The sequence below is a fragment of the Opisthocomus hoazin genome, chromosome 5, assembly GCF_030867145.1.
Source record: "Opisthocomus hoazin isolate bOpiHoa1 chromosome 5, bOpiHoa1.hap1, whole genome shotgun sequence".
Lineage (NCBI taxonomy): Eukaryota > Metazoa > Chordata > Aves > Opisthocomiformes > Opisthocomidae > Opisthocomus > Opisthocomus hoazin.
In genome coordinates this window covers 23,298,606-23,442,784 of record NC_134418.1, presented here as the reverse complement: position 1 = coordinate 23,442,784, position 144,179 = coordinate 23,298,606, and the positions used below count along the sequence as shown (strand labels likewise).

At 39.6% G+C, this 144,179-nt stretch overlaps 1 pseudogene; it reads right to left on the bottom strand.

The window, feature by feature from the left end:
* Positions 1 to 67,633: 67,633 nt before the first annotated feature.
* Positions 67,634 to 112,690, bottom strand: LOC142361495 (uncharacterized; annotated as a pseudogene).
* Positions 112,691 to 144,179: the final 31,489 nt, after the last annotated feature.

Sequence of the window (144,179 nt, the reverse complement as noted above, 5' to 3'; positions counted from 1 at the left end):
TCTATTTTTACAAAAGATAATATGAAAATAGCCTAATGATCATAATGGTCACATGAAAATTTGGAATGATGAGATAAGGTGCTTATTCTAGGTCAGGATAGGAAGGAAATTCAACTAGAATTTCCCAAATAGGCTGTTTATTGGTTAGTTAGTGTTGTTTCTTTTTCTTTTATTTGGGAGTTAGAAGACGCGATTTCATTTTGAAAGTAATTCAAAGAATGTTCTTATGTTTCTTAAATTCTGCAATACAGAAACATTATTTTCTGAATTTCCTTATAACCAATGTATGTATCATGCCACTTATATCAGTAAATGTGCTTGATTATTGGGTAATTTTCATTTATAGGCAATAGGATTTAAATCAGTATTAGAGTTTGCCAAACTTGTTATTCAATGCTGACATGCCTGTAAGAAGTGGTGCTTCATTTTACAGTATAAAGATGAAACTTTGCTAAGAACAGTTTAAAAATCAGAACGCAAAATCTAGCAAATGGGCTGTTTTGGCTAAACCTTTTAAAAAAGTAATTCGGATGTTCTCAAATGTCGTTTATTGCCAGTTCAAGTGAATGTCCCTTAGCTCACCAATCTAAAGAAGTTTAGTTTCTTATACGAAAACACTAGACTTTAAAATGTATATTTTTTTTAATAATAACTAATATTGCAGGAATTTAAGCCTCTGAAATTTCCATACCATTCATCCTAGGAACAGGTTATGGATGACTAGCCAAGAGTAGCCCTCAGAAAAGAACTATTTTTATTAAAAACTCTAATATAAAAAAAAAAAATTAATGAAATCAATATAAGAAAGATATATTAAAATTACAAACAGAAATTCAAGCATCTCTAACCTTGTCAGTTTCCATGGCAGCAAATAATTTGTGTATTACTTAGTGTGTTAGGTGCTGGATTTTGTTTTTCACGATTTTGAAGTATTCAGACACAATTTGAATCTTTTATATTTTTGAAAACCAAACTCTGATCCATCTTCTTTTGCTATATCATAAAATTTTTAAAAGGTATTTAGCAGTTTAATCTGTCTTTTCTGACTTTGGGCACTGCATTTCTGTTGTTTTTATTATTACGAGGAAACGAAATTAACACATTCACAGCCAGCAAATTCAGTATGAAATGAGTTATAGAAACATTTAACGATATAGGAGATAGTGCATGTGTTTGATTTTTCCTTAAATATTTTTATACATTACATTATTTTATCAGAAAACCATCTGAAATCTAGACAATAGTGAATTTGAAATGGATCCTATATTACAATACAATAGGAGAATTTCTACATTGATACATTCCTAGTAAATGGCCCTAATACTCCTCATAGATGGTGATAAACAATTAGTCCAGTTTCATGGATGAAGCTAGTCTGTTCAGTGATAAGAATGAGAACATATAATCAGGATTATTTTGCCCTTTCCATTGAATAATGATAAATAATGTAATGACAGAGGAAAAGACAGGTTTGGGTTTTTTTTCCCCAAATATTTTCATGACAATAAAACTTGCAAAGCCTTCTAGGAGACCACAGTCTTGAAACATTACCAGGAGATTCCAACAGAACCAGATGGATTTATTAGATATAGTCTGACCCCATTCTGAGATTCCATATTTATGAAAAATAGCTCTTAAACTTTATACTGTAAAATTCTGTATTATGCAGTGTATGTTTTTATGAATGAATAGCACCCATAGTTGGACTTTTTGACCCTGAAGTCCAGCAATCAATATTATGTCACCATAAGTAATGTACGTGAAAGTTTTTTTCTGTCATATCATTTCTAAAGCGTCATTAATGTTCAGCTGCAAAGAAGACAGAAAGAACAGTTTTTATTCTTTAGGCTAAACTGATTAAGAAGTGTTTTGAATGAAAAAAATATTTAGAAGCTGTCTGATTTATGTGAAGAATTTATGTCATATATATTATCTATTACTATAATCTTTGCTATGGAGATTCACTGCATATAGATTGAAAATAAATGAAAATGTATACAAAAACCTAAAAGTATTATATATAGTGCATAAGTTCGATTTAAAAAAAAAATCCAATCTCATTTTTTTTCTTCATCACACTATATGATTAATAAACCTGAAATCTAATTGGAGTCCAAATTTACGTAAGTGTAATAACAATGATATCCATATTGTTATGTTTCTAGTAAATGAACAGATCAGAAAGAAACAAATATGTAGTATTTCTCTATTGCATTTTCATAGTCTGTCTCTTTACAAGAAATAAAAGACGAAAGAAATACAAACAATATCTGACAACTACAGAAAATTAATGGGAAAAGAAGTAATCTGAATAAGAAAAACAAAAAGCTGTACTGAAGTAGATGATCTTCCCTATTTTTTTTTAAATTAGTGTAGAAAAATTGTTTAAAAGGAAAACTAATTAACACAAAAATTAGAAGCTGTTTCTAAGAAATCTCTTCTTGTTTAAAAAGTGTCACTAAATCTTGGAAATTTCATATTTGAAAGTTACTTTAAAAGAGAAGATATTTGGAGGACATCATATTTTATTGACTGGATTATGAAATTCGATACGCATATAGAATTAAATTTGTAATAATTATTGAATATAAACCAAGCATAACAAGTTAGCAGTCTTATTTCAGTTGCTTAGCTTTTGCTTGATTTTCAGTTGAAAATGAAATCTTCATGTATAAAGAAAGTAAGAATACTTAAATATTATCTTTTCTGAGAAAAAGATGTTTCACATAATAATTACTTGTGTTTTTCTTCTTGTGTTCTGCTTTGATGGCCTCATAACACGACTGCCTGCTCTTCTGTGAAACTCTTTCCCCTGACAGACAAGAAGGACTATTCTTGGGGTCATCTGTGAAAAGTATGTACTCTGTAATACTGTATTCAATGCATGTACTTGCCTTTTTTTTTTTTCAGCCGCAGAGACTCTTCTGTTTATGAAGCACCTGTCTAATAAATGCAGAGATACAAAATGACTAACACTTAAATCCTACTCTATTCATCTAAAAGTGAAGTGCATCAATATTCAAGAATATGGCTGATTTTGCAGGATTTCTGTCTTAACTCAGACAATGATCACATTGTGGTGGAATGCCTGACTTACATGGACATAATACTAGAAAACATTAAAGCTCCTTGTTTATCCATACTAGAATAATCCTGGTGAAAATAATGAGTATTTTATGTGACCTGATTTATGAAGATAATAGATTTCTTCTGTTTCTTTTATGTTTCATCAGAATGGTAAGGGCTCTGGATTTCTTAAAAGAAACCTCAATACTCACCATTATTTATTCAATAGTGCCAATATCCATAGCATATTACCTGTCCTTGCCTTCAGATAGAACAATAGTAATTGTGTCCCATAGGGAATATTTATTTGTTCTGTCTAAAATTGAATGATCACACAGGATGCTGAAGGCTCATTGAGAATTAGCATCTATGATGTTTATTCCTAGAGAATTTTGGTATTGAATTGTCACATTGTCAACACATAGTGGAACTAAGGTTGTGTCACACAAGATCTGACATTAAACTTCATTGTTCTCACAACAATTGATGAGAAATTCAACAGCTTATGAAAATAGCATGGAGTCACATAATTTATTTGAAGACCATGCTAAACCTTTTGGTTCCCTATTTAATTAACATTTTTTATAGAGCATTTCTTTTCATTAATTAGAAAAAATCATTTAGAATGCAGGGGCCTTTTTAGCTGAGGCTATAGAGTATAGACTACAGGTTGCAGAGTAAAACACTATATGACTAATTTACCATCTAGCCAATGATCATTCCCTTTCTTTGTCTCTACTACAAAGTGAATTTGTATTAGCAGATTAAACAAAATAAGAAATCTAAGAGACAGTTCTGGAAACTGGATGCCTCAGCCAATTTATGTTTTTTGGATTCCTTCTCTATTGTAGAGCCTATGAGAACTTTTTTTTTAGCCTATATAATACATGATTATCAAAGCAGAAATTTGTACTGATGACAAATCAAAAGATCAGGAAGTTATTTGCATAGTGTGTAACAAATCATAAGTATAAGAAATATGAAGGATCTGATATATGAAGTACTATGCCTGGAAGTTTCTGACACCCATGCCAGCACTGTCTTTTTGAGGCTATGATAAGAAACAGATACACCAAATTTCTGCACTTACATAAAACTCAGGTGTGGCGCTGATGCAAATATCTGCATCCAGTTCTCAGATTCTCTGGTGTTTGGAATTTTGGATCTGTGGTACAATTAATATGCCACTGCTTATCAGAACTTTATTAGAGTTGTAGGAAGCTCATGACAGTGCAACAGTACGTAAATCCTCTAGTTTTTCATGAAGAGATATAATAGTTACTGCTTGATCCTGCAGTCCTTGTTCCAACAAAACTGCAGACTTTTGCCTCAAGGAAAGCAGAAGGAATAGAATACATGGTAGAACTGAATGCAAATTTAAAAAGTCCCTTCTGAAGAGAATAATGCTTGCCTAAGTCAGGGTAATGCAGACTCTTTGCCCACTAGTTATACAAATAATTAATGGGAAACTGGAATCTCTTAAGTCTCTATTGAATTTGGACACCTAATACAGAAGGGTTGTGGTTACGTTAAGGAAAAGAAAAGGGGATGCAAGCATGAGCAGTGATTTTCATATTTTGCATTTAGCGGCTACATCCCAAAAAGCAGACTACAAATAAGCTAAAGTCTGAAGGATTTTTGTATCCATTTTTCCCCATGACTGACTTAATTACTGGCATTCAGAACACAAAAAATCTATTTTCTTTCTGTGAGTAGTGGAAGCATTTCTTTCCTCTCCCAGTCACACAAGAGCAGATAAAAAAGAAACTGTAATAAGTCCCATTATATATATTTAATAATAATCTCATAGGTGACAATTTTGTATTGTAAGGGAAAGATCTCTTGGGTCAGAGTAAAATTTCACTGTAAGTGGAGTACAACTTCTCAGGGAGGGAAAACCATTTGAAATGTATTGAAGTAATTCAGGGATTTTGCTTCTCTGCATGCAAATATAATTTTAAGTAACTACAGCTATAGTGGAGTGAGTTATTATGTATAGTTTATGTCTAGTCGCAGACTTTGGTCTCTTTTTGTTTCCATCTTAGGAATAAGAAACTGCTAAGTCAAAATTTATCAAGAAGTCAAAGGGTTATACATAATTTCTTACTGGTTTCTGTTTCTAGTTGGCAGATACATATATAAGGAAGTTCAAATTCATTAGCTCTATGGTGTGGCAATATAGAGAAAAGTATTCAGTTTCATCATTTCTTATGCACACCAAAGAGGTGTGGTCCACCTATAGGAACACAAATTAGTATGAAGCTGTTCAGGATGTACATCTGTGTGTGGTCACAGGGCCATGATTTCATTGCAATTAGAGACATGGTGGGACAGCTGGCATGACTGGAATGCTGTTGTAGATAGCTACTTACCGTTTTGGAAAGACAGGCCAATAAGGCGAGGTGGTGGAGTTGCTCTGTATGTGAGGAAGCAACTGGAATGTATTGAGGTCTGCCTATGGGTGGAGGAAGAACGAGTGGAGAGTTTATGGGTAAGAATTAAGGGACAGGCTCGTATGCATGACACTGTTATGAGTGTGTACTACAGGCCACCTGACCAGGCAGAGGAAGTTGCTGAGGCCTTCTACAGACAGCTGAAAGTAACCTCACAGTCACAGGCCCTGGTTCTCATGGGAGACTTCAACCACCCTGATGTCTGCTGAGAAGACCACACAGCCAGGCACAGGAGGTTCAGGTCCAGGAGGTTCCTACAGGGCATCGACGATAAATTTTTGATGCAAGTGGTGGAGGAACCAACAAGAAGAGGTGTGTTGTTGGACCTCATACTGACCAAGAAGGGCTGGTTGAGGATGTGAAAGTTGGAGGCAGCCTCGGCTGTAGCGAACATGAGACATTGGAGTTCAGGATCCTGTGTGGAGGAAGTAGGGCAGTAAGTAGGATCAAAACCTAGGACTTCAGGAAAGCTAACTTTGCCCTCTTCAAGGACCTACTTGGAGGAATCCCATGGGTCAGGGCTCTAGAAGATAGGGGGATCCAAGAGAGCTGGTCGCTATTCAAGAATCAATTCCTCCATGTTCAGGATCGGTGCATCCCCCTGAGCAAGAAATATAGTAAAGGAGGCCGGAATCACAGAATCACAGAATCACAGAATCACAGAATGGTAGGGGTTGGAAGGGACCTCTGTGGATCATCTAGTTCAACCCTCCTGCCGAAGCAGGCTGCAGAGGATCTTGTCCAGGCGGGTCTTGAATATCTCCAGAGAAGGAGACTCCACAACCTCCCTGGGCAGCCTCTTCCACTGCTCCATCACCCTCAGAGCGAAGAAGTTCTTACTCATGTTCAGACGGAACTTCCTCTGCTTCAGTTTGTGCCCATTGCCCCTTGTCCTGTCACTGGGCACCGCTGAAAAGAGTCTGGCCCCATCCTCCTGACACCCAACCTTGAGATATTTATAAGCATAAATTAGGTCCCCTTACAGCCTTCTCTTCTTCAGGCTGAACAAGCCCAGCTCCCTCAGCCTCTCCTCATATGAGAGGTGCTCCAGGCCCCTCACCATCCTCGTAGCCCTCCTCTGGACTCTCTCCGGTAGCTCTTCATCTTTCTTGAAGTGGGGAGCCCAGAACTGGACAGAGTACTCCAGATGAGGCCTCACCAGGGCAGTGTAGAGGGGAAGGAGATCCTCCCTCGACCTGCTGGCCACACTCCTCCTAATGCACCCCAGGATTCCGTTAGCTTTCTTGGCAGCCAGGGCACACTGCTGGCTCATAGTCAACCTGTCGTCCACCAGGACACCCAGGTCCCTCTCCACAGAGCTGCTCTCCAGCAGGTCCGCCCCAAGCCTGTACTGATGCACGGGGTTGTTCCTCCCCAGGTGCAGGACACTGCATTTGCCTTTGTTGAACCTCATCAGGTTCCTCTCTGCCCTACTTTCCAGCCTGTCCAGGTCACGCTGAATGGCAGCACAGCCTTTTGGGGTATCTACCACTCCTCCCAGTTTGGTGTCATCAGCAAACTTGCTGAGGGTACATTCTAACTCTTCACCCAGGTCGTTGATGAAGAAGTTAAACAAGGCTGGGCCCAGTACTGACCCCTGAGGGACACCACTTGTTACCAGCCTCTGACTAGACTCAGCGCTGCTGATGACAACCCTCTGAGTTCTGCCATTCAGCCAGTTCTCAATCCACCTCACTGACCACTCATCCAGCCCACACTTCCTGAGCTTCCCTAGGAGGATGTGATGGGAGACTGTGTCGAAAGCCTTGCTGAAGTCGAGGTAGACAACATCCATGGCTCTCCCTTCATCTACCCAGCCAGTCATGTCATCGTAGAAAGCTATCAGATTGGTCAGGCATGATTTCTCCTTGGTGAATCCATGCTGACTACTCCTGATAGCCTTCTTTTCTTCCACTTGCTTGATGATGACCTCCAGGATAAGCTGCTCCATCACCTTTCCCGGGATGGAGGTGAGGCTGACCGGCCTGTAGTTCCCTGGGTCCTCCTTCTTGCCCTTTTTGAAGACTGGAGTGACACTGGCCTTTCCCCAGTCCTCAGGCACCTCTCCTGTCCTCCAGGACCTCTCAAAGATGATGGAGAGTGGCTCATCAATGATATCCGCCAGCTCCCTCAGCACTCGTGGGTGCATTCCATCGGGGCCCATGGATTTGTGGACGTCCAGATCGCTTAAGCAATCCTCACACAGTCCTCCTTGACCAAGGGAAGGTCATCCTCTCAGTGGGCTTCTTCTCTTACCTCCGGGGCCTGGGATTCCTGAGGGCCAGCCTTGGCACTGAAGACTGAAGCAAAGAAGGCATTCAGTCGCTCTGCCTTCTCTGTGTCCTCCGTAACCAGGACACCCGCCTCATTCAGCAGCGGCCCCACATTGTCCCTAGCCTTCCGTTTGCTACTGATGTAGTAATTAATGTACTTTTCTCCACAGAAAGAGTAATCTTAATAGCTGGAAACCTCTCTGTATCACAGCAATGAGCTCAACAGCCAGGGTCATCAGTCAAAACTTCAGAACATCCTTTAGATTCGTCTTTAAACTCCTTGAAGTTAGTAAGAAGAGTGAACATAAACATCAAAGCTTGAATGTGGTTGCTTCATCATCTGTTCTCTACCCAGACTTCGTAAGTAGACTACACTCTGTAATTCATTGAAATATCTTGGGATGCATTAAATGATTCTAGTAGGAAAGTCGTTTAACTCCTGTTAGATAAGAATACAGTGAAAGCTACTTTAGAAATGTGAAGCAGAAAAAGTGGAATTTTCATAAATATTTGGGCGGTACGTCTGAAAAAACAAACCCTAAAACCAAAAACCCCAAATCCCTAAATCAAATAATAATAATAATAATTTTTAAAATCCCACCCAAAATCCCAAAGATTTTAGCATACTGAAATCCAAATGGGAATTCTAGAATTTAACTTGATTTTCAAATCTTAAAAATCACATTAAATACAGCCACTAATTTCATATATAATCCTGGACATATTCAATTTAAGAAGAAAAATATAACGAGACTCTATGGGCTGGCAGATTGTTTAAATTATGTTCTCTGGTAGACTGAACGTGATCATCAATTCTGTCTGTAAAACACATAGCTAAGCTAAAATAAGTGAATGTTTTTAAGGTTTACCTGGTTATTCTGGAATCTTGAAATTAATCCTCAGTGGTTTTGGGGGGTGTGGTTTGGTTTTTTAATGAATCAAGCAGTATTTTCCTTTTTGTAAACCAAACTCAGGGAAAGAGAAGACTCTTTCTGGACATAGAAACATACTTTATTCTTCCAAAGCTTTATATCATACTATCCTGGTCTTTAATGTTGATGGTAGGTTATAAAGAAGACTGAGAAGTTGTCGTCTAAGAGTGTAACAGTTTTTCCCTGCAAAATGAGATGTTCCATGAGATGATGTGCATGGAATATCTCTTTGGCCAGTTGGTGTCAGCTGTCCCAGCTGCGTCTTTCCGAAGTTCTTGTGCACCCGCATGCTACTTGTGGGGGGAGCAACATGAAAAACAGAAAAGGCCTTGGCAGTGTGTGAGCACTGTTCAGCAATAACTAAAATATCCCTGTGTTATCAGCACTGCTTTGGTCACAGGACACCTCTTTAGCACCATGCAGGCTACTAAGAGGGAAATTACCTCCATCCCAGCCAGACCCAGTACAAAGTCATATTCAATAACAGAGTTTTCACATCACTAATTTGCCAGTAATTCACACTGACATGTGTTCATCATTTGAACTGGGGTAATAAATTTCCAGCCATATTTCCAGTGGAGTTCTTTATGACCACTTAAACAGAAGCTGACCTCCTATTTATCAACAAATATGGCCATAAGTGTTAAAATTGACAATGAGTATTTCTTCCACTACCTGTATTTGCCCACACTGTCTATGAAATAGAATGGGGAGTGAGCTAAGATGTTTATAAGTTATATTTGGAGAAAAATAGGAACATTTTAAAAATACTGTCCTATAAAATTATTGCCTACTTTTAAATTTTATTAACCATTTTTTTAATAGTCTTTGTTGCAAATGTAACATTTCAACAGCAAAGCTGTTTTTTTTCGGAATCAAAAGAACAGTTTTATTATAGAACAACTTGATTTTTATACTAATTCTGTTTTTCTGCATTATCTTGATTACATTGTCTTATGCAATGACCCAAGAAATCGGATTCTATTTTTCTGTGTTCACTGAACAAAGGGAACTTCAGGAAACATCTGCTATGTCTAATAACTCCAGTTTTGCAAGCAATTGATTCTAAAATTATTATTTTTTTGATTGGAGTGAATAGGAGTGTGTAAAAAGTTTGAGCTTACTTCCCACACCTACAGGAATTCACACTGCAGCCTAAAAAATTTAAGTCATAATTAGTGAATTTTTATTTTGATTTTTTTTCTGATAGCAGAATGGTGCTTTAGACACCAAAGTGTTTGTCTTTCTGTTTCCATATACTTTTTTTCCTTAATTTTTTTAAATGTAGTTATGTGGATGGAATTAAAAAGTTGTTAGCTGTTGTATTTCTCTGTCACAGCAAACCTTTCATGCTTCCATGCCATTTTTTTTCAATTTCTCACATTTTTTCCACCAACTTCTCCCTGTTTTTTTTCTCCCAGTTATAACTTGCCAATGTTTTGTAAAATTGTTTAGATTTTCTTTGTGATATCTCTGGGACTGGAAAAGATATATTGCTTTCAGCACAGCTGATGGAACAATGAATGAAGCTGATAGAGCAGGACTAGCAAAAGCATTTTGCAAAATGAAATTAACAGATTTCTCTTAGCACTCGCAGCATTTTGTTCTATAATTAGTGATAGGAGATCCATCTTAAGGCTCAGGATCACTTCATGTCTCCCAGGCAGGTAGAATCTGCAGCAGCTGCAAAATTAGCATTTTTACCTTGTGGAGGGAGCAAGAAAGTCTCTTGCATTTTTCAGTTCTTTTGTAGTTTCCAGTTTTTGCAGTTGTGGTTTCCCCCCCTAACCCCAATCAAACTCCTGATTAACAGACTGTGGAGGAACAGATCTTGTTCGCCTAACCAGGGTCACAGATTCAGAAAGAAAGAACAATGTGGAACTGACTCCTGCATGACTCTACAGAGTGAGATTTCCTGATTTGGTTATCACTGGCCATTGTCATAACCATTCAAATTGGCCCATGTACCTTCTAAAGCAGTATAACCTCTAGCTTTTTTCAATATTCTGAAGTAATATTTGAAACATTTCTAATTTTCATACCATTCATGAATGTCTCTCATTCACTGCATACTGAAATTAGGGAATGAAAATTGAGTTACAACTGAATATACATGTGTACATGTGTGTCTGGGAATCAGAGGCTGTTCAGTGTTTAGAAGACTGACAAATCAAGCCAGCGTCAAACTTTAAAACATAGCTTTCCTCAATTCATTCACTGTTCATGATAATGGCTAGTTCTGCTGCCAGCTATAACATCAAATTTCTTCCTTGGATTTCCTCTAAGAGTTCATTTAGATTCTTACACCAACTTTATGATGAAGTTACATGAGATTTCAAAGTTAACCTTATAGATTGGCACTGGGAGAAGAAGGAATCATCTTCCCTCCCACTGTCCCAGCCTTCCCAGTCATTTGCCCCGATTCCAACCATCTGATTCCAGTTCACCTTTTGCCCTGACTGTTGCAGTCCGGGAAGACCCAAGCAGTAGAGATTCGTTGTTTTTCCCAGAGTGAGCTTAAGACACAAACAAGGTCAAATGCCATCAATCAAACAGGTTTATTGATCTTGAAAGAATGCATGAGGAAACAGTGACAGCAAGGAGGGGAAAAGACAGGAAAGAAAGAAACTTAGCAAGCAGCCGGGATAGAGTCGCAGGAGATAGTCACCACCACAGATCCAGTGGCATCCCATTGGTCTGAAGCGTCAGTGTGCATCGGTGGTGGGGGTCCCCCCATTGTTTAGTCTCAAGGCCTCTTATAAGGTGTTTGGGGAGATTGCTCCCTAGGCAATGGCATGTACCCCATGTTCCCCCCATCCCATGCATGTTTTTTTTCTCAGTCCTGGATCCAGCAGGTCAGGGAGGGGGTTGTTGTCTAGACATGTTTTCCACAACAATCTACCCGTGTACCTGTCCTTTGAGGCTGGTTTTGGGTGGTTTATTCCTTGACTGGTTTTTATTTGACTGGCCTGCCAGGGGGTCAAGCTGGGCTCCAAACAAGGTTTGTTGGCCTGCCAGGAGGTCCTGCAGCAAGCTTTGCAAACAAGCTTTGAAGCAATTGTCTTAAGATATAGTCTCAGACACAATTCAGTGTTACTGGGGACCTGGTTTTATTCCCTGATTTCTGTAGAACTGTGGAAAACTTGTTTGGTTTTAATTTCATGTAAAACTATAATTTTTTTATGAGCCACTCACTGTAGTCTAGTGTTTTATTAGACCTGCAGGGCTAATTTCTTTCCATTTCATTTTTTTCACGTAGTCCAGTGGATGGGAAAGTGCAGTCAGAAGCTTCTAGCATATGGGACAGCTGACCAAGTTGATGAGCATGTAGAAGGCCAGCAGCCAGCACTTCTACCGATTGCCAGCCAGAGAAAGGGGCTTACACAAATGGCACAGCCACAGCTCAAAGCAAAAAGCTGAGGTGTCATGACCATGAGCAAAACAGTTGTATGCCCTGTACGTTGAGATTCGGAGGAAAAGATGCAAACATATACATGCATGTAAAATTAACTTTCCATTTACAAAGATCCTACATACTATGTTCCAGCTGAAATCAGTAAATTTTGTAAATTTTGGAAAGGCATTTCTACATTACTGCAGGTCTTCTGTCTGTTGAAATTAGTGCTGAAGGTTAAAAGCATATAGGACTATATTAACAGAGGCACAGACACTGCACTTGAAAAGTCTTTATTCCCCTTTACTTGGTAATTGTTAGATTGCATCTGGAATACTACATCCAGTTATTGGCCTTGCAATGCAAGAAAAATGTTGACAGACTGCAGCAAGTTTAACAAAGGGCTGCCAGAACAGTCAGGGGTTGAAGCATTTGCCCTGTGAGGAAAAGCTGAGGAAATTCAGATTGTTCAGCCTGCAGAAGAGACAGTTTCAGGGGGCTGAATAGCAGCTCCCCGATGTCTAAATGAAAAATAGTTAGAGAAGGGAGCCAGACTCTTTACAGATGTGCACAGCAGGGAAAAGGTCTCTTTGGTTATAAATAGACAAGTTCTGGCTGAATGAAACATAAAAAGAAAATTCTTCATTCCAAGTATGAGTAAGCTTTGGAGCAGGTTGTCCAGACAGACTTCACAGTCTCCATGTCTGAAGCTTTTAAAAACCCAGTTGGACTAATCCCATCATTTCAGTGCTGACTTTGTTTTGAACAGGATGCTGGCCTAGATGACCCGGTGAATGATTCTATGGTTCTGTGAGTTTTTTATGCTGTATTACACATCTTCAAACAACTGTATTTGATTGTTTTTAGAAAGCAAGTCAATGAATATATACAAGAATTTTCAGGATGAGAAATTTGTCTAGATATCACAGATGAAAACATCTGCTTTCCTTAAAATTTCCACGGGCTTTTTAATGAACATTTTATCAAGACTTTGGAACACACTATTTCCAGCTGCAGAATGACCCCTTGAACCAGGATGTGATTCAAGCTTACAGCTTCCTGGAGGGAAAAAATTCAGCTGTCGAACTACCAGCATAAGTACCTGAAGCAGTTTGACTCTTCATCTTCTGTTTTCCTATACAGAGTTAGATCTGGCCTGACACACTACTTAGCCTGCGAGAATGAAATTCACCACAGCAAGAGGCCACGTGAATATAACTTGTTTGTTTCTTGCTGAATATGCAGTTCCCATTAGCAGAACATCAGTTCTTGTGCACTCAGCAAATGAAAAATAGACACTTTTTTTTTTCATGTTCAATAAATAATATTATGGATTGACTTCTCTGTTGAAATATTTATGAATAAAATCCAGCTGCTGCTTACCTATTAATGAGAGCCATTTTCATTATTTGTATTTGTAGCTTCTGATTAATGTCAGACAAATTGAATTACTATGTGAAAATGATTTTGATTAAAGCAAAATTAGAAATCTAAACAATTTACAACAGTGGATTTTTATTTAACTTCCTAATGTGAATCTTACCTAGATACTACAGCAGACAAATAATTTGGTAAGATTTTTTCTTTCATCTCTGTGACTGCCAATTATACCGCTTGTCTGGTTTCCTGCAATACACTTTACGTTCAGTAAAAACAGATTCAACTGGAAGTTATATGGAACCACCACTAAGACAACTAAAAAAAAAAAAAGTTTGTTTAACATATATTCCACCATCCTGGAATATTAAAGAGAATTTTAATGTGAAATACGGTAGCGCAATACTTGGCAAAGCGTACGCTTCCCATGACAGGTGGATTAAGCACTGATGAATTTGGAAATAGAGAGATTTGTATCAGAACTATATAAAAAATTTCCCATCTAGTTATTTCACTTTAGCTCCATATTTTGTTGACTGAGAATTATAGTATGATTTAAAATATGGTTGTAAAATGTAGTTGAAGCATTGTTTGGGAATTTACTTTTTTTTTGTTCCATGGTATGTATTGGACAGAATGCATGTGTTACTGTACTTGTTTTGGTGGCTTATATTCAGAAGCACAAAGAACAAAATTCATCACCTGAGCTTGTTTAGCACAAAGAAAGCAATGGTTACAGGATTCTGAAATTAGATTATGAAGATTATAAAGATTAGATCAGTAGCGCTTGCCTCATCAGGACTGCCTCCTACCTTTTTTATACATGTATTTGGAATGAAAGTCTCAAGGAGTCTTCACGGTAGTCTTTGCAGTCTGACTTTGAGGTCTGACATCTTGTCACCTAGTTATGAGTGATGCATACTAGGCTTATTGGCAATTTCATTTTCAAATGAAGGAACGTGACGTGTTCCCAGATCCAGTCCAATTTTCACTACTCTTCCACTGAATGATAATACCTGACCCTGAGGTTTGCCCAAGTGGAAAAGAAAACTAAACTCTAAGGAAAATAAATACTTTGTATCATCTCATTCTTCCCTCTTTACTGTACATGCAAAAAGTATTATCCACAAGAAATGAAGATTATTTTACAAGGATTAACCATGGAAAATATTCATTTATATTGCTACATAAATTTAACAGAATTTTTACAGTGTGTACAATGGTAAATGGTAAACACAATGAGTAAAAAGCACAAGAGCAAACACAAAAAGCATGATATTTTCTAGGAAATTTAAGTACAAAATCTAAATAAAATCTTACGAAAATTAATGCAAACTTTTGATTTATGCATTGTTAGGATGTGTCAGTCTGCATCTTGAACAGGCCCTGAAAAAACATTTCCTAATTGAAGTCCACAGCAACAAACATAAAATGATGCATTATAAAACAGCTAAATGTCTGGAATAGAAAATTACTTTCTTGGATAGCAAGATTAACATTATCATTTCATTAACAAATGCCAATACTATTTTGGATGAGATTAATTTCCCTTTAATTACCCATGTGTTCACAATTTGAGGTTCTTCATTACTTGAACATTACTAACCACATTCATCTCTCCCATTACACCTTTTCAATTACATTGAAAACGGTATATAATTACATTATTTTTCCTGGGTTTGGCCAGGACAGGGTTAATTTTCACCAGAATCCAGGAAGCCGGGGGGGCTGACCCCACCTGGCCAAACAGAGCAGGGTATTCCATACCATGTGCCGTCATGCTGGGTTCCGGTGGGGGGGAGCTTGGGGGTGGGAACACACTCGCAGCTCAGGAGGGTTCAGCGACCATTCGGTCCGAGAGAGCGGTTCTGTTCTGCTGGTTTGTTTTGTGTATTCCCCTTTTCTGTATCATTGTTGTTGCTTTTCCCTTAGTTTGCTGTTCTGTTAAAATGCCCTTATCCCAACCCACCATTTTTCTGCCTGTTTTTTTCCATTCTCCTCCGCACCCCAGCGGGGGGAGGGGCGGCTGCGTGGTGCTTTTGTTGCCGGCTGCAGCCGAACCAGAACATTAAATTGGCGCACAACGTGGGGCGGGGATAACGGCAGGGCTGAGCAGCGTGTGTTAAAACTGCTTTCTTACACTTTGTTCAATTTTGTTATACGCATTTTTCTGTGTTAGTTAAATAGTCGCCGGTAAAAATGTTTCTGTCTTTGATCAGATGGTTGTGGTTTTTGAACCCTTACTTGCTGTACTTGTTCCCTGTGGTGATGTTCATTACCTCGGGGAAAAGAATCAGGATTATGATTTTACTGTGCTGTACAATATCGACTTATGACATGATAATATCACTGTTCATGAAATTAGGCTAGTATTTGCATGCGGCACTGCGGTCATTTCCGTACCTCGGATCCTATGTCTTAGAATTTGTTAATAATCAAACCCAATCTGTGGGGAAAACCCAAGGGGATACCTTCCCCCACTCTTTCACCCCCCCCTCTTTCCTTCAGGCTGGTCCTAACTACTTTTGAGAATGGGGCCAACAGCTTGAAATTAGAGGGCAAGGAAGCCAAGCAGGTGGGATCCCTGGCCAGGGATGGGGGCATTGACAAGGCCATTGGGAAAAAGGAACAAGTCCTCAGCCTCTGGAGGAGACTTCTGTCAGGCGTGAGAGAGAGGTACCCCTTCAGTGACGATTTTGTATGTTATCCTGACAAGTGGACCAATATGGAAAGGGGTATTCAGTACTTGAGGGAATTAGCTGTGCGGGAGCTGGTTTACTATGAACCAGACGATGAGCAGTTACCCACAGACTCAGATGAAGTCCAGTGCACAGCATCTATGTGGAGGAATTTTTTGCGGAGCGCACCATCCTCATATGCCAACTCATTGGCAATAGTAGACTGGAAAGGTAAGGAGGCACCAACAGTGGATGAGGTGGCTGTCCGACTCCGGCAATATGAGGAAAGTCTCTCTTCCTCGCTTGTCTCAGCTGTGGAGAAACTGGCTCGGGACATCCGGCAAATGAAAGAGAGTAGGTCCTACTCCCCACCTGTACGGGCCAGTGTCTCACCTATTAGGGGCAAGCGTTTCTCTGCTCAGGAGAGGGAATACAGAGGCCACACACCATGGGGTACCCTGTGGTTCTACCTGCGTGACCACAGAGAGGACATGAGGAAGTGGGATGGAAAACCCACCTCAAGTCAAACCCACCTTGTTTTGCTTATTATCAACAGCTCATGCAAAAATCTCTCTTATGTGACTTAACCTCCAGGAAATCATAGAATCACAGAATGTCAGGTGTTGGAAGGGACCTCTGTGGGTCATCTAGCCCAATCCACGTGCTGAAGCAGGGTCACCTACAGCAGGCTGCACAGGATCTTGTCCAGGCGAGTCTTGAATACCTTCAGTGAAGGAGACTCCACAACCTCCCTGGGCAGCCTCTTCCAGTGCTCCGTCACCCTTAGAGTAAAAGAGTTGTTCCTCATGTTCCGATGGAACTTTCTGTGCTTCAGTTTGTGCCCGTTGCACCTTGTCCTGTCACTGGGCACCACTGAAAAGATTCTGGCCCCATTCTCCTGACACCCACCCTTCAGATATTTCTAAGCATTTACAAGGTCCCCTCTCATCCTTCTCTTCTTCAGGCTGAACAAGTCCAGCTCCCTCAGCCTTTCCTCATAGTAGAGATGCTCCAGTCCCCTCACCATCTTTGTAGCCTTCCGCTGGACTCTCTTCAGTAGCTCCTCATCTTTCTTGAAGTGGGTAGCCCAGAACTGGACAGAATACTCCAGATGGGGCCTCACTAGGGCAGAGTAGAAGGGGAGGAGAAACTCCCTCGACCTGCTGACCACACGCCTTTTAATGTACCCCAGGATCCCATTGGCCTTCTTGGCAGCCAGGGCACACTGCTGGTTCATAGTCAACTTGTCGTCCACCAGGACACCCAGGTCCCTCTCCGCAGAGCTGCTCTCCAACAAGTCTGCCCTGAGCTTGTACTGGTGCATGGGGTTATTCCTTCCCAGGTGCAGGACCCTGCACTTGCCTTGTTGAACTTCATCTGTACTTTGGTTCAGGACCACCGGATATTCTTCTGTGTAAACTCTGGCACTATCTAATTCAGTATTTCACACATACTGTTTCCAGACAATGAAGAGTCTAGAGGAAAATCCGATCTCAGAATCAGATCAGTGATGGGTTGTTTTTTAGAAATAAAGTGTGTGCAGGATCTTTCTATATACCCCAAAGACATGGAACCATTTGGGAATTTATCATATCATAGAATCATATCATGTCATAGAATATCACTGAAAGAGAGTTAGGATGGTTATTTCATTACAACAGACTAATATACAAGTAAATGAAAACATCAGACTGTTACTAGCAGCTTGGATGGAAGCTCTTTCTTACAGCTTATCCTTTCACAGGTGTGACGTGCAGGAAATACTGTGTCACGAACTTGGAGACCATGAATCATAACTGCATATGTCATAGCACACTTTCTAAAAGTATGTAGTCAAATATTCTCCCTCCTCCCCTCCACTCTGAAAATATCAGTTGTCACAGGAAGAGAAAAATATTTTTTTTTGCATTCAGTGCCTTAGAAAAGCATTCAAAGGATTCAGCAGCAGCTTCATTTGCTTCTTATCTTCATATTTCTAATATGATTTACTGGTGGAGTTAATCTGGAAAAAATACATATATAATTCTTTTTCACACTGTATTAATTAAACAACACAATAAAACCAGTTCCTTCCCTTGATAATCTCCGAGATAGTCTTTGATCCTTTTTTCAGGTGTCTTCTGTTCCTTTAATACACCTATACCTTTTAATCTGAGCAAGAAAAAATTACTTGCTCCCTGCTATTAGACTGAATATAATTTATGAAACTGATCCAATGCATCACTTAGTTACCCTGTTCCTGTTACCTCCTTGTAGATTAACTACGGGTCTGGTAGATTAATCCTTCTTGATGGAAAGTCAGAACAAACCCATTTTCTATGCCATTCTTCTATGAAGTTAAGCCTCAGTCATTCTACTTTCCTTCTGTCACTTTTTTGTTTTTCTGTCTCACTATATAAAAAGTTTCTTGCTGTATAAAAGGATTGAACACTTTGAAGTGTGATGGCCAAATTTGGGTCAGTAAAATAAAGCTCTCCGCTGTGTAGACAGCTAGAATATTAGAATGTATGTCTGAGATGCCCATTAGGGATCACCGAAAGCAGGACTTTCATCTTTTGTGGTGTAGTACTTTCAGTGTTATGGAGCATACTTAAAACCTGGTTGCCTACCCCAAAAATCTCCAGCATAGGCAAGTATAATGCCTGATCATATGTACTTCCAAGTACATGTAGGTTGTTCTTCAGTGATTATATAATAATATCCTGTGAAAATACATGATATATCGGAAATTCCACCTTCTTAGCATCATTTCAGGCAAATTATGTCTTAACTTGAAGTCCTGTCAGGAGGTCAAAGTACTGCAAAAAAGTGAACTAAAGTAATAATACAAAACAAAACTAAAACAACAAGGTCTCAGTAGCAGACTCAGTAGTATGCCTTAGCAGTAGTTGTATCCTTATACCTAGCCTAAGATGTGTTATTTACTGATTTTTATTTACACCATAAGAGCTTCACAAATACCATTTATAGCAATGTTCAGGAGACTCTCTTTTTTGAATGTTGAAGTTACTGTAGTGTAAATTTATTAAAAGGTTTTGTTTTCACTGACATTTTTAATAACTCAAAAGAAAAAAAAGTCATAAAAATAAGCGTATAAAGTGTGCTAAGTAGCTACCACCTGCATCTGGTAAAGTGGATTTAATGTTAGCCAGCTCTACCTGACTTTATGAGCTTTCAGATACTCAAAAAACCATAATTTTCCTTACAAGAAAAGAAAAGGAGAAAAAAAAATACTGCTCAAGAATAGCTTTCCTAAAGTCTATCTCTCTTAGATAAATTTAAATGAAGAATTCCTATTTAGCTGGAAAATTTCTCCCTTGAATGATGTTACCACGTCGAAAGTTTGCAGTATTGACACAACCAGAACAACAACAACAAAAATCAATCAATCAGCTTAAAAACAGAAAAATAAAAAAGCCATTCAGTTGCACATATAAATTCTGTTCAAAAGTTCTTCAATTTTTAGCTGGAAAATTTATCTATTTGCTTAGAGCTCTTCAGTGAAAGAGAGTATTTGTACTAAAAGAGTATAGTGACAGCTCTACAATTTAGTTTTTAGTAGTAAGATGAATTTAGGCAAGACTGCATTTTTCTGCTTTGTTAAAAGTCTTAAAAAAGTCTCTTTTATCAAAAGACTTTGTTAAAAGTCTGAAATTCAGATAAAACTGAAGGATAGATATTAACAGATCTGAGAAGTTAAGGTTATTTCTCCAAATAAAATAATCTGATTTCACATACTGGGTAACAAATTGGTAATTTGAAATTAATCTTCACTATCATCTGTTGGGGTTGATGTAGTTTTAGAGTTAGCATGACTAGGCCGCTTAAGCAAAACAGTTAGCATAACTGAACAGGCCCCTGGAAAGAGCAGCTAAGAATAGCAATTGAGAAAGTTCTGATAGTGTATATGATGTGGGTTAGCAAAAACAAGATGTGTTCAAGGACATGGAGGCGGTCTGTTGCTATTGGCTTTAGTGCATATTTACCAATCATAAGGGAATATGGGATGCGTGAACAGCGCGTGATTTATGTCTGTAGCCTATCCAAATAAGCGTGATCGCGTGTGCAGATATGAAAAATGTATATAACCACACAAGCAGATCGATAAAAGGGGATCGACTGTGCATTGTATCAATGTGTGAAAGACATTCCTGTCCCTGCATGGATGCTGAAACTCGGCAATCATCTAAGAAATTGAGTATATTTTATTTGAATTCTCATTTTGCAGATACCTATGTGAACATATGAGGCCTCCTGAACCTATGGAATTTCTATGATTTTCTGTGATTTTCTGTGATTCTATTATTTCTGTGAGGACATGAGTGTAGTCTTTTAAATCAATATATCAGACTGCAATCAAATCATAAAAATTAATTTGGAAATACTTGAAAATCTTCATAGAGGTAAATATCAAATACTTGCTGAAAGTTCCTCAAGGTTGAGATATGAAATTAACTTTGTCCTCTTTGAAAATTCCAGCCCTACTATTTTTTAGTTACAACACAGCCACTGTTGGAATCTCTGAGAGACCTGTCTTATTTTCATTAGATTGTATTAGTCCTACATTGATTCAGAGTACAGGTCTCGGTACCAATTCAAAGTCTCATAAATAAATAAGTAACTAAATATCCCATAGCTGAATGCAGTTTATCTGGGCCATGAGAAACCCAAGTAGGACAATAATCAGGAAACACAGCCAGCGCAATATATTGCAACAACGGATAAACAGCACTCATATAACTTGGATGAAGCAGACTATTCAGTAAAATTTTTCCCGTAGGTAATCAGTGTTAACTGTATCTTGTTAGCATCCATTTCAAGTTGTGTGTTCTTGTATTCAGTTCATGCAACTTCTCTACTCTCTTCTTGCCATTCTGCTAACAAAACAGTTACATTTGCATGCTGTTTAAAAAATAAAACAAACACTTTTTCTTAGTATGTACTTTCCAATTCTTGGAATTAAAAAATAATATTTGTTAGCACCAAAGTGTTCTTATGAGCATCTGATAAACAGGAAATTTGTCTACTGGGAACATTTCTGCTCTATGCGGGGCTTATGTATACAAATTTCTGGCTTATCTTTGTTATTTAGTTTGATTATAATTTTAATAGCAGAGTTTGTATTCTTAAATGTTAACCTGGAAGTGGCTGGGAAAGTTTCAACAGATTTTTCAACAGAAAAACTTTTTTTTTTCACATAATAGAATTTTAGAATATTCATATGTCCATTTTGCTTAGCAATAAAAGGAATTTAGAATATGAAAGTGGGATCAATACTATGCAGAAAAAATCACTTTCTGGTTTGAGGTTACTTCTACTTTTCCATCTGTAGCAGAAATTAAAACAAATAAAAGTAAAAACAAGGAATATAATATGCAGTATGAACATTTTTTGAAATTTGATGCATAAAATATATCAACTCACAATACATTTCCTAAGATTTTCTGTTAAAATTTTTAAATTTATGTCCGGTTTCTGTTTGGGAGAGTACTCATCCTTGGCCACATGTATCTAAGAACTTATGCAAGCAATTGATATTTTAAAAATATTTACCCCAGACATACTATCTTTCAGAATTCCTATCAGGTTTTTTTGAAAAGCTTCAACCTATGTAACCTAGCTCCTCTACTGATTTTTCTCACTCATGAGAATGTTATAAATATAATTGTCTGCTCTGGAATTCCTTTTAATCTTTCAGTTAAGACTGTGAGCTAATACAGCACAAATATGTCTGAAACAGTAACTTTCTTTTGTTCTGAAGTTTCTCATCCTGTGACATACCTTATTGTAGCAGGTCCAAATGGCTTCTGAAAAATATAGACATAGTATTTTCCAGCAATGCCAAGTTTTACTTCAGTGCTCTTTGCTCATAAGGACAGATGAATTTTGGAATACTGCTATGCAAATACACACACATATCAATACCAGAGCTACTTGTACATTTGGCCAGCTGACTTTGTGTTCCTGGTTAGTCATGCCTGCACGCACCTGTGTGCGTCTGTGGGTTTTAGCTTTTATCTACAATAACCTAACCCTTCAGTGGGATTGTCTCTTATTTTAGTGTTCCCTTGGAGTCTATATACATTTATGGAATAAAAAAGTAAATCTATATGTATTACAAAATGCATTTCAAACAGTCTTAACTGGTTCTGTCACTGAACAAATTTATTATGTGTGTTCCTGACTTCATCTTTCAGAAAGTAGTTTTAGGACCCACAAACCGGTAATAGACAAGCAATCAAGTTGTCAAGTCTAACAAGTTAATTAATTTCAGCTCCTTTGCTGTAACTGCCTAAGCCTAAAACAAATTCAAACTGGATTATTCAGTGAAAGATAATAGCCTATCTCAAATTTATCATAAAGTAACATGGCCAATTAGAACAGCATAGCACATGCATGGTAATTTTGTGCTCTGCAATGTCTTACAGTAATTTGTAGGTGCATTCAGATGCAGAAATATTCTTATGATTGCAAGGTTGTAAGTTTTTGGATTTTTTAGAATTAGAATATCCAGATCAAGAGTGTCCATTACGGTGACTGAGAAGATCAAGTTTATTTCCATTACTCTTCTAAGATGAAAGAGTAACAGAATCACAGAACCACAGAATGGCTGAGGTTAGAAGAGACCTCTGGAGGTCATCTGGTGCAACACACCTGCTTAAGCAGGGCCGCCTGGAGCAGGTCACCCAGCACTGTGTCCAGGCATCTTTTGAATATCTTCAAGGAAGGAGGCCCTGTGGGCAATCTGTGCCAGTGCTCAGTCATCCTCACAGTAAAAAAGCATTTCCTTCTGTATAATGTAGTCTGCATGTTGTGTTTAAAATATTCAGTCCTAGAGTAAATTAAGCACCTTTTTCAAAACATTAGTTATTATAAAAACACTTCAGTGTACGGTAACATTCTTTTCCACCTATAATAATTTTCTGTTTATGTTCTTCTCAGTCCTATGTCCACAGAAGTTTCTTCACTGAGACTGTGCTAGCTCTGTTTTAAACCTTATTTACAAGAAACATATTTTTTCAAATATGTATTTTATTAAAAGTCTGCTACCTGCCTCCCAAGTTCTCTCTGTTGCTGGTTCTGATCAATCTCTTCTATAATTACTTGTAAAGATGCTAAAATAGTTTAAATACCAACAAACTTATTTATGCTTTAGTAAGTGTTCATAGAAAAGAAATGGAAATAAAGAATACCAAGGGTCACAGTTCTCCACATGAAATAGGACCAGAGAAGTAAAAAGGCTGAGAAAAATTAAGGCACCACTATTACTTCTTCGGGGAATAATTAGAGGGTCATCTAGAGTGGTCTTTCTTAAGAGATTAAGTTTACACAGTTTGATCAGCGTAAATGGATGAATGTATCTCTATAAATAAGTGAATGATTACTTTTAGCACAATGTACATAACAAGTCTACAAAGCAAAAGCAGATAAACATTTCTCTTTTTTTTTTCATTTTGAATTTCAGCAGAGGGATTACTTGAGAGATTTTTGTAGCAAGCATGCTATACTTACAGATTGAAATGTGAGCTCTGTAAGCTCAGTAAGCAGCTGATGTTGTTTTCTGTTAACAGACCAAGCTTTCTGGAAAGTCTTACGCTCTCAAGAAGAGGGAGCCAGCAATGGAAGAAAGCCAAAGTTTATAAAGAAAGTAGCTATGATAGTACTGTAAAGACCTGAAAAAGAAAAAGACGTAATTCTACCTCTACATATGCATTCTGAAATAGCATCCTGCCAGGCTGTCACTGTTTCTTGATTATTGTTTGATTATGCTTTTATTATTCAGTGCAATAAACAGAAGTACAGATAGTTCTCCTTTATGCTAAGCTCCTTTTAACGTAGATTTTCAGAAATGTGGAAGCTCCATTAGGATTCCACAATTGTTCTAACCCTGCTTGCCACATAAATTCTGCAAGTAGACTGGGAATGAAAAGCTAACTGTGCACACTATATTGTACTGCAGGAATTATCCGGGTTGTCAAGTGTCAGTATTTTGAATTTACCCTGCAGTGGGGGAAGGAATTAGATACTACTGTTGAAGTATCTTATTCTAAATTCTATTATTCTACATTATAATGGTCCCTGGAAGCAGAACAGAAAGGGAACACTCCTGAAACTTTATTTACTCAGGAAGCTTTAGATTCACCTCTTAAAATCTGTGAGCAAGGAGGACAAAAGGAACTGAAAGTCAGCTTTCCTTACTTGTTTACGGAATTAAGTGTCAAGAATGTAAAAATACTAATTAGGTAGAATGTTTATCATCTCACCTTCTTGTGAGAAGGGGGAACACAGCTTTGGCACTTAGACTCTTTATTAATGCTAAGGATGTAGTAAATTCTATATCTGTAAATAAAATCAACCAAACCCGAAACAAAACCCAAACTACAACTCATTTAAAAATATAATTAATTTTTAATATAAATGCTGATTAATACCATAATAAATACTTGCATTAATGCATTTTACACATGCATTTAAGATGGCATTTAATTTCAGCATTATGTCACAGTTCAAATTTATTCTACTGTAAGTTTTAATTATTAAAAAAAACAATAAAAATTCTGTAAACAATCATAGTACTTTACAGTTCATGTCTATGCCATCTTTCTCTTTAGGAAAGTAAATCATGATTATTACATTGTGGCTAACATGAAAACAATGGACACTACACTCAGTAGTTTCAAAATGTTTCAGTGAGAGAGTGAAGTTACAATTTTCTACAATTTATCTTGACTGAACTGGGATTTTACTATGTTTGGCTCTATGTCTGTTCCTAACATAACAAGAATCTCACCCAGTTCATCAAAAAGAAATGTGAAGTCCTGCACCTGGCATTTTATATCTTCATGTTCCAGGAGAGGCTGGTGACCAACAAGTTGGGAAGCAGCTTTGCAGGAAAAAGCCTGGCACTTCTGATGGACAACAAGCTGAACATGAGCCAGCAATGCGCCCTTGTCGCAAAACAAAGCCACTAGCCTGCAGCTGCATCAGGAAGATGGCAGTCCAGCAAATGGAGAGAGGTGATCTTTCTCCTCTAATCAGCACCGGTAAAACATATCTGGAGTGCTGAGTCCAGTACTGGGCTCCTCAATACAATTGACACATGGATGTACTGGAGCAAGTACAGCAAGAAGCCACAGGCCACAAAGATTATTAAGGGACTGAAGCATCTGTCATACGAGGAAATGCTGAGAGCTGGGACTGTTCAGCCTGGAGAAGAGAGTTCAGAGAGATCGTATAAATATGTATAAATATTTGATGGAAGGTAGTAAGGAAGATGGAGACTCCTTGGCATGGCCCAGTGACAGAGAAAGAAGCAATGGAAACAATTTTTTTTCTCATTTCTATTGAAATTCAGGATTTTCCATTTAAACATTAAAAAAAACCCAAACAAAAACCAACAAAATAAAAACCCAAATCCCACTCAAACAAAACAAATCATTTTTTGTTATGGGGGTGATCAAACATGGAAATAGACTGCCCAGAGTGACTGTTGAGGCTCCATCCTTGTACATATTCAAAACTTGACTGGACAGGATCCTGAGGTACCTGCTCTAGATTTTCCTGCTTGAAGTAGGATGGTTGGGCTGGGTGGTATACACAGGTATCTTCCTGCCTCAACCATTCTGAATTCTGTAATATAGGTCTCTCTGAGAACAACCCAAATTTTAATATCAACTAATATTGTTTTCAGTAACATTAGGTTGTTGATACTTGTGTATTGACAAGTGGGTACTGTAACTTGAAGAGTTAGCATTTATACTAGCTAGTCTCAGCTTATTGTATGACGAGAGATACGAATATTTCTCTAGGTTAAGGTATTCTCTCATACTTTATACCTTTGTGACTTTGTTTCTTTTTGTTGAACGTGTTATCTTTAAAGTCCCCAGCTTTATATTCTGTGGAGTATTTTAGTACTTCTCAAAACCAAACATTACAGAAATTCTTCAATTTAGAAATTGAAATAAAGATACTTCAAATTAAAAGTCATATGGTGCATGTACAAATGATCTGAGTGTGTAAAACCCCCCGTCATTCAGCATATCAAATAAAGTCTATCAGCTATGTCAATGTCACTGTGAAAAAATACTTAATTCCCACTAAATGTACAGTTTTTAAAATGCATTTGGCCTTTGACATCCACTTACTTTAGATGTTCTCCCCACTTCTGTCTGTACAATTACAACTTGGCTACACTCAGTGAACTATTCACTACAAATAGTTTGTCCTGCATAGTAATTTTGTAAATATTGAAATGAATTGATCTTCTACTAGAGACAATTATGTAGCAAACAGGTTTGAAGGAAATTAATCTTCTACTAGAGACAATTATGTAGCAGATAGGTTTTAACACCTATGAACAATAAACACGCTGTGCTAGCCATATGTGGAGCATCTGAACTTTATAAGCTATAGGACTATGCATTTTGTTCTTTCTGTCAGAACAAAAGGGAAAATAACCCTTCATTTCATTCAGTAAGCCTTCATAAGAAGTGTCTAACTGAATGATCAGTTTGTTAACTGAGGCCTTGGAAAGGCATGAACCATGACCATGATGAGACATTGCTGTTGACAGAAGATATATAACAAAACTGATTTAGGAAAATGTCTTCCCACACCATACTGTGGAAAAACTGTGAGATCCAAACATGTAAACTCTATGTTGGCAATATACAATCATATGTATGATTAGTCATCAAAAGATCAGAGTTTTTGGTAACTTTGGTAACTTTCCTGTCTTGTCGTACACCCTCCTCCAGTTCCGAATTATTCTAGAGTGAACTGGGAAAAACCAGACTACTAAACTCCCTCTCCGATTCAACTGCCCATTGAAAGAAAAAAAAATTCTTCCCAGACACACAGTTCAAGTCCTAAAGCAAATACTTTTGTTTGAAATAATATTATGACAATAAGTGCAGCTTTCTAAGATTTCATTGAGAGCTTGTGTTGAAGTAATTACTACCTTCAGCCATCTTTAAGTCCTTTCTGAATGTCAGATTTCTATGTACCAAGTATTTTTACTTTACTCTTAGGATATTTAAATGCTTTTTTGCTACATTTCTGCGTTACGTTTTCTGAACAGACCACTCTGGTAAACATTGCTTCCTGACCTTTATTTTTCAACTTGAAGGAAGAATAGGTAGCAAATGGTTAATGTTGTATGAGATTTCTATCTACAGCAAGATAAGAGCATTTTATTTCAAACTTCTTTGAGGGTTTTTTGTCCTTAGTTCTGGCATATTAAGTTTTTGTAAGTTTTCTGTGTAACTACTTCTTTAAAAGAGGTTGTTTAAAACATCCAGCTTGTTTGGAATGTTATTGTTCATCTCATTATTTTACAATACCACTTGCAGAAATGTGCTCACCGATAGATGACATATTGATAATTTTAATATTTTGAAAAAATTTGCCACTATTTATTGCCAGCAAAGAACATTTCCACTCCTTTAAAACATAAAAACACTGTTTTCCTTTTAAAGAGAGGGTATTATAAAGAACAGAGTATACTAAGATAAGTTCTGTTCCAATTTTGCAGCTAGTAAGCATATATTGACTTTTTTAGGTCACTATTAAGCTTATTGACTGAAGGATTTAATATTTACAGTATTTTGCCAGAATCAATATGATGACCTTAAGGGGAAAAAGAAAATATTTTTGAGTCAACTAAATAACAATGTTTTCTGTTTGTGCCAGAAGCCTGCTGATATTTAATTAAATATATGGTGAAAAATTTGGAATGTACTTACTGTTAACAGCTCATCATTCTTTGTCTCCTGGAATTCCAATTTTTTCAACAAAAAAATACTATTTTTAAAAAAATCTATGACAGTAATACTATCTGATGCTTCAAGTCCTTTTTTTGAAGTGGCAGCTAATGTCGTATGTGAGTCCACAGACTTCACTTTCAGAGAAATTCCCTTTTATTTTCTGTTTTCACGTGTAAAGTGCTAGGTATTGGTGCAAATTAGAATCACCTCACAGCAAATGGAATTTGTTCATATTAATTTAGTCAAAATGGCTTTAAAAGTCTTTGGATCTTCTACCCAGTTTAGATATTTTTGTGATGGTGGGGATCAGAAAACTTAATGAGAATCCTGTGAATACTTTGTGTTTGAAATCCTTATTATTTTTAAAATATGATATGACAAATAGAACACAATACAATAATGCAATACTTAATATATAATACAATACAATGTCACACAATGTAATGTTAAGTAGTGTAATGTAATATAACATAAAATAACACAATGTAATATACCATGACCTAATATAATATAATGCAATATAATGTAATATAATGTAATAAATGTTGATGGCTGACTGTTATTTGCCAGCCTCTGTCATACTGGCTTCTATATTCTAATTTAGGGAATATGCTTATTTTTACTCAGTTTGTTATGAAAATAAAAATAAAATAAGAAGAAGCAAATTTTTGCCAGACAGCTTATCTTGCTGAATTACCATTGTTCACTGCACATCAACCTCCAAATCAAAACAATGTGCTATGCAGTGGATTCTTCTAAGAAAGACACATAGAAAAGCAGCAAAGTTATGATGCCATACTTTTTAATACTGTATGGTTAAGTAGCAATATATAAATATTAAGTAATTATGTATTTATTTTACAGCTATTAATGTGTGATATATTTTCTTAACTAAGAAATTATATCTATACTGTCAAGTTTTGTTTTTACTATGCTTGCATTATTCACTTTGTTCATCTTTTCTTTTAGAGATTCTAAACATTAAAAATATCAGTAGGAAGACCAAGCTGAAGAAACTAAAGTGATTTCATTTTTCTTTTAAAATTTGCTCCATAGATCTTTAAGTATTAGAACTGGTAGCAGATCAGATTATTCTGTTTTTTATACTCACAGTTCAAATCATTTTGAGAAGATAATGCAGAAAATGTGGAGATGGAAAGAGAGAAAAAGGAGCACTAAAATATCGAAGGCAGTATATGAATCCCCTCCACCCGTGAAATGGATCTGAAAAAAAAATTTGTAAATGGAAAAACTATCATTGTTCCAGTGAAAATGAAAGTTTTGTTCATTTTCATATGTTTTTAGAGATGCCAAAGTCTAAATATTTTTATAAAAGCATCTGGCTACTTTGCTATTCGCTGTTCAGCTCTTCACAAGTTGATGTGTTCATGAAGACATTCATGAAGATACAACATCATGATTTCTAAAATAATCGTGGAATCAGTTTAAATAATTATTTTTAATGCATGGAAATGATTTAGGTGTAGTATTATAACCATTGTGAAATATCTGTCTTGTTGATGTGCTGGATAGAACATACTTAGGGAACAAGAGAGAAAAAAAATATATTTTTTAAAGTTGAAAATACCAATATTTCTATTAAGAGCCTCAGAATCTCTTGGGATGAAAATGGAAACAAAAGAGCTACAGAGATGTCAAATGGAGCACTCTGTGATGTCCTAAAAGCTTATTTACTCCAAGAGAAAAATATAAGGGGAAAAGAGAGAAAGTGGCTGTAACAATCCACAGTGTATGTGCTGTTGCTGAGATACGATATATTTCTTAAGGAAAAAGGCTTTGTCAGTATGTAATACGAACTCTTGCTCTGAGTTACAAGGCAAAAATAACATTTACAGAATGAAAAAACATTGTTCTCTTTTAAAAGATCACTTTGGTTTGTTTTTATTTTCTTCCCAACTACATGCAAATATACTTGTCTTTGTACTTTTATCTAAATGACACCAAAAGTAATTGAGAGATATATTTGATTAAACCACAACATGAAACAAAGAGTGAAAACATCATCATAATTTGTTTATTACTCTTTTCAGGCCTGAGCACTGCACTCTTCTCCTCTTACCTTGTCACCTTCTTTTCCTTTCTTCTACATAAAACCTCTCTTTAAGTACAAGCTGTTGTCTTTACTCACCTTTTCAGCAAACATAGCATGAATAACAAGGAAAGTAAAAACAGAAGAAGAGGAGTACAATATCAGGCGAAAGGTTAATCTAGTGAAAGGTTCATTTATTCTGACTCTAGGAAGAGCCAATAGCAGTTGTCTAGCAAAGAGTAACAGAGTGGGGCAGACATACAATACTCTTCTAGTGTACCTTCCTACTCTCCAACTATATGGGGCACAAACACTTTCTAAGCCAGAGGTATTTTCTTTATATTTGGATGGATTTCTTCTCCCCCTCCCATGTTTGTCCAACCCATCTTTTGATCCTGTGAAATATAAATTACTACAAGGCAGATTGTGATTAATATTACTCTCAGGCAAATACTGTTTGTATCACAAGTTCCGCAAAACCTCTACATAATTCTGAACATAATAAACCAAACACTTATTAAGATGAAACACCCATTTTTCTTTTTCGTTTTTTTTTTTTTTTAATTCTTAATGTTGCATAGATGACATTGCATTTGCTGTTCCACGATTGCTATAAAAGAAGTTCCCAAAATAGCACGCTCATAGTGCCTTGTCTTAGGCGGTTTCCCTGATCTCTTAAACTGTCCTGTTTTAATAGGGCATAAATATTTTCTTGCCTTTTCTATTGAAAACTTTCCCTGAAAAACTGCAGTATGTATGTCAAATGAAAGTATATTCATCTTCATATTTGAAATATTTTCTAGTAAATGTAAAATATTTTCATACAAATGCTAATACTCTGGTTACAGAGAAGACCACAATCTATTATAGGAAAAACTATTGTTTGAAAAAGAAAATTTACCTCTTGAGCTATACTTTAAATGGTTTTCACCTATTGCGTGTATCTTCTTTTAAGCTAAAACTTTAAAAAATCATATTAAATGTGCAGCATAACCATATGCTGAATTACATCTTCTTTTTGGAGAGATATATCCAATTACATTAAGACTGACAGCTTCTGTAAATAATAGTCAAATTCCATATCAAATGGACCTTAAATTCAGTTTTAAAACTGTACTCCTTGTCATAGATCTTTTCGTACAATTACATGCAGGAAGGTATAGAAAAAAATGTATGTATGTAATTCATAAACATATGAAATGCTGGCATAGAGTGAAGGAACACTTCCTGGTTGTCATAAGCAGGTATATAACTCTCTGTCTCCTTGATTTCTAGAAGAAAAGAAAAGAAAGAAAAAACTCTTTTTGGATATGATTTAAAAATTAATTAGAATAAAAAGTTTACCTTTTAAAAGAAAAGCAGACTGAGTAAGGAAGGTGACTTGTACCTCTGAACCCAGTTACTCTGACAAATGTCTCTAAGATTCTCTTGGTCAATCAAATCTGTATAATGCAGTATTCTCTATTAGTAGAATTGCACATTGTCTATCATGTTGCTGCTTTGTAACCAAAGCAAATCTAAAAAAGATATTTTCACTGAATACTGCGGTACAAACAAAAAGTACATTACAGAAAACTTGTATTTACACCAGTAGCCCTGCCTTGTGGTGCAATATAATCCAAGTATACACTGAAAAATTACATTTCAAAATATTTGTTTTGTATTTGAATTTGCGGCATATACTTGTTTTCTCATAGTCTGAAATTGAAGGGCTTACATGTGCAAATCTTAGCATGACTAATTTAATGAAATCTTCCGAACTCTAAAATTAACATGAAGTTGACACAAACAAAAGAGTAGAAAATATGTTAACATATCTCAAATCTATGTACGGGTTTTTGGTTTTGAGGTTGTTTATTTTCTCATTGTATTTATTTTAAGACAAGAGTTGGTGAAAAACAAGATGTAGATATTTATGTACATCATATTCTCACCTGTGTAATGCTGTCTAATGCAGACTATCTACTGTTCCCGATAAAAGTTAAGAGCTACTGAAATGTACTTAGAATTTCTTGAGAACAGTCTGAATTTGACAGAAGAAATACAATTACTTCTCTGCATAAAGACAATTTATTTAAGACTATCACCAATATGTAGCCATAGGCAGAAGTTTGGTTCAGAACTGATTAATGATTGCCTGATTTGAAAGAGCGCAAAATATGGAATAGCAACTTGTCCAGGCTATCTCCATTAGACCACTGTGCACCCTTCACAAATCCCTAAGTTTAGTTTTCTTATTTAGTTTAGTGATTTTAAAACATGTAAATGTTGCCTAAAAGGACTGATTAAGATTAAAAAGACACAACAAACAAACAAAAAACCCAAGGGAAATAGTGGAAGAAGAAAATCAAACAACGCAGCCACCATAAAATAAGCAGTTGCATAAGGGGCAGAATGAAGGCAAATATCCAAAGAAGATCTGAAAAAAATCATTAATAGATGTCCAGTGTATTTTTTCCATTATGTTATACAGAAAGTCACTAAAACTTAACTGACTAAAAATGTCTATTTTTGAAAACAGTAATTTTTAGCCAGAGTTCAGCAAAGTAGTAACAGAAACTTGGTAAATGTTTATTTCCTTTCATTTACTCTATATCTTTAAATTAAAAAAAGAATAGCCTTGTAGTGAAAATAATGTTCATTAATGATATGTGTGACAATTAGAATAAGAGTAAGCGGATGCAATTTGAAAAACAGAAAGTCTGAATGCAGCACTTGTAATGGAGATGAAAGCTGAACCTTCATTAGAACAACATGAAATGCCGCAAAATGACAGCTATATTACTTGCTTAAGGGAACAGTTGCAGCTGCTTCTGTGAATTCTGAATTGCTTTTAGAAGCTATGTTTTGATAGGATTATTTAAGAGAAATTCTGGTTTCTCAGCCATAAGGCCTGACCTTTACAATGTTTTAACTGAGTGTATCAGTCACCTCTGATAAAGATCTCTGAACTCTGAGATTCCAGAGACAATGAAATGTTGAGGTTATAGCTGATATTCAGAAAATAGCTTAATGCAAAGAATAGGAAGATATTTACAGAAATAACAAATGAATAAGTGAATGGATGGAAGGGAATTAGAATGTGCCATGATTTTTTGCAGAAGAATACATGCATTGTGGTGGACAATGGACATTCTCTGCTCACATAAAGCAACAGGCAAACTGTTCCACTTTTTTGTGTACGCTGAAACAATGGCTAAAAAGATGAATTTTAATGTTTCTCAGATGATGGGAGAAATTTACAAATTCACAAATTCTTCTCATCCAAATTATACAGTACTCATGCAATATTTGATAATCTAGATTAACTAGTATCTTAAAGAAATGATAAATTCCTCTTTATACCTCATTCCCAGATCTTCTCAAGAATAATACACTTTATTTTGTTGTTGTGTGCAGACACCTGCAGCTGGCTAAGCAAAACAGGTGACTGCATGGCCAGATTTCGTAGGCAATTAGTGACGCTGAAAGAGACATGAGTAGGTGTCAATAGGACAGCAGTGAACAAGTAATGTTCCGATAGAATATGATTTTGAAAAGCTTTTCATCTGCGGACTGCTAAAACTTCAAATATTTAAATATTAGTTAGGATACAAATGCCATATTGAACTGCACATACAGAACTATTCCAAAAATTCCATTTATTCTGTCATTTTACATTAGGCACATTCTTAAAATTGTAGTGAACTTAAAGAAGTAAATATGGGAGCTCATTTCAGATATGACTGAGTCAAATAAAGTTTTCTTCTGTATTCTCCTGGTAATTGGCTACTTGCAATAGATGTGAATCCATCAGTCAAGGGAGTGCAGACCAGTCAGTTCTCTTAACTGACTGCTGTTTAAAATATTTTCAGTAGTCTTTGGCATTCATTTGGGGCAGGCTTTCTTTGCATTCTCAAATACATCAGAAGAAAAGAGAAGACACCTCCAAAGTACAGTTTCCTCATCCTCTTGCTAGAGAGTATATCTGCCGCTGGGAATTCTGTTTCCAGGAAAAAAGTCTTTCTTCTTTCTTCCATAGCTCATGTGGGGATGGTGAAAAAGAAAGATTTTCCTGGCCTAAAAGCTGCTTATGTCCATCCTGAAAACATACTAAGAACTTTGTGTGTAATCAGTTGAGCACCAGAATTAAAAATTTCAGATCATTCTCACTTGAAAAATTCAAGTAAAAAAAGCAGAAACACTTCTAATCACAACAGTTGCTGTGTAACATGATTTCATCTTCTCTGTAAAATTGGGAATAATGTAAAAGTTTTTCTATTGTTCCTTAATCTTTCTATTTTACAGAACAGAAAAGCAGATCATAGCAGAGAATACTACAAGTAAATCCTGAGATCTTCAGAATACCAGAAGCGTATTGATCTTTTCAGATAAATGAATGTATGCATCTCACTCTTTGGACATATTATTTTCTGTATTGTACATGACAGTCTTGTCTGGAAAAGTTGAAAAATAGTGACACAGTTTATATATTGAAAATTTTTATAAAACCTAAAACATTCATGAACAGTAACTCAAATATTATTCCTAAATGGATGAGATCTAATCCAAACTTTTGTAAAAAAGCACGTTGTTCCTTAAAGAAAAGTAAACTCATTGACGACTTCTTCCTCAGCATTCAGACATCTCCCTTTTAATTTTTTTTTCTTATTCTTCATAGAAATTTAGTCATATCATATTTAAAATATGTCCTGGGTTTGGCCAGGACAGGGGTAATTTTCACTGGACTCCAGGAAGGGACACAGCCAGGCTGGCTGACCCCACCTGGCCAAACAGAGCAGGATATTCCACACCACGTGCCGTCATACTGGGTTCTGCTTGGGGGGGAGCTGGGCGGGGGGAAATCACTTGCGGTTCGGGAGGGCTCAGCAGCGGTACGGTCTGGGAGAACAACTCTGTGGGTCGTGCGGTTCGTGTTGTCTTTTCTCCTTATCTGTATCATTGTTGCTCCTGTTCCCTTTGTTTGCTGTTCTGTTAAACTGCCCTTATCCCAAACCACCAATTTTCTGCCCCTTTCTTTCCATTCTCCTCCGCACCCCTCCAGCCCAGCAGGCAGTCACAGCCCCCCCCGACCGGCACCACCACTGCCGCTGCCACAGCTGCAGGGTCTGCCTTGTCTTCCCCAGCAGACACGGCAGCTGCTCCACCCCAGCTTCAGCAGCAGGCATCGCGGCTGAGACCAGTAACCAACCTGCGCCGGTAGCAGTTGCCCCTCTAAAACTAAAGAAAGACGCAAAGAGAGCAGATTGCTCCAGGAGAGATGTCAATGAGCCAGGGTCATCGCGGGAGATAGAGACAGAGATCATCACCCGGTCCCTGTCCCTGGGCGAGATGCCAGACATGCGGAAAGGGTTCAGCCGCCACCCAGGTGAGCACATTGTCACCTGGCTGCTTCGGTGCTGGGATAATGGGGCCAGTAACTAGGAATTAGAGGGCAAGGAAGCCAAGCAGCTGGGATCCCTGGCCAGGCATGGGGGCATTGACAAGGCCATTGGGAAAAAGGAACAAGTCCTCAGCCTCTGGAGGAGGCTTCTCTCAGGCGTGAGGGAGAGGTACCCCTTCAGTGAGGATTTTGTATGTTACCCTGGCAAGAGGACCAATATGGAAAGGGGTATTCAGTACTTGAGGGAATTAGCTGTGCGGGAGCTGGTTTACTATGAACCAGACGATGAGAAGTTACCCACAGACCAAGATGAATACCAGTGCACACGATACATGTGGAGGAATATTTTGCGGAGCGCACCATCCTCATATGCCAACTCACTGGCAATAGTAGACTGGAAAGGTAAGAAGGCACCACCAGTGGATGAGGTGGCTGTCAGTATCCGGCAATATGAGGAAAGTCTCTCTTCCTCGCTTGTCTCAGCTGTGGAGAAACTGGCTCGGGACGTCCGGCAAATGAAAGAGAGTAGGTCCTACTCCCCACCTGTACGGGCCAGTGTCTCACCTATTAGGGGCAAGCATTTCTCTGCTCAGGAGAGGGAATACAGAGGCCACACACCACGGGGTACCCTGTGGTTCTACCTGCGTGACCACGGAGAGGACATGAGGAAGTCGATGGAAAACCCACCTCAACCCTAGAGACACAGGTGTGTGAGCTGCAAGGTAAAACAATCAGAAAAGGGGATTCTGCTAGGAAAAATGCTGCTCCAGTTTCCAGCAGTCAGCTCTCCAGACCAGGCACAGAGTTTGATCTTGATTCTGATCCTCTGGAAGGGACCTCCAAGTCATTCTTACAGCAAGTGAGCAGCAAATTCTCTAACCAGGATTAGAGGGGTCCTGCCTCCAGCCAGGTAGAGGAAAGGGACAACTGCGTTTATTGGACGGTGTGGATTTGGTGGCCTGGAACACCAAATCCACAAGAGTATAAAGCTCTAGTAGACACTGCTGCACAGTGTAAATTAATGCCATCAGATTTCAAAGGATCAGAGTCTATTTGCATTTCTGGAGTGACAGGGAGGTCCCAAGAGCTGAGTGTATTGGAGGCTGAAGTGAGCCTCACTGGGCAGGAGTTGCAGAAGCACCTCGTTGTAACTGGTCCTGAGGCTCTGTGCATCCTTGGGATAGACTATCTTAGGAGGGGGTATTTCAAGAACCCATGGCAGTATCGGTGGGCTTTTGGCATAGCTGCTGTGGAGACGGAAGAAATTAAACAGCTGTCCATGTTGCCTGGTCTCTCGGAGGATCCTTCCATTGTGGGGTTGCTGAGGGTTGAAGAACAACAGGTGCCAATCACGACCACAACGGTGCACTGGCGACAGTATTGGACTAACCGCGCAGCCTTCTCCCCATACATCAGCTGATCTACCAGTTGGAGAGTCAAGGAGTGATCAGCAAAACTCACTCACCCTTTAATAGTCCCATATGGCCAGTAAGAAAATCTACTGGAGAGTGGAGACTGACAATAGACTACCGTGGCCTGAATGAAGTCACAGCACTGCTGACTGCTGCCGTGCCAGACATGCTAGAACTTCAGTATCAGCTGGAGTCAAAGGCAGCCAAGTGGTATGCTACAATTGACATCGCTAATGCATTCTTCTCCATGCCTTTGGCAGCAGAGTGCAGGCCACAGTTTGCTTGCACCTGGAGTGGCATCCTGGAATCGACTGCCCCAGGGGTGGAAACACAGTCCCACCATTTGCCATGGACTAATCCAGACTGCACTGGAAAAGGGTGAAGCTCCAGAACATCTGCAGTACATCGATGACAACATTGTATGGGGTGACACAGTGGAGGAAGTTTTTGAGAAAGAGGAGAAAATAGTTCAGATCCTCCTGAAAGCCAATTTCGCCATTAAGCAAAAAGTCAAGGGACCTGCGCAAGAGATCCAGTTTTTGGGAATAAAATGGCAGGATGGGCGCCGTCAAATCCCAATGGAAGTCATCAACAAAATAGCAGCTATGTCTCCACCAACCAGTAAAAAGGAAGCACAGGCCTTTTTGGGTGTTGTGGGTTTTTGGAGGATGCACATACCAAATTACAGCCAGATTGTGAGTCCTCTGTACCATGTGACCCGGAAGAAGAATGATTTCGAGTGGGGCCCTGAGCAACGACAGGCATTTGAACAAATTAAACGGGAGATAGTTCATACTGTAGCCTTTGGTCCAGTCCGGTCAGGGCAAGATGTTAAAAACATGTTCTACACTGCAGCCGGGGAGAACGGCCCAACCTGGAGTCTCTGTTAGAAAGCATCGCGGGAGATTCAAGGTCGACCCCTGGGGTTTTGGAGCCAGGGATACAAAGGATTTGAGGCCCGCTATACTTTCACTGAAAAAGAGATTCTGGCAGCATATGAAGGCGTTGGAGCTGCTTCAGAATTGGTCGGCACTGAAGCACAGCTCCTCCTAGCACCACGATTGCCGGTGCTGGGCTGGATGTTCAAAGAGAGGGTTCCCTCTATGCATCATGCCACCGATGCTATGTGGAGTAAGTGGGTCACGCTGATCACCCAGAGCGCCCGAAAGGGAAACCCCAGTCGCCCAGGAATTCTGGAGGTAATCATGGACTGGCCAGAAGGCAAAGATTTTGGAGCATTGCCAGAGCAGGAGGTGACATTTGCTGAAGAGGCCCCACTGTATAACAAGCTGCCAGAAGATAAGAAACAGTATGCCCTGTTCACGGATGGAGCCTGTTGCATTGTGGGGAAGCAGTGAAGGTGGAAGGCTGCTGTATGGAGCCCTACAGGACAAGTCACGGAAACTGCCGAGGGAGAAGGTGAGTCCAGCCAGTTTGCAGAGGTGAAAGCCATCCAGCTGGCTTTACACATTGCCAGTCGAGAGAAGTGGCCAGTGCTCTGTCTTTACACCGACTCTTGGAAGGCGGCCAGCGCCTTGTGGGGGTGGCTGCAGCAATGGAAGAAGAACAACTGGCAGCACAGAGGCAAACCTATCTGGGCTGCCCCAGTGTGGAAAGATATTGCTGCACGTCTGGAGCAGTTGGTTGTAAAAGTGCGTCAAGTGGACACCCATGTCCCTAAGAGTCGGGCCACTGAGGAACATCAAAACAATCACCAGGTAGATAAGGTTGCCAAGATTGAAGTAGCCCGGGTAGATCTGGACTGGCAACATAAGGGTGAACTCTTTATAGCTCAGTGGGCCCATGACACCTCGGGCCACCAAGGAAGAGACGTGACATACAGATGGGCTCGTGACCGAGGGGTGGACTTGACCATGGACACCATCGCACAGGTGGTCCATGTATGTGAGACATGCGCTGCAATCAAGAAAACGAAGTGGGTAAAGCCTCAGTGGTCTGGAGGATGATGGCTAAAATATAAATATGGGGAGGCTTGGCAGAATGACTACATCACACTGCCACAAACCCGCCAAGGCAAGCGCTATGTGCTCACAATGGTGGAGGCCACCACCGGATGGCTGGAAACCTACCCTGTGCCCCATGCCACTGCCCAGAATACCATCCTGGGCCTGGAAAAACAAGTCCTGTGGCGACATGGCACTCCCGAAAGAATCGAGTAGGACAACGGGACTCACTTTCGTAACAGCCTCATAGACACCTGGGCTAAACAACACGGTATTGAGTGGGTGTATCACATCCCCTACCATGCACCAGCCTCTGGAAGGATCGAACGGTACAATGGGCTGCAAAAAACCACTTTGAGGGCAATGGGGGGTGGGACTTTCAAAAACTGTGATACTCATTTAGCAAAGGCCACCTGGTTGGTTAACACCAGAGGATCCACCAACCGGGCTGGTCCTGCCCAGTCAAAATCTGAGCGCCCCGTAGAGGGGGATAAAGTTCCTGTAGTACACATGCGGAACATGTTAGGGAAGACGATTTGGATTAGTCCTGCCTCAGGCAAATGCAAGCCCGTCCGCGGGATTGCTTTTGCTCAAGGACCTGGGTGTACCTGGTGGGTAATGCGGAAGGATGGGGAAGTCCGATGTGTACCTCATGGGGATTTGATTTTGGGTGAGAATAGTCCATAAATAAATAAATTGTATAAAGTTAATTGTTAAATAACCTTGTCACTGTCTGTTATCACTGTTATAATTGTTATGTATTGTACCAGTAGTAGCATAGTAATAATCGTCCAAATTAAAGAAGGATGGACTTTTTTGATGAAAACCTAGCAGAGCACAGCGATGATGGGACTGGACCTGTGTAATTGATGGCCTTGCTGGACTTGTCGAATGCAAGACGAAAGACAAACGGACTGAGGTGTCAAGAGCCGAAGAGCTAACAAAGGAAGTAAATAACTGGTGCTTATCTTATCAGACAAAACTAAGGGGGGATAGCCCATCACTGTAAACTCAGTGATCTGTGGGGCGCCGGAGGCTGCGCAGCCAGAGATTGCTTCAGAGATTGCTTTGGATAAAGCACAGGTGGCCCTCGAATACACATACCAAGATGCCCGCTCCGAAGGCGTGTCATACTGCTGAGTCCCGCTTCTGATGACACGACATTCCATGCCAAGAGCCAATCGATACACAATAATTGACTTAGTCCCACCTCGCAAAAAATTTCCAAACATATAAAAATTGGCACTTGAAAACTCTCTTTGGGAGGAGGAGCCAAGCGAGAACTTCACCTGACGGACGGGTCGACGGGCCTGAACCTCTCTTCCCCCCCCAAGAAGGGACGCCTTTTTGGTAAGAGTCGTGCCTCTGACTTTGTCAGACATATCCCCAGGAACACATTGTTGACTAAAGCGCTAAACTATTACTTTGAGCTCAACTTTTATAGACAGTGAATTTATCAACGGCAATTCCGAATCTGTGATAACTGTCGCTTGAATAAATTACCTATTGTTTCAACTTTGTGAAACTGTTTCAGTGAAAGTCCTTGGAAGGGCTCTGGCAGGCAAGTTGAATATCAGACTCTCCTTACCTCCCCCTTTAACGCGACAACCTGGTTTTCAACAACTGGCACCGAGCAACTTCATCGAGATCGACGTCTCCAACCTGCAGACTGTGGGCACGGGCCGCACCAGATACATCAGCCATGAGCTCCAGATGCAGCAAGTGATGGCCCATTACCACACATCACCTCTCCTTCCACAGAAGACCATTACGACAGATGGAGCCCGAAGTCATGGATTAAATGAACTCAATGGACACTTTAGAGTGATGATCCATAGACTAAGGGAATGATATCTGGAGACAGGAGAAGTGGTGGTGATCAACTGGACAATGGGGGACCTGGGCATGACGTAGACGGTATGGAATAACAGGGTTAATTTTCACCAGAATCCAGGAAGGGGCACAGCCGGGTGGGCTGACCCCACCTGGACAAACAGAGCAGGATATTCCATACCATGTGCCACCATGCTGGGTTTTGGTGGGGATGAGCTGGGCGGGGGGAACTCACTCGCGGCTCCGGAGGGCTCAGAGGCGGTGCGGTCTGGGAGAACAACTCTGTGGGTCATGCGTTTCGTGTTGTCTTTTCTCCTTATCTGTGTCATTGTTGTTACTGTTCCCTTAGTTTGCTGTTCTGTTAAACTGCCCTTATCCCGACCCACCAATTTTCTGCCCCTTTCTTTCCATTCTCCTCCCCCCCCCCCCGGCGGGGGCAGGGGCGGCCACGTGATGCTTTTGTTGCCAGTTGCAGCCAAACCAGAACACTATGTCATGGCGAAAATACACTGAAGAAAATATAGTGAAACATGCTGAAGATAGGAAATTCTTCACTGTTGAGTTGTATAATAGATAATAGAGTTTATTCTTCCTGAGTGCAAAACCTTTAGCTGACATTTTTCCAGTGAGTCAATACAACACAGTGGCTTCAAATGTGTCGTTTTCCTTTTTTTGGCATAATCTATTTATGGTGGGCATATGTCTATGTCATATTCATACTTAGACTGCACGTCCGGAAAAATTCATTGTGAAATACACAAGCGAGGACTTGGTTGCAAATTATTGATGGCAGTTGTCTAGCAATATTTTTATTTTGGAAATGACCAAGGGGGCATTTCATTTGTGTTTTAATCATTGATAGCTTAACAAGTAATGTCAAAGACAGGTAATCTGTGTCCGAAATATTGTTTAATTTGAAAACTTTGTGTCCTTTCTTCATTTAAAGTGTTTGCATACTTCTGACTTCAAACAATACTTAGTGTAGGATTTGGACAGATATAACTACTTTCTCTAAAAATATTTACACTCATTTAAGTAAATTAGGTAATCTTCATTCCTGCATCTGTTGTGTTTTCTTCACATTAATATTTTATTTAAAACTTTATATGCATATTTGAAAATATTAGATTCTAAATAAGTATTAAATATATAAGCAGAAAATAAGGTTTGAATTTAAAAATGCAAATTCTGTAATTAAAACATTTCTCTCATGCTATTAGAGAGCAGAAACATGCCTTACAGCCTATTTCTCAACACAAGATACTCGACGAGCTTTCGGTTTCGAATTTTAGAGTCTTGTAGGAAACACATTTGAAAGCAAGTTAGAGGCCAATACTTACTACCAGTAAATATACAATAAATAATTTTAGCAACTAATATATGTGACTAAAAAAAATCTGTTTGCATGAGCAGAAGAAGGATGTACTGGATAGGTAGAATACGTTATTTGCTCAAAACATATTTATAAACATCTTTATGAACTTGAAGCAAGAAAATATTACAGTTTTTTTTAGTTTGGCTATTGTCTTGCAACTTATGGAAATAGTTAATAAAACTATTCCAGAGCTCTAAAGTATTTCAGCAGATTATTTAGGGCCATGTTACTCTACAGCTTGTCAGGTGAAGGACTCATCACTCAAGTTGTCCATGAATAAACTTAGCATGAGTGTCTGTAGTACAGGGTAACTATCCAAAACAAACTGTATGTTATCTTTGATCCCTGAAAGTGTACTGCCTGAAAAAATAACTACGTATGATTTGGCTATTAATGCAAAACAAATCACTGGAACATTGTCAAAGATAAATGAGTATAGGGAGGCTTTATAAGTTTCTGGATCATATCAACATTTGGAAACAAAAATACTGAAGTACAACTAAGTCATCAATAAATAAAGAAAATCTAGACCTTCTTTTAACCTCTGTTGTCACATCTGGTCATATCTCCTCCTTGCATTTAGAAAGTTACAATCCGAAATTTAATAACCACAGAATCACAGAATCACAGAATAGTAGGGGTTGGAAGGGACCTCTGTGGGTCATCTAGTCCAACCCTCCTGCTGAAGCAGGGTCACCTACAGCAGGCTGCACAGGACCTTGTCCAGGTGGGTCTTGAATATCTCCAGAGAAGGAGACTGCACAACCTCCCTGGGCAGCCTGTTCCAGTGCTCCGTCACCCTCAGAGGGAAGAAGTTCTTCCTCATGTTCAGACGGAACTTCCTGTGCCTCAGTTTGTGCCCATTGCCCCTCGTCCTGTCACTGGGCACCACTGAAAAGAGCTTGGCCCCATCCTCCTGACACCCACCCTTCAGATATTTATAAACATTTATTAGGTCCCCTCGCAGCCTTCCCTTCTTCAGGCTGAACAAGCCCAGCTCCCTCAGCCTCTCCTCGTAGTGGAGATGTTCCTGTCCCCTCATCATCCTTGTAGCCCTCCACTGGAATCTCTCCAGTAGCTCTTCATCTTTCTTGAACTGGGGAGCCCAGAAGTGGACACAATACTTCAGATGGGGCCTCACTAGGGCAGTGTAGAGGGGAAGGATATCCTCCCTCGTCCTGCTGGCCACACTCTCCTTGATGCACCCCAGGATTCCATTGGCTTTCTTGGCAGCCAGGGCACACTGCTGGCTCATGGTTAACCTGTCATCCACCAGGACACCCAGGTCCCTCTCCGCAGAGCTGCACTCCAGCAGGTCCGTCCCAAGCCTGTACTGGTGCATTGCGTTGTTCCTCCCCAGGTGCAGGACCCTGCATTTGCCTTTGTTGAACCTCATCACGTTCCTCTCTGCCCAGCTTTCCAGCCTATCCAGGTCACGCTGAATGGCAGCACAGCCTTCCGGTGTGTCTACCACACCTCCCAGTTTGGTGTCATCAGCAAACTTGCTGAGGGTACATTCTAACTCTTCATCCAGGTCGTTGATGAAGAAGTTAAACAAGACTGGGCCCAGTACAGACCCCTGAGGGACACCACTTGTTACCAGCCTCCAACTAGACTCAGCACTGCTGATGACAACCCTCTGAGTTCTGCCATTCAGCCAGTTCTCTATCCACTTCACCGACCACTCATCCAGCCCACATTTCCTGAGCTTCCCTAGGAGGATATCATGGGAGACTGTGTCGAAAGCCTTGCTGAAGTCAAGGTAGACAACATCCATGGCTCTCCCTTCGTCTACCCAGCCAGTCATGTCATCGTAGAAAGCTATTAGATTGGTCAGGCATGATTTCCCCTTGGTGAATCCATGCTGACTACTCCTGATAACCTTCTTTTCTTCCACTTGCTTGATGATGGCCTCCAGGATAAGCTGCTCCATCACCTTTCCCGGGATGGAGGTGAGGCTGACCGGCCTGTAGTTCCCTGGGTCCTCCTTCTTGCCCTTTTTGAAGATTGGAGTGACACTGGCCTTTCTCCAGTCCTCGGGCACCTCTCCTGTCCTCCAGGACCTCTCAAAGATGATGGAGAGTGGCTCATCAATGATATCCGCCAGCTCCCTCAGCACTCGTGGGTGCATTCCATCGGGGCCCATGGATTTGTGGACATCCAGATCGCTTAAGCGATCCCTCACGCAGTCCTCCTCGACCAAGGGAAAGTCATCCTTTTTGTAGGCTTCTTCTCTTACCTCCGGGGCCTGGGATTCCTGAGGGCCAGCCTTGGCACTGAAGACTGAAGCAAAGAAGGCATTCAGTCGCTCTGCCTTCTCCGCATCCTCCGTCACCAGGACACCCGCCTCATTCAGCAGCGGCCCCACATTGTCCCTAACCTTTCTTTTGCTGCTGATGTATTTGAAGAAACCCTTCTTGTTGTTTTTGACATCCCTTGCCAGCTTCAATTCCAGGTGGGCTTTGGCCTTCCTCGTCGCATCCCTGCATGCTCTCACCACGTTCCTGTACTCTTCCCAAGTGGCCTGCCCCTCTTTCCACATTCCATGGACCTTTCTCTTCCACCTGAGCTCCGCTAGAAGCTCCTTGTTTAACCATGCAGGTCTCCTGGCTCCTTTGCTCCATTTCTTTCTCAGGGGGATGCATTGCTCCTGTGCATGGAGGAAGTGTTGTTTAAAGAGCGACCAGCACTCATGGACCCCCCTGCCTTCGAGAGCCCGGGCCCATGGGACTCCTCCCAGTAGCTCCTTGAAGAGGCTAAAGTCAGCCCTCCTGAGGTCCAGGGTTTTGATCCTGCTTATCGCCCTGCTTCCTCCACGCAAGATCCTGAACTCAACCATTTCATGGTCACTGCAGCCGAGTCTGCCTCCGACCTTCACATCCTCCACCAGTCCCTCCTTGTTTGTTAACACAAGGTCCAGCAGCGCGCCTTTCCTTGTTGGTTCCTCCACCACTTGCATCAGAAAGTTATCATCGATGCTCTGTAGGAACCTCCTGGATTGCGCCTGCCTAGCTGTATGGTCTTCCCAGCTGATGTCAGGGTGGTTGAAGTCCCCCATGAGAACCAGGGCCTGTGACTGTGAGGCTGCTTGCAGCTGCCTGTAGAAGGCCTCATCAACCTCCTCCTCCTGGTCAGGTGGCCTGTAGTACACACCCACAATAACAAAGAAGTTTGCTTAGTTTTGAACAGTATGCTATTTTCTCTTTTCCACGTATTTTTAACTGTAATTTTTTCAAATGAGAGCAGAAAATACATGTCACTAATTTGAACTGTGTATTGAGGCTAAAAGATAGTTTCTGGTTTCATGGATTCCTAACAGTATGCTAGTTATTATGTTGAAAAGAAGAAATTTTCTGACTGAAGGTGAGAAAATGAAGTTCTTCAGTAACTTTTAAACAAAGGAGATATCCATGGTAAAGACATCCACCAATAAGTGTGAGTTTGTACCAAGCATACTTGCAAGTAATGAGCAAAGTCTCATAAACACCGTAATTTTTACTAATTTAAGTTTTTGCTGTGATTTCTCTATGCATTTATATTCATGACTTTATCTTAATGTAGCTACTATAGATCATGGGACATAATTTCACTTTAAAAAGAAAATCTGTGGAAAGTCCATAGGTCTTGTCTTCTGTTTCAGATGTTACCAGGTTATAACAGATCTGAAAATACAGTATGTATGTAGATAGGCCATGCATATTTAAGATTACCTTTCATGGTTATTTTTAAACCTGATTGAAATTCCCTCATCTTTTTCATGCTTTATAAAGGGAAAGAACACAACAATTATATCATTTTAGAAAAAAGAAAGAAATTCTAAATTAATTCTTCAAATTCATAATTATTAGAAGCAACCAAAATTAAGAAGTATAAAAACTGTAGTGCCGGCATATTGCCATATCTAATAAATACAACAGTTTTGTTTTGGTTTGTTTCATTCAGCTGTGTAATATAACTGCAAATTTCTAAGTAACAAAAATATATGTATGCATTGCTGACCTTTGTGTCTGCATTAGATCAAAAGAGATAATGATGATAATTCACAAAATCTGGAAAAGCCACAGTGGAAATGGAGAAACACAATAATCAATGTAAATATGGTACAATTAAATTAAAATAAGGATAAGCAACAAGAACAGTAACCACAGAACTCTGTAATGTTAATCTTAGTCTGAAAGCATTTACTGGATCTTCTTTTTTGTTGTAGAATTATTTAAATCTATTGGAATTAAGAATAAACAATTATTCTTTGATCAGGAGTTTGTGATATTACACATATATACATAAATGTGAATCTCAAACAAAAAGAGCATTCCACATTTGCTAGAATTTCATTATAAAAGTCATCCCACAAATACATTCAGGTAAAGAAAAATATCATCTCTATGTTTTATAATACCTTTATCTTTTCAAAACTTGCAGTTGAATTCCCAGATCCCTGCAACAAAACAACATAACAAACAATAAATATTTTAGGTATGGCAAAAGGGTTTTGATATTTCTAAGAGATGACAACAGGGACAAGCCAGTAGAGCTTCATCTGTAATACTCTACTTATTTGCACTTGTTGCATTGACTCAGTGAAGGTGAAATTAACATTGGGAATCACTTTTATAAGTCAGATGGCTGATAAATCCCACTGAATATATGAATGATTTATGTCTCTTCAAAGGCCAGTTAAAAGATTTAATGATGTTTTTGATTGTATGCTAGGTCACTGCCTGTTTAAATTTTGCTCCTTCCTTACATCTTTGTTATTTGGGAAGGAATAGATTAAGTAGTGGAAAGATATCTTCAATAATGAAATAATGAATAGCAAATTAAAAAAGATACTTTGGAAAATGGAAAAATGCCCACATAATACATTATGTAATATGCACTCTTGTTTTGGTTTGGCCTGGATAAATGTCAGGTACCCACCAAAACCGCTCTATCACTCCCTCTCCTCAACTGGACAGGGGAGACGAAACATGATGAAAGGCTCGAGGGTTGAGACAAAGACAGGGAGAGATCACTCACCAATTACTGTCATGGACAAAACAGACTGAACTTGGGGAGAAAAGGGAGTATAATTCATCATCAATCAAATCAGAGTAGGATGGTGAGAAATAAATCCAGATCTTAAAACACCTTCCCCCCACCCCTCCCTTCTTCCCAGGCTCAATTTCACTCCCATTTCTCTACCCTCTTCCCCCAGGCGACACAGGGGGAAGGGAAATAGGGGTTATGGTCAGTTCATCACACATTGTTTCTACCGCTCCTTGTCCCTCAGGGGGAAGACTCCTCACACTCCTCCCCTGCTCCAGAGTGAAGGTCCCTCTCACGGGAGACGGTTCTCCAAAAACTTCTCCAATGTGAGTCCTTCCCATGGGCTGCTGCTCTTCCTGAACGGCCCCAGCATAGGTCTCTTCCATGGAGTGCCGTCCTTCAGGAACAGGCTGCTCCAGTGTGGGTCCCCACAGGGTCACAAGCCCTTCCAGCAAACCTGCTCTGGTGTGGGCTCCTCCCTCCACAGGTCCGCAGGTCCTGGCAGAAGCCTGCTCCAGCACGGGGCTCCCCATGGGGTCACAGCTTCCTTCAGGCATCCACCTGCTCCGGCATGGGGTCCCTTCCATGAGCTGTAGGTGGATATCTGCTCCATCATGGACCTCCATGGACTGCAGGGGAACAACCTTCCTCAGCATGCTCTTCAGCACAAGTTACAAGGGAAGAGTCTCTGCTCCAGCATTTCGAGCACCTCCTCCCTCCTCCTTCTTCATTGACCTTGGTGTCTGCAGAGTTGTTTCTCTCACATAGTCTCACTCCTCTCTCTTCACTGCCATTTCACCGAAATTTTCTTCTTCCTTTCTTAAATATGTTATCACTGTGGCTCTACCTTCATCGCTGATTGGTTTGGCCTTGGCCAGCAGTGGGTCCATCTTAGAACCAGCTGGCACTGGCTTTATCAGACACGGGGGAGGCTTCTGGCAGCTTCTAAAATAAGCCACCCCTATAGCCCCCTCACTACCAAAACCTTGCCACGCAAACCCATAGCAAATATGATCTTAATTATAGGAGGTTTATTTGCATGATGATATAGATGCAGGAAACCTGGGGGTGATATGAAAGCGGCTCAAGACTTCTACACATAATGGTGAACCATTTCTGAAAAAAAGTCCTATTATATAAAAAAAATGTAGAGGTAAATAAAGTGATTTTGTTATTTGTAGAAGAATGTTCTGGTTTGGCTGCAGCCGGCAACAAAAGCACCACATGGCCGTCCCTCCCCTTTCTGGGGTGCGGAGGAGAATGGAAAGAAACAGGCAGAAACCAGTGGGTTGGGATAAGGGCAGTTTAACAGAACAGCAAACAAAGGGAACAGGAACAACAATAATACAGATAAGGGGAATACACAAAACAAACCAGCAGAACAGAGCCTGCAGAACACAGCCGCTCTCTCTCCCGGACCGAACCACCGCTGTGCCCTCCCGAGCCGTGAGTGAGTTTCCGCCACCCAGCTCCCCCCCACCAGAACCCAGCATGACGGCACATGGTATGGAATACCCTGCTCTGTTGGGCCAGGTGGGGTCAGCCTGCCCGGCTGTGCCCCTTTCCTGGATTCCGGTGAAAATTAACCCTGTCCTGGCCGAACCCAGGACAAAGAAGCACTTCTTGCTTGAGTGTGTAGATTGATATGTGAATTTGGAAAGTAACTCAAATCACGCATGACCCATTCTCTGTACTAATCTAAAGCAATTATGCTTACATCTACCTAGTGCTTGAGAACTTTAGGATTAAGTATGGAGTATTTATCACAAATGTTACTTTGATTATGTTTGGAGTGTTTCTGATGCCAAGAAAGACAGTATGGATTTCACAGAAAAAATGACGTATAAGTTAAAAAACACAAGTACATTGTTTAGCCTAAAAAAGTGGAGACTGAGAAGGCATATGACAACAGTCCTTAAGTATACAGAGAAGGTTTGCAAAAAGGAAAGTAAAAATTTTTTCTTTGTGTGTGTGGTAGCTAAGGCAGAGGCTGATGGGCTTGCATTGTTGGATAGAAGAGTCATGTTAGGTAAAAGAAGCAGCTTTATTATGATAAAGATAATGAAACAGAGGCATACATTCATTGGAATAAGATTGATGTGTTCCTTATCTATAGTCATTAAGAACAAAATAAACTATCAGGAACTAAATAAACTGGTCCTTTCCTAGTGCAAGATGAATGCTCAAGATCTAACACTTTTTCCCTTTTATTGTCCATTATGACAATTCATTTGAAAAAGGGAAATAAAAGTGTTGCTGTGACTGTTCAAAATTGTCAAGTTGTAGCTTAGCTTTGTGAAGAAATAAACCAAAAAAAAAAAAGCACTAGGAAAAAAAAAGCTTTTTTTTTTTTAAAATTTGTGTGAAAACTAATTTTTTTAGGGAAGAGCTGAGTAGACCAAAACAAGTTATTTGCTTTTCCATTTCATGGTGAAACTGGTGTTATGTTAATTCAGAAGATAATTGTGTTTTCTTTACACTTTTTTTCAGAAAAGCAAAATAATCAGTGCCATTTGCATTGCTCTAGACTTCTCTGCCTTGAAGATGTCATTGGTGTGTGTAGGCATCAACTATAACAAGCTTTTATATTCTACCACTTTCTATACCTCATTTGAGGGACTACATGTATTTTACTTAATAAGCAGTTTGGTCTTGACCAAAATCGCACTGAATTTAAAGGGCAGACTGTTACTGATTTCTGCCCTGCTCTGGATCAGACTTTTTGTGAAGTATCACACTTCCTTCGGAAAGCTGTGTGTATCATAATTATGTATAATATATTATGCTACCATTGTTCACTAACTTCAGTGCTATGCAAATGAGTAGGGCATACTAATGAAGCATCAGAAGTAATTTAAAGACACTCCAGTCGATAGCAAACCATTTCTACATACTGTGTATGTATTGTAATGTGGATTTCTGTCTCTCTACTAAAGTTTTCTTCAAAAGTCAATTTTTTTTTTCCCAGGTGAATCAGACATGCTTCATATTCATCCAGATGCCCTAAAGATGGGACTGAAGCAGTGTAAGTATAACACATATGAACATCAGCCCCCTTGGAAATTTTTAAAGATAAATATTTCCAAACCTCAAAACTATTAGCTACCTAGGATTGTATAGGAAGTTCTCATTTAGAAGGTTACTACATTCTTAGAAAACTCTAGTACTTAATTTTAATATTTAATAATTATTTTTAATCTATTTAGTGCTTACAGGCAGAAGAGCTATTGAGAAAAATTGGGCTATTGGCAGAAGACAATGTTGTCTAGAGCATGTTTAAACATACGAATAATGCCTTAGTTGAACTATGCTGTTTGTCACAACAAAATGATTACAAGTAAAAGATGACATGCTTTAAAAAAATGCATGCATAAATCATGTCCAAATCTAAGACACTGGAAATACACATCTTACCCTAAAGTCTATGACTGATATACAGTATTATGATTTACAAAATGAAATCTATCCTTTATTCTGCATGTGTTTAGCACTGAATTATTCAGCTCAATAACGGACATAATAATCAAAATAGTAATAATGAGAATATCTTGGTTTTGCCTGAGGCATGAAGTGGTGACACCATTTGCTATGTTGTGTTATTACGTTCTTACTAAAGCCAGGGATTTAAGGACCTAGTTTTCGAGGTAAAAAAAGCCTTAGTACTAACCATTTAGTTCTTACACACTGTTATTCACTTCATACTCTGTTTCTGATGCTCCTCTACAAGCATTTACACTTGCCTACATGCCAAAATTTTATATCAGCAGGTTACATTAAGAACTGTTAAATGAACAGTGGTTTATGTTTAGTGCTTTCAGACAATATTGTTTACCTGAGTTTCTAGATTCAGGTCACTTATTTATTTAGTCTTGATCTTCAACCACCAGCTGTTCTTCAAGGTAAACAGAGAACAGAGATCAGGAGTTGTTTCTGGTAAGACCTGTATTTTCTACTGCTCATTTTTTAATTTTTTCTTTAATTTGTATATCACCAACAGGTTAATACTTTTTAATCAAACACGTAAAGATTTTTAAAACAGGTGTTAATCTGTCTCTGGACACAAAAAATTCATACAAATGGCTAAGAGCATAGTGGCCAAAGGCTGAAAGAAGAAGAGAAATGATCAATTTCTGTGACTTCTATTTAAAACAATTTACTGGAGAGGAAAAAAATCAAAATTATTTATTGAAAAGACAAAGCAAGGATATGAATAAGTAGTTTACTTGAGAATGATCTCAATGACAATCACTGAAAGATAATTCTTAGACTGGTCCCTGATTTTGGAGTTGTTTCTCTACTTTAATCCATAACGTTTAATATAAAATATGTAAAACCTTTCAAGCAGGAGAAGCATCCATGTCTCTCCTTCTCTGATGATTGTCATAATACAAGAATCATGCTTTCTGCTGGTTTCAGAGTGGTTTTAAATCTCTGCTACAATGACACAGCTTCTCTGGGAGGGCTGTGGGCTGCCCTTCTTATCAGAACCTGCACTTTCCTAACTTTCCCCATAGGATAAATCTGTCAGTGTCCCGAGCGTACACCTGCACTCCTAAGGGTTTTGTTGCTTGGACTCAGTGACAACTTTGATATTGCAGCAGTGCTGCACTGCAAAGGGCCACTGAGCTGTCAAAGAGCTATGAGAGCCCCTCAAGTGGCCCATGCACCTTTTCCCTTTCCTCGGGATGTGCTTCTGAACTAGGCTTTTGCTTGTGGTCCATCTCTGAGCTACGTGGCGGCTACACCAGTGAAGAGCCAGGTCCTTTGTTGATCCATATCCTGAATCTTATCCACAAATGTGAACTCACATCAGCCCCATCGTTATGGACTTGTTGATGGTCATGGGACTGTGGCTAACTGGTTACCACCATCAGGCCTGAGATTCTCTCTTGTCGCATTCCTGTCCCAGTTTCACATCGCAACTTCCCCATCACCACAGACTTGTCCAATGATCTAGATTCTTGGCTCACCTTAGCTGCCACCCCTGAGCACGCTCATTTGCTGGGGTACACTGGGACTTGGCCCATTCCTATTCCCTAATAAAATCATTCTCCTGAGAAACATTAAAATACCTTTGAGCAAAAAAGGACATCAATATTAGTTGCTGGGTAAATTGGAGATAACATTATTGAACAGCTCACCTGTTCTCTGGGTGAGTTGTCCAATGATGCTATCACAAGAAAGGAAATCACACCCTTCTAAACGAAAATTCAGCAGCTTCTACCAGAACAAATATCATTGTATATGGTAAAGTGCCCACTATTGCTAGAGAGTTTGGCACTCTTTGCAAACACCTAATCAATGATTTTGTGTGGAAGAATGTCAACTTTTTGTATCCCTGTTACATCAGTAATGACATAACTCAAATTTATAAAACAGAAACTACTATTGAAAATGTACTTCAGTCCCCTATTGACACTTTAAGGCTATAAATTGCCATGACTCAGAAGCTGACATAGCAAGTGAATGTTTTGGGCTAAGGTACCTAAATGTTATGAAAGCTCTACATTGAAAGAAGAAGGTCATGCTTACACTGTACTATGGATTATGATATAGAAATTTCATCTCCAGCAACAGTATACCTGTTTAATTTTTGGAATATGTCTATTTTAATTAAGTATGTGGAGAAATAGAGTTGATGATCGATTATTCCAGTGTCACCCTCCAATTCCTATCCTGCTTTTGGGAGCTGAGCTCACAATCCCTTATGGCATGTCACAGCATGATGCAAATGTACTGGTTCATATTGATGCCAACTAGGGGATGTCACATGAAATTATCCTTCAGTTATGCATTATATAAATCATGAATTCTATGCAATTTGACTTGAAAAAGACCATATCTGGAATAAAAAGCATGTAAGATATAGTCAAATATTTTTAACACAGTAGGGATTCTTGTACCTAGGAAGCAAATCTTTAGCTCACAGTGTTATCATTCTTAATAAACAGAATAAATGAAAATAGAATATTGTAAATTGCTGACAAGAATGTGAAGAAAGAGGAGAGAGTCTGTAAATTGTTCACAACTCCTAAGACTTCTTGAACTATCACCTTTCAGTGAAATAAAAATTAAGCAATTTTTTTTTGTCTTGCAAAACTCTCAGATTTGTCCATACTTTCCATTCAACTTTTACACAAACCCGTTAAACATGCTTGACAAATGCATTATTATTTATGGACAAGTTTGTGAAGGATGTCTAGTGTAAATATTCAGAATTTGTACAGATATCTACATATAAGCATTAGGTAGATTTGCAAATGGAGTAGTTTATATGTCATCTACATATTCAATTCGTGTATGGCAAAATGAATACACTCCAAAAATCAAATCAAAACATTTTTGTAATCTTTGTTAAATTTTTCAATATTCTATCATTGCAAACAATCTGCTTTTTAACACAAACATCTTTTTGTATCTGCTTTTCCTATAGAAAGTTCTCCCTTTATCGTAGTTGTGGACACTTTCCTGTTTGAATGACTGGAGATCCACAGTAAGAGCATCATTTATTACAAAACCATTTTTATTATTTTCTCTGAGACTACAAAAACAAAAAAATGTTTCTAAGGTTTCTATATGGATCAATCATCAGACTGTACTTTAAGAGCTGAGATGGAACAACCTTTCACCTCCTCAGATATGAAGAGTATACATGAAAGGAAACAAGAAATATTTTTCTGTGTTACAGAGTAGTATGAGGTCAAAGATGATCATTAAACCTCATGAGAAAAGCAATTGCTGCTGTGTAGTTTTCATCTTAATATACATTTATAGCAGTATTCAAAGCCACAAATTAAATTAAATAATACAATATCAAATATTTGCTCCATGAGTTTCTTTGGACTTCTTCCACAAAACAAATGGTAGTAGAAGTGATTTTTGCCTATTGTCTTATTGGTTTTGTTCTCATACAGAAAGATTAAACAGGAAAATTGCTCTGCATGTGTGACATGCATGTGACGACATTTTGTCAGGTCTGTAAGAACACATAACATTCGGTTATTTGAATATATATAGAAAAAAATATTTATTATAATCAGTGAAAAGTTGAACTTTTGTAACCCTGAATTTTTACTTTCTTGCCAAGATCATAAAGAATTCAAAAAATAGAATAAATAAAACATTTACTGTAGGAATGTCTGTAGAATGACAGCAGACGGAGACATTTTTCAGATGTCCAGTGAGACTGCCTGTCTTCTGGTTTGTGTTGTGCTGCCTTCTGACATAATGTCACCATACATAGACCAGATCTTATACCTTGTTTTGTCAAAATAGTCCTACTGAGGTCACAGAAGAAAGAAATCTCTCTTGGACAATTCAATTTAAAAGTTAAAATTCTCAATGTATTTTTTAATTGCAACCCTCCTTTCCTTCTGGTTACTCCATGAAGGTTCTCTTGCAGGGCTTGAGTCTATTTTTTCTGTAATGTCTATCCAAAGTAAGAGCACGTTAATGTCAGCTTTGGAATACGTGCATCCTCATCTGAGGTGCACAGGCAAAAAGTTTACTTACAGAGCAGCTGGCATAAATGCTTCACTGTGGAATCACCAGACTCCAACAGTGGAAAATTCTCTGACTGAAGCACCTGAGGTCCGATGTTAGCAACAGTGATATGAGGACCCTGCTTCGGCAGGGGGGTTGGACTAGATGACCCACAGAGGTCCCTTCCAACCCCTACTATTCTGTGATTCTGTGATTCTGTGAGAAACAACTTTCTTTTAATTTGAAAAGGATTTTTCTCTTGGAAAGAGGGAAAAAAAAAGCAATTTGGACCAGAATTCATCAAATAAATAAATAGAATGAAAGATTTTATGTTTTTGTGTGCATGGACCTAGATATGAAATTAATTTATTAATCTTCTTTCAACATCAAGATTGCCAGTCAAGAAGTTTACATGTAAGTGCTGTCCATTCAATTGCTGTAAGAACATAAAGTCTACTCATACATTTCCTGAGGTATCTTTTTTTTCCAGGAGAAGGAGGCACTCAGCAAAACAGGTGCTGCTACTGAATTGCCTTATATCCCAACTCACACTAGTATGTTGATGGAGCCATTTTGTAATCACAAAACCCTCTACTGACTTACCTCCAGAGTCTTCTAGTCCCTCTACCGGACTACACCAGCTGAAGATGTAAAAAGCCTCACTTTAAGGGAATGGCTTTTTGTCTTAAAATATTATTAATTTAATCACAATAAATAGCAATATTAAAATTTCATTTGAAAAGTTTGAAACTTCATGTTGTTCACTTTTCCAGACAAGTTATTTGAACAATTCTCAGATGACTAGCAGGGAATTTAACAGGAAAAAGATCTGCTATATTGCTGCAGTGGCTATCCTAAGTTCTGCTGAAATAATTTCTGATTTGCTATATGCTGGATCTGTTCAGACAAAAGCTCAGCAGATCATCTTCCTGTCAGACTGTGAATTTCGTGCATCTCAGATGGTTTTAGGTACAAGATGATTTCCTGTACCAAATTAAAGAAGTTGGATAGCTTTTTGTGGGTGACAGTTTTGGAATAAAGCATCTAAAATCTATCTAAAGTGTGTTTTCCATCATTAAACTATATTCAGAACCTGATTAGTTCTGTATCTAACCCTAGGAAAACAGTTCAACAAACTATTCAAATGAATGTTTAACTGAAGACCAAGCTATGTTGTAAAACCACTTGCACATGTCTAAGGTTAAGTACTTCTTTGTATGCTGAAGATCGCCACAGTGATCAGGGTCTTGTAGCAGTGGTTCTTCCAAATATTCTGGCTAAGTTTTGCAGACCATTGCTCTTGATTCCCAGAATGAGTGTCTTTTTTGTGAGAAAATACACTGAGTTATCTCTCTTTTTTGTATTTCCTTTTTGAGTTAATTGCCGTGTTAGAAAGATGAGTTTTCTATCTCCTAGTTCATCCACTTTCATTTTGATTCCTCCCTTGTTCAGACTCATAGGTACACAGTCACACACACGGAAACACAAGTTGCATCCAAATTATAACCAAGCTTCAAGGATGAGTGAGTTGATCAAATATCCAATGCAGCTTCTGTGGGCTAAATAAACACATCTTATGAATGTATATAAAATGTGAAGGAAGGTTGTAAAGAAGATGTATCCAGGCTCTTTTCAGTGGTGCCCAGTGACAGGACAAGAGGCAAGGGACATAAACTGAAACACACGAGGTTACATGTGAACATAAGGAAACACTTTTTTTATTGGGGTAGTGGGTGAGCACTGGCACAGGTTGACAGAAAGGTTGTGGAGTCCCCATCTTTGGGGACATTCAGAAGCCTTCTGGACACAGTACTGGGCAACTGGCTCTTGGTGATCCTGCTTGAATAGGTGGAAGTGGACTAGATGACCTCCAGGGGTCCTTTCAATCTCAACCATTCTGTGATTCTATGATCCTTCATGTGGAACCAAGAACTTACTATTAGTCAGTGTAATTAAAGTATTGGTAATCTAAGACTAATAAAATTATGAATCCAGTTAAAATTATGCTAACAGTTTAAATCCAAAGTATTGAATTACTGAAATGAAATAATTCCTTTTGAAAAAATGAAAATTGAACTGCTGCATTTCAAAGTAATCTTTCTGTTTTTCTACCCATGACTATTCAAAAATTCCACTGAAATTAACAATTTTAAATTGTTTTGTGTGAGAAATTAGTGGTTCTACCAGTCCCAGATAAGCCAAATTTTTGAAATTGGAAACTAAAGCACAGAACACAGAACTCTGGTAATTCTAAAATGGGATATTGGAGACAAAGTTCCCAAATCTTCACAGCTGGGGACCTAGCCTGCCTAGAACTGTACTCTAAATGCTTTCAGATTCCCTCTGTGTAAGAGTGAAAATACTGAGAACTGGAGAAGTAGCCTTCATCATCAGAACAATGGCGCTGAGCCAGGTATTTGGAAACTCATCAAACCAAAAAATTGCTGAAAAACATTTCTGTTGCAACAAGTAGTAATCTCTGTAAGAAATCTTTCACTGTAGAATTCATGTAAGTCTGAAGAGTTCTCTCACATATAGATGGGGGAAAACAGGAGGACCCCTTTTATTCTTTTCTTACTCTATGTTTATAATCTCATCATCAATAAGAAGGAGGAAGTAAGTGTAATAAATACACAGGAAAAGACTCAGTGCTACCTCTTTTTCCTTGTCTACTAATAAGTTTGCTTTTGTCTGATAAAAGTTACCTTTATCCATATTATATAAACTTTTCTAGTTGCTTCCATGACTGAACTTATCTTTTCTTTATTTTTTTTCTAAAAAACTCTTAAACACAGAAGTCAGATGAATGGACCTCTGTTTGCCTGTATCACTTTTTTCACCCTCTTTTTCTTCAATGCGGACAGTACATTCGTCAGTCTCTAGTCACAAAATGCAGCTTCTGTTTCACTATAAAATCCTTCCAGGCAAGCCATTGGTTGCAAATTTATAATCTAAACTATTCAGCTCCTCCAAGTTCAGCACATCAGAATAAACAAATGGTAGTATGCACTTAAAACTAAAATAGGATTTTCTTCAGGGAAATACACATCATCACAAGCACCTGGTTTTCTTAGCAGAAATATAATCCACAAGGGCATTCCTCTTCGAATGATTTCAGCAGATATGCCCGAAGCATGAAATATTCTACAACTTCATAGTAGCCAAAAGGACAGCACTCAGATATGGTAATTCAGCGATCACCCAAAGTTGCTTACTGAAGGTTAAACAAGTAGTATGGGCACAAAAAATTGTCATTCATTAAAATAATGCAGCTTTTAAAATTAACTTTCCTTCTCTTGAGGATGTTTATTATTTTCTCAGACAGCTAAAGTAAGATCAGATGAAAGATTAAGATTTTGAAAGATCTGATGCCAACAAAAAGTAGTTTACATAGTATTTATTCAGTTAGATACAAATTTCATGCCTTTTTGCTATAATAGTAAAAAAAAAAAAAAATCCTGCTATTGTAAAGAAAAATAAAGAAATCTTTTGAATCTTCTAAATGAAACAGAGAGAAATGTGAAATTTTAGCTAGAATTATCTCTGCTGGAATGGTGGAGAGCTTGAGTTGTTTACTCTACTTGACGTGCTTGTGTTCTACTCATGTTTTACTCTACTTGATGCTGAAATGTAGTAGCACTAAAACAAAACTCCAGTATTTCCATTCCTGAAATGAGACAAGTTAAATGATCTAGGAAAACAAGCATCACTTTGTTCAAAAATGTTTACTAGACCCATCTGAGGACATAAGAAAAAGGAATGAGCAGAAAAAAAAGGAATGAGCAGAAAAAAAATAATAATGCTCTTCTTTGGACAGGTGAAGAAGACTGTCTCTTTTTGAAATAATGGTGAATCTAATGGAGGATTTAAAACATGAAGAAAAGAAATATTTGTACTCTGAAAATCTGAAGAATTTTTCTTTTATATCTCTGGAAACTGTTGTAATCACTTCTGCTATCTCTTTAAAAAATTTTAGCTAACTTGCAGCCACTGTGGCTGTCTGTTCTTGTGTTCATGATCAAATGTTTGTATTACACTTCAGTTTTAGAAAACAGTATTTTCTTCCTTTCATCATGCTTTAATTCGGTGATAAAATTTGTAAACAACAAAGAATTCATTAAAGAGCGAAGCTAATTGGTTAACATTTCATTTGCATAGGTAATTAGGAAATGTGTGTTGTCTTTTCCTGTGCTGGTTAAATAATAAGTCAGAGCTTTTCCCTCAGCTTTGAATGCATTTAGTGTCATGGTAATGTTTTTAACAATAGAGGTCTTTGATAAGGACAAATTGTCATGATAGGCCTGGAGTTTCTCCATATTTTGAAGGAGAATTGGTACTTATTTTAATCTTTAGTCTTCTCTGCTTATTCTCATTTAAATGTTCTGAAAAACAATATTTTTGTTAATGTGAACCAAACTGTGATACACTCACTATAGTATAACCTGAAGTTAGTCATCTTTAGCAGTGGTCGAATTGTTTAGATATTGCTATTCCAAATTTGTATATGTAAAATTGTTTCATACTAACAGTTTGATTTTTTTATGACCCCTTATTATTTTATGCATCCGAGTGAGGACCTGGCTTCTATAAGTTGTTGTTCTTTCTTTCATTCTTGAACAGTTACTAAAAAACTTTCAGATTTTTGTATGTGGAGTATAGGCAACAAAGATAACAAAAGCAAAGAAATAGTATTAATAAAAAAAAAAAAAGAAATAAAAAAGAAGAAACATCTGTGCTTGGCTTTCTTCTGCAAGGTTTATGAAAAATGATTTGACAGATTGCCATCAGAAGCAGTGATTATTGAACAAAGTCTTCCCGAAAGCACTCTGATTTTCCTTTACAGTGACACTTCTACCCAGAGCTGAGCACTTTCATATTTGGAATCTACGCTGAACTGTGACAATAGGAATCCTGATATTCAGCTGATGAGAACTATAGAAAATCCTAATACTAATATGGCTTTCCACGGGGATTATTCAAGGGCATAAAAAAAAGGAATAAAGGGGGGAAAAAAGTATAATAATAATATTCAAAATTATTTTGTCTATATCTAAAGGCTCTGGGTTTAGGGTAACACAAGAATTGAATGGCTGTAGTTCAGAGACTAACTGCCCAGAGGACTACAAGGCAAACAAAATCTAGAAATTATCTCTTTACATTTTTAGCCTGTGTTTTCATTACTGCAGTAGAACTACAGGGCACAGAGATACTCTGTGGATTAGACTTTGTACAAGATGCTGTAGATATGAATCTCTTGTTCAGAATGAATTGTTATTACTTTTCAAAGTTTCAGATATTATTGTAAAAGTTGGGGTTTTTTTGTTACAATAGCTTTGCTATCTTATTTTCCAGTTAAGCATTTTAAATAATTTTACCACCAGAAAACTTCAATGAGTTCAATATGATCGCTCTGTTCCTCCCTGGTTTTGGTTTTTAGTTGTGGGTTGTTTTTTTTCCCCTAGAACCAAATCATAGAATCATAGAATCATAGGTTGGAAAAGACCTCTAAGATCGTCAAGTCCAACCATCTGCCGAACAACACTATGCCTACTAAACCATATCCCGAAGTGCCATATCTACACATTTTTTGAAAACCTCCAGGGATGGTGACTCAACCACCTCCCTGGGCAGCCTATTCTAAAGTCTGATTGCTCTTTCAGTAAAGAAATTTTTCCTAATAACTAATCTAAACCTCCCCTGATGCAGCTTGAGGCCATTGCCTCTCGTCCTATCGCTAGTTACCTGGGAGAAGAGACCAACGCCTGCCTCATTACGACCTCCTTTCAGGTAGTGGTAGAGAGCGATAAGGTCTCCCCTCAGCCTTCTCCAGACTAAACAGCCCCTGTTCCTTCACTTGCTCCTCATAAGACTTGTTCTCTAGACCCCTCACAGCCTTGTTACCCTTCTCTGGACACGCTCCAGCACCTGAATGCCTTTCTTGTAGTGAGGGGCCCAAAACTGAACACAGTACTCGAGTCGTGGCCTCACCAGTGCCGAGTACAGGGGGAAGATCACCTCCCTACTCCTGCTGGCCACACTATTCGTCATACAAGCCAGGATGCCATTGGCCTTCTTGGCCACCTGGGCACACTGCTGGCTCATGTTCTGCCAGCTGTCAACCAGCACCCCAAGTTCCTTTTCCGCTGGGCAGCTTTCCAGCCAGTCCTCCCCAAGCCTGTAGCTTTGCATGAGGTTGTCGTGACCGAAGTTCAGGACCTGGCATTTGGCCTTGTTAAGCCTCATACAGTTGGCCTTGGCCTATAGATCCAGTCTGTCCAGGTCCCTCTGCAGAGCCTTCCTATCTTGAAGTAGATCGATGCTTCCGCCCAGCTTGGTGTCATCTGCAGACTTACTGAGGGAGCACTCAATGCCCTCATCCAGATCATTGATAACGATATTAAACAAGACTGGACCCAAAACTGAGCCCTGGGGAACATCACTTGTGACTGGCCACCAGCTGAATTTAACTCCCTTCAATACCACTCTCTGCACTCAGCCATTTAGCCAGTTCTTTATCCAGCAAAGTGTACACCCATCTAAACATTGGGCAGCTAGTTACTCCAGGAGGATGCTGTGGGAAACAGTGTCAAAGGCCTTACTAAAGTCCAGGTAGACAACATCCACAGCCTTTCCTTCATCCGTGAGGCATGTCACCTGGTCACAGAAGGAGATAATCTTGGTCAAGCAGGACCTGCCTTTCATGAATCCATGCTGGCTGGGCCTGATCCCCTGATTGTCCTTCTCGTGCCCAGTGAGCGCACTCAGGATGAAGCGCTCCATAATCTTCCCCATCACCGAGGTCAGGCTGACAGGCCTGTAGTTCCTGGAATCCTCCTTCCGGCCCTACTTGGGTGTTGCTTTAGCGAACCTCCAGTCATCTGGGACCTCCCCTGTTAGACAGGACTGCTGATAGATGATGAAGAGAGGCTTGGCCATCTCCTCCAACAGTTTCCTCAGCACCCTTGGGTGGATCCCATCTGGCCCCACAGACTTGTAAGCATCCAGGAGGCACAGCAGGCCATTAACTGCTTCTTCCTGGATTATGGGAGGTTTGTTCCACTCTCCTTCCCTGTCTCCCAGCACTGGGGGCTGACAACCCTGATTATAACCAGTCTGACTATTAAAGACTGAGGCAAAGAAGGCATTAAGTACCTCAGCCTTTTCCTCATCCTTGCTGGCAATGTTCCCCCTTGCATCCAATAAGGATGGATGATACAGAGTTAAGGTGTATAGGTTTTCTTATAAAGACAATTTAGTAAGAATACCTGGCATGAGTCTAAGGCACAGATCATGGTCTGAAATCACCTCTGGAGCCTGCTTGACTGATAAAGACCCTTTTGTGCCCCACAGCTATGAAGCCTCCTCTAAATCAGCAACCTAAGATACCATAAAATCTTTGGTTTGAAGCAAGTATAAAATTTCTCCTGGTATGAATGATTTCCACTTACCTCTGTGAGATCACAAAAGACTCACTACCGTATCAGCTGTACTAGTCATTTCCACTGGCTCATGTTTCAGCAAGGTCATAGCAGGACGTGTAGTAATGCAGAACCAGAACTTTCACTAACCTTTCCAAACAGGAGTCAAGGTGAAAGTGCTTGCATCTTTGCCCTGTGTAACTCTGCTGTAGGTGCCTCTTCACAGCCATTCTTCACATTCATTCTTCATGCCATTGAAATCAGCTTTCTCCATTACTACTGTTTTCAGCAGCCTAGGGCCCTAAAAAACAACTGTATTTTGTTCCTTTTGACTCACAGTATTTACTTGGACTTAACCTCTGCCCCACTGTGTTAATCTTTCAGTCAATGTCAAAAGCAGATAACAAATAGTAAAAATCTTCTTAAGAATAACTGAGCCAGTGTCAACGACAAAGGAATATCATAAAATTCTTGCCTGCAAGTTACGAAGGGATGTGGCATAATAGATGATCACTAGATATTGGAGAATGAAGGCTTCTGTGAAACAAAGGAGGTAGTGGGAGGTAATATATTATATGAGACTAAATCATTTATTTTGGTGTAGCAATAGACTTGTAATTATTATGTCTTAAGGAGATAAACAAGGAAACTAGTATGTTTACTAAAAAATGTTATTTTATAAACAAGAAATGAGAATCTTTAAACTCTGGATGTGGAAAGAAGCGTAATTTTGGTTTTTTTTTTTTGTTTTTCATAATAGAACTTATTTAAAGAATAATAACAAAAAGTTTACACCAGATGATGAAGAGGTTTCAGGGCAGGATGATAAGGACGTTAAAGCTTCTGAGACAACATATCACTTGTATTAACATTCTTTAGACTTTATAAAATACAATTGTAAATGATCAAAAAATATTTTTATTATATAGATATTTTAAGGATATTTGGTTTTTATTACTTATTTTACAGTTTTCATCACAAAGGCAAGGTTTTTAGACTCCATGATTTTCTATTTAAATGTATTTTATAAAAAGGAATGTCATTGTGTAAGTTTATGGCTGCTTTATTTGGTAAAAACTTCTTATATCTATTTTTTTATTTCCAAGGACCTTTCCAAAGGCAAACAATTTCTAAAACAGTCAATAAATACTAGACGAAGAAACACAGAGCTTTGCTATGCAGCTTAACAGTTGAATAGGAACTATATAAACAAGTTGTAATTATAAAAAAGAATAGAAAATATATAAAAAGTATTTTTAGAAACCCAGTCAAATTTTATTAAAATAAGCCAACAATAAATGATTTGTCTAGAAGTAAATATAAAAACTTAAATTAAGGAAAAAGTTCAGTTTTAAGGAAATATTTCAATTAAAATATATATATGCATATTCATAACCACAAACACTTTTAACAGTCCATGTAGGAGTAAGAAAGAAAATTTTTAAAACTGCATATTTTGATGGTTTAATGGCTAAGAGTCTGTATGAGTGGAACACAATTTTTGTGAAACATAACAGTATTTACACATAAAGTCATTTTTAGCTATCCATGTAGTCTTCCAAGACATCATTAATTAAAATCATGTAGAATGTGGTAGAAGTGTAAATACGTAATATATATGTGTGAAAAAATGCTGGGAAATTTTAACATTCCCTTCTGTCTTGACTATTGGATATTATTATTACAGTCCTGTTTCTTCTGTGATATTTATGTCCCAATCCGATATCGGGGAGGTTTTGATGCGATCCCAGAAGACGAGATTAAAACGCAAACGCAGTCATATGCCGTGCAACCTTGTAAACTTTATTTTCGGTGAACCGGGAATCGGAGGTCTGGTGGGGATGGCGGGGAGGGGGGGGGGGAAGAAGACGAGACACAAAAAAAAAAAAGGGTAACTGTCAGAAAAACCCCAGCGGGCAAGGAAAAGAAGTGCGGGGGGGAGAGGATCAGTTACCACCACCACGGATTCGACGATGTCCAGCGATGTCCAGTCGGCTCAGTCTCTGTGCAGGTGTGGAGCCCTGGCGAGAGTAGATCCCAGCAGCCAGGCAGTGAGGAGGAGAGCAAGAGGGCGGCGAGCAGAGCAAGAGGGCAGCGAAGAGAGCAAGAGGGCAGCGAGGAGTATGTGCTGCCCTTTTATAGGGGCATTTGCGCATGCGCAGAGCATGTCTGCATAAGTGCAGTTCCTGTCATGCGTGCTGCCTGCTTAGACAAGTCCGTTTTTGCCCGTCCACGGGCTACTCTGTGCACAAGCGCTTTCCTGCAGGTAGTTGTGGTGGCTTCCTTCCAGAGGCCAGCAAGAGATGGCGATAACAATGTCGAGACAAAACCAGTTTTTAGCGGTCTTCTACACCACTCCAAGGCTTGACATTGCTGCCTTTGCAGTGGTGTGGGAGGTGGTGGTGGTCTAGAGATACAGAACGAGAGGGAACTGAACAAAACAGGGAATAATACATGGTAAAAACATTAAAGCAGCAACTGCGCATAACAGAAACAGTAGTAATTGTTTTACCCATCATGTCCCTGGCAACCAGGACCACAAATCACCAGTCCAATCATTCCATGTTTGGACTGGAACGTGAGCAATTCTCCTAATATCTTTGGTCAGTTGGAGGACCACTTCGCCTACATCATCGATCTCCAAGCAACAGTTAGAAATATTTAGTTCCCCCACCCCCCCCCTTTTCATCTAACAGGTAATCCAGGACCATGTGATGTTGAAGGATTGCCGTGCGCATCTGTTGAGACTGTCAAGTTAAAAGGTCTAAGGCATCTGCAGTTTTATTAGTGATGATTTCTAGAGCTGCTTGCAATCGAATTATCCGATTTAAATTATAAATTGGTTCTCTTGCGCCTGATATTGGTTCATTGGGGTTCCAGGTGGCAAGTCCATAATACTGAATTATCCTCTCAGGAGGCCACTCATCACTCCCCCATTTTTGCGTTCCACCCAGGTTAACCTCAATAGATCGCGTTTTACGGGCAATCCTTTCATCCCCTAGATCATCATATACTCTTATCCCCAGACGAGGTCGACCCGTCTCTGGGAGGAGGAAAAACATGTGCCGGATAATCCCTAAGTAACAAGTCCCTGACCATTCTGCCGGTAAACATTTGTAGGCAGTATGTCCGCAGATCCAATCATGACCCCTTTCTGCCTTAGTGCCATAAACAAATGGCCCAGCTGTCTCCCTTGGAGATTGAAAATGAGTCATGTCCTTGTCGCCAAAAGGGCTAAAAAACTCAGTAGGGCTGTCATTTATGCGGCTAGTGCAGTACCAGGAGCCAGAATCATTTTTCCACTCACACACTTGACTATAGGGGTAATAATTGGACCGTTGGAGGAAGGTTTCATTTTTGCTTGACCAGTATCCCTTAAATGCCCAATTGTGTCCGGCTTCATCAAGCCACATCCATATGTGGACACCTCTATCTTTATCAGCTAACTTACGGGTGAGTGTCTATTTGCACTTGTTTTCCCCCAACATGGATCCCTCCCTCCTGAACATGGTTTAAATAATATTGCCCGACAGCCGGAAACAGAATTGGCCATGTTCCGCTATCACCCCAAGTAGAATTCATGGTCTCACTGTAATTGCTCACAATCTGGGCTGGGGTGAGGGGTGTAGACGTCCATGGCCAGCTCGATAACCCCAGGGGTCCACCACAGACCCAACAGTGACTCAGATTAAAAGTTCGACTTACAGCCTTGGCTAACACCACAAACTCATTGTCCTTAAAGGGATCATAGGGATCAGTGGGAGGTGGAGGAAGTGGTTTTCCATGACTTCCATAGATGCATCCGCAAACTAGTATGACCAACAATAACATGCAGATTCTGATTAAGTCACAACCTGTGTCCATTTTGCTTCCTCTGGGATGGTGTGTCCGGGTCAGTTGTTCCTTCCTGGAAAGTAAGAACACAAACAAACTCACTTCTCAGGTTAGAAGGAAGGAATAATAATCAACCTGCCAGGCTTCTCACAAACCCTTTTCTTCTCTCAAGTGCAGGGGGTTGTTTTCCAGGGGGTGTATGCTCAAACGGACATGACACTGTTCACAAGAGGATATACATGTTTTGCATTCCTCCCTGGTAACTGGCCACCATTGAGCTTGTGCCTCACAAAATAAATCATACCATTTCCATACGGAGGCTCTCTGGGCCACCCCGTCAGGGAGTGGGGTTCCCGTTAAAACTGCTTTGGTCACTTTAAATGGGTCCCAAAGGATTATGCGTTGCAGTCGGATAGTTCATTCAGCCTGTCTCAAAGCCAGACTAACTGCAAATAGGCCCTTTTCCCAAGTTGTGCACCTTTTTTCAGCGTCCTCGAAACTACGTGAATAGAATCCGATGGGCCGAATGGACCCCTCCGGTCCCTTTTGCCACAACTGAACTGAGAGCCCGGTCCGGGCAAACCCCCATTCGATTTGGACTGGGTCCAGTGGATGGACAGGTCCCAAGGCTTGGTATGCATTTGCCTCAAACACCAACAGTCGTAATGCCTCATTGTGGACCTGGGTCCACTCCCACTGGGCCTTTTTCCACAGTAAATCATACAAAGGTCTAGCAATAATCGAAAAATCAGGGATATGTTTCCTCCAGAACACAAGTAGTCCTAATGCATGTTGCAGATCTTTCTTTGATTCTGGCATTTTAATTAGGTCAAGGGAGGACAGAGTATCAGGGGGGTACAAGTCATTCCCCCGCTCCACCAGATTCCCAAAAATTTCACTTCACTAGAAGGGGCTTGTATTTTTTCGGGTGGAATCGTCAATCCTGTACGTTCTAAATGGGTGATAATGTCCCACTGGGCCTCCTTAACTTCCTCTATCTGACTCCCTCCCACAAGCACATAGTCTATATACTGATAAATCTTCACCCCCGCTTGTATGGGGATCGCTTCCAATTCCTGCGCTAGAGCATGGTGAGCTAAGGTGGGGGAGTGCTTATAACCCTGGGGAAGCCGTGTGGAAGTGTACTGCTGTCCTTTCCAGGTGAAAGCAAAACTGCTCTGACCTTCAGGTTGAAGGAGAACCATAAAGAACATGTCCTTAACATCAATAGTTGCCAGAATCGGGTGCGCATGCTCCTGAATGGTGCTAATGAGCTCAGCAATGTTGGGCACAGCAGCGGTTACGGTCCCATATTAGCATTCAAACTGCGGTAATCGACTGTTAACTGCCACTTTCCATTAGGTTTTCCGACCGACCAGACAGGGGAATTGTAAGGCGAGTGGGTGGGAACCGCCACTCCTTGTTCCCACAGCTCTGCCAGCACTGGGGCTATGCCTGCCCTGGCTCCCAGCGGCAGAGGGTAGGGCTTCACATTCGTTAATTTAGAAGGGGGGAGGGCAGGCGCCGCTTGTAGCAGATGCACCTTCGCGCTGGGGGTTTTAGCCAATTGTCTAATTTGGGGGACACTGAAGGACCACGAATTTCCCTGGGTATCATGCCACTGTTCACCCTTTAAAACATCCATACCTAAAAGGTTCATTTGGAAAGGTCCCACAGCTACCATGGTGTCCACGGGTTCTTCCTCCCCCAGTAGCCATAATGTCACTGGAGTCATGGGCACTATCTGAGTTTTCCCTAAGGCGTTTAAAACTATCAGGATTTTGGACAGGACCGAAATTCCACACTGTTCTGCCTCGACCCGGCTTAGCGCAGTAATTTGCGCTCCAGTATCAACGAAAAAAGTTACCGGTCTCCTCTTTGGCCCTACTGCCACCGTAATCAATAAATCCCCTTTGTTATTGTAGGTGAGTTGTCTTACAAACATCCACCTTCTGCCTCCCGTCCTCACCCTGGGGGGGCGGAGGATTTAGTTTCCCACCAGCTTCTTGCCTATTTCGTTCCCCCCTCACATTCACCAAGGGTGGGACACTAGGACCTGGCGCAAAAGCGATTCCTTGCCCTGACCATCTCTGCACAAGCTGTCCTAGCTTCTTGGTCCGGAGTCCATCCATGAGGTCCCGGGGAATGCCCTTCTGAAGTCCTAACTACCAGAGTCCCTGCCGATTCAGGGGCTTTTCTTTCCCGGCCAGATCCGGGCTTCTCTCCGAGAAAAACGACTTCCCACTCCCTCGCTCTGCTGCTCGCATGGCTCTGATTTCAGCCCTTTGATATGGCCAGTTAACAGGTCCGTATTTCCTCCCACAGTTAATCAGCTCTTGGGCTATCTCCCCCCACATCCACACTTTCCTCCCCGGCCACCAACGGTCGGGGGCTGTCCCCCCATCCAGCGCAGCCGCGATTCTCTCCTCGCTGGGAGTGTTTTGAATTGTCCCCTGCAGCTGGATCCCTATAGGTTTCAGGGAATCGGGAAGACCCCGTATTAGGGGAGTCATTCTTTTGGGGTCTGCCGGCAGCAGCATTGGGGAGCTCAGATTCGGTTTGATCTCCTGATCATACATCATCTGAAGGCAAGATGCTTTCTGCACACTTTCCAGCAACTGATCTGTTGTGCCCATTATGGCCAGGGGATCCCCCCTCTCCAGAGGGTTCAACCCCCCCGCCCAGTACGCAGCCCTCTGAGTCAGCGATCACGGGGCTCGGCGATCCCTGGTGGTTAAGAACATGCCCAGGCCCCAGTACCCTTCCACTTCCCTTTCCGACAACAAGATCCCATCCCCCCCCCCGACAGGGACACCCTCCAGACATATTCTGTCTCCGATTCTCTCGTGTTTCTCACAAAATCTTTTCGCAGCTTTGCCAATTCGGTTGCCGCAAAAGGGATTTCTTTAGTAATAACCTGGGGACGATTATCACCGTCGTCTTCATATACGAATTCCGTTTTAACCAACGGGTACATGTGGGGGGGGCTGCCTGCGGTCTCTTTTGCTCCCTTCAAGTCCCCCTGGGGATAGATCAATCGTATCTGTTTCTCTGCCAGCGCTACTTCTGTTTCCGCCAAGGAGTCTGACTCCCTCAGGAGCTGATTCCTTAACTCTTCCTTCAATATTATGTTTTGGCACCTCTCCTCCTCCAGCAGCTGTTTACTTTCCCGCAACTGTTCCCGCAGCGTTTCTATTGCCGCTTGCAGAGAATCTACCACCGCCTCAGCCTGACCAAACCTCTGCTTCCTTTCCTCCAACACAGCAGCCAAACTTGCCCCTAACACCGCACAGATGATCGCTTTTGCCTTCCCCCTCTTATCTTTGGCTTCTTTTTGCAACACTTTCATTCTGTCTACCACACTCTGTAACCGAAACCAATGATCCCTTGCCCGGCCTTGCCCCTGGAGCAAGGGGCGAGCTCGGTGAGCCTCTAGAAAGTCATACAGTCTGTTTCCTCAGCCCGCGAGGACGCGTAGTCACACGTGTCGGCTGCCTGCTGGGTGGCCATTTTCCTACCAAGGGGATGTCGTCCCGGGAGGGCTACGCTTTGAAATCCGAGCTTCCCCTATACGCTCCCGGGAGGCCAAAACATAATCTAAAGCACAAAATTCCCATAAAGTTCCTACAAAAATTCCTAGAAAGGGGATATCGTCCTGAGAGGGTCACACCTTAACGTCCAAGTTTCCCCTATGCACTCCCAGGAGACCAAACCGTAAACTAATATACAAAGTTAGCACAAAGTTCCTTCCTACAAAGGGGATATCTTCCTGAGAGGGTCACACCTTAAAGTGCAAGTTGCCCCTATTCACTCCCAGGAGGATAAACCATACACTAATACACAAGTTCATGATAAGAGGAAACAAGAAACCGCCATTCACGCCTTCCTCACACTTCGTTCACCCTCATTCACAGGCAATCACAGAATGCACCACAACAAGAAGGCATGGCACTCCAGGGATCCTGTACTTGACACCAATAAAAATGTCCCGATCCGATATCGGGGAGGTTTCGATGCCATCCCAGGAGACGAGATTAAGATGCAAACGCAGTCATATGCCGTGCAACCTTGTAAACTTTATTTTCGGTGAACCGGGAATCGGAGGTCTGGCGGGGATGGCAGCGGAGGGGGGGCAAAGAAGACGAGACAGAAAAAAAAAAAGGGTAAAAGTCGGAAAAACCCCAGCGGGCAAGGAAAAAAAGTGCAGGGGGGGAGGAGGATCAGTTACCACCACCACGGATTCGACGATGTCCAGCGATGTCTAGTCGGCTCAGTCTCTGTGCAGGTGTGGAGCCCCGGCGAGAGTAGAGCCCAGCAGCCAGGCGGTGAGGAGGAGAGCAAGAGAGCAGCGAGGAGAGCAAGAGGGCGGCAAGGAGAGCAAGAGGGCGGCGAGGAGTATGTGCTGCCCTTTTATAGGGGCATTTGCGCATGCGCAGAGCATGTCTGCATAAGTGCAGTTCCTGTCATGCGTGCTGCCTGCTTAGACAAGTCCGTTTCTGCCCGTCCACGGGCTACTCTGTGCGCAAGCGCTTTCCTGCAGGTCGTTGTGGTGGCTTCCTTCCAGAGGCCAGCAAGAGATGGCGATAACAATGTCGAGACAAAACCAGTTTTTAGCGGTCTAGAATTTAATGTAAACATAATTTCATGTGTGCTGGTTATGGCTGGGATAGAGTTAATTTTCTTCCCAGTAGCTGCTGTGTCTTGGATTTAGTATGAGAAAAATGTTGATAGCACTGATGTTTTTATTTGTTGCTAGGAAATCAAGGGCTCTTGAATTTCTCATATTCAACTAATGAGCAGGTGTGCAGGAGCTGGAAGAGAGCATAGCGAGGCAGCTAGCCCAAGCTGGTCAATGGAAATATTCCATTCCATGGATGTCCTTTTTAGTTGAGGAATGGGGGTTGGATGTGGGGGAAGGAAGTTTTTTGGCTTTTCTCGTTTCCATGAGTTTGACTGCTCTTTTGTCTGGGAGTTTCACTTTTTAGGAAATTTAGCAAAATTCAGGATTTGTGGGGTTCCACGATTGCTGCTAGGGGACTGGCTGCGAATTGCTTGTCGGGTGGTGAGAAAAATTGTATTGTATATATTTTATTTTGCATATTCATTATTATATTATTATTACAATTAGTAGTATTAACATTATTATTTCCTTTGTTGTCTTATCAAACTGTCTTTATCACAACCCACAAATTTTTGATTTTGTCAATTTCTGGTCCCCAACCCACTGGGTGGGGGAAGGGACTGATGAGTGAGCAGCTGTCTAGTGCTTGGCTGCTGGCTGCTGGGTTAAACTACAACATCATGTCAGGATGTCAGGCTTATTTTCTTGATATTATTAACAGTTTTATCGTAAATTTTGCTAGAAGAGTAAAACCAGGGATTGTTATCAGATATATATGCACAGCTTACAGTAGGCTCAAAAAGCTAACTGATAATACATATACTGAAAACCCAGTGCTCCTATGAAAAAGTTATCTTTCACAACATAGGGAATCACATTACTGTTATATGGTCCTTCTATCTGTTCGCTAGTTCAAAAAAAAAGAAGAAAAGAATGAATAGCAGCATCTGGAAATACTCTGAGATCCAGCAGATCCTGTAGGTTGTTGAGGACAGGGGCATTGTTCAGCCATAACACCATGCTGGGATGAGGTATCAGTGCTTCTCCCGTGTGTGCTCTTAACTTATAGCTGTAGACTGTTTAATCTGTTAAAAAAATAGCTAATAATATTCCAGATGAACAGCTTAGAAGTAAAACCTGAATATTCCTGAGGAAAATTGGTTCTCCATGTGGTCCAGGAACTCCCCAGCCAGTCATCTTCATACGCAAGATAACGGACAGGTTTGAGAAAATGAAGCGACTTGGTACTAGGTTACTAACAGAACTTTTAGCAAGTCTCACAACTTGATTGATTGGTACAGGAGTTCTCTAGGTGGGAATATCAGAATGCCCTGAAAACTCCCTTCAGGCAGCTCCTTCTGTGCAAGGACAAAGTTGTATGTTTATCTATGTTAACTAGCATCCCGAGACCAAAATCTAACCCTTTCTCCCAGAGACTCCTCTAAGTGGTTCCTGCTACAAAATTGATCAAATTGTACATAGGTGAAAGACTTGTAATTAAGCAATACAACTCCCTGCAGATGCAGAAATGGTCACGTTGAACAGTATTCTGTACATACTTAAGATTTGGAGATGTTTTACATGTGTATTAAGAAAAATCTATGACAATGGGTCATACAGGTGCTGAGGTGGTCACGTAACACTATAGGCCAACTGCATTAAGAGAATTCAGCAGGAGTCAGATCGAATCCAGCTGAAGCTGCTGTTACTGAGTTTTACAACAGAGAATCTCATTTCCATCTGGACAGCAACTGATTGTCCTGTTTCAGACATTTCCCACATGAGAGTTACCGTCTTCAAAGGACCAAATAAATCAACTTTGTTTGTTTGCTTGCACTTAAACAAACTATTCATAGTGCCTGTGCAACAAGGAAAAAAATTACATGACAACCCCTTAAAGATGTCAATTTAGTTATAGGTGAGTTTCATGGGAATATTATTATAATTACTGCAATGTTTATAAATAAACCCACAGTGAACAGACTGTATCTTGCTAGTATTACTGTAAGGTTATGTAGCCCCCTTGTTCTGTGCATTCTATCTATATATAATGACCACACATGTTCTAAACCTTGTTCTTAGATATTCCTACAATGCTTAATATAATACACTTTTACTCTACAGTTCTTAAGTGCTGAAACAGCAACATCTATCAATATTATTTTATGGTGGGATTCAGCAAAGCTAAACCAACAGTGAAAAAGGACATGAAACATCATGAAATGGATCATTGTGAAACACTTGTCTATTTACCTATTTACTTTTCAAATACAATTCAAACATCCTTTGCAACGATAATTACATAAAAAAATGAAATGGAGAGCAGGGGAATTTTTTATAAAATTGTATGACTTCAGGAAAATAAGAACAAAATTAAAATAAGAACGGAATTAAAAATAAATCATCAAGGATGGGCATATTATAAATGTCAGTCTCTAGAGACATGAAAATGAGTGAAATATTACACCTACAATTTTTTTTCCAAGTCAACTGCTTTAACCACTATAGTTACTAAAGGAAAAAATCTTGCAGACATTAATGGGACTTACTTTAGAGATTTTTACATCAAATACAGAACAGCTGATGAAATATATCGATGTTCACCTGGTTCCTCTTGTCTTCAAAATAAGTATCTTGCAAAAAACCCGTAGGATTAATTTTCAAAGCCAAATAGAAATCTTATTTAGCATGTCTGTCAAGAAAACACTTGAATGAGAAGGCAAGCAAAATCTGAGAGTTTTTTTGGAAATCAAGAGTAACATCTGCCGTTTTAGTCACAGTGATCAGGCATGTCTTCTAAGAGACTCTAGGTATCATGTACCTGTTAAAATTTCAAAGTAATCCATCATAATTCTATAAATATTGCACTGTAAAAAAGAATATCTTATTAATGAAGCTGAAACATAATTTTTGCAAATATTAACACTTTAATAAACATTCATGGTAATAGAATCCTTGATATAATTACCTCAAATATTTAATGTTCATTCAGTATTAAAATTATTACTACATAAAAATATTTTTAAAATATTAATAAAACTATATCGGGAAAAAGTAACATGGTTTTACAAAACAATATCATACCAAAATGCTGAAGTAAACACAATGGTTTCAGTCAGCAGCATTTTGAGATCTAGTATCTTATGAGTGTCATAACGATCCAATTCTTCTCCTGCATCCTATTTCAGGCTTTAAAAATCTGACACTATTCAAGCACTGCCAGTTTTCATAGGGAATGGCTGAAAATATTGTGATGGGAATTTATCTCAGCATCATCTCATGCATTTGTTGTTTTATTGAAGTCACCTGTTTATTTAATAGATCCTGTTGACTGTATCACAGGAACCTGTGGTAACGTAGTGGTCCTAGACTTACGTTAAGAAATAATCTGGTTGATACGAAGTGATATCTTTGCAATGCTAAATATTGGCAGTATCTAACTTCAATGTTTTTCTGATGGAAATTAAACCCCTGGTAATTATTGTGTTAGTAATCAGTACAGTAAAATGTTTATGAATCAATAGATTGAGGAAGATGGTGCCCAGATTCCTAATGCCTCTCTAAAGTTTTTTGATGTATTTTTTGGGGGAGGAGATGAAGCTTTAGGGAGTAAGATATAGTTTAACAATGCCAAATGCCTCTACTACACAGATGGTTTACAGCTTTCTAAAGAAAATATATCACATAAACTTTTTCTTCCCCAAGTCTGGGATCTTGCATGAAAAACCATATTGATCTTTTATCTGTCTCAAAGAGGGGGTAACAAATTACTGTCCCTGTTTCTGCAGTATCTGAGCCTTATTATTATTCCTTCTTGTGTTTTTCTGAATGGCTGTCCTGGTGACCAGCCCACCTGCCAGCTATGATTTTGGACAATGTGCAAGGTGACGTAGTGGAAGAGTGTTAAAATCAGTTCAGTAGCTGCCGCAGCAATGCTAGCAGGACATTTTAAACAAACTGATGACAATTCCCCTTCAGGTCCTTTCCCTGAAGTAAACAGGTATTTGAACAAGTCTGAGTCACTGCTATTGCTTCGTGTTTATTTTAAGACACAGTAGGAAATATCTTCGTGCCCTCTTACAGGAAGATTTGGCTGATATCTATGCAGCCCCCAAGAAATGCTCTTCGCTTATTTCTTGAGATATGGCTGCTTACTGCACAGGCCTTGACTACAGTGGGTTTGGCTAGGAAAATTTTACTGTTTCTAACTGTCCTGGGTTCAGCCAGGATAGGGTTAATTTTCACCAGAATCCAGGAAGGGGCACAGCCGGGTGGGCTGACCCCACCTGGCCAAACAGAGCAGGGTATTCCATACCATGTGCCGTCATGCTGGGTTCCGGTGGGGGGGGGGTTGGGGGGCAGGAACACACTTGCTGCTCGGGAGTGCGGGCGCTGGTCCTGTCCGAGAGAGCGGGTCTGTTGTGCGAGTTTGTGTCATATTTTCTCCTTATCTGTATCGTTGTTGTTACTCTTCCCTCTGTTTGCTGTTCTGTTAAACTGCCCTTATCCCAACCCATGAGTTTCTGCTTGTTTCTTTCCATTCTCCTCCGCACCCCGGCGGGGGGAGGGGCGGCTGCATGGTGCTTTTGTTGCCGGCGGCAGCCAAAACCAGAACATTTAATTTGGCGCCCAAGCGTGGGGCGGGTATAACAGCAGGGCTGAGCAGAGGGTGTTAAAACTGCTTTTTTACATTTTGTTAGATTTTGTTATACGCATTTTTCTGTGTTACTTAAATAGTCGCCGGTAAAAATGTTGCTGACTTTGATCAGATGGCTGTGGTTTTTGAATCCTTACTTGCAGTATGTGTTTACTGCCATGCTGCTCATCATCACTGGAAAAAGGATTAGGATGATGATTTTGCTGTACTGTACGATATCGACTTATGACATGATAACATCACTGTGCATGAAATTAGGCTTGTATTTGCATGCGGCACTGCTGTCTTTTCCATACCTCGGATCCTATGTCTTAGAATTTGTGAATAATCAAACCCAATCTGTGGGGAAAACCGAAGGGGATAACTTCCCCCACTCTTTCGCCCCCCCTCTTTCCCTCAGGCTGGTCCTAATGGCTTTTGAGAATTTTGAGTACCCATGGGATGCTCAGGCCAGCACTCTCTTTTTGTTCTGCCTCCTGAATGGGTTGCAGGTTTTGTTTAGAGTTAAACAAGTCGTTAAGAACATCATGCAGAGACCTGCCCAGGGGCTGGATAGCTGTGAGTGGCTGGGTTTGTGGGACAGCATGGGAAAGTACCTAGGGCAGTGGGCACCTCCAATGTTTTTTAAACTCACCCCTGAACAAATACAGAATCCAGACAATCTGGTAAAATATCTGCAAAAAGTGTGCTGCCACCCTGGAAACTCCAGAGAGACATAGATCACCACAACGTGCTGGGTTCTGGCCCATGCCTACAAAGCTGCCCTTTTTAACACTGTTCAGTGCCTTAAAGGGGAAAGAGGGGGAAACGAAGAGACTGGCGCTGCCCCCCCATCCGACCTTGAGCCCCTCCAGCCCAGCAGGCAGTCACAGCCCTACCCGCCAGCACCACCGCTGCCGCTGTCAAAGCTGCAGGCTCTGCCTCAGTTTCCCCGGCGGGCACAGCAGCTGCAGGCAGTGCGGCTGAGCCCAATGACCAACCTGTGCCAGTAGCAGTCGCCACCGTAAAACTAACGAAAGATGCAAAGAGAGCAGATCGCTCCAGGAGGGATGTCAATGAGCCAGGGTCATCACCGGAGATAGAGACAGAGATCATCACGCGGTCCCTGTCCCTGGGCGAGATGCCAGACATGCGCAAAGATTTTAGCCGCCACCCAGGCGAGCACATTGTCACCTGGCTGCTGCGGTACTGGGATAACAGGGCCAGCAGCTTGGAATTAGAGGGCAAGGAAGCCAAGCAGCTGGGATCCCTGGCCAGGCATGGGGGCATTGACAAGGCCATTGGGAAAAAGGAACAAGTCCTCAGCCTCTGGAGGAGACTTCTCTCAGGCGTCAGGGAGAGGTACCCCTTTGGTGAGGATTTTGTATGCTATCCTGGCAAGTGGACCAATATGGAAAGGGGTATTCAGTACTTGAGGGAATTAGCTGTGCGGGAGATGGTTTACTGTGAACCAGACGATGACCAGTTACCCACAGACCCAGATGAAGTCCAGCGCACAGCATCCATGTGGAGGAAGTTTGTGCGGAGTGCACCCTCCTCATATGCCAACTCACTGGCAGTAGTAAACTGGAAAGGTAAAGACGCACCAACAGTGGATGAGGTGGCTGTCAGACTCCGGCAATATGAGGAAAGTCTCTCTTCCTCCCTTGTCTCAGCTGTGAAGAAACTGGCTCGGGACGTCCGGCAAATGAAAGAGAGTAGGTCCTACTCCCCACCTGTACGGGCCAGTGTCTCACCTATTAGGGGCAAGCGTTTCCCTGCTCAGGAGAGGGAATACAGAGGCTACACACCACGGGGCACCCTGTGGTTCTACCTGCGTGACCACGGAGAGGACATGAGGAAGTGGGATGGAAAACCCACCTCAACCCTAGAGGCACGAGAGTGTGAGTTGCGAGGTAAAACAATCACCAAAGGGGATTCTGCTAGGAAAAATGCTGCTCCAGTTTCCAGCAGTCAGCTCTCCAGACCAGACAGACAGATTGATCTTGATTCCAATCCTCTGGAAGGGACCTCCAAGTCATTCTTACAGCAAGTGAGCAGCAAATTCTCTAACCAGGATTAGAGGGGCCCTGCCTCCAGTCACGTGGAGGAAAGGGACGACCGCATTTATAGGACGGTGTGGAATCAGTGGCCTGGCATGTCAGATCCACAAGAGTATAAAGCTCTAGTGGACACTGCTGCACATTGTACTTTAATACCATCAGATTTCAAAGGGTCAGAGTCCATTTGCATTTCTGGAGTGACAGGGGGGTCCCAAGAGCTAAGTGTATTGGAGGCTGGAGTGAGCCTCACTGGGCAGGAGTGGCTTAAGCACCCCATTGTGACTGGCCCCGAGGCTCTGTGCATCCTTGGGATAGACTGTCTTAGGAGAGGGTATTTGAAAGACCCAAAGGGGTATCAGTGGACTTTTGGCATAGCTGCTTTGGAGACGGAAGAAATTAAACAGCTGTCCATGTTGCCTGGTCTCTCGGAGGATCCTTCCGTTGTGGGGTTGCTGAGGGTTGAAGAACAACAGGTGCCAATCGCGACCACAACTGTGCACCGGCGACAGTATCGTAAAAACCAAGACTCCCTTCTCCCCATTCATCATCTGATCCGTCAACTGGAGAGTCAAGGAGTGATCAGTAAAACTTGCTCACCCTTTAATAGTCCCATATGGCCAGTGAGAAAATCTACTGGAGAGTGGAGACTGACAATAGACTACCGTGGCCTGAATGAAGTCACACAACTGCTGAGTGCTGCCGTGCCAGACATGCTAGAACTTCAGTATCAGCTGGAGTCAAAGGCAGCCAAGTGGTATGCTACAATTGACATCGCTAATGCATTCTTCTCCATGCCTTTGGCAGCAGAGTGCAGGCCACAGTTTTCTTTCACCTGGAGGGGCATCCAGTACACCTGGAATCGACTGCCCCAGGGGTGGAAACACAGTCCCACCATTTGCCATGGACTAATCCAGACTGCACTGGAAAAGGGTGAAGCTCCAGAACATCTGCAGTACATCGATGACATCATTGTATGGGGTGACACAGTGGAGGAAGTTTCTGAGAAAGAGGAGAAAATAGTTCAGATCCTTCTGAAAGCCAATTTCGCCATTAAGCAAAGTAAAGTCAAGGGACCTGCGCAAGAGATCCAGTTTTTGGGAATAAAATGGCAGGTTGGGCGCCGTCAAATCCCAATGGATGTAATCAACAAAACAGCAGCTATGTCTCCACCAACCAGCAAAATGTAAGCACAGGCCTTCCTGGGTGTTGTGGGTTTTTGGAAGATGCACTTCCCAAATTACAGCCAGATTGTAAGTCCTCTGTACCACGTGACCCTGAAGAAGAATGATTTAATGGGGCCCTGAGCAACGACAGGCATTTGAACAAATTAAACGAGAGATAGTTAATGCGTAGCCCTTGGTCCAGTCCGGCCAGAGCAAGATGTTAAAAACGTGCTCTACACCGCAGCCGGGGAGAATGGCCCAACCTGGAGTCTCTGGCAGAAAGCATCAGGGGAGACTCGAGGTCGACCCCTGGGGTTTTGGAGCCGGGGATATAAAGGATTCGAGGCCTGCTATACTCCCACTGAAAAAGAGATTCTGGCAGCATATGAAGGCGTTCGAGCTGCTTCAGAAGTGGTTGGCACTGAAGCACAGATCCTCCTAGCTCCACGATTGCCGGTCCTGGGCTGGATGTTCAAAGAGAGGGTCCCCTCTACGCATCATGCCACCGATGCTACGTGGAGTAAGTGGGTCGCGCTGATCACCCAGCGCTCCCGAAAGGGAAACCCCAGTCGCCCAGGAATTCTGGAGGTAATCATGGACTGGCCAGAAGGCAAAGATTTTGGAGCATCGCCAGAGGAGGAGGTGACATGTGCTGAAGAGGTCCCACTGTATAACCAGCTGCCACAAGATGAGAAACAGTATGCCCTGTTCACGGATTTGTCCTGTCGCATTGTGGGGAAGCAATAGAGGTGGAAGACTGCTGTATGGAGCCCTGCAGAAGAAGTCGTGGAAACTGCCGAGGGAGAAGGTGAGTCCAGCCAGTTTGCAGAGGTGAAAGCCTTCCAGCTGGCTTTAGACATTGCCAGTCTGTGGGCCTCAACAGGACCCCCAGCGCGGTGCAATTGATGAGGGAGGATGTGTTGGAACCTGTGGGCCATAAACCCTGGGAAGAAGGGAGTTAGTGCCCAGCCATCCTGACCCTGAGAGGAAGAGAGATAGTGCCGAGCCATCCTGAAGGAGGAAGCAAGGCCTTGGATAAGATAAGAAAAGAATGTGTCTGCATGGCCTTAGTTTAGATAAATTTAGGAAAAGAATGTGTCTGTATTAGCAACTGTGTTAACCAATCAATAGGTGCCTAGTTTGAAACTTAACCAATCAGTTTAAAACACGCTGCCTTCTGATCTGTATAAATGTATGTGTGTAAGAACAATAAAACGATCATCCTGCTTGCATCAAGCGGTGTCCCGTCTCTCAGTCGCGGCACCAGTCGAGAGAAGTGGCCAGTGCTCTATCTTTACACCGACTCTTGGATGGTGGCCAGTGCCTTGTGGGGGTGGCTGCAGCAATGGAAGAAGAACAACTGGCAGCGCAGAGGCAAACCTATCTGGGCTGCCCCATTGTGGCAAGATATTGCTGCCTGTCTGCAACAGATGGTAGAAAAGTCCGTCACGTGGACGCCCACGTCCCTAAGAGTCGGGCCACTGAGGAACATCAAAACAACCACCAGGTAGATCAGGCTGCTAAGACTGAAGTAGCTCAGTTGGATCTGGACTGGCAACATAAGTGTGAACTCTTTATAGCTCAGTGGGCCCATGACACCTCGGGCCACCAAGGAAGAGACGTGACATACCGATGGGCTCGTGACCGAGGGGTGGACTTGACCATGGACACCATCGCACAGGTTATCCATGAATGTGAGACATGTGCTGCAATCAACCAAGCCAAGCGGGTAAAGCCTCAGTGGTCTGGAGGACGATGGCTAAAATATAAATATGGGGAGGCCTGGCAGATTGACTACATCACACTGCCACAAACCCACCAAGGCAAGCGCTATGTGCTCACAATGGTGGAAGCCACCACCGGATGGCTGGAAACCTACCCTGTGCCCCATGCCACCACTCGGAATACCATCCTGGGCCTGGAAAAACAAGTCCTGTGGCGACATGGCACTCCCGAAAGAATCGAGTAGGACAACGGGACTCATTTTTGTAACAGCCTCATAGACACCTGGGCCAATGAACACGGTATTGAGTGGGTGTATCACATCCACTACCATGCACCAGCCTCTGGAAAGATCAAACGGTACAATGGGCTGCAAAAAACCACTTTGAGGGCAATGGGGGGTGGAACTTTCAAAAACTGGGATACTCATTTAGCAAAGGCCACCTGGTTGGTTAACACCAGAAGGTCCACCAACCAGGTTGGTCCTGCCCAATCAAAAACTCAGCGCCCCGTAGAAGGGGATAAAGTCCCTGTAGTGCACATGCGGAACATGTTAGGGAAGACGATTTGGGTTAATCCTGCCTCAGGCAAAGGCAAGCCCGTCTGCGGGATTGCTTTTGCTGAAGGACCTGGGTGTACCTGGTGGGTAATGCGGAAGGATGGGGAAGTCCGATGTGTAGCTAATGGGGATATAATTTTGGGCGAGAATAGTCCATAAATATATTGTATAAAGTTAATTGTTAAATAACCTTGTCACTGTCTGTTATCACTGTCATAATTGTTATGTATTTTACCAGTAGTAGCATAGTAAGAATCGTCCAGATTAAAGAAGGATGGACTTTTTTTGATGAAAACCTAGCAGAGCACAGCGATGATAGAACTGGACCTGTTTTTCAACAACTGGAATCCATCAACTTCATCAAGATCAACATCTCCTGCAGACTGTGGGCACGGGCTGCACCAGATACATCAGCCGTGAGCTCCGGATGCAGCAAGTGACGGTCCATCACCACACATCACCTCTCCTGCCACGGAAGACCATTACGACAGATGGAGCCCAAAGTCATGGATTAAATGAACTCAATGGACACTTTAGAGTGATGATCCATAGACTAAGGGAATGATATCTGGAGACAGGAGAAGTGGTGGTGATCAACTGGACAATGGGGGACCTGGGCATGACGTAGAAGGTATGGAATAAGGGGTGGATAATGTCCTGGCTTCAGCCAGGATAGGGTTAATTTTCACCAGAATCCAGGAAGGGGCACAGCCGGGTGGGCTGACCCCACCTGGCCAAACAGAGCAGGGTATTCCATACCATGTGCCGTCATGCTGGGTTCCGGTGGGGGGGGGGCGGGGGGGCAGGAACTCACTTGCTGCTCGGGAGCGCGGGCGCCGGTCCTGTCCGAGAGATCGGGTCTGTTGTGCTAGTTTGTGTCGTGTTTTCTCCTTATCTCTATCCTTGTTGTTACTCTTCCCTCTCTTTGTTGTTCTCTTAAACTGCCCTTATCCCATCCCACCAATTTTCTGCCTGTTTCTTTCCATTCTCCTCCGCACCACGGCGGGGGGAGGGGCTGCCGCGTGGCGCTTTTGTTGCCGGCGGCAGCCGAAACCAGAATAGTAACATGAGGTGACTGTAGGTGTTGCTACAGGAGGAGCTTGGCAAAGGCATTGGGAGGAGAAGGTGAAGTTCCATAGAAGTAAACTTACAGGGAGCTAGGCATGTAAGGTACACGTGTAGCTCATCCAGCCATGGTGTCTAGAGTACAATCCAAGAAGACAGGTCTCTCCTCCTCCCATCATGAGTAAGACAAGAGCTTTTATTCTTTTTAGTTCTATGGAATTCTTTATCCTTCGTGCTGTTCACCCTTTATCTTTTTTAGTTCTCTGGAGGCATCACCAATCACTCCTATTCTTAGGCTTTGGCTGTACTAGGCTTTTGGCTGAAGCACTCTATTCAAAGAATAATGATGATGGCTAATCAATACCCCATAGGTAGTGCTGCTAACTCAGAGGGTCCCCTCAGAGGGTCTTCATTCACAGGAGCTACCCTCATTCTGCTGTGAGTAAAGCACTTGTGATAGAAAACCTGTTCTCTCTGTCTCTAACTCCTTGCAAAGAGTTATTCAAAGGCACTTTTTGCCTTGCGATGGACTGTCAATACACCTCCTGCTGTCTTCTCCCTCCTGTTACATCCCAAAATACATATGCAAGAAAGCATATAGCTTGAAGTAAAAGTCAAGCATGGGATGAACTATAGCTGAACAAAAAAGTGTCAGTTTGTATTTTCAAACAGTATAAGACTGATTTCCAAAGAAGCCAATATGACCCAGGACTTGGATGTGTTATTTGGCTGTGGATGTGTGAGGAGGAAGATTTAAAAAATCTTCTGAGTTCAAAGCAACCTTTAAAATTGATATGTCTCTACTCCAAACAACTTGGGTTTGATGAACCAATATTTTGTAAAGAAAAAAGTTACTGTCATGTTCCTGACCAGCCTAATAGCAAACCCAGCATGTATTTTTTACTATTATATCTGAAATAGATCAGTAGTAAAGGGACATCAGTTTAAAATTCCAAAAATATAAGTGGAATTCACATAGATATAATATAATATTCAACCAGTTTCTAGAGCTTAATATATTAGAACTGAATTTTTGTGTAACACTTTAGAAATAATTAATAGCAAAGTGGTGCTTAAATTGTTAAGCATATATATGCATTTCCTATTTTGATATAAACTAATAAGTGAAAATGTTTGCAGAATTATAGTATCAGAATTGATATTCTCTTGGCTTGCAGAAGGTTGAAATTAGGTCAGTCCTGTGAAATGCTTCAATTCTTCTGAGACAACTTTTTATTTGTTATTATTATTACTCGCATGGTCTACGAGAGTGTATTCTTAATCATAAATTTTATAAGACTGATAAATACTAAGCTGATTACAGAAGATCTATTGCAAAGTTAGTATTTTTAAACAAGCAAGATCCTTGATCTCCTCTTGGAATCCTCGCTTAACTTATGCATCAAGAACAGCTTTTAGTAATTGATACTTTTGAATAAAATAGAGCTAATAGACATACTAAAAGTGTGTCTGATCATAACCCTTGTCATTGCCCTTCAAGATTATGAAGCCTGTGTCTTTTCAACATAATAACCATACAACAATCAGTGTAATGATAACCCAGTTATTTTCACTTTATTGGATCTTATCTAGTCATTTTTTAAATAATCACTATAGTAATCAAATCATTCTGATCTATCTCTCTAGTATTTCTGAGCAGTTAATACAACTCACTGCTTATGTGTGATATTCATGCCTTCAGATTAAAATTCTATCTTTTTTTTACCAATCAATGTTCATAACTACATATTTTACACGTCTTTTCATGTAGTGTGGTGTATAGAAGAAGCAATTGAGAATTTTCCCTGTGAGCATATCAGGTGTACTTCTGACTATTTGTTGACTGTCATATAAAGTCTTTCTGTAATTCAGACACCTGGCCACTGGCTGAACTGATTCTTGTAGATCTATGCATGCAATTTTATAAGTTAATAATGTACTTCTGATGAAGGAATTGGAAAATATTTTGACATATTGCTGTGGGATTCATGCTAAAAGAAGGTCAATCATTGACCATTAGACTGTTTTCCGAGAGGATGACTAGTATGCTCTTGGCCCACATAGTCTTTGAAATGATGCCCAGTAAAACATATACTCTTCTATGCATGCTACAACAGTGTTTTAGTGCAATACAAGCACTAGCCAATATGAAGTTCTGGATAATGAAAATGTAGCTGTCTGCCCCTTTCCCCTTCCTTCCTTCCTTCCTTCCTTCCTTCCTTCCTTCCTGCCTGCCTTCCTGCCTTCCTGCCTTCCTGCCTTCCTTCCTGCCTTCCTTCCTGCCTGCCTTCCTGCCTGCCTTCCTGCCTTCCTGCCTTCCTTTTCACAAAACGTAAACTACCAAGCTGTTCTTGCTTGTTACTACGTATATTTTCAGATAGGAAAATTAGTTTAACATGATTATTATCTCGTGTACCTCATTTAATGACCACATTCATAGGACAAGGAATATACTTTTTAATTTGTGAAATATGGCCAGCCTGAAAATACTTCCACTAGAACTTTTTATGTTCATCCCTTTTTAATATTAAGACCAGCAGCACTTGCAATCCTTACTTTCTCTTATTTTTTTTTTTTCCTACTTTTTCTTTCCTTTTTTTTTTTTTTTTAACAGTATTCTTGTTGCGAAGAAGTGCATGTGATTCAGGGGAATAAGAAACTGCAGGACCTCAAATACATACCCTCTCAAATTTGGTTGTGCAGAGCAAGCTAATCTGCATTTCACAGCAACAGCATTCTCTGAGTGGTGCCAAAAGCACAAAATAGCTCGTATTTTCTTGTTCTAGGGTTCAGGTACGAGTGGAGCTATGACCTTTCACACTTTCTGACAGAATGGTGGGGTTTTATTTGTAATAAAATATTTTTTGTGGCAACAGTTCATCAATTATTCGCTGTGTGAAATAAGTAATAATGATGACAATGTAAAAGAGCTAATAAATTGCTAGTCCTTCTACAGCTATAAAGCAACATAAAAATAGTGGAACATTTATAGTTTTTGTCATGATACAGCATGTGGAGAATATTACCATCAAAGATTAATTTTATTTGGAAGAATTTACCAAGGGCAAGTACATCATTAAAAACAATTGCATTTTAAGCTAGATATTAAAAAAAAAAAGTGGGCAATTCATTTGTCCTGAATGAATTGACTGTATAATCTTGAATAAAAAAAAAAAATTACTATACATCCAAAGGATTAAGGCAGACACTGACAAATTGATTGAAGTCTGTCAGTGAATCACAGAAAATTGTTTAATCTGTCATTGAAAAACTCTGGATTGTTTAATGGATTAAAGTATTCTAACAATGTAATCTTCTAGCAGTTTTACAGACATAATATGTGAGTATTTTGCATATATGTGCTACCAGCTCAGATGGTCTTCTAACTTTTCGTCTCTGGGACACAACACAGGCTCCTTTTCCAAGTTGCAAAGAGGGTCTGCGGGAAGGTCATGCATAATTCAAGAATGCAAAGAAATTTTTATTTTTCTGTAAATGTATTGATAGAGGGTCAAGAGTCATAATCTCCAAGATAACATTTAATGTGCTTACTATTTGAGATAAGACTCTTCATATGTCTTTGCTGGTAGACAGTCATTAGTCAGAGAGGGAAGTGTGGTTTCTCTTGCTCCTTGGAATGGGCTGATTCTTGATGTTGCTAAATCATCATCTTTCCATGTAAATCTGTTTTTCTTGGGAGTTTATACATTTCCACATCAAAGCCTTTCATCTTTAATCCATAAGATGCTGACTATCTTATCTCAATTATCCTACCTCTTCCTGCATTTTTAGCCTTGTTATCTTTTATGGTTCTTTCCTATGAAAGTTCTCACAGCTTTTTCTCACAATTTATCATTGTTCTCAAAAGTTTGAACCGAGCTTACACAAAGCTGGATTGTATCAAAACTGGACCTCAGATCACAGATAGTGGAATCACTTGGAAAAGATTTATAGCCTTCTTCTTTTTCCATATTTACATAGATTTAGCATCCTCCATAAACAGGAAGTTTGGTGTAAATGTGGTCTGTATGGAAGGAAGAAATGGAGATTGATCATGTGCATTGTTTTAAGGCACCCTTACAATATTTTGTTACAAGGTTACCTTACCTGACTAAAAAGGCATTAACACTACTAAAATGATTACTTCAAACCAGTGGACTTCATTGTCTTTGTTTGGCTTTGTATCTCATATGGTGAAAGGGATTGACATACCATAATAACTAAAGAAGTGGTAGATTAAAAATGTCATGGAATAGCGTAGTGGTGGAAGATGCTAGATTTTTTTCCCCAATATTCAGAGTTTGTTTGACCAAGTACCAAGGAAAATTTATTTAGGAGGAGGAAAAGAGGTACAAATTGACCAATAGCTATGCAGTAGGATACTATGAAGCTATGTCAATGTTAAAACTCTTTTCATGTGGCTTCACTGTTCAGAAATTGTAGTTTTCTCATTGAAAAAGATAGGGGGGGGAGGGGAAATTACTTCCAACTCTACCTTGGTTCAGAAGATCTATTTCATGGCCAGCCTCTTTGAACACATGCAGAACTTAAGTTCCTCACAGACATAGGAAGTCACCTACAGAGATAAGCTGGCAAATAAAGGGCCTGGGATTTTAAGTTAACAACCATTGTGGGAAAATGTGAAAATTAGTGAAGCAAATTCTCACAAATTCTCAGAAGACAGCTGTCATGGTAACCTATTAAAATCACTCAGCTCTCCACAGTTTTTCAGCTTTGTCTTCATTCTCTGTAAAATGTATTTCTGTTTTGAATAATTGAACGGAATTATTTTTTTAGCTTATAGTGTTGTCTGTGGTATCCCTCCTTATTGCCATATTCTTGATTACAGTGACTAACAGTAAGTAATACTTCTTGCTGTCTACTTACTACCAGTTTAGGGTCATAATATTTCTAAGTGGACCCAACATTAAAGACAGTGAAATACATTAAAATTAAATTGTTAAGAAAAATAAAGGACAAACTAAATCACAGTATTTTGAGTATCAATCTGACCCTTCCCTAGTGTAAAAATAAAAGTGGCAACAATGACTGAAGCTTTTACAAATCCCAGTTTCTGGATAAGGTGTCTGGTTAGACCAGGAAAACAACTAATAGCAGATCTTAACTTTAAAAAATTAAAATGATGATCAAAGAGCACATTTCAGCAATCAAGGGTTACATGGAATACAAGCTACCATAGGACATAACAGTATTTTAACCATATTCTTTCTTTCTAATTGTGCTGTTACAAAAAAATTTTTACAGATAAAATGTCTACAACATAAATAGGTCTATCTCACAAAAATTAAATAAGACTTTTCCACGTATTGTGTTAACACAAGGAAGAGAGGTGAGCGACGGAACACAGGCTAAAGACATAATCCATAATCTGCACAAGCTCTATGCATTTCCTGGCTAAGTAGGGTATGTTAACACTTATTTTATAAAAAGAAATGTTATGAGTTTTATGAAATGCCCTGAAACCCACACTTCTGTAGATAAACTAGAAAGAAAAAGCAAAATCAAGATTTAGGAGAATTAGGAAAAAATGTAAAAAAATTTGGGTATCTGAATTGAACTAAAGAAGCTGTCATCCAGACCAAAATACTCCACTCTTTATAAATGCAGTTATTTAATCCAAGGTCTTTCATTCAAGAAGAGCAAAAACTAGGCTTGCCTGATTACATTTTCTTGTCTATTATTATTAACACATGCAGAGCACCTCTGACACTAGAAGGTGTTGTGTCTCATTTTCCATGAAAGGAAATATGAACAAAATCGTTCCATTTAATAATATTGTTAAAATAATAATTTTCTCATTGTTTTTTTTTTTTAAGTGGGGATGTAGTATATGCTGTTCACACTCTCTTTCCAATTTTCATTTAAAATTTTTTGCTGGGTTTTTTCTTCATGAGACATATCTATTAAACTCCTAGACTTAAGGTGGAGGTATTTTCAAGCTTAGTTAAGGTCATTTTTCTGATCACACTAATAGGGCTCCTTCATGATTTTGATCGGATTCTCTGGAAAATTTTCTGCTCAAGAAATTTCTATTACTTCTAAGAACAAAGAATGACTTTTTTTTTTTTTTACCTTGGTCTTTTTGTCAGAAAATAAATTCCTTACTTGCATTGCCTACCCAGAGGAATTAGAGAATTAATGTATTTTTACATTATACTATACTGTCTCCACAAAAACCCAGCTGGCAGCTGAATGCCTGCTTTCTGCATTGATAGAAATGATAGAGAAAATATGTAATAACGAATGAAGCATCAGAGGACTGTAGATCTCAGAGTGATCCTTTAAATGAATAACTTCTTTAAAGTTGATCTAAAAACCAGCTATGAAAACAACTGAATTCATGAGGTGAAAACACTTACTATTTTATTCTTTTGTTAAAAAATAAACATGTTCATTACCAGAGCCTGATTTTTAATAATTGGTTCATGTTTGGAATTGCCACATGATAGCTGTGTAACATATAGGAGATGCAGTCCAGCACTTGAATGAAGCTTGATGCTGCTCCAAGGTAGCAGTCAGATACCCTCCCCAAACCCCTACCAGTAGCCTTCTGTGAGGTTGCAAAAGAAACAGTCTTTGTTGTCCTTAACAACCATCTTTAATAGATGTTACTCTCTGTCCTTCATCATCCCAATTTATGTGAATGAAGCTAAGAAGCATCACAAGTGTTCCTATATATCAAAAAAAAGAGTATTTTTCAACTTTAATACTTTGTCCAATAAAACCCTCAAATAATAGAAGAAGTTCAAGACTTAACTGAAGAAAATGGACATTAAGCTTTTGATTTATGTAAGTTCTGGGGCTTAAAACAAGAGTGACAAAACATTACAGAATGAAGATTAAGTCTTTTTTAACAAAAGAGTAAAGAATTGCTGAATGCAAACTCTAGAGGTAGCTGAGTAACCATGGTAGGTGGAAGTTTCAGGAGAGTGGCAAGCTTGCTTTCTGTAAATATATGCAGGGTATGAACATCATGAGTGAGATCTTGACTCCTTTCCAATCAATGGCAAAAACCCAATTCATTTCAGTAAGACTGGAGTTTTAGCCACAGCAGGATGGAGGAATTAGATAGTGGAGAGGCATAAAAAGAAGGGATTAGGATGAAAGGGAAAATTTAGGATAACAACACTGCCTCTTCAAAAATTGTATATTTATATATTAAAACAAATGTATACATAGACATACACCTTCATATACTAAGCAAAATACAGGTCTCTGGATTAATACATTCACAAGGAGACAATGGAAGCTAATCTTGTTTCTCAGCTCCAACGGGTTTCTTTTAAAATAGGAGACATCAGGTTGTGCTACGACACAGAACTACATAGCCTATTTCTTTTTCACATTATCTTATTACTAATATTGAGTTCTAGGATGTGCTTATTTTTAAGATAGAGTGTAGACAGATTTCTATTATTATGAAAAGCGGACATGGTAGATAAGAGTGACTTCATTTTCTTCTTTGAGGCAAATACTTAAAGGCTAAATTTGGCCATGATGATACAGCATGCATAGCCTAAGATTTCTGGAAAGAGGTGTCTGCTATTTGCCAATGCTTCTGAACACAACCTTTGGCTGAAATGGGTAGTTTCTTTCAACAAGATTGTTTCTGTACAGGAAGAACTTCTAAACTACTAGAAGAGAATATGGAGAAAACAGATTCTGGCTATTCAATACATTATCCAGCTTGAAGTATTTTACAACTTCAACTGAAAGTCACATAAAGATTTTCTTGCATGCAGAAGAATAACTGTTATTTTTACAGAAATCAACCGCATGCTTATGTATTTATACTCTTGTCATATCTCTTACATGTAATTTGCTTGTGAGTACTCTGAAAAATAAGGAATAATCCTGACCAAGAATATTTATTTTGCTTGATTTCAATCTTTCTGCAGACAGGAAAAAATCTCAGCTTCTTCTGTTTTTGAAAGTGTGTCTTCTGATTGTTGTGTATAAAGGAAGTAACTCTAAGAGTATGTACTCTGCCATCATCAAGACACTACTGTCAAAAGAAAGGGCAACACTTTAGAACTTGGTGATAACAGTAAGCTCTGTAACAACTTTGAAAATCTTTAAATAGTAAAGTTAAGCTTTAATAACCTAATACAATGTTCTTATAGAGTTCTGTTAAGAGAACATTTGTCTCAGCAGTAATTCAAACTGCAACAATAATAAGCAACACCAAAAAAAAAGTAATAATTAGGAAATTAGTTTAACAGGACTTATTTTAATGTGTTGACAATGGTTTCAATGAAGGCATTTTCTTCTCGTGCAGGAGATAGAGTGTCAGGGGAAAAAAAATAATATAACTTCCAGACAATAAATAAATACTGATTAGCTTTTATTGCATGTGGTATCTCATATAAAGGTATTAACTCCTTATGTTCCCAAGAAAACTGCTTTTATTTTTATTTTGCTCCACTCTGAGTTGTCACCGGTAAATATCTTATCTTCAAAAAGGAAAAGAGGGAGGATCCAGGCTGGTCAGCCTCACTTGAATGCTTAGAAAGGTGATGGAGCAGCTAATCCTGGAAACCAGTTCCAGGTACATGAAGGACAAGCAGGTATTTGGAAGTAGTCAGCACGAATTCACAAAGTGACCTCATGAAAAGTCAACAAAGGAAAATGCAAAGTCTTGCACTGAAGGAGGAATAATCCCATGCACCATTATATGCTGGGGGCCAGCTAGATAGAAAACATTTTCAGAAAAGGGCCTAGGGGTGCCTTGCAGCAAAGAAGATTAATGGTATCCTGGGCTGCATTAGGTGAAGTATTGCCAGCAGCTTAACAGAGGTGAACCTTCACCTTTACACAGCACTGCTAAGGCACTGTCTGGAGCACTGTGTCACAGAATCAAAGAAGCACATAATGGATGAGGTTGGAAGGACCTCTGGAGGTCATCCTGACCAACCACCAATAATCAAGCAGGGCCACCTAGATCAGGTTGCCCAGGACCACATCAGTGGACAAATGAAGAGCTACAAATGTCATCTACATGGATTTCTGTAAGGCCTTTGACACGGTCCTCCACAATGTCCTTCTCTGTGAATTGGAGAGATAAGGATTTGATGGGTGGGCTGTTCGGTGGATAAGGAATTGGGTGGATGGTTGCATCCAGAGGGTAGTGGTCAACAATTCGATGTCCAGATGGAGACTGGTGACAAGTGGTACCCTCAGGGGTCCACATTGGGACCAGTACTGTTTAGTATCTTCATTGATGATGTAGACCATGAGATCAAGTGCACCCTCAGCAAGTTTTCAGATGACACCAAGCTGAGTGGTGCAGTCAACATGCTTGAGGGATGGAATGTCATCTAGAGGGACCTGGACAAGCTCAGGAATTGGGACCATGTGAACCTCCTGAGGTTCAACAAGGCCAAGTGCAAGGTCCTGCACCTGGGTCGGGGCAATCCCCACTATTAATATAGCCTGGGGGATCAAGGGATTGAGACAAGCTCTATGGAGAAGGACTTGGGGGTACTGGTGGATGAAAAGCTAGACGTGAGATGACAATGTGCTCAGGAGCCCAGAAGGCCAGCCATATCCTGGGCTGCATCAAAAGAGGTTTGGCTAGCAGGTCGAGGGAGACAATTCTGCCCCTCTACACTGCTCTGGTGAGACCCCATCTGGAGTCCTATGTCCAGCTCTGGAGCCCTCAGCACAGGAAAGACAGGGAGCTGTTGGAGCGGGTCCAGAGAAGAGCCACAAACATGATCAGAGGGCTGGAACATGTCTCCTAGGAGGAAAGGCTGAGAGAGTGGCGGTTGTTCAGCCTGGAGAAGGGAAGGCTCTAGGGAGACCTTATTGTGGCCTTTCACTACTTAAAGGGATCTTATAAGAAAGATGAGGACAAACATTTTAGCAAGGCCTGATGAAATAGCACAAGTGCTAACATTTTTAAACTAAAGGAGGATAGATTTCAACTAGATATAAGGAAGAAATATTTTATGATGTGGGTGGTGCAACACTGGAACAGGTTGCCCAGAGAGATGGTAGATGCCTCATCCCTGGAAACCTTGAAGGTCAGGTTGGACAGGGCTCTGAGCAACCAGATCTAGTTGAAGATGTCCCTGCTCATTGTAGGGCAGTTGGACTAGACGACGTCGAAAGGTCGCTTCCAACCCAAACTATTCTATGATTCTACAATTCTATGACCATGTCTAGATGGATTTTTAATATCTCCAAGCAGAGGAGGCTCTACAGCCTCTCTGAACAACCTGTGCCAGTGCTCAATCACCCTCACAGCAAAACGTGTTTCCTTACTTTCAGACCAAACCTCCTGTGTTTCAGTTTGTGCCCATTGCCTCTGATCCTGTCAACTGGCCACCACTGCAAAGAGCATGGCTCTGTGCTCTTTGCACCCTCCCTTGAGGCATGTATATACACTGATGAAATTCCCTCTGAGTCTTCTCTTCTCTAGGCTAAAGTGTCCCAGGTCTCTCAACGTTGCCTCATAAGAGAGATGCTCCAATCCCTCGACTTTATTTGTGGCCCTTCAAAGGACTCTCTTTGCTATGTCCATGTCTCTCATGTACTGGCAACATCAGAACTGAACACATTACTCCAGGTGTTGCCCCCGTCATGTGGAATAAAGGGCAAGCATCACCTCCCTCAACCTGCTGGAAATGCTGTGCCTAAAGCAGCCCAAGATACCATTTGCCTTCTTTGCAGCAAGGGAGCACTCCTGGCTCACGTTCAACCTGGTTTCCACCAGGACCTCCAGGTCCTTTTCTGTGAAGCTGCGTTCCAGATGTGTGTATTCCAGCATACATCAGTCCACCAGGTTGTTCTTCCCCATGTGCAGGAGTTTACCCTTCCCCTTGTTGGACTTCGTGAGATTCCTTTTGGACCATTTCTCCAGCCTGTTGAGGGCCTTCTGGAGGGCAGCACAACTCTCAGGCATATCAGCCAGTCTTCCCAGTTTGACGTTGTCTGCAAACTTGCTGAGAGTACCCTCTGCCCCATCATCCAGACCTTTAATGAAGATGTTGAACAGGACTGGACCCAATATTTATCCCTGGGGCACACCACTAGTCACTGGCCTCCAACTAGACTTCGTGCTGCTGATCAGCACCATCTGGGCCAGGCTATTCAGCCAGATTTCAATGTCTGCTCCTCCAGCCCACACATTAACAGCTTTTTTACAAGGATGTTATGGGAGGCAGTGTCGAAGACCTTCCTGAAGTCCAGGGAGAAAACATCCACTGCTACCCTAGCATCTACCAAGCCACTCACTTCATCTTACAGGTTTATCAAGTTTGTCAAGTGTAACTTACCCTTGGGGAAGTCATGCTGACTACACCTGACCAGGGGTGTTCTGTTCAGTGCTCCCCAGTAAAAGCGACATATGGACATACTGTACAGCAGAGATACTGAGCTACTGAAGAGCCCAACAAAGGCCCATTAAGATGATCCAAGGACTCCCACATCTTTCATATGCGAAGAGGCTGAGGAAGCTGAGACTCTTTAGCCTGCAGACGAGAAGGTACAGGGGAATCTTAACAATGTGTATAAAAGTCTGCAGAGAAGATGTAAAGAAGATGGAGCCAGGTTTTTCTTAGTGATGTCCACTGACAGGACAAGAGGCAATGGGCACAAACTGAAACACAGGAGGTTTCTTCTGAACATAAGGAATATATTATGGTAAGCGTGACTGAGCGCTGGAACAGCTTGCCCAGGGAGGCTGAGGAATCTCGTTGGAGATATTCAAAGGCCATCTGGCCATGGTCCTGGGCAATCTGCTCTAGTGTTGGACCAGGTGATCTCGAGGATTCACTTCTGTGTTGATTTTGGCTGGGAAAGAGTTAATTTTCTTCACAGTAACTGGTATGGGGCTGTTTTGGATTTGTGCTGGAAACAGTTCTGAAGCAAGAGAATTTTACACCAATCATGACAAAAGGTATGTATGACTACAGTCACTCAAACTCCACCTTAAATGTAGAAAGAATATAAAAATAGCCAGGGAAATAGGGGGTTTTCGGTGAAGAAGACAACACCGTGGGTTTTCAGGGAAGAGGAAGATAACATCGTGAGCAAGTCAAGGGAAACAAGTGCAAGTACAGGAACGTGGTCAGAGCGTGCAGGGATGCGATGAGGAAGGCCAAGGCCTACCTGGAACTGAAGCTGGCAAGGGATGTCAAAAACAACAAGAAGGGCTTCTTCAACTACATCAGCAGCAAAAGGAAGGCTAGGGACAATGTGGGGCTGCTGCTGAATGAGACGGGTGTCCTGGTGACGGAGGATGCGGAGAAGGCAGAGCTAATGAATGCCTTCTTTGCTTCAGTCTTCAGTGCCAAGGCTGGCCCTCAGGAATCCCAGGCCCCGGATGTAAGAGAAGAAGCCTACAAAGACGACAACTTTCCCTTGGTCGAGGAGGACTGTGTGAGGGATCGCTTAAGCGATCTGGACGTCCACAAATCCATGGGCCCCGATGGAATGCACCCACGAGTGCTGAGGGAGCTGGCGGATGTCATTGCTGAGCCATTCTCCATCATCTTTGAGAGGTCCTGGAGGACAGGAGAGGTGCCCGAGGACTGGAGAAAAGCCATTGTCACTCCAATCTTCAAAAAGGGTGTCCTGGGTTTGGCCAGAACAGGGTTAATTTTCACCGGACTCCAGGAAGGGGCACAGCCGGGGGGTGGGGGCTGACCCCACCTGGCCATACAGAGCCGGGTATTCCATACCATGTGACGTCACGCTGGGTTCCGGTGGGGGGGGGGTGCGGCGGGAAGGCACTCGCGGCTTGGGGCAGGCGCAGCGCCGGTCCGGTTTCGGGAGAGCGGCTGTTGTACGGTTCGTGGTTGTGTTTTCTCCTTATTTGTATCGTTGTTGTTCCTGTTTTCCCTCTGTTTGCTGTTCTGTTAAACTGCCCTTATCCCGACCCACCAGTTTCTGCCTCTTTCTTTCCATTCTCCTCCGCACGCCGGCGGGGGGAGGGGCGGCCGCGTGGCGCTTTTGTTGCCGGCGGCAGCCGAAACCAAAACAAAGGGCAAGAAGGAGGACCCAGGGAACTACAGGCCGGTCAGCCTCACCTCCATCCCGGGAAAGGTGATGGAGCAGCTTATCCTGGAGGCCATCATCAAGCAAGTGGAAGAAAAGAAGGTTATCAGGAGTAGTCAGCATGGATTCACCAAGGGGAAATCATGCCTGACCAATCTAATAGCTTTCTACGATGACATGACTGGCTGGGTAGACGAAGGGAGAGCCGTGGATGTTGTCTACCTCGACTTCAGCAAGGCTTTCGACACAGTCTCCTATGATATCCTCCTAGGGAAGCTCAGGAAGTGTGGGCTGGATGAGTGGTCGGTGAAGTGGATAGAGAACTGGCTGAATGGCAGAACTCAGAGGGCTGTCATCAGCGGCTCTGAGTCTAGTTGGAGGCTGGTGACAAGTGGTGTCCCCCAGGGGTCAGTACTGGGCCCAGTCTTGTTTAACTTCTTCATCAACGACCTGGATGAAGAGTTAGAATGTACTCTCAGCAAGTTTGCTGATGACACCAAACTGGGAGGTGTGGTAGACACACCGGAAGGCTGTGCTGCCATTCAGCGTGACCTGGATAGGCTGGAAAGCTGGGCAGAGAGGAACCTGATGAGGTTCAACAAAGGCAAATGCAGGGTCCTGCACCTGGGGAGGAACAACGCCATGCACCAGTACAGGCTTGGGACGGACCTGCTGGAGTGCAGCTCTGCGGAGAGGGACCTGGGTGTCCTGGTGGATGACAGGTTAACCATGAGCCAGCAGTGTGCCCTGGCTGCCAAGAAAGCCAATGGAATCCTGGGGTGCATCAAGAAGAGTGTGGCCAGCAGGACGAGGGAGGTTCTCCTTCCCCTCTACACTGCCCTGGTGAGGCCCCATCTGGAGTACTGTGTCCAGTTCTGGGCTCCCCACTTCAAGAAAGATGAAGAGCTACCGGAGAAAGTCCAGCGGAGGGCTACAAGGATGATGAGGGGACTGGAACATCTCTCCTACGAGGAGAGGCTGAGGGAGCTGGGCTTGTTCAGCCTGAAGAAGAGAAGGCTGCGAGGGGACCTAATAAATGTTTATAAATATCTGAAGGGTGGGTGTCAGGAGGATGGGGCCAAGCTCTTTTCAGTGGTGCCCAGTGACAGGACAAGGGGTAATGGGCACAAACTGAGGCACAGGAAGTTCCGTCTGAACATGAGGAAGAACTTCTTCCCTCTGAGGGTGACGGAGCACTGGAACAGGCTGCCCAGGGAAGTTGCGGAGTCTCCTTCTCTGGAGATATTCAAGACCCGCCTGGACGTGGTCCTGTGCAGCCTGCTGTAGGTTACCCCGCTTTGGCAGGGAGGTTGGACTAGATGACCCACAGAGGTCCCTTCCAACCCCTACTATTCTGTGATTCTGTGATTCTGTGAAACTCCACATCAGAGTGCCTCCGAGAAGCGGGATTGGCCCACCAGTTAAGCTTTGCTTCTCCCCCACCTTGGGATGCCTTGGGTGAGACTTAAACTAAGCGCTTTTCTCAGAAAACTTAGAAATCTCTCTAGAGAGTTACTCCCTAATGTTTATAGCCACTCTGTATTATTTATAACCTTTTCATGCGTTTTATATTTGCATGTGTTTTCTTGCAGACAGTCACTATCACTGGCAATTCAAAAAACCTACAAACGTGTTTCACAAATCAAACTGCACTGTTTAAGTATCCAGTTGTCACAGCTTCTCACTGAACATGACCAAACACGGCCGTGCCAGTTCATGAGCACGACTGGACAGAACGTGCAGACCACTATTAGTATATCCAGAATCGTGGTAGTTTAGTACACATATTAAACGTGACTGGACTGGTAGAGTCAAATTGGACATCACTCAGAATTTAAACCTAGCTGCACCTAGCCTCTCACTCCATTGAAGAGAGTTAGAATGCAAGGGGGTTTATTTTCTACCAAATTAACGCAACTCCAAGTAACCATTAAATGTGGTTGAGCCCTGCTTTCCTGAAGGCTGAAAACCTGCCTTCTGATGGGAAGTGGTGAATGAACTCCTTATTTTGCTTTGCTTGCATGCGCAGCTTTTGCTTTACCTTTGCTTTACCTATTAAACTGTCTTTATCTCAACCCAGAACTCTTCTCACTTTTATTCTTCTGATTCTCTCCCTCTTCCCACTGAGGGGGAGCAAGCCAGTGGCTACGCAGTGCTTAGTTGGCTAGGGTTAAACCACGACACCTTTCAACATCAACCAGTCTTGTGATTCTGTGGAACATTTATTTAATTTTTCACCTTTCTTGTCATCTGCCATGTCTTGATGTTCTACAGATGTACATTAAAATGTAGGCTGCCAAAGATACTAGCAAACTACATTGCTAGCTGTTTAGAAAGAGGGATGCTTAAGCATTTTCTAGACAAAATGTCTTTTGAAGTGAAATACCATTCTGTATTCAAGTCTTTTGCATTTGTAATTTTGCTGCAACTCCAAGTGGTATACGAATGAACTATGCAATGGAATAGCCAATAGTAGCCAGTGAGAAACACCACACTGGAAATATCAAGCAACTTTTTAATAGGGTGCACACTTCTGAGCAATCACACACTTTGATTGCTATTGCCTAATTTGATAAATCTAGTCTTACAGAACTGTTTCAGAAGTTAAATATCTTTGAATAATTTGAAGCACATTTTGTTTCAGCTAATGTAAAGCCTAGCTATCTGTACAAAGATTACCGTTGTCTAATTCACAATTTTCAGGGGTTGGGAAGTTAAGTATGTAGATTATGCAGCTCATTAGAGCACACTATCTGTGTAATAGGGATTTATTTTCACTGTCAGCTCAGTGCCTATTATTGTCTGTCAAGTCAGAATTTTGTGAGTTGTAGTGTACAGTGTAATATTTGAAAGGGATGTGAAGTGCTATAGCTTTGTAGATATGGCCCACCATTAACGGTTAGGCAAAGAAGCCTTTTCATTTCCTTAATGTACGGTAGTATAAAGTTTTCTAAGATTCTGGGGTGTCAGAAATTAAGTCTTCAGTATCTACTAAGTTCTCAGTGAACTGCTATTGGTAAAAGCAACAGGAAAGCCATCTTTACAGAGGCAGCAAAAATGAATACAGAGTAAACACCCTCAGTGAAGTGTTCTAAATTTTCCAGTAAGGAAAAAAGTCATATAGCAGCAACACAGGTTCACTATGGTATCTTCTTCAGAAAAGGTAACAATTCCTAGAACAGCAGATAAATAAGTGGGATACAGCTTAACAGGCATAATATTTCATGTGACACTGTGATTTAGGTCTTTGCACATCAGTAACTGTTATAATATTTAAATTAATATTTGTAATATTAATTCAAGAGATGGCATAGCAAACAACAAGAAATCTTGTTACTTGCTTCAGTCTTCCTAAATAGTGTCAACAACTACAGCAAAATCTAAGCTCCCTTCATCATTAACAGTGAAACACAAGCACATCTAAAGGTTTATCTGCCTATCTTTGGTACCTATTTGTAGAACAAGATAAATAACCTTCCAGAGGTTCCTTTAAGATCCCCAAACACCTTCTATTAAATTTAGTCCTCTTGTTGCTTGCAGAGAGCATAAATAACAGAGTTTGAGAAGCCACCAGTTGTTTAAATGTCAATTAGACCTGCCCTGGCTCAATGACTTTTGTAGGGTTGTAGAGCATTAATGGGAAAACTTGATTTGCTGCAGTTTTATTTTTAAAGTACAAACGAACCTCAAGGCACTTTAGTAACTGCAGTGGGTCATGTATCATATTTAAGAATCAAATATTTTTGTCATAAACTTCATAAGTAGTTCATAAAACATCCATCTTTACTTTGAAAAAGAATGTGTAGTAAAGTGTTTCATATGATAAAAGTCATCACATGGATTCCAAATATTGTGAGCTGGTATAGTGTGTCTATATAAAGCAGATAGACTTATTCACTGATTTATTGTAAGTAGTGTGTCAAACTTTTAAAGGCAAAATAGCATACTACTTACAACTGCTTTCAGCTTTCTACTTTTTTCCTGAGTCAATAGCTATAATACTATATATATTTACCATATACATTCTTGAAGAATTTTCATTCTAATTCCAATCTGGGAATGCTATAAAACTATGTGAGGATTATAAAATGTGAAAATTGATTTGTTCTACTCTGAATATTCAATCATATATTTTTTAAAAGTAGTTGTGTCTCAGTCACCTGTATATTGTACACGTAAAATAGAAACTCCTCACCCAATTTTCATTTAAGATTTAGCAATAAAAATAAAGATATGAAAAATTTGTGAATACTTTGACAAAAAGAAATTATTATAAAACATAAAACACTTTTATAAAGATAACATTAAGGAAGTTCACGTCTGGACTACAGTGTCCATTTCCGGACTCATCAGTGCAAGAAAGATATGGACATACTGGAACCAATCCAGTGCACAGACACAAAAATGGTAAAGAGGCAGAGACTGGAGCTTCTTTCATGTGCAGAGAGGCTGAGCGAGCTGGGGCTCTTCGTCCTGGACATAAGAACTGAAAGATTAGAGGGAATCTTCTCAATTTGTGTAAGTGCCTGAGTCTGACTCTTCTTGGTGGTACCCAGGAGAAGAGGCAATAGTCACCATTAAAATACATGAGATTCTATCTGAACACATGAAAATACATTTGAAATTTTTTATTGTGAAGGTCATCAAACATCACAGCCTGTCCAGAGAGGCTGTGGAGGCTCCATCCATGGAGATGTTCAAAACACAAATGGACGTGATCCAGGGCAGCCTGTTGTAGGTAGCCCTGCTTGAGCATTGAGATTGGACCAGATGATCTCGAGAGGTTCCATTTCAGGTTCCTGAAATGATTCTGTGATTTATTTATAAATTATTTAAAAAAAATTTAGCATATCATGTTTAACTACTATTAGAAACCGCTTGTAAACTAGAAGGCACAAAATAATTTATACATTTCTCTGTGGTATGCTGGAAAGCTTCTCATTTATTTCCAAACATCTGTTTTATTATGAATTTATAAATATCAGCTGCATTTAAACCATTATTACCACAGCTCAAATGGTAGGCTCCAAATAATTTTTTTTTGGTTAAACTCTATTCTGCTCAGCACCAGAAGCAGAGTTAAAAAGACTTGGCAGCCCGTGACGATGATCCCATTCAATTTACCTGGATTAAAGAATGGGCCATTTTGTAAGGGCCTTCTGAGTACTCTTTCAGTGGCTACAAACCAAGTCAAAACAGAACCTCTGAAGTCCACACAGACAACATATTAATGTCTGTCTGTGACACTAGCTGAGAGAAAGGGGCAAATCTCGACTGCTAAAAAAGCTCTAGTATATGGTTAAAACCAGAAATACATAAATTATGTATTTGTCCAAATTTCAGAGAGAAAACATGCACTGACTCATTAATATTCTTTAAGGAGATGATGGACAAGATCAACTAGTTCTTTAGTTAGCCTAATTTTTCCTGCAACTATTCCTATAATATTCACAAACATTAAAATACAAAATAGGCAGCTTTTTCTATATGCAATTATTTATAAACAGCTCAACTGTGTTATACTCCAAGATCGTTCTCTGGAAGTATACCACTGATTAGGGTGAAATAAAGGCAGAATCATAGCTGCTGTACAACACAGACATGCTTTTGTACACACATCTTGTTCTCAAGCTAAATATGTCTCTGGCTACTTGGAGATACTGTGACTTCCTCTGTTGAACTAATTTCAGACCTTTTGTGAAGGGCATATTTGGACTTGATTTTCAGATCTTGGAGGGTATTGAGAGCTTGTCCATTGGTGACAAAACATTTGAATTTTGTTTCCAGGCGCATACTTCTTTTTATAAACTGGCATGGAATTTTATTTTAAGTAGTGAACTTTACTGGCTTAATTTTCTATATTGTGTGACAAGTTACTGTTTAGCTAGGTTCATAACCTGTTTTTTTTCCTCTTAATTTCACTCAGCACCCAAGAGATTGCTACAAGTGATATATTTTTAAATATGGTTGTACTGGTCTTTTCCCCAAATAAATCCACTGTATCTGATAAAGCTTCCTCCTGTGCATGTGATATTCCATTAGTAATATTTGGCAACTGAAAAATCAATTGTCCCTTTCTTAAACATTTCTTAATATCAACAAACCTCTTCTTTCATTCAAACACAACAGTTTGTGCATACATATATGATTTTGATATACATGTATGTGCGACCATGTCATGACCATAAGACAGTGAAGGCAAGGTACTGCACAGTAAAGAGCGGATGTAGTCAAGAACATATAAACTCATCAGATGGAGGCCATGAAAATTATCAGAAGTGTGGAACACCTCTCCTGTGAAGAAAGGCTGAGACAGTTGGGGTTCAGCCTGGAGAAGACAAGGCTCCAGGGAGACTGTATTGAGGCCTTTTATTTATTAAAAGGGGCTTCTAAGAAAGATGGAGAGAGACTTTTTACCAGGGCCTGTAGGGATAGAACAATGGGTACTGGTTTTGAGCTAAAAGAAGGTAGATTTAGATTAGATATAAGGATGAAATTCTTTACAATGAGGGTGATGAGAGACTGGAAAAGGTTGCCCAGAGAAGTTGTGGATACTCCATCCCTGCAAGTGTTCAGGGTCAGGCTGGATGGGGCTTTGAACATCCAGGTCTAGTGCAATGTGTCACTTGCCCCCTGCATGTGCAGTCAAACTAGATGATCTTTCAAGTTCCCTTCCAACCCAAACCATTCTATGATTTTATGATTTTCTCAAAATAAAATTAGAATAAATGTTTTAAAACCGAAGCAGAATTCCAGTAATTTCACCCAACTGTTAAAAATAAGAAAAATGCAGTATAACAGTCTAATTTTACACTTTTGTGGTTTAAATTTAATTTAGGGTTAATGAATAGTCAAGCAGGTCATGTAGGCTCATATTTTCTATTCCATTTCCATGCATGCCAATCGAGAATAATTCCAATGAAGATGAATTTGTATTTCTAACTAATTAGCCAGTTAATGGCTGATTACAAAGTGGAGTTTGGAGTTTTGCAGACAAAATGTAAGGAGTTGACATCTGAGATTGTTAAGATTTCAGTGGGGTATGATGCTATATATGACCTCTCAAAATCACTTTGAGATAGCTGAAATAATAGGTTATATAAATCCCCTGGCCTTTGGTGTTTCCTGAGTGAAGTACATGCCTTTTATAATATGTAGAACTCCACTAAAAACTGAATTTTTGAAAGCTCAAACTTTTCAATAGGAGACAGCAGTTTTTCTGTTGTTGTCACCCAGAGCTGTGGCCTTGCCTTAGAACTTAAAAATTCAAAGGTGTTTCTGAAAATTGAACAATAATACACCCATAATTAGATGAAGGAAATCTTATGGGAGACTATTCTTGCAACAATAAAGCACACATTCAGAGTAGTGTCACTATAGAAAATAGGATATATGTTTTTTCTGCTCATAGTCTGTCAAATGGATTATGTTCAAGGCTCTGTTTATTGAACTGTCAGGTTCATCTCTACCAGTGTCCCTTGCACATCAGTTATGGACTATTGCTTTACATTGACCTCTGCTTGTTCTAATACTTATTAGCAGAATGGAGCCAAGGGGATATAACTAGCAAACAGACAAGCAAGCACACAATTTAAAAGTAGAGAACGAAAGTGAAACTCAAAGAAGTAGAATTACAATTTTCATAGCATTTTTATACCACTGCTAAAATCAACATAGTGACCTGATTTACACAAAGTGAAGAAATATGTTGAGAACATGTTTTATCTTTTTTCAAAATTCAAAAATTCTAAATATCAAAATTTCTCAGTGTACACAAGTGCTTTGGAATGACTCAGTGTCTACCACTTGCTAAGAGTGTTTACATTGAAAGAAAGAGTTATAAATCAGGTATATGACAGTGAGGTAACTATTATATTGGTGTGACAGCATCTTGGCTACATTGAAGGTCTTATAGCTGACACTGGCCTAAATAAATGTAGATATGTTTTCCAAGCTGAGATCCATTCGCAGTCAGTGGAAAAAAGTAGACATATGCAAGAAGACACTCTACAAAGTAAAGACTCCCTTTTCCCCTCCATTAACTTCAAAGAAATTTAGAACTACTAGCTTTGTGTTAGAATTCAATGACAGAGGTATAATTGTTACGTGAGATGAACTGAAATATAGAATATTACCATTAACACTGGGATATTTAGATGTTCGTTCTGTATTTAGATCTTTTTATCTCTTAAGGATCGCTTATGATAATGTTTGCCCCACATGCTCTCATGTTGTATTGAAAACTTCAAGAATAAGCTTTATTAAGTGTCAAACAAATATAAAATTGCCTAGGAAATAACCAAGAGTCTTCTGGGTTTTTTGGTGTTTTTTTTTTTTAATTTTTTTTTCTTCTGTTTAATAAGACAAAGACTAGGGTCCAAAAAAAAAGGTTTTCAGTCACTCATTGATAGAAGTACCTGTGCAATGCTACTCAGTCAGTATTAAAGTTCAAGGTTTATGCTTTTATCTCTATCTTAAAAAAAAATGAGACAGCCAAATACCATAATTTCAATAATTTGAAATTCCTGATAAATAGGACCAGATAGAGAATCAGATTGGTTTCCAATAACATGTCCATTCCAAGGGTCATAATTAATGAATTAATTTAATTTTAGTAATAATTTATTTTTTTGTACTATCTTTCCAAATAATCCTATTCAGGCTGTAATAATAATGTATCTTAAAGGGCTGCAGTTTTCACAGTTAAGAGGTAATAGAGATAGATCTTAATCCCATTGGGATTTTCCCATTGGGGAAAGTTTGTTATTTCCACTGTGAACATGAAAGTAAATCTTCAAAGCATTCACATGTATACACTTAATGCATTTTATTGCCATGATTGTGTCTATACTAACAGACAGAAAAAATAGAAATTCAGCTTCTGTATAGATCCTGAACATAATTTTCTTATACTTTGTATTGTTAGGACTATAAAGCATTCTGCATTTCAATGCTATTGTGATCTGCTGTGCTAGTAAATTCACTTGAAAAATGCCCAGTTACAGTAATGAAAAAGCATTGTGCTAAGCACCTGATATCACTAACATGACAAAAAAAACCTCATTTGGTCCATGCTGAAACAGTTCTTGCAACAAAAGGACTTGCAGTCCCAGTAGAAGTCCCTTACACTTTTTCAAACTGAGAACCGAAACATATTCACAATCCTTGCTACAGAAATTTCAGTAGGATTTTTCCATGTCTGTCCTTTTGCTCAGAGTGTATCAAAGTTTAGTGGCTTCCAAATTCAGCTTTAGACTTCCTTCTGGACTTGTTTTTCAATTATATTCATTAATGCCACGTTTCTTAAGTAAAACTGATGGCTTTTTATTATGACTGCAGCACTTTTATTATGAGTACTAAGAATGTAGTGGTTAGATACACCCATGAATTTTGCTTTCTAAAGAGTGAATTAAAGCCAGAATGAGGACTCATGTTTGCCATGCCAAGCAGGAAGCTTTGCTCTTAAGTGCTATGACATGTAAATTTATACAAAAAGTCTGAATGGAGATTAGATATGCCTTGAAATCATCCAGTCCACTGAAAAATGTTTTTTCTTTTTCTCTGCTTCTGATGAACCCTCTCTTTTTCCATCAAAACTACAAGTTTAAGAGTTTCTTTTCTGTTTGTTTTTTTTTGAACACCTAGATGCTGAAGGGATCCTTGCTGCCTCCTATAGTCTTCTACTACTTTTGAAAAGGAGTAATGCCTTTCTAACATCATATTCATTATTCAACTATTAGTTAATTACATTAGTTAATTACATAAAGACTCATTCCCTTCTCCCACAAGAAGTAGTCAAATAAAATTTACAGTATAAATCAGTGGTCATGAAGAATTAGACAGCTCTAGTCTTCATTTACAGTCTGTGCAGACAAGACAGAGGATATGACTGCTTAACTGTGCATAGCTAATGGAGATAATAAAATCTCATACCAAACTGCATGGGTCTTAGACAATTTAAATAGTCTTTAAGCTTTGTATACTATTTGAACATATTAAACTATTTCAAAGCCACATTTCTGCCACTATCATCTGCTCTAATTTCTATTGACATCATAGTTTGTAAGTATGCAATTTTGCCATATGTTGCCAGATATTTCTTGCATATTATCTCTTCTTTTGTTCTCAGATAAATCAATAGTGGTGGAGATTATTCTGCTGACAGCCTCAAACTTCAAGCTTGTTTTCAGTCTAGCCTGGTGTAAGAGTAAATCTAACTGAAGACAGAAATTTCTGATTAGTAACTAACATAAATTAACTTGAGGTCTTTGTCATATTCTCAAAAGAACTTGTAATCAAAGCACAAAGCCCACATTATTCCTTGTTACACTTCTGGAAGAGAGTACTTTGTAAATTCACGTCGTTGGTTTCATTAGCCTTAATAGAAGCTTCGAGCTGTAAGTTGTTACCAATATTTTTGACTACTCTTTTTGCCAATAATTGAATTGGATTTTGTTGTAACTGCAAAAGTTTCTATAATGTTTTCTTACCAATGGAGAAAATATATTTCAGTTCTTGGCTTAAACATCTAAATTGCATGGAAGTAAAAGCTACAATGTATGTCATGGTTCTGAAGTCTTAGAATACAAGACCTTTTATTTTATGCAGCAAAACTTCCTTCTTGTAGAAATCAGAGGAACATAGAAAGGGGAGGCTAAGGCCAGGTGAGTTTCTCTGGGCTGCCTCACAACAGTGAACTATTTCCTCTGATATAAGGTGACCTGTGCTAATTTTGTCAACATATTTCTGGGTGCTCGATTATGCAGAAGACTATTTTTGGGGAAAATTCAGTTACTAACAATGGAAAAACGTCAAATATAGTTTAAAGAAACATTGTTGAATGTTTTTTCACACACTCGTAATTATAACATTTCCAATTTTATAAAATATTTGCATAATTACTCTTTTGAGATTTCATAAGTGTAATGGTTAACTACTATTATCTGGCTAATGTCTACTTCAATACAAAATTGCAGACAAAACTGTAAACAAATTTTGAACAATATACATCAGTTGTTCCTAAAACTAGCTGCAGTTTCCCCATGAGACACATTCTTATAAAGAGAAAGTTAACCCACAAGGGTTTACTTAGGAGATAACATATTCACATCGTATGTGAAAACATTTGTTACTGGTAACCTGTCAGGATCATGCTAATGCCATCTGGAATAAGACAATACACACTTCATTCTTATGTTTGTTTGTGTTTTCTAGTATTTTTCTAGTAAATTCTTTAGAAAAAGGCCCTTTAAGAGTGTTCTTAATGATTTTTTTTATAAGTACCCTGCTTTTTCAGTCACGTCATTTTTAAGATTGATGGTTATACCCAAGATAATTTCACTAGTTACTGGACCAAGATATTTGCAACTTCATGAACATGACAAATACAATGAATATATCATTTGCGCTGTTCGTTTTCTTCATTTCACATCATCTACCATTAGCTTTTTCTCATTCTTCTGTTTTCCCTCTGAGCCATCTGATGTACATTGTGCCAGTGTTGATTTAGATCCTACTATAGAAAAACATTCAACTGAGAAGAAATTGTGATAAAATGATTTTTTTTTCTGAAAAATTGATGTTTCTATTTATAGTGGATAATTACATATGGTATTCATGACTGCACTAGCACAACAGATTGGATTTTTTGTCCTGCTCAATGGGATTAAGTAGTAGCAAGCAAGTAAATGAGACTAGTTCTCTGGTTATGTGTTTCTGACCTACGTTTTTGCTATGACATGTTTACATATGGTTGCTGTAGAGAGTAAAATATGAAATGCCAAATAAAACTGGTTTTCTGCACTTGACAAAGATCCATATATACTTCTTTCTTGAAACAAACAAATAGAATTTCAAGGCTCCAAACTTGGACAATTGTACTTGAAATAAAGCAAAAATGTTAAAAATTCATGTTGTTAAAAATGACCTATTATTTATATCTAACAAGGAGACATGAAGTTGGCATGTATTTGGATGAATAAGGTAATGAATTATTAATTCTTAGAAAAGGAAAAGAGAAAAACTTATTTGCTTGTTTTCTGTTTTTATTAATGTCTCTAGTTTTACTGCATTATATCAAGTTCTTGAGGCTCATTTAACCTCCCTCGGGTCCATCAGACCCATACGCCCCCCCCATGTCCCAGAGCCATCTGTCCCTGTCCCAGTGGTTCCACAGCAGTTCCAGTCTCTAGCTTCCCAGAGCCCTGCCCAGCCATGGGTGCTAGGCCCACCTGTGGGCCCATGTCCCAGCCCAGCTTCAGCCAATCCCTATCACTGGGCCAGTGCCCAATGCCCAGGGCTGGGGCTGCTACTGGTGCCCTCTGGCCTTCCCTGCTTTCCAGCTGGGCTAGTTCTCCAGCTGGGGTGGTGGGACAGGCCCTGGCTGCTAGGCCATGTCCTCCTGTCCTCATCAGAAGCCTCTAGTGCCCTAACTACCGGGAGCCACTGCCTCCCAGTGCACTCCAACATGGTAGAAAGTATTCTGCATTTTTTTCTCAGGGAAATTCTGGAATTAAAATTGTGGGATTTGCCTTCAAGAGTTGTTTTCTTCTATCACAAGCTTAAAAAGAAGAGAAATTAAAATATGTAGGTTTTCCTGAGCAAAGAACCTAAGGATTTTTTATCTGTAGCAGTAGTTATAGCTCATATCCAGTTCTAGTTCTTTGTGATAAATCTTATAAAGGAAAATAAAGACAGATGCCCTTAATATGTAGTTGGTTACCAAACATATTCAACACGGTGCAACAGGCTAATAGAAAAATAGAAATACGAAATAGGATGAATATTTATATTTCTTCTTAGGAAGAAAAAAGTCTACTTATACCTGTAAAGGGGACAAGAATAAAATCTGACAAGGAGTTCTGATTTTCACTGTTTTTCCGCTGTCTTTTTTGATCGGCTTCTCTTGCAATATTCTAGTCTACAAGCAATCACTACCTTTTTCTTTTTTCTTTTTTCTTTTTTCTTTTTTCTTTTTTCTTTTTTCTTTTTTCTTTTTTCTTTTTTCTTTTTTCTTTTTTTCTTTTTTCTTTTTTTCTTTTTTCTTTGTTCTTTTTTCTTTTTTCTTTGTTCTTTTTTCTTTTTTCTTTTTTCTTTTTTTTCTTTGTTCTTTTTTCTTTATTCTTTTTTCTTTTATTTTTTTTTTTTTAACTGTATATTTAGCAAAAAGAAGGAAGGAAATCAGACCAAGTATCTACTATGACTGGCCAGAAACTCAGTTTTATTAAAAATTAAATTAAATAAATTAAACAAAAATTAAATACTACACATGTGTAGGTAAGCATTTTCTTCAATGATGTGAGGCAAAAAGATGTATATAATGCATGGGTAGGTAGTACTAACAAGCAACAGAAAATCCTTTACTGTTAATGTGCCGACAGGTATGCATGTGCAGCAAAGAAGAATATCAGAAGCACTAAAAAGGAGAGTTGTGAATATTGTACCTATAAATAATATGAGAATAAACATAAGAGTAATATTTAATTGAAGCCATGTATGTGTATTTTTTTATATTGGTATACTTCAGATACAGCTCTTACACATGCCAAAGGACTGGAGTTAGGAAAAGATGTGTTAAATCACTCCTCTCTTAAAGCAAATAATTTATTTATCTTGTATTAACTCTGCATCACAGAAGATAAAGTTTCTAGATACAGACTGTTCATCCTTTTGGTAACTTCTATGGGAGGACTGAGACCAAGAAGTCTTCCATTATTGGGTTTTAAGTGGAGCTTCTTTTTTTGTGCACAATTCATAAATTCACTTGAGAAACAAGAACAGAAATTCAGGAAACAAAATATTTAAGACTGATGAAGCACCCATAAAGAAGAGAGGAATGTCGAAAGGGTAAACATCTTTGACTATGGAACAAAATGAATGTAAAGCTACAGGGATTTATCAATAATTCTACACCAACCCAAGGAACTATGGGTGTCCAAAACTCTTGGATTCTTCCCTTCTAAGTACATTAATTTTTCTCTCAATAAAAAAGAAGTTCCTTAATAAAACATTTTTCAAGTCTTACTGATCCTTCCTGTCATTGCACCAGTCTTTCCACATGAAAATGAGACTTGCTATTCTTCTTCCTAGACGTATATATCTTTGCTTTTGACTATTACTTGAGTAACCACTGTGCAATAACATCTCCATTTACTCAATTTACTCATTCCATGAAATGCTAGTGAATTACTTCAGCACAGTAACTTTTTAAACATTTTTAAAATATGAAAATGAATATATGAAATCTAAGATCTATTTTTGTTCAACACATCTATGAAAGGCATCATGAAAACTGTATCATCCTGACCATTTCCTTCTTTCCCTGCGGAGAAAATAAAAATTATGAGAAAGATTACATCACATCAAAATCCACTTATTTCTTAGCTTCACATGATGCACCTATATGTTGGAGTGGGAAGCCGGTTTGGCAGTAACGATGCGATCCCAGTATGGGTAAAATCGTTCTCCTTTATTAGTCAGCAAAACAGGGTTTATATAGCTAAACAATTACAGCCTCTGATTGGTTAGTTACCCTTAACCATATATGGGCAAAATTGCTATAACTCGCTGCGACTGGTGCAGAGCTTCATCTTCATGCGGAAGTGACGATAAGGCAGGAAGCGGCGAGGAGGCAGGAAATGGCAATGCGGCACTCCCCTTGCGCCAGCATTCCGTGTTCGCCACTTTGCTTTCTCAGCAGTGTTCTGCATTCACTGCTTTCCAGGTCTATCTCCGGTACAAAGCCTGGGTTGCTCAATGGCACCAAACTAAGTCCCCTCTCGTCCAACCAGGACTCCACAATTCCCCTTTCTTGTTTTTGAGCAAGCCAGGTACAGTCGATCATCCTGGAAAGAGCTTTTATAAGACAATTAAAGCAAATACACATTATAATTCCAACAACAATCAACACAATACATATACACAAACCTTCTACAATTAACTCCTTAAGCCAAGCGGGCAAATTACCCAAGAGTGAGGTGAGCAATCTGTCCAAAAACCCCTGATTTTGTTGTATCTGGTTGGTGTGCTGTTTGAGAGTCCATTTTTTTGGTTGTGTTACCAATTCTCATTGACACTAGCAAGTTCAACTGTTGAGGATCCCAGGGTAATGTACGGTTTAGACCTTGCATGAGTTTTGCACTACAATTACTCACCTGAGTTTCTTTCGTACATTTGCCTGTACTATAGTTAGCAAAATGACCAACATTATAACTAGGTACACCACCACTGTCCTTGGCAAGTGTAACAGATACACAAAGTCCAAGGCTTACAGGTTTTACAAACGTCACAGTTGATATTGGTGACAAGTATCTCCTTGTGACCACTCATATATCTTTCCCTTGATTCAGGTTATTTCTACTCGATTGCTCTATTCATGAGAGTCTGCTTGTTGCCTCTCGGCTAACTTTCCTTGTTGACTCAAAGCAGGCTTCACGGCTCGGCTAGGCACCCAGACTGGACCGCGATCTGTGGAAACACACATATATCCTTGACCGTTAAAGATTACTGGTACTTGTCCAGCCCACTCTCCAGTAGTCGGGTCCCTATAGATTACTTTAAACCGCGGCAGAGTTGTTGTGCTATTGAACCTTAGGTTCTGGTGGTGTAAAACCACCGGCGGTGCTTCCCAATCACCCATAAGGCACAAATAGTTCAACGTAAAAAGAGCTTGATGCAACCTTGGTTGCACTTCTGTTTCAACCCCTCGCTACTTGTCTAAATAGTCTTTCAGCACACGATGAGTACGCTCTATGAGTCCCTGCCCTGTTGGAGAATGTGCAGTCCCTGTGGTGTGCTTAACTCCCCACGTCAACAAAAATGATCTCAGCTTTTGACTGACATATGCAGGTCCATTATCAGTCTTAATTTCTTCAGGCACTCCCAGCACCACAAAACACACAAGCAGGTGCTTACAAACATGTTGCGCCTTCTCCCCAGGTAAAGCAGTAGCCTATATCATTTTTGAAAAGGTGTCTATTGTAACATGCACATACTTCAGTCGCCCAAATTCTGGGATGTGTGTAACATCCATCTGCCATAGAGCAAGTGCCTGCAGTCCTTTTAGATTTACCCCTTGGCCTGTTCCTGGACCCTGCTTTCCACACTTGGGACAGGCCTGTACAATGTAACGAGCCTCATTCTCTGTGAGCCCAAATTGCCTTCGCAGGCCCTTCGCATTCTGGTGGAAATTTTCATGACTCTGTCTGGCCTGCTGAAACTTGTCTACTGGAGGCATAGGGCACGCGGGACTAACTAAATTGTCAGCAATCTGATTACCACGCCCTAGTCCCAGATCCCATTGATGACTACGTGCGTGGATGACACAACAAGGCGCGGCCCATTGAGACAGTAGAGTCTGCAACTGGATAAATAATTTACCTAATACAGGGTTAACCACTTCCCTAAGCAAGGCATCTGCTACCCGTGGCACCACTCCAGCCACATAAAGGGAATCGGTTACGACATTTAAAGGCTCATTTAGCCAATTAGTTAAGGCCCAGACCACGGCAGTCAGTTCTAAGGTTTGCAGCGAATCCCCATCCTGTCCTTGTATCGTATGATGACACCACTGGCCCCCCTCCTGCCAAGCACAGACTGCCTTACGCAGCCTCTTGCCTGCATCTGTGTATACTGTAACCCTTTCAGCCAGCGGCTTCTCCTGAACTCTGGGCTTCTCAAAGCATTGATTACGCTTCAAGACTTGCCACAATTTCCCCTTTGGTTGTTGGGAATGTATCCTCCCACCATAGCCTAATAGGGCTTCCTGTATGGGTAGGGCATGTCTCAGCCACCATTCTAAGTTTGCTGCCTTGACAGGTATACTGATGTCCTCTGGCTCCTGTCCTGCCATTTCCACTACCCGCGTCCTGCCTTTTCTGATTAGTTCCCCTATGGCTTCTGACCGTGTCTGTATACTAGTTTTCGGCTGCATGCTTAAAAATACCCATTCTAATATGTAAAATGGATCATCGCCCTTAGCAGACTTGTCAGTGGCAGAATCAGGGCTATTCGACGACGCTACACAGTCCTGTGTCTCCCCTTTCTTGTTTTTCCACTGACAAACAAGGGCATAAGATGATTTTTCATGTTTGCAAAAAAGCAAGGAGACAGGTAGGGTTAAAAGTCGTCTAGCAGTCCAGGTTGTTTGAAGCTTCTGCACAATGTGTTGCAAAGCTGTCTGTTGTGTCTCTGCTGTTATTCCGTAATAAGGGTCTCGCTGGTCCTGGTGTCGCACTGCCTCATCTATAGCCCGTTGTTGCCATGCCGACCCCCATAATAGGAACTGAGTAGGGGTTGGCAACAATCGCATTAAATTCCGACAGTCATATGGACACATCAAATCAGCAGAATAAATCCAGGTAACAATTTGTCGAGTGGCCTCAGATTTCACCCCATATTGTGATATGGTATTACGGGCCTGTTGTAAAATCTTCCAGTCATGTGGTTCCCATTTGCCATGACCATTAACCTGTACCACAGGACAGACTAATGCCTGAGTACTTCCTATGTTGGTAGCAACACTCCACTGTCCATCCAGGATAACGTCCCTTATGACACTGCTCCAGCGGCCAGGTCTGTCCGAAGCTGGAGGCCTGATTAAACATTTTGGAGAGGAAACCTCATCTTCTCGCTTGGGGGAGCTAGCGGTGGTTGACATATGCTGCAACTGTAAGTTCATCTCTTGGAGACGCTGTAGAACCGATTGTAAAAGATCACGCGCTCCCTTTTCCTGCAATTCATTTCGCTCACCACTAGGGGGAGTCAAGAGTGGAGATGCCTCGCTCTGAGGTGGCAACGGAGGATAGAGAGGACGGGCCGATGCTGTAGGCTGTGCTTCTTCCCCTGCCCCCTCTGTGGGCGGTACTAACCACTCCTCCCCTCTCCCTGGGGGTTGCAGTACTTCCGGATGAGGCTCATTTCTCTGCTTAGTCTCTCTAACGGCAACTTCCGGCAAGACCCCCACCCCTCCAACAGCGTCCCAATTACACTCCGCATTCGCCTGGATCTCGGCAACCGACCTACAGTTAGTCCCAGTCATCCCTTTTACAGCAGGTAGACTAAAAACCCGTACTAATGTCCCGGGCTTAGGCGCTTTATCTTTTCTGGATTCAGGAGCTAGCATTCGGGTTGCTGCACACGCTACCTCCCGTTCCGCTTTTATAGCCTTTAAAGTCTCTAATACTGTTTGCCAAAGATCCCGGACAGCCTTTATTTCCTTTTATTCCTTTTCCTCTCCCACTATTGTCTTTTTGCACATTGTCTCTCCCAACTTTTGCCATTCCGAGACACAATACAGTAGTCAGGTATCCACAAAGTGACCCAATCGCTGCCCCAACTTAATCAACTCTACGAGTTGTTTTGCCGCTGCCTCTATTCCTCTCTTAGAGAGAATACCGACGAGCAAAGTTGCTGCAGCCTCTGCTTCCTGCTTGCGGCTCCGGCCTCCACCTTAAACTGCGTCTGCTCCAGGCAGCACCGGCGGGCCCGTTTTTTCTCTGGGAGGTGGCTGTACTTGTCTGCCCTGCAACTATGCACCCAGGCAGCACCTCTCCCAACCGGTTTTTTCCCACTCCCCTCCTCTCTCTGCTTACTGCAGTCTTGGAGATTCTGCAGGGAAATCAACCATCCTCTGCTACCAATTGTTGGAGTGGGAAGCCGGATCGGCAGTAACGATGCGATCCCAGTATGGGTAAAATCGTTCTCCTTTATTAGTCAGCAAAACAGGGTTTATATAGCTAAACAATTACAGCCTCTGATTGGTTAGTTACCCTTAACCATATATGGGCAAAATTGCTATAACTCGCTGCGACTGGTGCAGAGCTTCATCTTCATGCGGAAGTGACGATAAGGCAGGAAGCGGCGAGGAGGCACGAAACGGCAGTGCGGCACTCCCCCTGTGCCAGCATTCCGTGTTCGCCACTTTGCTTTCTCAGCAGTGTTCTGCATTCACTGCTTTTCAGGTCTATCTCCGGTAAAAAGCCTGGGTTGCTCAACGGCACCAAACTATATCCCCTCTCGTCCAACCAGGACTCCACACCTATACAAATATATGAAATGGAGAGATGATAGAAGAAATCAATGGGTAGAAGCTAAACCATAATATCATAGGGTAGTTCAGGTTGGAAGGGAAATGAGGAGGTCTCTAATCCACCATGCTGTGCAATGCAGAGTCAGCTCTGATATCAGAAAGAATTGTTCAGAGTTTGATCCAGCTGGGTCTTGGAACCTCCAAGGACAGAGACTGCATAACCTCTCTGAGCAGCATTTTCCATTGCTTGCCTGTCCACGTGGGGAAAAGGTTTATCTTTATTCCCAGTTTGAACCACTCTTATGCCGATTTACTCTCATCCTTCCTCCAGGTAGCTCTGCAAAATGACTCACCCTGCTAGCTTGGGAACAAACTCCTCTCAAAGCTGTCCCTTCTCCAGTCTGAACAAGCCCAGAACCCTCAGCCTCTCAGCAGAGCTTACTTCATTTTATTTATGTGTCGATGTGTTTCCACCATTATGTTCCTCCTTGCACTTAAGAATCTTCAAGCATTCCCACCCCCAATTACAACCCACAGGAAAAATTTACAGTAACTATACTACTCATCATGCATCCAAATACGGGCTATATCAATGCAAAGTTGGTGTAGAACAGAAATCAGATTTCATCTGTCACTGCCAGACAGGAAGATCTAGAAGTCTGGTTGAAAGATGTGAGACTGCTGCAGCTCAAACTGTGTAAATTTGCACCAAATCTCTCTAAACCAAATCTATTAATTAAAAAACAATAGGGTGTGCATGCTTTCTTTTTTTTTTGTTTGTTTGTTACTTGAGATGGGACTCTGCCCCATATATCAGACAGAAAAAAAGCTGCAGAAAGAGATAAATTTTAGATAATAGCATGACGGTCAGCACATCTGTCTAAGCATCCAGTGCATAGCTCACACATTTTTCAGATCTTTTCAATATAGTGTGTGGCAATTACACAGGTTTGGTGCAGTACGGTTTGGGGCATTCAGCAAAATCATCCTGCTTATGGAAATCAGTTGCGTAAATAAATTTTCCACATTTTTGTCAGAGAGTATATCTGTTATAATACAAATAACATAATACAGGATGGGGTTGGAAGAATGGTACCTTTTGCTGATAGCATAGCTGTTGCTTGATATATTGTGGTTTCATGGCCAGATTATTAGACCAGTTTGTTCCAGTTTATAGTACTAAACTGAGAAGAAATGAAACAGAAAAATCTACAAAACTCAAATAAAAGTTTTTATTTGATTATAAGGGAATACAGAACTTAGTATGACATTTTTTCAGAATTTTTGCTTTTATGATACTGGACCTTTTTAGAATGTTTCTAAAATGACATTTGATACATTTCATCCTGGAATCTGTCTAAAGTTGGAGTCTCCCAAATATTCTGAAAAATTAAATATGCAAAAGGATATAATATATTACAATATTTTCCTTGTGGATTGTGTCTTAGACTGAATGTGGATAAAGCAAACTTTCCTGACATCTCCATTTCCTCTTTATAAGTCAAGTATGCATATTAAAACTTTAAGAAGGATTTTTCCTTATCAATTTAATTAATGCAGACTACTGTGTAACCTCACTAAACTGTTCTCTTTGATACAAATGCTTACCAAAACAAACTAAAAATCCCAATATCCAAACAAAACAACTACTGAAAATGGTCACATGATCATCTTAAATGTCTGATCATGCTATTTTTTTATGCCTTCTGCCTTTTCTTATGCTGTAGCCGGTACTAATGTTGCTGATATTTTCTTTCTGCCTGACCTAAACCCCATATTATTGAGAAGTCCTCTGATATAATATTAAACTGACCAAATGATCATATTACTTTTTATGCTGTAGTCTGACATGCCACAGAAACATCAAAGAAATACATATTTAAATTGGAACTAAAGAAACCTCTTTCTTGCTTTTTGAAGAACACTTTATGTAATACTATTATCCAGTATTATTTGCTACTGGTAAAAATTTGCAGTATCGGTTATACCTAAAGCTCTTTGATCTGACATTCCACCTCCTTCTCACCCTTTCACTCCCAAGTCCTTTTCCATTTTCTGAAACTTACTGCTGATTTTAGCTGGTTGATAATTTTATACTGAATAGGATTAGGTTTTCTTTTGTTACATTACTCCCACTGGACAATTGACAGTTCAAACTAGATATTAGTCATGGGAAAGTGAAGACCCCCTGATATTTTAAGTATAATTTCTGTTGCCTAACCATCAAAATTTTGAATAGTCAGTAAAGGATAGTAATGCAGACTGCTTTTAACTTAACTGATAACTGTCCCTTTTTGTATGATTCGTTTCCTAAAATTGGAATATAAACTGAGTGAGATGAATTGTGCTTTGGGAGTTCTAGTCTCTTCTTAGATAACAGATGTAGATTAATCAACTATTTTTGAAACAACAGTTTTTACTGCACTTGTCTTTTCTGCCTAACTACACAGTACTTTTTTCAGTTAAACACATCCAGTGCTTTTTCTGTTGCCTCACCGGCACAAGAAAAGATTACTGGAAGTGATACAAATACAAAACTCAGCATTCATAATTAAGTGTATCTGAATGCATTGCTTAATACTAGGAATGCAGCTGCCTTAGAGCAATAAATTTTTTTCTCTTTTTTCTGTTTTCCAATGCAAATACTTTTATTGTATTATATACAGTAACTCTACAAGACTACTCTCCTCTTCATTAGACCTGAATACATACCTCCTGTAAATCACTCTGTTTCTGTCTTTCATTATTCGCAGTTTCTGTTCTAGAGCAAGATAAAGTCTGACAGTTATGAGGAACATATCTGGTTTTGCCATAGACTCTGTTTATGGTCTTCTAGGGACAAACACCAGTCTATGGAACACGACTCCAGGTGTGCAGTGCTATTCTGCAATCACAGTACTCCGTGTGCTACCTAATCAAATTTTCCAGACAGTGAGGATTAGCATCTTGTCCAGCAAAGGTGTTTGGTTTGTTTTTGTCCTTAAGACAGAATTTGTTTTACTCTCTATAGCTTTAATTTTGTTTCCCTTTTAAACATATTGCAATAGTCATGGTCCTTCTATGTTCTTATTTTCAAAATGTAAAAGAATGAGATTTTTTTTACTTCCATCATGGACAAGTTTTTTTAACTTGTGTCTTTTTTTCTTGCTAGGATCTTACAACAAAGATCAGCAAACTCAAAAATCACCGTAAATTGCTACATGCTATTGTTTCTTCCTTTAAAAGCTATCTAAAACGGAATCATACATAATAAGTTTGACAGATATCATCCAAGCCTTCTCTTCCTCTGTTTTAGCACATCTAGTAGAATAATGCTGTAGAAGAAATATATAACAAGTCAGTAAGTACTAATGTTCAGAGAATTTTAGATGGATTGAACATCAGTGATAAAACCATTTAGGAGTAAAGAAGCTACTGAGGCAAAGAACAGAATTCTGCTTCTACCAAAAAAGGCTAAAGAGCAGAAGACGTGTGGATTAATGTTACTGTGCATATGCTAATTAAAATGGGGTATTTTGCCAATTAAAAAGATTCATGAGCAGGACTGAGGCTGCCAGTTTTGGTGGAGATTCACAAAAACAAAATCCTTTATCCCTCTCAAGTCTACAGCTTGCTCAACTTTGCAGGACAAACAAGCATTCATTTGTTTTTGTCAGAATAAGAAAATTCAAGACGTCGAAGAAGGAAAAATGGTGATTTTCTGTACAAATATATTCTTTAATTTACTTACATAATGAGTATACAACACTGAAATTTTGAATCAAACTGCTTTCTACTATTGCAGTTGAAATGAAACAAAGAAAACTGAAAAGTCCCCAGTGAATATAATGGTAAATAGTCAGCTTCGTTTAGAAAAGAAAAATAGATTCCGAGTCTTTTTCTATTTAAATCCATTGCCCTTCCTGTTAAAAAATTAAAGGGAAGAATGGAGAATTTGTCCCCGTTCTGGGTTTGCGCGGCAAGGCTTTGGGAGCAGGGGTGCTACAGGGTGGCTGCCAGAAGCTTCCCCGATATCTGATAAAGCCAGTGTCAGCCAGCTCGAAGACCGACCTGCCGCTGCCCAAGGCCAAGCCAATTAGCGATGGTGGTAGAGCCTCTGTGATAACATATTTAAGAAAGAGAAAAAAAAAAAGAACTGTGGTGAGATGGCAGTTAGAGAGAGAAGCGAGACTATGTGAGAGAAACAATTCTGCAGACACCAAGGTCAGTGAAGAAGGAGGAAGAAGAGGTGTTCGAAATGTCAGATCAGAGAGCCTTCCCTGGCAGCTCGTGATGAAGACCGTGGTGAAGCAGGTTGTTCCCATGCAGTCAATGGAGGTCCATGGTGGAGCACATATCCACCTGTAGCTCTTGGGAGGGACCCCACGCTGGAGCAGGCTCCTGCCAGGAGAGGAGCCCACACCAGAGCAGGTTTGCTGGAAGGGCTTGTGACCTCGTGGGGGACCCACCCTGGAGCAGCCTGTTCCTGAAGGACTGCATCCTGTGGAAGGGACCCACGCTGGGGCAGTTCAGGAAGAGCAGCAGTCCATGGGAAGGACTCACATTGGAAAAGTTTGTGGAGAACTGTCTCCCGTGAGAGGAACCTTCACTCTGAAGCAGGGGAAGAGTATGACGAGTCTTTCCCCTGAGGAGGAAGGAGCAACAGAGACAACGTGTGATGAACTGACCGTAACCCTCATTCCCTGTCCCCTCGTGCCACTTTGAGGAGGAGGTAGAGAAACGGGAGTGAAGTTGAGCCTGGGAAGAAGGGAGGGGTGGGGGGAAGGTGTTTTAAGATCTGGTTTTATTTCTCGCTTTCCTATTCTGATTTGATTGGTGATGAATGAAACTCCCTTTTCTCCCCAAGTTCAATCTGTTTTGTCCGTGGTGGTAATTGGTGAGTGATCTCTCCCTGTCCTTGTCTCAGCCCTTGAGCCTTTCATCATATTTTGTCTCCCCTGTCCAGTTGAGGAGGGGGAGTGATAGAGAGGTTTTGGTGGGCACCTGGCGTTTATACTGGCCAAACCAAAATAACCCCTTAAAATACCATGTAGGTGGTCAAAAAAATTAAATCCTGGCCTGGTTTGAACCCAGTAAACAGACTTCAGCAGCTAGTGAAAGATTGTTATAAAGCAGTTTTCACTGGATTTATGATAGTCCAGGAAACAGCAGAAAGCAGAAAATGAAATCATAACAAGTTATATGTTGTTTTCATCGATGTTTACAAAACTCTGAAAGCGCTAGTTGAATCCGCAAAAGGGGATAGTAGAAACCCAAAGCTAGCATGTATAAGACAGTCTCTGGCAATTCTATATGGATAACTTATGCATAGCTATCAAGGTTGTGAGAGTCTATGATACTTCTTATTGCATTACTCTAATTAAATGCATCACAAAAACTTCAAACTAGCAAAGACAAGATTCTTGTAGATATTTCCACAACAAGAAAAGAGGATGGAAATGATCCAGAAATCTGCACTGAAATATCAGACTTTACTGAGGAGCTAAATTAGTATTTGGTAGGTGAGGGAGTTGACCAAGACCTAATTCACCCCTGACTTCTCTAATAATGTCTAGTGTCATCATTCCTCTAGATAATGTAAGCAACTAGAACAGGGAATTGTCAAAGAGAAACATAATACTGTATTATATGATGACATCACAGTCGATATAAGCCTGAAGCATAGTTCTTGGTATTTATACAATACCTTTTAGCATAAACTCTACCAAAAGTACTATGTTTCCATTTCTATTATTTTGAGAACTGCAGTTACATAAAATATCAGAGAGAAATCAAATCATTTGGTTCACTACTGAGATTTATTCAAAGCTACAAATCACTCCTGAGCTTTAGTCATAGTTCCCACAAACAGTTATTTGGAGAACAGTAGCATATTAGAATTAAATGTGCTTGGAGGAGATTTAGCAACGGGATAGTTATATCACTAATATCCAGTAAAAGCCATAAATGTTCTTAAAGGAAGAAAGTTTTGGTGGACTAAATCAAAAGAAGTGTAAATTGTGTCCATTTCTCAGTTATTTGTCTACTTTAAAAAATGAGTGCAGTAATTAACTTTGGAAGAGTTAAATGTTGTATATAGATTTGCAAAAAGAGACATCATAGATATCAAGAAGATGACAACTACTTCCTTTCCTGCATTTTCGTGATGATTACAGGTACTGCTTCTAGCAGTTTAGGTGGTAGATTACCCGAAGTGGTGCTTAAAAAGATTTGCCTTATATTTAATTCTAGTGACACCACTCAAAGATTAAAAAAAAAAAAATCCTTGGCTAAAAAACTATACTTCTGGATATCTGTATTTTGCAATAGGGCATTAACAATGCTAGCTATTATGAAATTTTACATACCTCTATAAGATTTATGTTGTTGAACCTGTAAGATATTATTGAAATACAGTATTTCATCTGACAAAACTTCTTGTCTGGTAAAAAGCTTGAAACATGTATTGTAATGACTATTTCAAGCTTGCTATATACAAGACAGCCCAGTTGGATTTGGAGTAAAAAGTCAAACCAGTTTGAACTGAGATTGTTAGAGCAATAATATTTAAAACAGATTACAATTTTTTTTTTTTATATTTTTGGACAATAGAGCCTATTATTTCTTGATCATGTGTATTTTCCTGCATTAAATATTTGCATATTAGAGACTTTTGACCTGTACAAAAGGATTTGTCTCTGTATACCTGGTCTTATTTTCATAAATAAAGGTGCAAAACTAAAGAAAATTGTTTTATTTTTTTCTCTTGCACAGAAGTTAAATATTTTCTAAAATATGTCTGAAAAAGTCAAGCTTACTCTTTTTGCATTATGTTCTTTAAAAATGTAATGAACAGAGAAGCATGACAAAACATAAAACAGATTTTGAATTAATATAATAAAAATTTACACAGAACCGAACAACACATTAACTAAGCTTTTCAGGAATTTCAGAAATAAATGAAAGCATTTCACATAACTCCTATAATCTGTTGGTCAGTGTGTTAGCAGCACTTTATCAGAATAATTTTATTGCCCTGAGCTGCAGATGTGAGACTTGTAGGGTTTGAATTTCACCATGTTATATAGAAGGAAAGGCAAAAAAGAACCTCTTTTACCTCAAATTCTGCTGAACAATTAGATGTCCAAACATCAGTGCTGATAATACATAGACTGTTTGCCAAACATGCATGTATACACATAAATAATATCCAAGGGAGTGTGAATAAGGACATATTTTTCATTCCTGAAATAAAATAAACCAAAATAAAAAAACAACTACAGGGAAAAAAAAGCAACAAAACCCCAAACCTACATATTCTTTAAAAATGATAATTTGTGTCCATGCAGTGCAGGAAAATAGTTACATTGTTTAATGATTTATCAAATACAGTAACACCTTTTATGCCTTCAGACACTTGTTTATTTTATTTAATTACATATAATGCTCTAAATACAAGATTTTTGCTATCTTCTGATGCACAAAGGGAAGAAAGTACACCCTGTTTACATTATTTCTTCACTTCCAAGTCATTTTTTTACATGAAATAACTTTTTTTATCCCAGGAGAAACATTCACATTTCAGAGACAATATCATGTTGTCAAGAAATCTTTTTCATAACAAAAAATCAGTACTAAATTTGGGCTTCAGATTTATGACAAAGACCTTGTTTCCCTGTGATGAGTTTCGTGAGAAACAGATACAAAAGGTAGTGATAATTAAAATTGTGAGATGGATTCTTACATCTTTGTGGAATTCTTTTGATTTCAGTAGGCTTTTTATCAGACACCATAGTCATATACTGCAAGGCTATGGTCATACACTGTTGCAAGGCAACAGCATATGTCTTCTTTTTGCTTCTTGCAGTAGCAGGTGAACCGGAGCTAACTACTTTAAGCCTGCAACAGCCATTAAAATATTATTTTTCCTAAAACTCTCTATGTGACCATTTTTCAACATCCCCACTCCAGAGGATTCTTTTGTCAGTACTTAGTACTTATGTTCAGAGAGATAACTCATTGTGTGTATACCTTGTAACATTTTTTGCTTCATTACTTTCATATTTAAATTTTCCTGCTTATATTTTAGTATGTTGCAATATTTTCATCTGTTCAAAAAAAATATTTGAAACTATGTTACTCTAATCATCCTCTAGGCAAATATATATGAATATATCATTCTTATTGTTTAACGGATAAAATCACCACTAACACCTCTAAGGAACTAACATTTAGGGTACTGGCTAGTCTGATTTTCACATACTGAGCTTGTCTCTAGGGCTGTATTATTTACATGCATGCAGAGAGGCATTTCTTCACGTCTTTCTTATATAAACTAGTACTCCTTGTAACCTTGTAGCCTTGCAATGCAAGGTTATTGCCCTTGCTGTTCGCAGGCCATAACCTTTGCAGTGGATTTGCAATTGTCAGACTTGCTCTGACTGAACTTGACCTGTCTGTAGCTTTGTCTCAACTTGTTTTGGCTGTGACAACCATTTCTGTAACAACTGACCAGGTGATTCTGGCTTATTTGTTTTATTTATCTTTCTGTAGTACAACCATAGTTTTATATGGTGAGTGGAAATAAGCGCTACATAGAAGAAGATATTTACAATTCTGACACAATAACGTAGAGAAATGCAGGCCTTGAGAAGCAGAGACACAGGATGCAATGTAGAGCGCAGGACGGGGATGAGAAGGGATGGGTCACAGGTCTGGCACTGGAGGCACCGTGGCTATGAGCAACAGCACTCGTGGTTAGTTAAAGAAGTGGAGACCTGGAGCTGGGCAGAACTGGGTTTAAGCATAACAAAGAGAAACAAAGAAACAGTATCTTACATATGTAAACATCACAATATATAGTAAATCTGGATGTAACCTGAAGCCGTAGGCCAAGGAAGAAAGACAAAGTTGTAAAAGTGTGTTAGCAAACACATAAAAATAACCCCAAGTTGACTCTAGAGAGCTGAAGAAGAAAACATCAACATGAACATCATATTCCTCCTGGTAAAGGACTCCAGACACTGAAAATTCATCGTGACACTCCCTCCTCATTCGTGTGAAACCACAGAACTTGGACCCAGAGGAGCAGGGTAAGGGTGAGCACAACACCAGGAAAAGGGGTGGAAATTAAGAAGCGTGTGTAGAACAATTTTATCTGCTTTACTATTCTTTCAGTTTTTTGGTGACTATTAGATCTGGACTAACAATGATCAGACTCTCAAGATTTCAGTTATAGTAACAACAAATCCTTGATTTTATTTATATATGAGATGTGCTTCCTCTTTGCCCATAGACAAGATTTTGAGCATAGCATTCTTCAAGATCTAATTCACTACGTTCTATCTGTTCTAATTACTACTGATGACCTAGTGGAAAAAAGATAAGTAGAACACTGCTAATTAGTACAATATTAACAAAAAAATTATCTTACTTAGGTGGAAGAAGTTTTGTTCAAATCTTACAGCTCTCAGATAAAAGATACAATTGTCTTTCTATGGGAAAGTGACCCAGTTATAAAATGTACATGGAGATTCCTTTCACAGCTTCTGCCATCAAGAAGAAATACTATTTGCTAATTTCTTGTGCCAAAAAATAACAAAAATTTATATTTGTGTGGTGCATAGTTCTGTATAGATGGCTGTAAAAAGCAGTTATTGTATGCACAATAGGATATTTGACTCCAACACAGCGACATATTGCAGAAAAATTCAGACCCGAAATGATAGCAGAAGCCTTGAGAAGTGGAGACACAAGTTGCAGCTTGTGGGTAACATTCCACAAATTGTCGAAAGCTTCATGCTCTGTAGTCTTCTGATGTGTTATAATCATCTGCTTTTACGAAGAACTGAAAGGCAATACAATTCTTGAACTGATGTGAAGAAATACAAGTATCTCAGTATGATCACAGTACAGAACAATGTATTTAGAAGTCTGTGAAATATATTTTTATATGGACATAATATTAATAAACATGAAATTAATAAACATGAATGTAATAAAACACAGTGTGAAAAAGAAAAATATCTGAGTCTGGTGGAATGTCTCTATAACTGAAAGGGAAGCTCCCCATTGAATTTATCTTGACATTTAAGTTATGTAAATTTTTACAATGGAAAGGGAAATCTGAAAAGTTTCCAACAGTTTTCATCTACTCTCTGAATCAGAAGGGAAATACACAGTAATAATCCCGTAGCTAATTAAAACCTGCTGCCTTGCAGTTATAATGATACCTATATTCTACAGAATAAGGTATAAGAAAAGGTCAGGTATCGGAAGGCTCAATGTGATAATCAAAATAATAGTGTCAAAAATAAAAAATGAAATAAAATAAGAAGGCAAATTACATTAGACAGAAAAAAAAAAAACAGAAAAAAGAGGTGGGGATAGGAAAATTCTAATTGGCAATACTGAACTTCGTCTTTACTCCAAATGACTTCCAAACGTTCCAAAGAACCAGGCAGAGCAACAGAGGATCCTGTTAGTCTAAGCTTTAAATAAAATGAATTAAAATATTCCCAGACTAGGTATACTAGTTACACATTAATATTTCTTTGGTAAAAGTATGTCTCCGACTTCATTTCTATTCTTTCTAGCATGACAGCCAGTTGACCAGTAGATGAGAAAATGACCAGAGGAAACTGGCAAAAAAAAAACCAGTCCTGAGTTCAGGAAAGTCCTTCACTGCTTGGTGTACCAACATTTCAAACACTCCAGAGGTTATGCTAAGAGAGGCTTTCAGGGCATATTTTTGCTTGCTTTGAAAGTTTCAATCTTATGGGTTTACCCTCTCCCAGAATTCATATCTGATCATATGGGCAGCTTCTGGGAGTGAAGTAGCAGACGTAAACTAGACTGACTATTAATATAATGATGCCCTAAGGTAAAGCATTTTTTGTTCACTTGCAATGGCGTATTAATAGAGAGAGACACAAAGAGCTACTCTACAGAAGCTGCTACTGCAATTCTTCTCCTGTTGAGAAGTCTTAAGTTTTTCCTTCCTACAGCTCTGTATTCTTTAGAACATACAACAGTACTTTCCAGTCCCTCAGGAGTATATTAAAGACAATTTATGAAAAGGCTGTTAGACATTTTGAGCTTTTATTGGTGCAGGCTATATACATATCTTAGGTGAGTGTGCACATGAAGTTTACAGTGCGCATACTAAATATAGATTTGATAACTTATACACAAACTTATACGGAAAAATAACACATAAAAACCAGAATAGCAGCTAAACACGTTATTTTTAGCATAACGAATATGCGTTATTCTAGTATATATTATGTCTACACAAGATCACGATTTATGGTGTAAATCTATGGCTATTCCTGCCAATTATTATCTTTTATCTTTATGTGATCTTTTCCACTGTTATGCAGCAGAGTAGTTCATGGGGTTTTGATCTGTCTCTTTGACCAAGAAAAGACTGAGAGGGTTCTGAGTTCCAGAAGCACTTTCCTTATTGGCATATCTGTTTAGACTGTATGGGAGGGGGAAGGGGGGGTGACTTCTTCTTCGTTTGGTAGTATAGATGTGGAAAGATATTTGCTATGTGATTTCAAAAAAAACACTAGAGTATTCAAATTCTTAATAACTTGGGGAGTGAAACAGCACAACCATGAGAGGTTTCTGAAGTTACCACTTGGAACAGATTTTTTTCCACCCATTGGAACATGTTACCAGGCTACTATTTAAATCATAAAAGATATATTATCAAGGCATGTTAACTTTTCCACAATAATGCTTACATCCTTATGCTCGCTATGCTTTCTCCTTGATAACGACTCACTGCTGAGATGATTGTATTGTACAACGCAATCTCTACTTTGTTTTCTGTAAGAGTATGATTACTTTTCACTTTGGGGTATTTTATATTTCCTCTGTGTAACTATATAGACATTTAAAAATATGTGTGTCTGTTTTTCTTAAAAGGCAAATACTCCTCAGCCCTTTGTAGAAAACTATAATTGAATGCTTGCACCAAAAAGTACCTTATTATTTAAGTACTATTGATATGCTTGGTGTTTTGAACGTACTTTTATATGACAGCAAACTTTGCACCTTTTCATTAAGTGTAAGTATATGTATATGTACATGTATGTGTGTCTGTATATAAACAGATATACAGTATATTTCTGATCTCAAATGCATACACTAAAATACAGCTTTAGGCATTAAGTTTATTCCCAAATGCTGTAGCAAATTTTGTAGTATTTGTATCCCTTTTTCTTCTTTCGCCCTCTAGGTCTTGCTTTTTAGTCTACCTTTATGAAAAACTTAAAAATTTGAGAATAAACTAGTCATGAAGATAAAGACTGAAATTATTTGGATAAAGTGCTATTAAACACTAATTGAAAAATAATTACAGTAAAGTACCAACCTGAAAATGAACTTGCTTCTCCTTGTCTCTTAAAATTACAATAATCATAAAAGTTGCTGATATCCTATATAATATTATAATTATTATCAGAGAGAAGCACGAAAAGTAAAATTATTTATTTCTATATCTCACAATTTTGTCATTAATGTATCTACCAGATTCCAACTGTTTAATTTATCCTTTACTTTGACTTGCCTTGTTTTTTTCCATGTATTATAAAATATCAAGGTGTACGTATGGGCATGCTGCCTTTTGCATGTAGGACTAGCACTTGCATGTCCATTGAGATCTGAATTAAGTTTATGTAGTGTTTGCAGGTAATTTCCTATGACATATCTTTCTTGTGTAATTTGCAAGGACTGTAGGTTTGGAAGAGGTCGAAGAACAGAGACACAGTGGAAATCCAGGTAAGCCTCACCCACTCCAGAAATGTTCATATCACTTTATGAAGTTATACTTTCATTCATTAGAAAAAGAGAGAATGAGAATGATGATAAAAGTTAGTTGAAGCATTAAACTCTGATCAGCAGATTGTATAAGATTATTGCTTAACAGATTGGGGAACATTCCACCAAAGCCATGTAAAAATATTGTTTGAATAGCAAATAAGACCTTAACTTTTAGACTTTGTCTTCTTGATATATGTATATAATATTGCAATATATGTTACATTTTTCATCACCCAAACACCAATTTAAATAAATATCAGGGTAAGATATTCGGCCAAGCTATGTAAAATATAATTAGCTGAAAACTTGGAGCTCCAGTGAGACCCAAATTCAAGAGCTGATGTGTTAGAAGCAGGATTCTTTGGGCTTTTCTAAAACACATATTCATTTTTTATGGAACTAAAGCAGTAATTAGGATAAACTCAAAGTTACAGTCAAGAAAATTATCCTATCTACCATTTAATTTGTGAGGTACTTCAACTCCATATTACTTTACTTTTTCCTGTGTGGACATCAACAGGCATTTTCACCTCTGTTTTTGTGCATTTATGAAAATCCCAGTCATAATACCATGTAGATTGAAGTCCATTTCACAACTGAACTACACCTCTCTACTTTCTTTTATGATCCTCTCACGTTAGACTGAAAATACGATTTCTGCCACTGAAAACATGATTTCTGCAAGCCTAAATTTAATCAGCTAGTGCCTAAAAAAGTATAGTGTAATTCTCAATACTCTACCCTATTGTGTCTATGCCCTTGTACTTCTCCCAATTTCTGAACTGAAATGTGAATTGTTGTGTAGGGAGGGTTCCTGTAGTCAGTGACTCATGATATAAAATGCTTCTGCTCAGCCAATTGCCACCTAATAAGGTCAAGTTTTTTTGTAAGAAGTCACAGCTAAAGACACAGGTTTAAAGCAGTTACTGCTAGCTTTCATTTTGAACTTTGTGGGAGTACTCTGCTTAGGTAAATATAGGAAACGGCAATAATTTGGTTTTGTTGATGATCCTACCTAGATTATAGCTTAAGTCCCTCACAGTGTCACAAGTCTTGCCAGCAAACCTGCTCCAGCATGGGCTCCTCTCTCCACGGGTCCACAGGTCCTGCCAGGAGCCTGCTCCAGCGTGGACTCCCCACTGGGTCACAGCCTCCTTCAGAGGAATCCACCTGCTCTGGTGCAGAATCCTCCAGGGGCTACAGGTGGATACCTCCACCATTAACCTCCATGTGTTGCAGGTGGACAACTTGCCTCACCACAGTCTTCAGCACGAGCTGCAGGGGAATCTCTCTTCCGATGCATGGAGCACCTCCTCCCCCTCCTTCTTCACTGGCCTTAGTCTCTGCAGAATTGTTTCTCCCACATATTCTCACTCATTTCTCTGGCTGCAATTGCTCTTTGGCAAGTTTTTTTTTCCTTCTTAAATATAACAGATGTGCTACCACCATCGCTGACTGTCTTGGCCTTGGCCAACAGTGGGTCTGTCTTGGTGCCAGCTGGCATTGGCTCTGTTGGAGAGAGGGGAAGCTTCTAACAGTTTCTCACAGAAGCCACCCCCATAAACCCTCTGCTACCAAAACCTTGTCACACAAATCCAATACATCCCAGCCCTTGCCTCTGTGAATCACATATTTAAGAATTATTATTAAAATACACATTCATCCACAATCTTTGCAAAATTCACTCACTTCAATCAAAAGAACTCCCCACATCAAAATCAAAATAACGTCATCACAACACTGAACAAAAGTGGACAATTTACACAGAATGCACCCCTTGTCCCTTCACCACAATTACAGCAATCGAAATTCCCCATGATCATTCCACTCTTCGCTCTCTAGCTGTGTTCAGTCCTTGTTTTCCCATTACCTCTCTCAATCACTATCAGTTCTCTGGGTTTGGCCATTGAGATAGTTTTTCATCCAGTGAAGAGTGTACCCTTCCAAGTCATAAGCAGCCAGTTTCTCCAGGGCGATGTTGTGGGAAAAAAAATGTCAAAAGTTGTACTAAAGTCTAGGCAGAGAACATCAAACACATCTAGCATTACTAGTCTTAAAAATCCTGAAGAAGCAGTGTCTGTATTTCAAGTAATTTTGATTTAATCTGTGTTCCTATATTTTGTAAGTTCTTCACATCACATGAAGGATCTGTACTCATTTTGGACAGCTATGAATTCTGTGTTCTCTTATTAGCCAGTCTAGGCTCATGTCTTTCAGGATCACCTTTTTCAAGTAAAACTTTGACTGTAAGAAAATGATAAGGAATGAGGTATTATACATCACATATGGTTGAATAATTTGGTAGACTTCTCTCTCCCATTAGGAGAAAGATTGTTGTACATCTTTAACAGTAGTTCACCATAGATTCATAACAGTGCAAACAATGTGGACACCTTTATTTTAAAAGCAAAAGATGGAGCAAAAAAGTAGCCCTTATTTGAAGCAAATCCTGGTATTGAACAGTGTGCACACATCACTCGTGTTTTTCTTTAATGTCAGAATTAATTTAGCCCGTGAAAGACTAATGCTGGCATAACGTACCTGAAGATTTTTTAAAAAAAATTTTGACTATGAAAAGGTGATAGTGAGCTGTTGTGGGAAGCAGTTATACCTCTTGTTGAGTCTTCATATCACAGGGTTTGCACACATGGATTTTGTTGCAAACTGATAGTTTATTGTTTTTTGCTCTGCCCTCATTTACAGAATTAGTTCATCGTCATCCCGTGACCTTCTAAAAGACTGAATTCAAATGGATTATGAATGTGATTTGACAAATTAATTGAAAAATATCATCAGGTGATTATTAAATAGAAAGATGAAGATGTGATTGTGGATTTGGAAGTTCTAGTTGAAGACTGCAGAAAGATAGAAGCATACGGCTGTATGCTTTTCTTGTTACTCTATGCATCTGTTACTGGCCTGTATCAGACAATGGTATTAACCTGTGATCATTCTCATTTTCTTCAGGATATAAAGTAGACTAGGTAGAAAAGCATGTATTAATTTAATTAAGCTTGACCGCAGTTGCTATCTCAAGATGGTGTGAAACTATATTTAGGAAGACTTCCTTTGCAATTATATAGCCATAATGGGCATGCTAGAACAATTTATCTTATGCCCAAGGTCTAAATTATCCTGCAGGTGAGTCCTGTCATTAGGCTTATGCTAAAAAACATGGGCGGAATATGGCTCTTATCTTTGCTATGCTAGAGGCAAAAGTTGTACATCCTGATAAGACCTTTACGTTTGGTATGAGATTTCTTTCCTGACTATTTTGACAATTTCCTTCATGAGAAATCACTATCTTTTATCTATATATGAAAATACTTAATGTATATACTACAATATATGCTAGTCATATACAATATGCTATGTAGATACTAGAATGGTTGCTATTCATGCATGGAACATGTGTTTTTTCCCAGTTAATTTATTCTTTGCTAAGAAGTTCAGTTCTTCAGTAGCTGAAAATATTTGCAAACTAAGGACAAATCAGGCAAAAAAAAGAGACTTGTTTTGATTTTAGGGGACTAAGACCACACCCCCGTCCAAATACCAACAACCCAAAACTCTGTTTTCTAAACAAAGAAAAAGAAAATGACATTTGCCCTGTGATTAAAATCACCTATTTTTGCTTCTTCTATTAACAGTAAACATGAAATTGAAGCATTTCATGAATATAATCACTCTGAGAAGCACTGTTGAAAGTGTCCTTTACATAGCCTTAACAAAACGATCATACCAAAAATCATTCTGAGTCCAGCTTCCTTTAATAAATATTTGAGATAAAGATTTTAATATCATGAAAAATGTGAATACAATAATATTTTATAGGAATTTTAATCTGCCATTAGTTATATTTTGGAGTTCTCATGAAATTAAAAATTATGATTTACCATGAGCTTTAACATGTTTATGCATGGAAATAATTCATACACAGTTTCTGAGTGCCATCAGATCATTATTTGTGAAAGTATTTATCTCTTGGGACAAAGAAATGTTTCTATTTCACATGTATCTCTTGCAAAACTGCAGTCAGACTGATGTTCTGCATGTTTAGAAAGTCTGCGTTCAAAATATATTCAGAAGTGTGTACAATAAAGCAAATCAATGGTTATTTAAAGAGACAAAATAAATGGCTGTGTTTACCTGTTTCTTGATCTGATTATCATTCTTGATTCTGAAAAAAAAAAAAGAAAAATCTTGCAAAAAGTCCAGATTTCAAATCAAGAGGAAAAAGACATGGAATAAAATGGGTGAGCACCTGTATTTTTCATCACTTAACTACATGTAGATGAATTTCTCAGGTTTTAATCTTAACTATTATTTATGGAAATAAGAAACCTGGCAACTTGTTATGATAAGGTATGGGTGGATGGATGTCTATAAATCTTACCATGTCAGTACAGAAATATGTTTTTGTTTCAATGTTGTCTGCAGATAAGCTAGCAGAGAAGGAAAGAAGGCTATTGCCATGCCCTTTTCATCTCTATATGATGATTTTAACATACTTAGAAAAAATTGCGTTCTAACACGAAGCTGGAGATGAGACCACAGTTAAGAACACTTTCTGTTACGACATCTCTCTTTTTTTTTTAGTTTAACTCAATTAAAGTGCAGCCACTGAGATTGAAATGTTGCATGATAGTAGCTTTCAGACAAGTCTTTGAAATTTCTGCTCAATTAGTTCAAAAATTCCTGAGAAATCAAGAAGAATAACATTCAGTGCACACTAATCTTTTAAAATAAGGAAGCAACTCTCCTGAGAATCTATTGCATGCTCACTCTGTATCTGAGGTGCAAAATTTACAAGGAGGTCACTTGTGCATCCTGCAAGGGATTTTCATCCTCATTTCTCTCAATTCTATGTGCTTTCTCAGTCCCACCAATTTTTTTTTTTTTCAGAAAAGAACAACAAATTGATTTCTAGACTTAGAAATATTTTCAGTTCATTTCAGAGATCAGTAGCTAACTTTTCTGAAGACCTCCTCAGCAAAAAGCATGCACAAGCTGTGAGTGTAGATGTTTAACTAACTGGACAGGCACTTACTTTCTCTTGGACACTGAGCACACATCATAGTATGACTGCAAGGGCTAAGCAGAGATTTCCCTTTAAATGTTTCTCTGAACTACCAGAAATTGCTACAGCAAGATCATAAGAACTCAGAGAAGGGAAGCAGTCTTCCCTATACTCAACTTTGCCTGTGTTAGAACTGAGACAAATTAGAGTAGAAGGAGGAAAAACACTGATATGAATGCAGAAATCACATTTTGGAGCTGGACTGAAGGAAGAGCAGGAACTGTTTTGGGGAAGAGATGCAAAAGGCACTTGTGTCCGAAATCAGGCTTCTCTAAGAGTTGTCTAGAATTTTAGCCAATAATTTGTGGTCCCAATGTTAATAAACTTTGCTAGCCTCAATGACAATGAACTGTAGTGAAGATCCCAATACACAAACACAGAATCACAGAACCAAAGAATCACAGAATGGTTGAGGTAAGAAGGGACCTCTGGAGGTCATCTAGTCCAACTCCTCTGTTCAAGCAGGGCTACCTACAGCAGGTTGCCCAGGATCAAGTCCAGACGGTTTTTTAATATCTCCAGGGATGGACACTCCATAACCTCTCTGGGCAATCTGTGTCAATGCTGTCACCCTCACAGTGAAAAAATGTTACCTGAAATTCAAGGGAACCTCCTGTGTTTCAGTTTGTGCCCATTGCCTCTGGTCCTGTCACTGGGCACCACTGAAAAGAGCCTGGCTCCATCCTCTTTTCACCCTTCCCTGAGGTATTTATATTCATTGATGGGATGCCCCCTGAGACTTCTTTTCTCAAGGCTAAACAGTCCCAAGTCTCTCAGCCTCTCCTGATGTGAGATGCTCCAGTCCATTAATCATCTTTATGGCCCTTCAGTGGACTTTTTCCAGTATGTCCATATCTCCCTTGTACTGAGCAGCCCAGAACTGGACAGAGTATTCACGTGGCCTCACCAGTGCGGACTTAATAGAAAGATCAACTCCATCGAGCTGCTGGAAACACTTCTTTTAATGCAGCCCAGGATACTGCTGACCTTCTTTGGCTCATGTTCAACCTGGTTTTCACTAGGACCTCCAGGTCCTTTTCTGCAAAGCTGCTTTCCACAACGGATGTACCCCAGCATGCATCAGTGCATTAGGTTGTTCTTCCCCAAGTGTAGGAGTTAACCCTTCCCCTTGAACTTCACGAGGTTCCTTTTGGCCCATTTCTCCAGCCTGTCAAGATCCCTCAGCACAACTCTCAGGCATATCAGCCAGTTCTCCCAGTTTGATGTTGTCTGCAAATTTGCTGAGCATACTCTGCCTTGTCATCCAGGTCATTAATGAAGATGTTGAAGAGGACTGGACCCAGTATTTATCCCTGGGGTACACCACTAGTCACTGGCCTCCAACTAGACTTCGTGCTGCTGATCAGCACCCTATAGATCTGTCCATTCAGCTGCTAGTGTCTGTGCACTAAACAAGAAGTTTATAATTAAATACTGTATCAGAATATGTGTGCATAAAAGAACTAAACTAGATTGCACATGAAACTTTGGTCTCTATCTTGTAATCTTTATGTTCTTTCAGCATAGTTATCTTTTTATGTAACATTGTAATATTTTAAATGAAAATAAGAAAATTGCACTCGTAAACTAATGGTGAATTGAGGTGGATAAAGAGATAAGAATCCTCTTGCAACATGGAATGACTGAGTGCAGCAAGCATGAAAATAGACAAAATACTCATCAACTGCTATATTATGCTCTGAAGGAAGCACTCAGAGCACCAAAAAAAAAAAGCAACTTGCAGAGTAGAAATCATCATCCAACATGTTTGTGGAAGTCAGAACTAATAAATTGATCCTGGACTCTATATGTGTGCATTTTTAAAAAAACAGCACAAATGTTTGAAAGGGAGCAAGTGTATTTTATCCACGACATCCAAGACAATTAGAATAAATTGTGCTTTGTGTGACATAAAACTGGTTTAAATTATAATTTACAGCACTTGGAAGGAGATCAAGTTCTTTCTGCAATGTCTACATGGAAAAGAAAATGTTCCTTTCTCAGAAACAAGAACTTTTTTTTGACAACTTGGTATTGTGTCATGTCACAACATGAAAAGGTGACCAGTGCCCAGTGTCATATTTTCTATTTTGTAATGACACACATTTGTCTTTTAAGGTTTTAATCAAATTAAAAAAAAAAAAAAAAGAGAGAGAAAAGAGCCTTACGTCTAGATGACTGTCTCTGTTCTCTGGATTTTGTAGATGTTTATATGCACATTATAGTTAAATATCTTAAACACCTAGGGAAAAAAGAAAGAAATAAATTTAAACACTGATTTTTAGACTGGGGTTGATAAAATATTATGAAATACAGACTAACTCACAAAATTCTGAAACAATCTTCCAGTTATTTTTTCAACATGGTTGCAGAGTATAGATTCTTCTAGCTAGATCATTGACTGATGAGGACTATGCCTTGTAAGACATCTAAACATAAGACTCTTTTATGGCTAGTAGCTAGAGTTGCCAGTGATCATTCAAAGATATGCAATTTCCCACTAGCTCTTTCAAAGAATCTGAAATACATTGAAACATTGCAAAACCTAGTATGTTTTGAAGTTGTTGCTCCCTACAGTTTAGTAATTTGCCATTTGTATAATATTTTACCAAAGAACGTACTGAGTCATGTGATAATCTGTGACAAACAGCAATCTTTAATAAACTTAGGGTCTCAGCGGTTATAAACCACGTAGTAATTTTGTGTGATATCCAGTGACTGGATACTTATTAAACGTCAATGGGTCAGCAATACCACCTTGATTTCTCTTCAGGGACAAAAAAGAAGAAGAAATCCTGGTTATACAGGGGTGAAAATTATGAAATGTGTATGTCTATAGATGAGAAATCAGTGCAAAGGGTTTATGTGCGGCAAGAGACAGTTACACAGGATAAAAAATTCCTACCAATGCTTCTGAGTTCCATGGAACTTTGGAACACACATTGTGATGAACTGAAAGCTTTCATTCCAGTTGAAATTCCACATTGAGATTAACTGAAAGGTTTCTTACCCTCATTTTTCACAGAAAAAGACTGTACACAATCCAGAACAACCAACCATTGCCTGGCTTCATCAGTATGATAGTATACATCTCTCTTCCTCTACTGGAGTCAGATCAAAACTGGAATTGCACTCTTCTGTATTTCATGTGAGAGCTAAGACCAGTGAAATGTCTTCTACTGTATATGAGTACAAATTAATGTTTAATAGTAACAAGTTCAGTATGATGAATCTAAATCTGATGGATCAGAGTTGTTAGTCTCTTGTTTTCAAACTGTGTAGAATTAAGCAGCAGAGCACAGGTAGACATTTATTGATTCTGGAAAGTATTCACACTGGTCCTTAGATTTGACTGGAAACCTCTCTATGGGAAGATCATATGCACCTGTCCAAGAACTCCATATTTCCCTGGAAAGTCTACCGGAAACACTTATAATTTCAAGTGGAAGAGGTTTCTGTCAGGTATAAAAATAAGACAAAATCACCCTTCTCCCACCGTATACTTCATACTTGTCTCTGGAGACCTCTATCTGTCTCCTTCAGATGCCTGTGAAACTGTTGTTCATTACCCTTGCTGTTCAAGTAGTTGCTTTTTAAATTCAGCAGCCTTACTGATGACAGATTGTGATCAGTTAGATGTGCATTTTATTAAAACTTTGCTAAAAATGTGAATTTGTTAAAATATTCAACAAAGATGATCAGACCACTTATACCTCATTTTGAAGCACAGTTACACTCAGATTTTAAAATTGAGAGGTTCTTTTACCGTAGGAGTCGCCATTACTCAAGCAGACTGCTACATTAACTCCTCAGCTATATTTTTCTGCTGGAAATGATAAATACTCACCCTAAGATCATACTAAACTGAGCATCCAGAAGCATTCTCCGTCACTGAATGAGCCTATTGGCAGACTTTTATCAGTCATTATACTGAATATAATGATACTTCCCTCCTAGTTTCTTATTAAAAGGTTTTAATGTATTTCTGTGACTGAACAATAGACTTCATATGTGCCTAACTATTATACATTTGACATAGTGTGATGAATTTATGACTGGTGATCTTCTTCTACTCTTTGACAGAGCTATTATTTTAATATAACATCAAGGCACCGCAGGTTAGCATAACTCAGTATTCAGCAGCCATCTTCTTATTAGTTGCTTTCTGGGAGATGTATACAACAGTAACATGCCAATCTATTTAAAATACATAGAAATATATTTAAAAATACTTAGAAAACATTGTTGTACTTGATATGGTGTCAAGAATTCTGACTTGCCCAGTGATCAATGAGTTTCTAGGCTAAAGATGTTGCAGTTCACTCACCAACTAACCATTGTCTTTTTCTGGATTTTGCAGACAGCAGTGCTATTTGAGATGTGTTTTTGAAAAAGTGCTCTATTGGGTCTTGCAATGAATGTGACTGTCTTCATAGATAAGACATGTTCATTATCTGTTGATTTAGGTAAAAAACAAAAAAAATATTCTCATTTATACTTACCTGCTTCAGAACTTTTCTGAGGAAACAGGTGAGCTTTGGACACAGCAGAGAAGGACAGGTTTTACAGTAGAGTCTGCTAAACAAATAAAAATGATAATGTTCTTAGGAGCAAGTCTGCAGAGCGCAACTCTGTAAAATGTAGCCTGATCACCAAAATGACACTTTGTGATTTGTTTTCTTTTACAAAATTATGTTAATGTTTACCTTTATTTGCCAGTTAAGAGCTTGGAGATCATATGATTTCCTGGCATGTTCTCTGCTGGAAACAGGGCTTTTGGCATTTACGCCAGATTTTGGTATATGGTTCACAGTTTATAATTTCTTTTAAATTAAATTGCCTTCACTAAGCAGCAGTTATGAGTAAGTGATTCCCTTATTATTAATTCTGTAATACATTATTGTTTACTATTGCACCTTTAGATAGCAGTATTAACTGTATCCCAGATTGGTCAGGTGTTGGGGTCGATGTAGTCTGAGAGTTAGCATGACTAGGCCGCTTCAGCAAAACAGTTAGCATAGCTGGACAGGCCGCTGGAAAGTACAGCTAAGAATAAACATGATGTGGGTTAGCAAAAACAAGATGTGTTCAAGGACATGGAGGCGGTCTGTTGCTATTGGCGTTAGTGCATAGTTACCAATCATAAGGGAATATGGGGTGCGTGAACAGCGCGTGATTTATGCCTGTAGCCTATCCGAATAAGCGTGATCACGTGTACAGATATGGAAAATGTATATAACCATGCAAGCAGACCAATAAATTGGGATCGGCTGTGCATTGTATCAATGTGTGAGAGTCATTCCTGTCCCTGCATGGATGCTGAAACTCGGCATTGTGGTGACTCCAATGTGATACCACAGCCAAAGAAGGCAGGGGACTGCCAGCCAGCGAGGTAAGCCGGGCTGCCCGAGAGAGCCAGGAGTGGATCCGTGGCACAGCGGGGGGGTGAATATCGGCAGTATGGGTTCCACTGTATCAGTGTTGGAAAAGGCGGTGCAGAAAAGCCTGCCGGAATTGGTGGATCGAGTCAACGTGAAGTTAACTGAAGGAGAGATATCGGGTCTATTATTGTGGTACCGCCGACGAAAGCTGATAGCAATGACAGATCGGTTGTTCAACTTGGATGTGTGGCAGAGAATCAGGGACTCTGTGCAGGTCGGCAACAAAGAGGAGAGATTATTATCCCCTGTTTTTCGAGCTGTCAAAAGCATGATCAGCTGAAAGGAACTAAAGCTCAATTGAAAGATTTTACAGAGAATTTTGAAAGAACAAACTCTTGCAGTTTAAAATCCCTGAGGAAATCATTACTTGGAAATCAGTGTATACAGCTTTAAATGCTCTAAAACTCGTAGAAACTATCTTAGAAGCGGCTGCTACTCCTCCACCGTTATCTCCAAAGCAAGGACAGAGCTACAGTCTTTTGAAATTTAACCCCACATACGATGAAATTCCTAACCCAACATGAGAAATGCAGGAGGTAAATCCGCCAGAACCTGATGATCCTTTAAATCCAGAGAAATGGGAAGTGGGGTGCAAAATCCGGCACCCCGAAAGTGTCCAACAGGGTCCCTCTACAGCAATTGGCGTACCCGACCTGAGATCAAAGCAGGGTGAATTCCAGCATAAAACTGCGCAGTCCATCAGACACAGCACAGCCCGCAGCGCCAGCGGCCACCACACCAGATGGGTCAACGAACCTTACACCTGGTGGGGCACACGGCCCCCCCCCGGGCAACTGGCGGCGCGGACCGCCCCCCTCTCCATCCCAGCGCGCCGGCCCGTCCCAGCCAGTCCAGAAGTGGCGCGGCAAGAACCATCTTCCTGACATTCAAGGACTTGGTTGGAAAAAGTGTGTATAATTCAATTACTGCAGTAGAATTCCTTGTATCCTTATCGCTGCAAACTGTTCAAGCTGATTATGATATTAATGTATGCTAATGAGTTCTCGAGAGTGCCTGCTTTCTGGGGCTCTGGAGTTAAGTTTTGGAGAGTGAATTATTTTACTGCTTTCTGGTAATAGATTTTCGGTATCCAGGTAGGATGCTGCTCTTGAACATCAATAGTCTGAGGGATTGCAGGACCTCCAGCCGGCACCGAGGGATTCTCGGGGAGAACCTCTGATCCCTGGACCAAAAAGTTCTGAGCACGAACCATTAATAAGACAAATGCATTATTCCAGTATTGTTTCTTGTTGCCTGCCTGTTAGTTGCTTGTTAGTCGTAGTGAAAGCTTCACAGAAATGGACTGTATCCCGGGGGAGAAGTGAAAGTGCCCTTCCTAAAACAGAATTGAAAAGAGAGTACTCTTCCAGAAACTGAGGCTTGGGAATTTGTCTGTTAAATGTTGAATGTTATTGTAAGTCCTTGTCTGTGTATAAGTCTTTGCATTGCAAAAAAAAAAAAAGTCTTTGCAACATTTGGATTTATGTTGAAAACTTGGTGTGCTTGTGTGTGTGTGCGGTCACGACTATAATGTGTGGTTTTATGTGTTTGTTGTCATAGTGTTTGTATTTCTGTGTTCTGATGGATTTATTTGGTTTCTCTGATCTAACGGATTAGTCTGGACTAAGTAACTGCCTTTGCGTCTTTGGTTTGGTGAGTTCTGCAGGTATTCTATATAGTTAATGAGTTATACCCTTAGATACATTGATTTTAGCCTAGGTGATTACTATAAATATACGTTATGGTATGCACTTCACATCTATATATCTTTTTATTAGCATTTGTGTTCTTCTGCTTGTTTTGAGTGTTGCACTGTAGCGGGGCTGTTACCGGACCATAAAGCCAATAGTAATGTTTAGGTGTGTCAGTGTAGCACTTGCTTTAAATTCATTAAATAAAAAAGGGGGAGATGTAGAGGAAGCAGTGATTATATTGGTTCTGTGTATAATACAAATAACACAGAAGGCACTAGAGACAAGTGTAAAAAAAAATTTTGTGATGGATCTAAATAAATTGAGCAAATGTTTTTAAGGCAATGATAAGATAGCTTAGCTTGTTTGAAAAAAAAAAGGGGGAGATGTTGGGGTCGATGTAGTTTGAGTTAGTGTGACTAGGCCGCTTAAGCAAAACAGTTAGCATAGCTGGACAGGCCGCTGGAAAGTACAGCTAAGAATAAACATGATGTGGGTTAGCAAAAACAAGATGTGTTCAAGGACATGGAGGCGGTCTGTTGCTATTGGCGTTAGTGCATAGTTACCAATCATAAGGGAATATGGGGTGCGTGAACAGCACGCGATTTATGTCTGTAGCCTATCCGAATAAGCGTGATCGCGTGTACAGATATGGAAAATGTATATAACCCTGCAAGCAGGCCACTAAATCGGGATCGGCTGTGCATTGTATCAATGTGTGAGAGTCATTCCTGTCCCTGCATGGATGCTGAAACTCGGCAGTCAAGGTTAAAATGTATGAGACTATATGCAAATTTATAGTGAAAAGAAATCCCCATAAGAAAAGAAATAATTCATAGATGAGGCAAGCAAGAGCATGAAACTGAGAAAGGAGACAATTCAGAAAAGCAAAATTAAGGGAGATGTAAAAGAATTCAGGAACTCTGTAGCTCAGGAGTCAACTAGAGGGTTAACAATAGACTAACACAAGGCATAGGGCTATGTCATATTTATATGTCAGGTTTTAAGATATATGCTGTATACCAGTCAGCTATTGCAGTGCATTATATACATAAGGATGTGTTTGTGCCTCTTGAATATTCCAGTTGTCCTGTTTATGTGAATAGCAAACAGTTTAATAGCATCATCATTTAGTTTTCAGATACAATGAAGTGGTAATAGACCTTCCTAGCTATGAGAACATTTGAGTTTTTATGTCTAATTACATTTTTTTGAACTGTAGTCATGAAAAACTAATCATTGTGACAATAGTCTTCTGGAAATTATATTGTAGAAGCACAAAATGCAGGCAATTTAATATTTGCTATGGTTCATCAAATCTAGACTCTTCATGCATAACTTGGTGACATTTATTTGTGCTCCACAGGGGTGTAACTCCAAAAGGGAAAGCCAGAGCGAGAATGTGCTTTACAAAAAAATATTGTTGCCTTGGCAACTAATACAGTACTAAATGTTCCTACAGGTAGAATATCACATAACATTGAAACACATCGTTCTTGTTGTGGAAAATGTATGCAACCTGAAGTCCTATACTAAAAACGAATGCAGTAGATGCTCCTTTACATTGCATCCCAAAATGATTGTCTTGCCCACAGAAAGTTGCCTCCCATTTCTCTGCCCCTCTGCCACTCAACAGATTTTTTTTCCTGATACATTCTTTATCTAGTATCAGTCTTTTCTCTCCCTCCAACTATTTCTTCCTGTCTCTTAGTTTTCTGTTTCCAGGGTTCTCAATCTCTCTATTTCTCACTCTTTTCATCCACATGCATCTCAGTTTCTCTCTTTTTTCATCTGAGCAGAGAGTATTCTTAGGAAAAATCTTTTTCAGTATTTCAGGGAATTTCAGTTCCCTTCCATTGTCCTGCCAATAATCTTTAATTTAGCTTGAAGAGGTATTCTCATTGCCAGCATACGATCTGGGTTCAAAGGGGCCAGATGGGAATAGTTTGTTGTGCCCAGAATCCTATCTTACAATGCTTGCTGACTACTCTGAGCTCAGAACTTCATCTCTGTCAGACCCCGTGGGTCAAAGTGCTTACTGGCAAACATATGACACACGACACAAGAAATAAAATAGATTAAGAAAATTCTGTGAATGGAAAAACAAAACAGTCCTATCAGTGGGTAAAACTCTTCAGAAAGGTGAATGAAAGGTGACTGGAGAAGATATATATTTAGAAGACATATAATCTATATTTAAGGTCAGGGGTTGCAAGCAAAGACTAAGAAGAGAACTGCTAAGGTGGTTCTTTTTTTTGATACTGGTTTTCATTTAGGCCTCTAATAATAATTATTAATATTTCCTCAGTTATAAAGACCTAAGTGTGACAATATACTTCATGCATTTCACGTGGCTCTGCACAGAGGAAGTTGCACCCGAGACACCAGTTTTATATAATGGGAATATCTGTTAGATTTTTCTGTTTTAAGGACATTTTTTGTTAATTAATTTGTCATCAGCAGCATGTTTATATCTTTTTTTCCTTAATATGTAGGATATGTTTTCTTAGTCGGCTGTAGAATTTTTTTTCTCTCTTCACACCATTTATCTTCCATCTCTTCTTATTTTTCACAGTATAGTTTCAGAAACATTTCAGGTTTAATTTTTTTTACAGTCAGTATTTTGATTCATCAAACTTCACAATTCGAGAAAATATTTTAACATATAAATTTATTTTAAATTTTGTTCAGTGTTTGAGATACAAAAGCATCCACAGAGCTTCTTAAATTGATTCATTTTAACCTTTGTCTTTGGTTTTGGATTAAATTTTTCAAACTACTTAATGCAGAACAGCTTTCTGATTCAAAGCTCATGTGAAGAGCAAGATCCTCTTTATCTCACATAATCTTTGGCTGTAGCTCAAATTTATATTTGCTTAACTACAGAGAAGATTTCATAGTCTTAAGTAAAGATAATGGGAAAATTCTGGATAATAAGCACAAGTAGGTTTTTTTATAGCTCAATAAAATTTAGTTAACATTTTCTATTTGCTTAGCCACATGCTCAGATTCTCTTTCATTAGCCATAACTAGAAGCTAGGGAATTTAAATGCTGTGAAAAACAGAATTTTTATTTTTCTAGCTTTATCAGTGTCCTGATAGTTCAGTAATCTCTCCAATGAATGAATGGATGAATGAATGAATGGAGTTTCAAGACAAAATGAACCATCTCTGCTTGAAAAGCAAATCAGCAAAACAGTCTTTTGCAGCTTTTCACTCAATAGAAAACACTGGTTAGCAGTTTGAAATGTGAAAAACAAATGGAGTTTCTCTGCTTACTCTTTAATTGTTTGTTGGAAAGACAATTTTCTTTTGGAAAATGTGCAACCTTGTTCTTTTGCAAGTTGTATCTAACACAATTTTCCTGTATTTCATATACACAAAAAGGACAGAAGGCTATTGTGCTCTTTGTCAAACTATTTTTATTTTCCAACAAATACAAGCCTCTAAATCAGGAAGAATAAAAAGAAACTCAGAGTTTGAAGGTTTTGGATTATGAAGCAAAAGATTTGCAATAGCAACTTACAATTTTCAAGAATAGTTTCCCTATAAAGTATGTAATTACTAATACACTTTGAGTAACTGAGGATTGGGAGCCCGTCACATTAAAATTCTTGGTATTTTAAATATCTGAGCTTTTTAGACAATCTCTGTTTAGGTACACAAGGTGTACAGAAGAATAAAATAAAATGAAGGTTGCAAGGACTAATGTCTTAGAGCCCAGAAGATCAGTAACATTAAATAAATCTTTTAATTAAATTTCTTAATCTAGGAACTTATGTCAGTTGACATCTATCTCTTTTTTAATCTGTCTTTATCTTCTGTCAGGAAACAGAGACATCCCAGGAGCCTGAAAGTTGGAACTGGGAATTTTGCTTTTTGCAAAAGCAACATATACATGGACATCAAATTTTTTTGGATGACTAAATAATGTAGTAGGTATCCAAGGGAATTTAAAAAAATACACGGACAGCTAACATTCATTTAAATCTGCTCTTTGAAATGTTTGCATGATGATAGCTAAGCACTGTAATGCCATTTATAAAAGGCTATTAGTAAAATTATATTCTAAATCTAAATTTGAGACCATATATATGCAATAAAGTGAAATCTTGTATGAGTAATAAGGTTTAATAGTATCTGCTGTACGAACTGTTACTGGTCTTGGAAACTTCTGATCTATATCTTTTAATCTAACATGCATTTTTAAAAACAAGAACAAAGAGAGGCAGGGAGTAAAGAATATGGAGCCAGATTTTTTAGTGGTATCCAATAACATGATGAGAGATAATTCCCACAAACCAAAATGCAGGGAATTCCATTTAAACAGAAGAAAACACTGGTTTACTGAGAGTTTGGTTGAACACTGGTACAGGTTTCCCAGAGAGGCTGTGGAGTGTCCACCCTGGAGGTATTCAAATGCCTTCTGGAGATGGTCCTGTGTGACCTGCTCTAGGTGACCTTACTTTAGAAGGGGGCTGGACTAGATGATCTTCTGAAGGTCCTTTCCAACCTGAGCAACTCATTGATTCTGTGAATTAGGAAAAACATGTTAAACTCTACAAAGTTTTAAACATTTTTAGGGTAACAGTAAAATCACAAGTAGTTAAAACAGTACACTAGAAGTTGCATTTGCCATTTGTTTCCTTTTTTTTTTTTTTTTTATTTTTTAAAGAAAGAAATTAAAAAGACACTTACCAGAAGCACAAGTGGCTGTTGCTTTCATGGAAACCTCAGAATGGAGCCAGTTCAGACTGAAGATTTTCAGTAAAGTGTCAGAGCTTGTAGCTTTATGACATTTCTTTTGCTGTTATATTGCTGCATTATGTTTTAAACATGTAACTACACTTCCTTTACAAATGCGTCTACTGGTCATGAAAGCTACAAAGACAGTTGAATCATTTTCACTGATACTAACTGACAACTGACATAGTGAATGAAGCAATCTGTATTCAGATTATATTGAAGATTCGGAAAATCTTTAAAGAACTCAGAAAGGTCAGAAGCCAGCAGCATAATAAGTAAAGGGACTTAATTCATATTCATAAACTTTATTCATTGACATCACTATCCTTTCTAAGCTAAAACTGGGTGAAATAGCTAAAAACAGTCCTTTTTTTTTTGCTCACCTCTGACTAAAGGTAAACTGTGGACATTGTTTTATTTTTTAAATCAAGGATTAATTAGGAAAGTACCTTTTTTTCATATCCAGAAACTGTCATGTGTTACCTTTAGAGATGCATGTTTTTCAGCCCTCTGACATATGTTTATGACAAAATGTAATGCACTGTCAAAGTAAAATGTATGTAAACTGTCTTGTACATCTACTGTAACATACATTGAAACTTACAAAATAAAGTAAAAGGGCTTTAATAGAGTTAAAAATCAAACAGAGTAGATCTTGCATTATAGATGTTTACTGTCAAATGCCAAAAACTTGAAGTGTTCAAATAAAAGCTGGCTGATTTTCAGTACTGCTTGGCACCACTTCTTCCAACTGTCTTGTGAAATATCTAGGATTCTGTGATGCCTTGAATCCATGAAAATGATGCACTGCCTAA